The sequence below is a fragment of the Sminthopsis crassicaudata genome, chromosome 5 (assembly GCF_048593235.1).
Source record: "Sminthopsis crassicaudata isolate SCR6 chromosome 5, ASM4859323v1, whole genome shotgun sequence".
NCBI classification, from domain to species: Eukaryota; Metazoa; Chordata; class Mammalia; order Dasyuromorphia; family Dasyuridae; genus Sminthopsis; species Sminthopsis crassicaudata.
The window spans coordinates 267,757,642-267,901,820 of NC_133621.1; the positions used below are offsets into that span (position 1 = coordinate 267,757,642).

The window sequence follows — 144,179 nt, forward strand, 5'->3', positions numbered from 1 at the left end:
TGGATTTTGAAGTCATGAATAGTTCTTTTTGGAAATCCACAAGGTTTTGTTGAAGTTTTCTTATTGCATCCTGATTAAAAATATGAATGTATAATTTCTACCGCTGATTTCAGTATTAGATTACATGAAATAAATATAACTTTATTGATATTATTTTAATTTTTGTTAATTGATTTGATATGTTGATTGATATTAATTGATATGAATATTTTTACATTATGTTAATTGCATGAACATATTCAGGGTTATCATAGATTTAGAACTAGTAAAATTCTTAAAGACTATTTAATGCAAGCACCTCATTTTGCAGTTGAGGAAAATGAGATCCAAAGAGATTAAATCAGTTAAATCATAAAAGTAGTCACTGAGAAAAGGATCAGAACTTAGTTCTTAAGACTACAAAGTTCTTTTGATTGTACCACATACCTTCTATTCAGCATGGAGAAAATGCTTGTTTCTCTTTCTTCATCATGAAACATTGTTTTAAATCAGATTTTCCCAGGCCATCTTCTAGAGAATTATAACACCTCCAAAGCCACATAAGGAATAAAGCTTTTTTATGTGCAATTTTACATGGAAGGTAGCGGGTGGGGGAGGATAGAATAGATACATTTTTAGAACTGATAGAAACATTTGCGGTTTTTATCTTCTATTTTTCAGAAAAAGTCTGTATAAAAATGACGCTTTTTCTTTCCTCTCATAGCTTACCCTGGAGAATGATCATTATGCACTTATGCTTGTCAAGCCTTATAAAATTACTTGAAGGGATTGATCTGATTTGAAGAAAGCAAAAAAGGGGGTGGGGAGCAGACTGGAGGGGTTGCCAGCTACTATTCATATCTTCAACTGTCCTTGCCAAGTTTTTAAAGCAGTTCCTTTTTATGCAAGCAGATGAATTATACTCCTGGTTGTAGTCAAAGGGCAGAAAGTGGAGGAAACTATAGAAAATGTGGTAGCTCTTCCATATATCTATATCTATATCTATATCTATATCTATATCTATATCTATATCTATATCTATATCTATATCTATATGTCTCTATATATACATATATATATGTATACATAGTATGTATGCATGTATATATATATATATATATATATATATATATATATATATATATATATATATATATATATATATATATACTTATACAATATGGTGAAAGGTCATTGGTAAAAGGAAATAATTTCATTTCATTCTCTAACCCAGCAGAAAGACCAAAGACACCCATACATACATAAATGTACATATACAAACAAACTACAAACGTATGTGTATTAATATACATACTTTATTAAAAATCCTGTGCATTATCAATATAAAGAAAATTATTGCATATGTGACTAATAGTAAATGAGGCTAAAAATAAAAGAAATTAAAAAATTATATATCATTGTATAAGATTAATTATTTTGTAAAAGAAAAAATTCAACCAATATCTAGCAACCTTTTGAAAGGAAACAGGCTAAAAGAAACCAATGTAAAATTATGTAAAGAAAATTGGCAAAATTGAATTATTATCCAAAATGCCACAATATACCATTGTGAAATGAATAGACTCAAACATATGATTATGAATACTAAAAATAAAATCTAATTTTTTTTACTGAAATTGTTAACAGTCTTTCCACTCAGTGTATAAAAGCATCATAGATAACAAAAACTGGTAGTAGATTGTAAAAAGCTATGTATTTTCAATAAATGAAGGGTGGTAATCTCCAAAACTACAATTCTGGACATTATGCAAGAAGTATTAGTGAAAATATACTGACATAAATGAAAAAAAAGATGTAGTAGGGAAGCAAAAGCACATGTTGAAAGAGGGATTTTATTATCACATACCAAAAGTTATTCTTAATGCATAATCACAATATCTTTGAACAAAATTATTTTAAACAAAAATGGTTAATCTTTATAATTTCATTAAAATATGATCAACTGTTTAATATTTCTAAAATCAATTCACAGTAGTCTGAATTAAAACTAGTCAGAATGAGCAACATGTTTTAATGGTTATGAAAAGGGTATCTATCTAATGCCCTACAGTATGGATGACTACTTGGAATTGTTACATTACTACTAGCATATTTTTTAAGCATTAACTTGTTCCAGTATTTCTAACAATTTATTCCATTGCAACATTAAATGGAATACTGGGCAAATTATTAGAACTACAAATGTATCAGTATTTACTTACTCCATTTATATTCATTAATCAATACTATGCATTTAAAATTTCATGGGCTAGCTAGACAATATTTTTAATCAAAAAATCAAAATCAAAAATCTAAAAAATGGATATTGGGTTGATTTTGATCATGAATGGTTCCTCATTCTTTTTGCATGTCTGAGTTTTTACACAAAAAATGACTAATATTAGAAACCTGCTGAAAATACAAATAACTAATTTATCTTGATCAAAATAACATTGAACTTCATTTTAAAATGTTAAATGCTTGTGAAACCATATTATTTAAAGTCCCACCACTCTTTTTGTCTTCTCCTTTTCAAGTTTTTGTAGTTTCTTTCTTAAATGGATATTTTCATCAACTAGTCTTCATTTTGTTCTTCTATCACATCTAGTTTTCCAGTGTCAGTATTGAGGGTCATAAAGCTATTCTTCTGGAGCATCAGGACACAATTTGATGCTCCTACTTTGAAGACCCCTTTGTTTTGGGCATCTTTAAATCGTTTTGGAAGGAACTTATTTTCCCTCTGCATGTGGGTTGATCCTTCTGTTATGGACTCTTCTCTGAGAAATGATCTGTTCAATTTTTCATTTTCTGTATGAATTTGGTCTTCATATTTCTTTATTTTTATCTTTCACCTGGTTTAATTTTCTCTGTGTAATTTCTAACATTAATGTCTTTTCTCTGAGGGAATGACATAGTTGGTATCTCTCATTTTCATCTTTAGATATATGAATTAACAGCTAGTCCTTTAAAGGAAGGAACTCATCTTGTAGTTGCTGAAGATTTAGTTTTGGTGTTGGATGTTCCTGATCACGTATAGCAGAACTTACACAGGAAGGATGATCCATTTTTGTCTGTAGTCTTTCTCTATTTTGTTTTTCACCTTCCAATCTAGAGTTCAATATTGCATATTGAAAAAAATTATAAGTAATTGTCTTATGTGTCTTGAAAGATTATTAAAAATGGATGAAACTTTAAAATAGTTGAAAGGAAATGTTACAGTGAAGTTTGTGAGGGAAATTTGAATTCTAATTTTCAGGATTCTTTTTTAAAATTTAATATTTTTCCTATTGTATTTTAAATAAGTTTTTATTTTCAAAATACATGCAAAGATAGTCTACTTACCCTTACTTACCCTTGCAAAACCTTGTTTCTGAAAATTTTTCTCCCTTCATTCTCCCCACCCTTTCCCCTAGACAGCAAGTTAACCAATATATATTAAACATGTGCAGTTATTCTGTACATATTTCCATTTATATCATGCTCCATAAGAAAAATCAGATCAAAAAGGGAAAAAAATGGGAAGGAAAAAAATCAAGCAAACAACAACAGAAAAGGTAATACTATGTTGACAACTACATTCAGTCCCCACAGTTCTCCTTTTTGCTACAGATGGCTCTCTCCATCACAAGTCTACTAGAATTGATCTGAATCACTTCATATTGTTGAAAAGATCCAAATATATTAAGATCCTTTTGAATCTTTTAAGATATCCATCAGTATTTTAAGTCTTATACTAGTCAAAGGGTCTGCTTACAGTCTGTTTTTACCACTATTTTAATGTTTGAAGATGCAGACTGCATGTTAAATGAAGGCATCTAAACCCCCGAGTCAAGAATTCTGCCTATGCTATTCTTACTGAAGAAAAGAATTTTCTGGAATGGGAAACAGAATTGGAAATGATTTTCAGGAAAAATTAAGGAGATCAACTTGGATTAGAGACATGTTATGTTGTTCCTATTTTTCTTATAATTTTCAGTATTTCCCAACCCTTCATGATTGAGGTATTGAAGACAATGTCTTCATAAAGTTTAACGATAAATGAGAAAATAATTATAATGAACAAACAAGGAATATAACTTGTTGGATTAGAATCATATAGAATGATTGTCTTACTGAAAATATAAAGGACAGGGTCTATTGTGAGGGAGAAATCAATCTCAAATACTCCCATAGGAAAGTCAAAAGAGATTCTGCATGCTGACTTATGCTATTATTGTATATAATAGAACTCCCAGTAAGTCAACCATTATTAGAAAACTAGCATTCATTTAATGTTTCCTATGTACCAAGTACTGTGAGAAGCACTGGGGATATAAACAGAGTCAAAAATACCAATCCCTGCCCTCCAGGTGCTTATGGTCTATATGAGTAAAACAACAATTAAATAAAGGATATGAAAGCAAGTTACATATCAAATATCTTGGAGATAATATCAGAAAAGAAGGAACTTAATTACTAAAGGGACTGAAAATTGACAGTCAAATTTGAGAAAAACCAGGATAGAGTTACATGAAGTGATACATACTTAAGTGAGCAGAATGAGCACATTGTACTTCAATATTGGCTGATGATCCTCTATCAATAACTTAGCTCTTTTCAGCAACACAATGATCTAAAATAATATCAAAAGACCCAGGAGAAGAAATGTTATCTACATCCAGAGAAACAACTGATGGGAGCCTGAATGCAGGTCAAAGTATACTATTTTCATGTTTTTTTGTTTATTGTTTTTTTTTTTGTTTGTTTTGTTTTTGTTTTGTTTTGTTTTGTTTTTTGGTTTTGGTTTTGTTTTTTTTCCCATTTAGGTTGTTTCTTTTATGATGCCATGATTAATATAGAAATATGATTTACATGATAACATCTATATAATCTATATTAAATTGTTTATAGTTTTAGGAAGGAGGAAAGAGAAGGAGGAAGAGAGAAAATTTAGAAATCAAAATGTTTTAAAAATCAATGTTAAAACAAGTCTTTACATACCATCGGGGAAAAAAGAAAAAAGAACGAAAAAAGAAAGAAAAAACAAAAGCAGGTAGGCCAGTTTAGTTGGATCTCTGAGTTAGGGAGAGCAGTAAAGTGTGAGAAAACTTAAAAAATAGGAAGGGATCAAGGTATAAAAGCTTTTAAGTGCCAAAAAAAAGAAGTTTATATTTACTCCTGGAGGTGATAAGCAACCAATACTACTAAAGGAGGAGGAGAAAAGACATGGCAAGATTTATGCTTGAAGAAAATCACTTTGGTAGCTTTGAAGAATCGATTAGTGTGTGGAAGGCTTCATTCAGAGAAAGAAAGAGGAAGTATATAATAAAATAAGCAAGAAGCAATGAATGCCTGCATTATACTGATGATTGTAATTCAATAGAAACGGACCATTATGAGAGATGCTAGAAAGGCAGAAAATTTGTCATTATAAAAAGAAGGAGTTAAGGATGTTCTTAAGGTTGCAATCCTGGGTGAATCAGAAGAAGGTGCTCTCACTGATAATAGATATATTTAGAAGAGGGAGGGCTTAGGAAGAAAGATATTTCTATTAAGGGCAACATCCCATTTGAGATTTCCAAAAAGAAAAAAAAATTGCGAAGTATAGAAGGAGCTCAAGAGAGAAACTAGGGCTGAGTGTATATAATTGTGGAAATCATCCCTCCATAAGGGTGCTAAGGGAACTCATGAGGAGCCGATGAGACCATCAAGAGAAACACTACCATTTCCGAGGTTGTAAGCTCCATTACAGCTCAGGCCATGTTATATTCTTCTCTTATCTGCTCTAAAGTTTCACAAATTGTTTTGTATATAACAGGGGACTAGGACATTTACTGAGGAATTTGAATAAGCAGATATTTATGGCATATCAGAAATAGAAACTACCTTTCTAACCTTATTATACATTACTGCCCTCTTTGCAGTCTACAACCCAGTCAGTGTCCTTCTTGTGGTTCTATACAGGACAACACAGAACTCCATTTCCCAAAGCCACACCCTTGTGCAGGGTGTCTTCTCAGCCTGGAGTACACTGCTGCTTTCCTAACCTCCCTCTCCATTAGAATTTCTTTTAAAACTCTTGTTTAGTTACCTTCTTTACTTGAAGTTGCTGCTATTACTTTCCCCTGAAAATCATGCCCTCCTTCCTGCTCCAAATTTTGTGACTTTGTGTTTACATTTATATTTATATGCCATATTCTTGGATTGAATGTGAACTTCCTGATGGCACTTCAGTTTTGCTTTTCACCCTCAGTGCCCACAACAGAGCTTGGTACACACAAGGCACCTGATAAATATATGTTGATTAAAGACAATCTGTGCTTCAGAAAATAAGATGATGAAATAAAAATGGGCACCTACCGGAAATTGTTCCAAACAGGAAGATGGACCACATGCCACTGAATAAAAAAGATTAATTATAGGGTTCATTATACTATTATGTTAAAGATTTTTCATTTTTCATTTCCTAACCTCAATTTTTCTTGATTTTACATTAAATTTTGTAATACAATGCTTCATTGTAAGAGAAATGCTTTCAAGTCTTTACTTAAACTTATGAGTACCATACCTGCCTGCATAGAGTTCTCTATCACATTCTACTTTGTAATGCCTTAATTGGGATTTAGTTTTACTTCTTTCTGAGAATTTTTCCTGGATTGCACTAATGATCTTTTCTATACGCTTAACTTTTTTTTGTTGTGTCCATTGCGATTTTTAAAGTGTTACTGACGATTCGTACATAAAAACTTCTTCCTGATATTCACCAAGGTAAACTGAATCTGCATAAAGAAAAATACAAGTAAATAAACATAGTAGGATTTTAAATTCTGCAGGACAACAGCAATATATTTAGAATTCAGATCCTTTGCTACTGATAAAATAGTCTCCACATATGAATCTTAAGATTATACCAAAATATTATTTTGTCAGTAGATTTAAAGTGAATTTAAAATAACTTATTATGCATTATTGTTGATTGCTAAAGAGAATCTCGAAGTTGCACATTTATTAAGAACATTTTGGAGATTATTAATATTTTGGTCACTTAGAGAAAGATTCTACAATTTTACTTATCATGTCAATTGCTTCTATGCTTTTCTATTATCAACCAAGGAAAATTCATAGATCTTATGCTGGCATTCAAAATGTATAATGCACATATAATATAGCACATATAGAATTGAAATACAACTTCCCCAAACTTATTCTACAAACTTTTATTGATTGAGAAAATGAATCTCCAAAATTAAGTGATTTGTCTATACGCACAAAGCTACTCCTTGTACACTTTTAATAATTTACCTTTTCATATTTATTTCTTTTTGTTATATATTGTCCAGTAAAATTGGACTTTTCACTGTCATTTTTCTGCCTCTTTGCTCACAATTTCCATGTAAGAAATCTTTACTCCAATCCCCTAGACTCCTATGACTTACGGAATTCCTACATATCTTTTAAAATTTTACAAAACAAATGATACTTCCAATTTTTAATTTTTTTATACTTGATAGCTGATGTTCTTTCCCACTTTATACCTCACATAGCAATATGACTATACTCTTTATTTACTTGTTATTTTATCATTTAACTGTTAATTATTTGGGTATTTTAAAATTAGGTTTATCTGTATAAGCTCTATCCCCCTCATAGACTATACATTCACTAAGGACAAAGACTTTGTCTTATCTAAAATTTGCGTATTTGGCACACAGTATGCTTTTTGCACTGGAACACATAGTGAGCCCTCTTTGACTACTTCTATAGCTGAAAAATCATCACCCGGAAGTTGAAATAATAATCATTTTTAGCTTGGCAAAGTCTGCCAGAGATTAGATGCCAATACTAGAGCCTCCAAGAACACAAAGTCATCTCTATTCTACTATGGGTCAATGCAATAGAACCTGTGTTTTCTTCTTGGATATAAACTTTGGTTTTGTTGGTTATTTGGTTACTGTTGGTTACTGTTAAACACTGCTATCCACTGGAAAATTTAAAATGATTCTTACCCTTAATATGATTTGAGGGAGAAAAATTACAATCCACTGTATCTGTCTCAAGTGACTGAGTGAGGTCATCAAGTGTTTTTGCAGCCATCTCTCCTTTATCCTATAAAATACATAAAGGCAAAGTAATAAGTCGATGTAAAATTATTGTAAAATAAACAGAAATGATAACAATGACTAATATTTAGGTAGCAAGTTAAGCTTTTCACAGCAGTTATTTATTATGCATTATCTCACAGCATCCAAACAAAAATTTCATGACAAAATCACTACTCATAATTATTTTACAAAGGAGTAAACAGGCTATAAGAGATGTTAGGTTACTTGTCCAAAATCATACAATCAGCCAAGAGCCCAAGAACAGCTTCAAATTCAGGTCTTCTTGACTATTCACTAGGCCCCATACCTACCCAGAACCTGATTTAGCAACCTTATATAAATTAACGTAAATAGTTACAACATCTCTTATACTTAGCCAATAGTCTTTATCTTACTTATGAAGGAAATGAAGGAAACTCCAGCAATATAATTAATCTTCTGGCATTAACAAAGGACACATTTCATATGAAGACTATTTCTAATGCTATCTTTTTTCAGAATAAATATTCCTGTTTCATAATGCAGAAAAAGATTCTTTTCTGTTGACTGAAAATTGCATTATTTTCTAAATTAATTTATATTTTAGCAGGATTTATAATACCTTATTATTTTTTATTTAATGTATTCTTTACAAGCCTAAAAGACAAATAATTTATTTCCACATAAATATAAACGGGAAATGTATTGTTGTTGTAAATATTTGATTTTAATATAGATTACTTCAAAATCATATGGTTTTCATGTTTCTAGTCAATCACATAAACCACAGACTATGACATTATTTTATCTCAGAGCCATAATTTATAATAAATACTGATCTTTTCCTCTTTTAAAAGTATTTTTCAATGTGATTTGGAAATTTTGTTTTTAAAAATGTTTGTTTTTAAGTTTCCCAAATCTTTTTTTTAACCTTCTACAATTGGGCATTAAGAAATCCATTATAATTATGTATAGTAAAATAACAAATTTCTGCCTTCCCTATGTCCAAAAAAAAAAAAGTCCAGAAAGATGATCTCTTTTAGTGAAAACTATTGTAATAAAAGCAATAAAGCAGAACACTCTGCTGCATGCACAAGGAACTTAATATAGTTATTGGATGAATAACGACAGTTCATGTTCCCATAGCACAAGAACTTTGCTTACAACAATCCTGCTGATAACCCAGGTATTATCATCCCTATTTTACAAATGTGTGTGTGATATGTCCTAGATTCTACTGCTAACATTGGCCTTGTGGTGCAGTGGCAAGTGAAGTGAATCTGGAGTTCAAACCCCAGCTCTTCTTCTTTTTCACTGGTATCACTGAAAATAAACCACTTAGGAGCCCGGACTACATGATCCCGGCACTGCCTTCCAGTTCTCAACCCACTCTAGAACAGTGGGAGACAGGAGACTTGAGTCTTAAATCTTCTCACTCCGAGACTGGGATTATTACTAATGCTTGGGTATGTATGGTGAAAACTACTTTTTACAGACAAATGTCAATCCTGCTGTGTTCTGTTACCCCAAAGAGTAAATTGGAGTGTATATCACTGGGGCAGGTTCCCCATATCTGAGAAAAGGAGAATTTCAACCATCAAACAGTGGGAAGTAATGTGGCATGTATAAAAAAGGGGAGTTTGGGCCCACTAGCTTTCCTGGAATGCATAAGTCTCACGCACCAGAATACTCAGAAAGAACACAAACAGAAAAAAAAAAAAAAAAATCAGGAAAACAGTTTTCTAGAAAGAGAAAAAGCACACATTGCTAATATTTTTCTATGAACTAGTCCAATAGTAGTTTACCTTAATTCATCAGAATCTGTCTCACTTAAGGTGCTGTCATCATGACTACAGAGTAGGATATCAGATGAGGAATTCATGTTTTCACAAGTCATACTAGAATCTTTGGAAATCCACTTCTCCTTTTCAGGCTTTTTTACATTTTTCCTATGCATGTCAGAGTCATTGCAGGAAAAAAAAATCCATCAGGGTATCTTTAAATTATTCTTTATAGAAAAATTTTCATAAAACAGTGAGGGAAATTTATTTTTGCTCTTTTAACACATACAACATTTTACTTCTAGAATAAACTTCCTTAACTAAGGTACTGATCATATCATTCCCCAGATCATAAACTTTTAATAGTCCCTCTCTGTTTGTAGTGCATTAAACTGCACTGTCTGCCTGTGAAGCTTCTTCATCTAAATCCAACAAAGATTCCCACATTCCTTCCCAGAAAACAAGGTTGTTTCCAATCACAGCTGTCTTCTCTAGTCTAGGAATAGATTCTGCTTATTTCTCATCCAACTTATTTTTTAACAGACAATGTTTTCCATTTGTTGCCTGTACTTGGACTAAAAAAGATCAGTCATGTAAATGCAGGTTGTTGTGATTAAACAATTTGTGTGCAAAATATCAGGAATTTATCAAGACAGGCTTCCTATAGAGACAAGGCCAGGAGAAAGTCTTAATTGATGATTGTAGGTTGAATTCTAAGAATTCATAGAATCCAGGAGGAGGGAAGTGACACTTTCCTTATACTATGCCCTGATCACAACTTGTTTGAAGAATATGTTCATTCCTGGGAGATATATTTTAGAAAAGACAATTAGCACTTAGAATAATTCCAGAGAAGAGAAATCAGGATGGTGAAGGAAAAAGACCTTGTTAAATAAAGGGCAACTGATGATGTTTACCATAAAGAAGAGAAGAGAAAGAACTGGGGATGAAAGGAAGTAGTATATGTGCTCAAATATAAAATAAAACAATGTTTAATTGACCCTCCAAAGGCTTTCAATACTAGGCACAGGAAACACATTTGGGATCAATGTATGAAAAACAAAGAACACAAAAGCAACCCACTTCCAAACAACTAAACTTATTTAAAAGGAATGGACTGCCTATGGAATTAACACATTCCTTTCTCTCTCTCTCTCTCTCTCTCTCTCTCTCTCTCTCTCTCTCTCTCTCTCTCTCTCTCTCTCTCTCTCTCTCTCTCTCTCTCTCTCTCTCCTCTCTCTCTCTCTCTCTCTCTCTCTCTCTCTCTCTCTCTCTCTCTCTCTCTCTCTCTCTCTCTCTCTCTCTCTGTGTGTGTGTGTAGGTGTGTGTGACAGACAGAGCGACAGGGACAGAGAGACAAAGAGAGGGACAGAGAGATTGTACATGCTAGTTATAACTTTGAGCAAAGGTAGTAAGATTGTTCTTTATTTACCTCAAATGGACTTCACAAACCTACCTGTTGCTCTGTTCATGTAGCTTTTAGATAACTTCATCTTCCTACTCTGATAAAGTTTCAAAGAAGAAATTTAGTGGGAAAAAGCACATTTTGTAATCATTCTTGATATCCATTTTATTCCATCATGTAATTTTATTCTCAGATTTAACAACATTTAAAAAGAATGCTTGCTAAGCAACTTACCCTCTTTTGATGCCCTTTTTGTCAAACTTTCCCAAAGAATAGTAATTTCTCTGGTGCTTTAGCAGCATTTCCTCTCTCCAACTGCTAAACATACACACCAATGAGTTATTTTTACCCAATGGCAAGAAAAATTTTAAAAACAAAAATATTCACAGCAACCACTTTTTGTAGCAGCAAATAACTGGGAATGGCTAAGCAAATTGTGTTTTGTTGATGGATGCATGGTCATTGTGTATGGTTAGAAATCATACTTATATAAAAGCATAAGAATATTTATATGAATTAATGCAAAATGAAATAAGGACAACAGGACAACAATATAAATTTTGACTATAATAATGTTATTATTGAGGACAATAAAATAACTGCAATTTAATACTGTGAAATTATAATGTCAAAGCTTAGTCCAGATGAAAGGGTATCACCTCCTATTTATGCAGGGTGGAAGACTTTCAATATGGAACACTGCATGTAATAGTGATGTATTAATTAGGGATGTTTCACTAGAAGGCTAAGGAAAGAGATCTTGAAAAATGAAGCTGATATAAAAGTAATACAAGATGATTTTTAAGAAAGGAAACTTTCTCTCAATTGTCCATTGCTTTCCTGTGTCTTACTAATAAGTCTAATATGGTTTCACTAATCAAAGGAATAAAGTAGATAACTTTCTGTCTGCATGCAACTAAGGTCACAATGTATGAGTACTGGCATTGAAGCAGGGAAAGATGCCCTTTTTCATTGTCTCCCAAATAAGTTATATATTGTTGTTTTCCTAATGTATCTAATTTGTTTTTATCTTAAACTTAATTGTTCAAGGAAAAGTTTTTTAAGGCTATTTAATTACTTTTCAATTTTATTTTCAATAAAAGTAAATCCAGGCTTAAATTTTCAAACACTCTCTACTTTCTAAATGTTAGTCCAGATCACTTCCACATTTCAGCTCTCCTAAGTTGGAATTTTAGAGGTCTTCAAGTATGTACAGTCCCAAAATGAATTGTGAACCCTCTTTACTGTATTCCTGTGTCTCATCTTGTGGTGCTAAGACTTTTTTAGATGGGGCAGCAGGTAGTTGTTATTTGTTTTTTTCCTCTTCCTCAACCTGTCCAGTAGCCACATGAGCACTAGAAGGCCTTAAATGCTAGGTGAGCACTGCTCTCTACAACTCTGTCAATTCCCCCTTTTGATTCTTCCATCCTGAAAGGATATTAGCCTTTTTTCTCCTCAGGCCTGTCTTACAGAGTGATGTGTTGGTAAATAGATCTTTTTAATGAGTTGCATGTCTGCAATTAAAAGTGTGAGGTTCTTGAGATTCTAGGTTTTCTGAGTTTTTTGGTGGTATCCGCAGTGCTTGGCTCATGATAAGCACTTAAACGGGTTCATTCTTAGACATTTCTCTATTGATGGGAAACTTTTTAACATCTAAAAGAACCCAACTAATTTTTGGAGTAGCTGTAAGCCTATTCTCATATCTCATTAGCACTTATTATTTATACATTTGCAAACATTTGAAAATTCCCTTGCTTTGCTCCTTGCTATCCATATCTTTTTTTTCATCCTATTCTTTTGGAACCCCTCAAAGGTTATCTAACTCTTTTAATATACACTGATATAACAATTCCAAAATAAAAGAACATACTTACAGTAAGGAACAATATACATTCATGGGACCTTCATTCCTTTCTCAGCAAAAAACAAGTGGATGCAGAGTGAATCAGAATCTAGATTTTTAGAGCAAACTAAACATACCATGAATGTTAATATTTGATAATAAACATATTTTGAATATTTTGACAAACTTACCCCTTAAAAATTGGTGCCCAAGTGCTAAATTTTCCCTGGAGGAAATGCCCATTATTGGAATTTCTTCCCCAGGAAGTGTGTTTTCTTCATCTTTACCAAGCTGATGGTTCTCCATTGAAAATATCTCATTAACGTTGCCATCTCTTCTGTTTTTAGTTAATTGATCATCTTTTCTCTCGAATGACTCCATTTCGTTCTGTTGATGCTTTTGCTCCACCTAAAAGGAAAGCTTAGTATCATTGCCACTTTATTCCTTATCTGCCTCTGTGAGAGAGATGTGTGTGTGTGTATGTACATATATATGTACATATACACATATCTATTCTTTAATACATAATATTTCATATACGTATTTAAATGCTAACTTAGGTACAAATACTAGATTTGTGATTTCTCTAGTACAAGGATCTACTTGAAGAGAAAATTCCCTCTACGAATTCCACCAATAACTAGAACATGGAGATGTTTATTGACTTGCCTATCTATGTCAGAAGTTGGACTTGAAAAAGGTCTTCTTGGCTCACTATCAAATATGCTATGCTAACTTTAATTTTTCTATTTTATTTTGAAATACACATTATCCTCAATAGATATTACCTTCATTTTTATATCATAGTCAAAAATGATGATACTTTTATAAGTTTTGTTAGAAAGCAGAAAAATTGGTTCATTTTTCAAAATGATAGCTTATCACCTCATTTTGTTTTCTCATCCTATTTTCACATGCTTCTCTCATTTCTCTCCTTTAACAAGCAGACAGGGATAAAGAGATAAAATAGCTGACTTATTTTTGGCCTTTTTTTACCATGTCCCTATGACGAACAAATAGACCCAGTTCATTTTTAACTATAGGATGATTGTTTCCAATCCCATTTCTCATTTCTTTTTCCTTATTGTCAAGTTCAAAAAAGTACTACAAAAAACAAAAACAAAAAATACCCTAAAATTAGTCATTGAAATATTGGGTTAAAAACACAGGAAATTGAGGAGAGTGAGATTTAGGCAATGTGACTGCTACATTATGGAATATCAGTGCTATTCCCTGTGCAGGTGCACTGAATCACAATCTTTTTAGGAAAGAAAAAAAAATTAGGAAAAAACAAAACAAAACAAAAAAACAACCTTAGTCTAATGCTCTCATTTTGTTGATGAGGAATCTGAAGCACAGATACATTAAGTAATTTGGTCAAAGTCATGATAATAAACTAATAGCAGAATCTAGTATTTCTGGGTATAGGCCCCACATTTGATTCAGAATGAATTTGCATTATTTCGTACTTTGTAGAGAGATAGACAGTTGTAGATTGATAGATTTCAGAGTTAGCATTGAGTTTCTCATCAGAAGTTTTAAGCTTAAATACCAATTCCTTGTTTGTAAAGATGTCCCAGCACTTTATAGGAATAGAAATGAAGATCAAATGGGAATACTTTGTAATGAGAGTTATACTCTCATGATGTTTGGACAGGACCTTTAAGATCATCAATGGGAGTGACTCCAAGTGAGGAAACTCCCTCCATAAAGTCAGGTCAGCCTCTGCTTCTAGTAGCAGTTGCCTGGTAAAATCAATAGACTTGCCCAAGATAACATAACACATTAGAAGCAGCACTTGAATCTAAGTCTAACTGAATGAGTTTGGCTCTCTCTCCACTATCCTCTCTTTTATCTTCAGTTATTATTGTGAAAGGATAATGATAATTATAAGATAGACACATAACAGTACATATGAACCAAGAGACTCTGGCCATGTAGTCTAACTTCTCTAAGCCTAACTCTTCCTCAGTGATAAGATAAGGGGATTTGACTCCATGACTGTCAATGTTCCAAAAAATAAAACTCAATGAATGAACTATACTAATTTAATAGTATCTAAAGCCAGTCTCTTGCACAACCATATCACAAGTCAGTGTTTTGCTATTGTTTTGCTATCTTTTCTTCTAGTTTACATTATTTCTAAGTGCTAAAATGACAGGTACCTATAGCAAATTAAAATATATTTTGAAAAAGCAAGTCAATGCAAGAAGAGGAGCACTAAACTTGAAGAGAGAAAATCTAGGTTTAAGTTTCAATTCTGTAATTTATTAGTGGTGGAATAGAGAAATAGTAAATTGATGACTGATATTAAATGATTAATTAGCAAAATTGTGTTTCATTTTGTTTTGAAACACAAAAAGTCATGATTTTAGTTATATGAGTAAAGGTAAATAAGCAGATTGTCATAAATGTATTAATTTAGTCAGATGAATTTTTTAGAAATTTCCAAAGTTTGGCTTATGTTTTCAGTATTTTAAGTCACAACACATTACATTTGGTTAAGAAAATAAAAATGACCATAGAAAGCAAAATTCTTTCAAATGTCATATATTACAAGGATTTGCATAAAAGAAAATCTGAGTTCTTTATATGTCTTTTAGTTTGTGTTCTAATTATCTTTAGGCTTATCCTAGTTCTTTTGGTTACCTAGTCTAATATTTCAATTTGTATGTCTGATTTAGAAAATTCATTGGTTACATGCCAAATATTTTGGAAATTGATGGAGTAATTTAGATGACCAAAATAAAAACTGTAAAAAAGATTTTCTGGATAATTTTCTTAATGCAACTTTCAATGTAAATTGTACAAATAGCAAGCATGTGAACATAGCATTTTCATCATATGAAAAATCAATTGCACGGGAGGATTGATGAAGATGAAAAATAAATAGAATATAGAGTGTCAAAAGGTGAATCTACCTCTTTTTCTGATGGTATTTTTTCTTTATCCAATGTCAGGGACTCTGCTTGCAACATTCCTAAATCATTTGTTAATCTTTGTGAATCTTGCTTTAATTTTTTATCCAGGTGCATTTTTGAGATTTTGTCCCCATCTGGAAGGGAGTATCTCCAATGCCTTAGCTCACTGGTAGAGTTACTGGCATTTTAATCACTATCCTCAAATGATATTTCTATATGTTTGGTTTTCTTCTTACATTTTCTTGCAATATAAAGTTCAGGCTTTTTTTCTTGGCTGATTGCATCTTCCTTCATTTCATTTGAGCCCGCTCTTTTTATATTTTCTTCATTATAAGCAAAATCTTCTTCATATATATTAGAAGTACATTCAACTTCTGTGTGAATATCATTCTTAGGCTTTGGGGTGCCAAGAATGTTTTCTTGCAAAGTGCTCTGTAAATTCTGGAAAACAACATTTTCCAAATCATGCTCTCTTCCTTCAGGAAATGACGGATGAAGTCCTGCAGGGAGAGGGCCTTGATATGTCTCCTTTTCCTCAGAGTCACTTAAGGTATTTGCCAAAGTAGATGTAGCTACCTCTCCAAACTCATCTTTTTGGAGTTTCTCTTGAGTGTCATCAGCAATTTGGAACTTTTTCTCAATTTCCCCATGCACCTGTGTTAACTTAGTTTTCTTGATTCTAAATTTATTTTTAAATTTCATTTTTTTCTCTTTGTCCCTCATTTTTTCAGGATTTTCTGTGCAATTTGTATCTGCATCTAAATGTATGTCCTTAACATTAGATTTCTTATTGAATTTTGCTTGTGGAGATCTTCTTTTCCAATTCAAAAATGGGAAACAAAGACACTGAAATCGTTTCCTAGATGCTGTTTGTTCTGGTATGCTGGTTGTTTCCAAAGTAACTTTATCCTGGGGTAATGAAATAAGGACAAAGAACAATTAGAACTCAAACAAATAATAGTTAAACTTAATCTTTTAATCTTAGTGTTTTACATAATCCCAAATCATCTATGTTTCAAAAGAATGTTAGAAAAAATTAAATTTTCTCTAAATGAAAGAAAAAAAATGAAATTTTAAAGTAAGTTTTAGCTAGGATATTTTGTATTAGGTTAATATTATACTTGTATTGCATACTATGCATACTATATTCCCAAAAAAACAAATAGAAAAATTTCTCATTTCTTATTTTAATAGTTTTTCCTGCTCTAAAAGGACAATTTTTTAATCAAAAATAGATTGTAAAGAGATTTTGTTTTTAACTGATAAATTTAAATGATAAATTTTGAAATAATAATACAGATCTGCTTAGCCAAAAAAAAAGTAAAATATAAGGTTGAAATGGGATAAAAAATTAGAGAGATATTTTTAACTAGTAAATTTTTTCACCACATTTATGTGTTTCTCTATTATTCATTTTGTAATTTCTTTGAATTAAAGTTCAAATAAAAGTGTAAAAATAGCAAATGTAAATTATGACGTAAGTGTGAGGAAAACTAGAATGTGATTTAAAGGAAACTTATTTTCAAAAATATATACCTATATAGATTGTCCCCTTCTGAGTTCAGTTCGAGTCCATATAATCTCTCTTTTTTAAAAATTAGAGGATAAGACTGGGCAAGAGAAAACAAATGCTTTTTGCATATAATTAAAGAATAAGAGATAAGAAATGATTACAAAATGATAACTTAGGGACATTAATAGAATTATTCGGCCATGGAGTATTAAGTAACTATTTCAAAATAGTCAAAATGTGATTCCCTGACCCAGTATAATCATTCAAATGTTCAAATGAGTTGGGATTATAATTCTATAATTAAATGGGACAAACCACAATATCGATGCCTACCTACAGATATTTTGGAATAAATTGTTTTTAGAATCACATCATTTACAAATAACAGTCAAATTTTTTTTTCTTGTTCAGTCATGTCTGACTTTTTTCAAGACCTACAAACAGCTTCTTCCGTATCTAAAGACCCACTGAATTCTATTAATTGCTAACCCTGGCCAAAACAATCCAGGAGCCTGGGACTCCACACACCTTCAAGATCATAAAAAGGAAATCCTGGAGTCCACTCTTGGCAGGAGCCCTAAAACATGGTGTCCTTACACTGGCCATGTAAGAGTTCCTGTCTACCCAGGGACCAGCTCTGGCCCTGGCATCTTTCTACCTTTACCCTTACTTCCAAACCCCTACAATACACCTTTTTTTTTTTTTTTTTTTTTTTTTTTTTTATCAATCTAGGTTTTCGGGTCTGTAAATTCCTTTACAGGGACTCTGCGCCATCACTAGACTGCTTTGAACTATGTATCCTTGCACCAAACCCAAAGGGGTTCCCCTTCCCTAACTCTCATCAAATCTTCCTGACTCCAGATCTGAATCTCTATCTCCTATGCCACTTAGTTGTTGACAAATATGTAGAATATATTTATACTTTAAATTGCATTGAATGTCATTTCTCCAAAATTAGACATTTATTAACTCCTACTTGAATTGAGATGGCAAAATCTTATTGGGCTGATTTTCATTATATCCCAAACAAACAGATTCAGCAAGAAAACAAAAGCACTACAACTGCATAAGAATATCATCCACAATATCCCTAAATAGTTGACAGTGAGCTTCCAGCTAGAGACATTAATTGTTGGGGTCCATATTGCCTTCTAAAGCAGTTATGTTTTTTGTTGCTCTATCCATGATGGAGAATCTGTTATTTCCTTTAATGAACACAGATCAAGTAATAGAATCTTTTCATGTAAAACTAAGGGCTGAAGTATAGACCTCAATGATAACTATTTTCTGTTCTATATCATGGCTATTCCTGTAGCTGAAACCTATGGATTTTAAGAAGATATTCAATTCACTGATTTGTTGATGAGTGTGCTAGTATTTGGGCAATATTCAGATTAAAATTCAATAATTAATTCACGAGGATGTTATCCGATCTGAATTGTTGATTTTTAAGAAATCACATTGGAACAGTCATTTCAATTCTTGTTTCTAGGCAGAGAAATAATGATTCAAAAATATGATTGAAATGTATTGTCTAGAAAAGATTGTGAAAAGGTTGTGAACTGGAATCTCGTTGTAGAAAGATGGTGTTGGGAAGGTAAAGCTCTGTGACCTGCTTTGTTTTTCAAGCCTCTCTTGTCTCTTGATTGTGCAGGTTGTTCTAACAAAATGAACATGATAAAAAGACTATTGAGAGCAGATTCTATCTTGCAAAAAGCATCTGAAACCTGGACTTTAGAACTCTTCTGATTTCAGTTAAAGAAGATATTACTAGTTAGTGAGACTAAAGCATGACACATCCTGAGTCTATTCCCCACTGAGCTCAAGTAATGTGGTTAGGGTTAGCACCAAAAAAAACCCTTCAGCTAATTTGCACATTGAACTGAAAAATCTTTGCCTAAAATCTTTGAGTAATTACAGTTTACCAGGGAGTTGTCATGGTATTAGGAAAGGTTAACGTTGTTATGAATTCCTTGGAAGTTCCATCATGAGTAATAAATAGTTCCTGCATATTTCCCATAAGAAAATCCAAAGATGAATCATTAAGAATTCATATGTGTTCAATAGAACAAAATATACTAGATATCTCAGAAGTTTCACTTTAAAAAAAATTCTCATCATTCTAAAGATAGAAGACTAGATCCAAGGAATGTCAAAACCCAGTGTGCCTGGATTTCAACAAGTATTTCAAAAAGTTTCTCACAAGATCTTTGTGGCCTAGGAGAAAAATGTGGACTGTATTAAAGAAAAATTTGGTAGATTAGGAGTAGTTTCACTGGGTGGATTTTAACAACACCAATTTTCCTGGAGGGCAAAGGGTAGCTTTACCTCCAGGGCTTTCTCTATCCAACACTTTACACTGATAATCAGGATGAAGTAATAGATCTAATACTTATTAGCAGAATTGTCAATGGAATGGGATTGATAGAGGATACAGAAGAAATAAATCAAAGAACTGAGATTCCAATGGATCTTTATAGATTAGAACAAGGAGGTAGTGCTAACAAGGAATATCTCAAAGGGGACAAATTAAAATACTGGAATTATATTTTTAAAAAGCAGCTGCATATGTATACAATGGGGCAAAACAGTTTTTCATAAAAATTCTCCAAGACCAAGAAATGTTTGTTAGTGGGACATAAGTTTAATATGATGAGGGTATCAAAAGGGATTATATGATCTTTGCAGCAAAAGTGACGGGCCTTATTCTATCTTCATAATTCCACATGATTATGTTTAGGTAGGACACTGGAAAAGTGCAGTCCAGAGGAACTAAAAGAGTCATTAGAAATCAACCACGATTTATATCATAGGACAGTCTGGTAATTAAGTAGAGGTGTCTAGTTTTCAAAAAAGACAATTTAAAAGATGCCAGGAATGGAGAAAGAGCTATCAATTTGTCAATCCTTTCCGTGTCCTGGGCCAGGTGAGGTTTCCCGTGATGTCGTCAAAAAACTAGGGAATTTCTTCAACTTCATTCTTTAACTCAGAACCATTAGCCCTGGCTGCACATTATAGAAAGCTATAATTTAGCTCACTATAAGAAAACATCCCAAACTATCAGAGCTGTTCAATATACAGTGGGCTGATTTACTTGGGGAGTAACTTTTCAATCACATCAAATTTTCTACTTTTTTGGGGGGATTCTGCAGACAGGATTTGTTAATTCTGACAAAGATAAACTAGATTCACTTTGATCATCAATGCTAAGATATTATTATGATGGCATCTTCAATGCCATACATTGACATTTTTATATATTGATGGAATTTAGTATATTTTTTCGAACGTGACATACATTTCCAGATATTGATATTCCAGGTTATCCTGCCATCAGTGACAAAAATGTTAGCTTGCCTAACAAAAAAATCAGAACATATTTTTAAAAATGTGCTCTTTCACATGCTTCCAGATCTATGGTATTTCTGTTATCATAATTATTTTGCTGAATAAAGGGAAAACAATGAAATAATCAAGTAGTTTAACTAACTTCTTTATCATTTAAGAAATGTTCAAAATTGCAGTATCCTTGGATTACTCTTTTTCTTCTATTATTACCTAGCTAGGGTTGGAGTTTTGCTGTTGGTCCCTATACCCACAAAGAACATTTCAACTCCTAAAAAAAGACAAAAATACATTTTAAAGTACACTAAGTTCTGAAAATCACTTCCAGTAAAATTTGTATGAAAGACACTTTTAAATCTGAATAGAAGTAAGTGCAAGGGATAATGTTGTAAAAAATTACCCATGCATATGTACTGTCAAAAAATGTTATAATTATAAAATAAAATAAAAAATTAAAAAAAAAAATGAAAGACACTTTTACTAAAATAAAATATCAGAAATTACAGTATCTATTGTTGTATAACAAATGGTCAGTAGAATGATTTTACAGAGGCCTGAGGAGAATTACATGATGATGCTCAGAGAAATAAACAGAATTAGGAAATCATCATGCATGGCAACAAGAAGAATATACGATGATCAATTCTGATAGATGTGCCTATTTCCAACCATGAGATGATTCAGATCCATTCCAATAATCTTGTGATGAAGAGAGCCATCTACACCCAGAAAGAGGACTGTGTAAACTGAGAATGGACCACAACATATCATTTTCACTCTTTCTGTTGTTTGCTTGTATTTTGTTTCCTTTGTCAATTATGTTTTTCCTTTTTCAATTGATTTTTCTTGTGCAGCAAGATATTTATATAAATATGTATACATATATTGGAATTAACACATATTTTAACATATTTAACATGTATTGGATTACCATGGAAAATGATGAAGAGAAGAAAGGGAAAATTTGGAACACAAGATTTTGCAAGGATCAATGTTGAAAAATTACTCATGCATATGGTCTATAAATAAGAAGCTTTAATAAAAATCTGTAAAAAAGGAAAATTTAACATCACTTTTCCATACCTGTTCCTGGTCACTTTTATCAAAAATGTCCTGGCTTCCATCTGGTGGTCCTTTACATTTCAATTCTTGTTTCAAGTCTAAGTAATATTTAAGTGAAAATTTATTTTATTTAGAATTATTTTTCTTATATGAATGAAATCCTCTCCTTATTAACAGTAATGGCAGTTGTGACAGATAATGATTTTATCTATTGTAATCTATGTTCAGATAAGTCATAAAATATCAGAAATTTCTACCTTATTAATTAATTAATTTGATTATTTTGCTATTTCAATCTACTGCTAGATTTTAAGCTTTTTGTGAGATGCTCATTTTAAAACCTTTCAGTTTTGTAAGTAATTTTTAAAAAAGCATCACTGGTCTAATTCTGCAATTATTAATTCAATGTTATTACCATGTAAAATTCCCCTCAACTTATATAAATTAACATTCATGAAAAACCAAGCTATTTACAGAGATATTGATAATACATCTCAGAAAATAAAATTTAAAACTTTGAATATCATTTATTTTATGATAAAAATTAGTTTATCATACATCAGTCCAAAACATCTTAACAAATTTTGTACTACCATAAACTATATAAAGTTAGGCTTAGTATATATCGGTCTACTCGGCACTAAGAAACTGAAGGAGGGTTAGAACGTTGACAATGGAAACAAATGCTTCCATAACAGCATGAAACAGATTTAATTAGTAATATAACCATTTTAACTAACTTGCTTATTAATATTTTTGCTCATAAAACTAGGCTAAAAAAGTCATTAATTTTCCTCTTTCTAAATACATAATAGACAAATTGCCTGATACATTTCTACCCTTATTGTTTTGTTTTGTTTCCTTCATTCATGGATGCACCATTTTCTGATTGGGGAAGACAGTGTTTCAGTGACTATGGACAGGTGGACAGGAGAGACTGATAGCATATGTGCTGCTAGAAGTGACCCATATTTCTTCCTATGTGTATACTCTGTGTGGGCGCCATTGCAAGTCTGACAGTTCAGTGATGATGTTATTTTTTTTTTACCTCAGAAATTAATGAAGTAGACAATATATAACTCATACTCATTGGATAGGAGAAGTCACCTTCTGTCCATCAGTTTCTAGAATATCTGGAACAATGAACTCATTTGATCCATAGTTCCCTTTATGAAAAGTTCGGAAAAACAAAAGGGTATTGTATCTAATTTGAATAAGCCTTACAATGGATGACAGTGTCATGTACATAATAGTAGGTACTTTGTAACTTTAGTCTATCGTGTTTTTGTTTTTGTTTTTTGCTGAGGCAATGGAGGTGACTTGCCCAGGGTTGCACAGCTAGGAAGTTGAAGTGTCTGAGACAGATTTGAACTCAGGTCCTCCTGGCTTCAGAGCTAGTGCTCTATCCACTATACCAACAAGCTGCCCCAGTTGATCATGTGTATAATGAATATGCCTTTAAAAGAAACCAACAAATTGAGATATTGGGAAATAATTATCAAGAAGACTAGTAAACTCCAGAAAAACTTTATGGAGTTTGCACATGACAAAGTTTCTGAAAAGGGAGATTTCACCAGATGGCCTGAAAGGACACAGGGCAGGACAATATGTAGGAAAATGATGAAAATAGTTTGGATGAAAAAGAGGGAACACAAACAGGACGAAGTAGGGCTGAAAAGGTGAGAGTCTTCCTGTCCAGGGCTTTAGGGGCCCCCATTTCTGCATCTGCTAAATTATTAGTGGCAAATGATTTCCCTCTCCCCTTCCCCAGTTATGTGAAAACTTTTCTTTTTCAGTTTGTATTTTCCGTTCACCTCATTTTAACATTCTTAAACTATTGTTACTAGACTCTAAGGTTCAGCAAAGTAGGCCAACAAAGAACTCTCAAGGACATCTGGAGCTCCTCCTATTCAGTGTGAAAGGAAAGGAGTCTTTGGTTGCTCTCTCCCCACCCTGGTTCCAAAACAGCATCTTCCCCTATCTATTTCTCACTTCCTATTGCCTGCTCTTTTTTTCACCCTTTCTCACTTACTAACATTTATTGACATTATGCTAGAGTACAAAAGTCTGAACAGAAACAGAATAATCTAGCAACTTCTGAAGGTTTTTAAAAATGAATTTTTATGACAAGTATCTTCAGGTTACACTTTACAGGAAGTAAATAAATTAAAGACTTCAGCATCTGGGGGTGAGAGACATCAATGAAGTTAGAGAGGCAGGCCTGCAATGAGGAAGGTTTCAGCCCAAGTTCCACCTCTGAAACACACTGGTTGTGTGACTATGAACAAACTTTCAGTGCTCTAGGCAATTCTCTGAGGCTTTGTTTCAATGAAGTTTAAGGTCTAGTCTCTATCACCAAAAAACAAATAAAGAAAGAAATAAATGATGTGACATGACCTCATATCATAGAAGTTGTCATCTGTATAACTAACCAATTCAGCTGAAAAGTAACTCATTCAGTTTGCTAAAACTAAGCACATTGCAAAGGCTGGAGGAATATTAGCAGAGACACTTCCTAGAGCCAATTAGTCACTCCACATCATGTATAGCTTATTTCTTTGTCCATTAACCTCTTGCCTTCAACAATATTGATTATAGTACTGTGAGTAGCAGTGGGACAACATGCAATTTCTTATCTTCTATCTATTTGATGATACTTTACTCCAGCCCCAACATTCTATCCCCTATTTTTCCAGCTCTCACATACATTATATTTTTGGTTGCTGAGGCAATTGGGGTTAAGTGATACTCAACTAGGAAGTGTTAAGTGCATGAAAATAGATTTGAACTCAGGTCATCCTGAATTCAGGGCTGGTGCTCTATCCACTGCCTAACCTATCTGCCCCTTCTTTTTCCTTTTTTAATTGAAACCCCACTTTCTACACAATATAAACTTACCTTCATGTTGTCCCAAAGAAATAACGTCTTGTATATTTTGACTTGTAGATGCAAATATATGTTCTGAAGATCTTTCCAAGACACTTTCAAAGGAACACTGATAAAATAAAAACATCAACAAAATTGTTAACAAGTCCACTGATTAAAGTACTCCTAAATGTTTTCTACAATTAAATTGTGAAGAATTTCCACCTAGAGAGAAGGATCTATAGAAAACACAATATTTTTACAACATTTTCTTCAAAAGAACCGTTTCATGCTTACACTTTTCATGATTATTTTCTATCTTTTTTTTTTTTCTTTAGAGGAGATAACTCTGAGTTTTCATACAGAAATGGTTGAACTTGTAAGGAAGGATAAAATTCTAACTCAGGATATCATTATGATTGTCATTACATAATACATAAAATAATATTTTTCACATGCTAAATATATGTGAGAAGAAAATGTTTTTGTACATAATCCCTCTTAAATAGTGGCCTATTTAATAGAGGCCTAAGCTTGGAATCAGGAAGATTGCTCTTTATGAATTAAATTCTGGCCTCAGACACTAGCTGTATGCCCCTGGACAATTCATTGAATCTCATTTGTCTCAATTCCTTACTAAGAAGGAAATGCCAAACTATTTCTATTCCTTTGACAAGAAAATACTAAATGTGCTCTTGAAGAGCCAGACACAAATAAAATGATTAAATGACAACAAAGCCTTGGCCAGTCCAATTTGATCTATGTTTGACCTATCTATCCATCTATCCATTCATTTATCGATCTATCTATCTATATATGTATGTATGTCTGAAATGTGTATATGTATCTAAAACATATACACACTGATATATATTATACACTTATTCCAATATATATATACATGTCTACTATAAATATATATATAGAATTATATATATATATATACATATATATATATACATTAATACAAAAATACATACAAAGAAAAACAAACAAAAGACAAAATGTTTTAAAAAGTATATAAAAAAGATGAGAATATGTCTTATATAAATTTGCCAGTGGCATTTCTCTAATCATCACAGAAACAGAAAATTTAACTTAACCACAATGCAGATCTATTATACTATATAATTCATTGTTACTAGTTGGGTATTCAATATCCAACTCTACCCCTCTCTCATACTTAGATTAGGAGTTTTTCTCTTGGTTTAATTTCTTGTTCTCATGCTTGATGTTTTTTTTTTCCTTGTTTTTGCTGATGCAATTGGGGTTAAGTGACTTGCCCAGGGTCACACAGCTAAAATGTGTTAAATGTCTGAGATCACATTTGACTTCAGGGCTGGTGCTCTATCCACTGTTCCACCTAGCTGCCCCTCTGCTTGCTTGCTTTAATTCACTTAAGGACCCTCCAAATCATGAGGTTGTTTTTTATTTTTTTTTAATTTCTCAAGTGGTATCTGATACAAAAAAACTGTCTCCTTTCTTCATTTTACATACATTCGTAAGCACAGGCATATTTGTTTTCTTGTTTTCATATTTTATGCTTCTATCTTTGGTTATTTCCAACATAAAGCTGAGAGCTAATCCATTTAACTGTTCTTGTTGCAAAAGAGACTGTGCTGTAATTCAGATTTCTGACACTCATTTGCCAGAAGAAATGGAAACCATCTGACTTTTCTCAAATTCCTAAAATTTAAGCAATCTATGAGATAATTCCATTGAAATGTTTCCCGACAACACATTAAAAAGTTGTCAGCTTGTAATCATATAAGCCCCCCAAAACTTTGCAACTTCTTCATTTCTATTTATGATACTTATATTTTACAGGTACTTAGCCTTTAAAAAACTCAGTTATGGCCTTTTCTCTCTGCAACCCAATAATGGGTACATACTGCTGAATCTTTCTCTAAAATGAACAAGTTATTGTTTAACATTTCATATTTCCACAACCACTCCATTTTGTTTTATTTTATCATCTTGCATCCTACTGAAATGACTTTTTGGCCTATAATGTATATCTGTTCCAGGTAATCTTTCAGTCTGATTTCAATGTTTTTTAAAAATATGTTTCAATATGTTATTATACTCTATATGAAAAGACAGTGACTCCCAAGACTCTCTCTTTTATAGAAAATAATTTATGTTCCCATTACAGGTCCTCTATTATAGCTAAATGTCAAGACTTACATTACTTGGAAACATCCCTATCTTTTGCCTATCCTCTCTCCTAGAAGTTTTCCTCCTTCTTTTAAGCCAATCAAGTTTTGACCTTATTATTAAGGCCTAAGTATTACCTCTTGTCTTTCCTGATTAAGCACAATTAATTATGTCATTTCTTTTGTATTGGACTCAGCAGTAGTATGTACAATTTGAAAAGAAAAAATATAGCTATATATAATATGTACACACTGGGGCAAAATTGTTTTTCTTAGAATGTCTTGTGACAAAGACCTACATGTATTAGTTATTGTGCTATAAGTTTAAAACGATGTGACTTTCAAAAAGGCAAAAGTAGGACAGCATTCTTACTGAGACAAGATAGGCTTATACCCTGTCTTGGTAAAATCACATATTTATTACGGTACTTAGGACAATGGAAATTTGCAAGTTAGAGGACCCTTAAAGACTTTAGAAGTCATCCATGACTTCTACTCGATAGAAAAAATACATATTTAAAACAGAAGTCTTGTACTATGTGGTGTGTGTGTGTGTGTGTGTGTGTGTGTGTGTGTGTGTGTGTGTGTGAGGTGTGTGTGTTATAGGTCTCTTTTAGTTTTGTAAACTTATGGAACACTATTCAAAGAAATATTTTTAGGTTTATAAAATAAAAAACACAATTTTATATAGGAAATGGATTAAAAATTAGAAAATCATTCATCCATTCCAATTGCTACCACCACAAATTTATGATATATAACTGGACCCTTAAGGGAACCCTATGATACCTTCCTTATCAAGTGACTATCCCAATCCCCACAGCAGCTCTTCCACAACTTTTCATCCTCTCTCAAATTTTCCATGGTTTCTTTCTTGCCCACACTTTGAAATGAGAAATTTGCTTCAAATTTTACTAAAAAAAATGAGGCTGTTTGAAATGAGCTCCCTCACCTCTTCTCTTCCACATCTCCTATCTCTCAGATGCCTTCTGCCAATATCTCCTTCATTCCTACCTTGCATGATGAAGTAGGCTTACTCCTTACCAAGCTTGAGCTTTAAAACTTATTCAGGTGACCCTGTGCCATCCCATCTCCTCCAACAGATTTCCCCCCTCACTCATGCCAACTCTATTATTTATTTTTAATTTCTGTAATCTATTCCATATCCCTTACAAACATGTCCATTTTGCCAACATGCTGAAAATCCTCTCTAGACATTTTAATCCCTGTTATCATCCTTTCTTTTTTTTTTTTTTTTTTGTAGTGCCCTAAGCCACAACCGTATTGTACTGCCTTTTTACTGCAAGCAGCCAGAAATGTAAGCAAGTAACAGACAGAATGGAAGTAGACTTTTCAAAATGTCTTAAAACAAGGGACCATGAAATTGGAACCCAATGTTTACAAAATAAAGAAATATGGGTCACAAACCCCAAAATACCTACCAAAAATATGGACATGTGAACAAAAATTGTGGTTAGAGCACTGAAGCTGCATTCACAAAGATCTGAGTTCAATTTCAATTTCTCTCTCAAACATTTACTAGCTGTGTGACCCTGCAGTAATCCTAATTAACAGCTATTTGTTTCAGTTTCCTCATTTGTCAAATGGTAATGATAATAGTATTTACATCTGAGGATTGTTGTGTGAATCAAATGTAATGTGCTGAGTATAATATCTACCATGGGAAAAGTACTATATAAATATTTATTATTTATCAATGATATATAACCCATTACTAATCCAACAAATTTACTAAGGAAAAAAAAAACATCATTAAGTCATATTTTTATATGTAAGTTACTCTACTAGATTCAATGGGAGAGTCTAAAAAAAACCCAGATTTTTTTTGCCCAAGGAAAAATGTGGTATCAATAGACCTCAAAAGAGGGGGAGAGCTTGCTTCCATAGAGGAAGAGATAAAATAGTATAAAGGAAGATAAAACTACAGTTTACAAAGGCAACAGGTAAATGGTGGAGAAATACATTTTGAGAAGAAACTCTAAAGTCTTGAAGATTAGAAAATACAAGGCATAGGCAGAGAACAAAATTTCTATAGTACTTAGAATTTCTTTAGGCAAGTAGTGAAAGGTAAGGTCAATAAGTACACTACAATAAACTCTACTAATAATAATGACTTATTTTTTGGTGAGGCAATTGGGTTTAAGTGACTTGCCCAAGGTTACACAGCTATTACATGATAAGTGTCTGATATTACATTTGAATCAGGTCCTCCTTGTTGCAAAACCACTGCCCTTACCACTTATCCAACTAGTTGATCCTATTAACTTAAATATTTAAAATTAAAACCTATAATAAAACAATAAGATTTTTGATCCACCATGCAGGATCCATGTTATCAAACATAATAAGTACTGCAGACAAAAATCAATAAGTCTGATTATATAGAGATCTGTGTAACAAACAAACAAATAAACAAACAAACAAAAACGTGCTTTTGAAACTAAAAGAATAGAAAAAGGTTGGAAAATATTTCAAATCTCTATATAAACTAAGTTAGATAATAACAATATGTAAGATATACATTCAACTCTCAATATGCATATATTTTAACTTTTGCAAATTCAAGTATTTGTGAGATTAAGTCAGTAACCTCATGTTCACTTTCATGATAACAACCTGCATGCAAAGTAGAGATGAAAAATGAAAGCCACAATGCTGCAAATTTGTGGAGCAGCTGATATGTATTATTCCCTTCATTAGTCTTATTCATCTTATTTTTATAGATTAAAGAAGTCTGTGCATTCCATTGCCTATGAAAATTTACATGTCTGGACTTAAAACTCAAAGATCTATTATAATTATGCTCCCAAAATCTAATGCAACACTCAAGGGGTCCTCTAAATAAGAACATTACAGAAATATATCTCATTACAACAAAGAATATTGAAGAAAGTAGATTAGGACACATTGAAATGAGATTTCTTTTTTTTTTTTAAGACAAATTCTAAACACAGACTGTATAAACAATACCTTAATAAAACTGTAATCAATCTTAGTGTCACAAGATTACATAACTTAGAAAAAAATCCTTTTTAAGCAGTTATTATATAAATATATGCCTATACATGTGTATGTATATATATATATATATATATATGTGTGTGTGCGTGTGTTTGTGTGTGTGTCAGACACAGTGTACAATGGTGTGAATATGAATACAAGTAAAAGGAAAGGCAGCCTTCCCCTCAAGGAGCTTAAATTCTAATGAGTAAAAGGAAGCTGGAAAAAGGTCAAAGACAAAGGATTCATCTGGGAACATGTCAGAAAATTACTTCAACAGTATTTCTAGGTTAGAAATAATATGGTCAATCATTCCTAGGTAAAGATGAACTTTGGTTTGGTGGTCATTGGAATTGAATGCCCTCTTTCCCATTTCCCATATATTCTATGTATAGTTTGACTTTAAAATCATTTTCTAACAATGTGACTTCCATGACAGCTGAAGATTGACTGTATCTGACACATATCTTTTAATCTCTAAATCTAGCAAAATAGCTCAAAATGAAGAAATGACAATAAAAATATCATTAACTTCATGAAAAAATGTTCCAGTTTCCCACCACTGAAAGAAACTTAAAAATCAACATGTTTATTTGATCACCTTAAGAAGGTGAAAAATTAAAAAGAATAGAGAATTCTGGGAAGATGGAGGAGCAAGTTGGTAAATTTGAAGCTCTCCAGATTTTCCCCACAAATAGAACAAATTTGTGCCTCAGGGCCAACACTGGTGATAGATCAAGATAACTTGGGGCAGGACAGGGCTTCTGATACAATCCAAAAAGCCCCAAGATTGAGGAGTAACTTGTCTGATGTGCAAACACCTCCAGGCAAACTACACAGAAACATCAAGTGGGGAGCTTCTCAGCTAGCTGGATATGGCTGGAGTCTCGGCAGAAACTTTCACTCCACCCCACTCTTTGTCAAATTCGGGTTTGAGTCTAGGAAGACAGAGTGAATCCTGGATGACTGGGAATTCCAGGCTCCACTGTGCTGCAGAGAGAAGGCCCTGGGTAGGAAGAAATCAGCACTTGGTGAAGGTGGAGCTCTTGATTTGGAATTCCTGATCAGAGTGGAGATCTCAAGGGAAGCTTGAGGCACCATCCTCCAATCCTATGATTAGAGATGTTTATACTTCTTATTAAAAAAAATGAGCCAGCAAAGTAGACTCCCACCATTAAATCATATTATGGGAATAGAGAAAACCAGAATTCATCTTCAGAGGAGGACATTTTAGTAACAAAAAGCTTCTTCTACCTCAAAGAGTAATGTGAAATGGCCCCCTGCCCAGAGAGAATTTATGGAGGAATTAAAAAAAGAATTCAAACATCAAATGAGAGACATAGAGGAAAAAACTTTAAAAAATAAAAATAAAAAGCCAAACAATGAAAAAAAGACGATTATGAAAAAAAAGTTAGCCAACTAGCAAAGGAGGGACAGAGTCTCAAAGATGAAATCTGAAAATGAGAATTGGATAAAGGGAAGCCAGTGAAGCTATGAGAAACCAAGAAATAACAAAATAGACTATAAAGAATGAGAAAATAGAAGAAGGTAAAACATCCTATATGAAAACTGAAAGATGTGAAGAGCAGATCAAGAAAAGAAAATATAGGAATAAGCTCACTGTTATAACTTTTTGACAAAAAAATGGACCTTGACACAATAATGCACGAATACAGTCCTGGAGTGATAGGACATGAAGGGAAAAATAGAAATAGAAAAAATCCCCTGATCACCACCACAAAAGATTCTTTTTGGAAAATAAACAGGAATATTCTAGTCAAATAGTGAAATCCCCAGATCAAAAAGAAAATTTTGCAAAAAGCAAAAAAAAAAAATCAAAACATTGGAGCTGTTACAATTAGAATTGTGCAAGACTTATCAGCACCTACAATAGAAGACTACAGGTCTACAGGTCCTGGAATCAATCTATCCACAACAGGAAAAAAATAAAAAGCTATTCCTATGGCCAAAAATATCACATCCAACAAAATTATCTATAATTTTGAATGATAAAAAATGAATATTAAATGAACTTGCAAATTTTCAGGACTTTCTTTCAACCAAACCTGAACTTAACAGAAAATTTAACATATAAGGGACAATATTAAAGAGCAATTTTGAAGAATTCCGCATAGAGAAACTGTTTAAACATCAAAATATTGTTTGGTTTTCCCTGGAAATGTATACTATGCTTTTAAGATTTACATCAACAGTAAGGTAGCTCAAAGGAAAGACTGGTAGAGTTAAGATAAAAATAGTAATTATGTAATAGAAAGAAAGCATAGAAGAAGAATACAAGCAAGCATTAGAGAGAGGGAAGACACAGTTCTGAAAACCTACTCACATCAGGAATGGGTTCAACACTACATATATAATATGAAAAGTATAGCACTCTCCAAAAATCTATGAAGAAGTAAGGGTAGTGGGGTGGGCAGATGGGGAAGCAAAGGGTAAGGAAAGAAGACAAGGGAGGGATCCTGGAGTGGGGAGAGGTTAAGTAATAACAAGACAAGTTATAAAACAGAATTTAATTAGAATCAGTAGGGATAGGAAAGTCGTGTGTGTGTGTGTGTGTGTGTGTGTGTGTGTGTGTGTGTGTGTGTGTGTGTCTATATATGTCTACATAAATATATATTTTCTTAATGGTAGCTTTCTTGAGGGTGAGAGGGTAGATGAAAGGAAAGAGTATAGTAAATAAGTTATACGGCAGAGAAAACAATTTACAAAGAAGTAAAGAAAAAATGGATATTCATGAACTTAATTTCTTCTAATAAATATATACTTTCTTTATCTGGTAATTTGTTGATGTATATTTTTAATTCTCCTTGAATTTTTGAAGGGCACATGACAATGTTATCTTTTGCTTTGTTTTATTTTGTTTTGTATTCCTTTTCTGTTTTTATTTTTTTTACTGTTTTTTTCAAATAAAATAAATTTTACAAATAAACAAAATGTCATAGAAAAACAAAAAAAAAAATTTACAAATCGTGGGAAATTCTAATATACCACTAGGAGAACTATAATTGGTCCAGGTGTTTTAGAAAACAATATGTAAGAATCAAAATACTATTTTTTTATTCCATTGCTAAGAATTCATCCTAAAAAGAGCAAGGACAGGAAAAATAAGAACTATGTGTGCAGAAATATTCATAGGTGCTCTATTTGTAATAAAAAATCAGGAGCAACCGGTGCAACCAACTTTTAGAGAAAATTAGTATTATTATGGAATGAATCACAGATATGGAGCAAGAAGAGACCTCTAGGAACATCATAATATTATTTATTTTAGAGTGTAAGTCATGGGATTTGAAGCCTGGTTCTCCACTCCAAATCTAAGACTCTTTTCAGTGCATAGTTAAATACAAAGGTAACAAGAAAATATGGAGACTGATAGAGAAATATTAGCAGAATGTAAATTGCATAAAAGTTGGTTTCAGTTAGTTATTCAGAAGAAAAAAAAAACACAACAAAACTTAGAGGTGGGGAAACTTGAAAGTCTGATGCAGAAAAAAAGCTTCTTTGCTTTAAAATAATTTGGGTCCTTTTAACTCCATTTGGATCTTTGGTATTAAATAACTAAAGAGATTGTATAGTATGTTTACAATATCTTTTAACAAAACAAAGCACTGTCTAAACTGAAATATGAGTAGAAAAAAAAATCAATAAAGAAACTTTACCTCCATATCAAAACTGAATTCGTTATCTGTGATTAGCTGGAGAATTTTCCATTCTGGTATGTCAGAGTATCTTTCAAAAAGAAACCAAAAATTAGTTCTTTTATTTCCAGAAGTCAATCATGAACAAGAAAACTTTTTAGTTGTTGCAAGGTTCTTTGTTACCCAATGATATGTTACAAAGGATGATTGAATAGAAGATATAATCAACTATTCCTATTCCAAGATTCATTTTGGTAGAGAAGAAAATATTAGTTTAGAAGCTATCAGGGGCTCTTTCCTCCAGAATAATCTCACTTAATTTTTACACTTTTCTAAAGTTGATAAACAAACACAATGGGACATTATAAATTCCCAAATTATTAAAACCTTGGAAATCTATTTGTAATAGCATGTCACTGTTCTCTGTACCTTCCCTTCTAAATTGTGACAATTACCCTCAACAGGTTTCAGCTCTAGATATGAGTTGTATTTGTTGTTCAATCATTTCAGTAGTGTCTTATTCTTTGATCCCATTTGGCATTTGATTGGCATAGGTACTAAAGTGGTTTGCCATTTCTTTCCTCAATTCTTTCACAGATGGGGAAACTCAGGAAAACAGGATTAAGTGAGACTTGCCTGGAATCATAACCAAATAAGTATCTGATCTAGATTAGAACTCAGATGACCCTTCTTGATTCCAAACCCAGGACACAGTGCCCACTGCTTTGCCTAGTTGTCCTTTAGATATGTGAATATATCATGCGTTCCAGTCTCAGTAAGTCTTTATTGTAAAAGTAAATGTTTATCTTCCTTGCTAGAAAAAGTTTTTACGATCCCTGTGGTAATCTACTTTCAAGGAGTTTCAACTCCAGATTTTTCAATTCACTTGCGCTGGAGGGAGAGAGTGGTTGAGTTCAGAATTCAAGTTGGGGTACATTATTTGTCTTTGATTAATGTAGGGAAATTTCAGAGAGAAAATAATGCAGATGAGCAACTGTTATGGGAAAAATTTCTGGGGCACACTTGCTCAATATAACAAAGGGGGGACTTGAATCCAATTTATCTTTATTCCCTGTTCACTAGCACAAAACCATTCTCTTCTCAGCTCCTTAGGATGTGTTAGCACATCTTTCTTTCTCTTTCCTTCTTCCTTTCCTTCTTCCTTTCCTTTCCTTTCCTTTCCTTTTTCCTTTCCTTTTTCCTTTCCTTTCCTTTTTCCTTTCCTTTCCTTTTTCCTTTCCTTTCCTTTCCTTTCCTTTCCTTTCCTTTCCTTTCCTTTCCTTTCCTTTCCTTTCCTTTCCTTTCCTTTCCCTTTCCCTTTCCCTTTCCCTTTCCCTTTCCCTTTCCCTTTCCCTTTCCCTTTCCCTTTCCCTTTCCCTTTCCCTTTCCCTTTCCCTTTCCCTTTCCCTTTCCCTTTCCCTTTCCCTTTCCCTTTCCCTTTCCCTTTCCCTTTCCCTTTCCCTTTCCCTTTCCCTTTCCCTTTCCCTTTCCCTTTCCCTTTCCCTTTCCCTTTCCCTTTCCCTTTCCCTTTCCCTTTCCCTTTCCCTTCCTTTCCTTTCCTTTCCTTTCCTTTCCTTTCCTTTCCTTTCCTTTCCTTTCCTTTCCTTTCCTTTCCTTCCTTCCTTCCTTCCTTCCTTCCTTCCTTCCTTCCTTCCTTCCTTCATTCCTTTTGCTCTGATACTTTGATACACATGAGCAATCTCCCTTCCTTTCTTCTTAAACTTGAGAACTGACTGCTTATTTGGTCCTGTTTTTTAACATTCTTCTTCCCTTTCTCATTTTTCAGTTGTATTTCATCTCCTTTTCCTCCTCTTTATAGCCTTCACCTTGTCTTCTTTCTTATGTCTTTTCCATCTCCTCAAATCCTCTTTGGGCTCACTTTCTTTTCTTCCTTTAGTTGGAATCTATCTTCTTCAACTCAGCTTCTCAATTTTCACTTCAACTAACTCTACTTTTTACTTAAACTTCTCAAGGCCTCCTGAATTTTTTTATTAACTTCCAAATTTTTATTTTTCTTTCCAGATTCTTAGGGCTTCAAAATCATGTTCCTATTTGCTTCCCCTTAAATTCACATCTAAAAGAGGAATAATATAATACCATTAACAGGAATAATGTAAATGCTGCAACATGTCCATCAACCATAATCCCATAGAAAAAGAGATCAATTTCCTGGGACTATCTTGTTAGCATATCTAAAAGACTGACTCAATTATCTCTTTAGGTATCCTGCAACAACTTCCATAGATACAATGTACATGAGAGTTTGTTCTTACCTAGGCTCCCCCCCCTTGTTCCCTTCCTAACTCTGTTCTAATGGGCTCTTTTCTCTACATCAAGGACTTACTTCCCTCTGACTTTAAAAAGCCATGTCACTTGAAACATCTTGCTTAATCATATTTGATTTAGCCCCTAAGCTATTTCACATTAATCAATGCCATCCTATGGGGCTGTGAAAATATCTCAGTTGAATTTGTCATATTAGGAACTGCTCTGGGTGCTTTATAGTTCTAATACTTCATTTTTTAAATAAATATAGGAAGAAAGGTTCCAAATGTTCAGCTTCTTGGGATCAGGGGACTCTTCCCACCAATCTCCCGAGACAATCACTCCCAACTTTGCCTCTTTTCTCTTCACCTTCCTCCTTATTTAAGAGAAAAAAATTATCATTTCTTGGAATACTTCATTCTACTTGATCATCTAGAAAGTGGAAAGGCGTTTTTCCAGAATTTTCACCTTCTTTTATATTAAGAGTAACTCTTAACACTGACAGCAACAAAGAGCACAGAATCTGTAGGACACTGCAAAATAACATTCTGTGCTGTGGGAAAATGAGCTCACTAAAAGTGAGATACTTAGCAATCTCTGTTTTAGTCATTCCTGTTAATGACCTTTACAACTAATCCTTTGCCATATCTGTTTGCCTTTGTAGGAGCTCCAGAGAAGTGCGTTTTCAAAAGGTTTACTACTTCTCAAGATACAATGCCAACTTGCCCACATCTCTCTAATTGGAAAGAAGAATATTCCTGCCAAAGTCTCAAAGTAAAAATTAGCTCTCTACCATAGTTGTCTACAAGAGTTCCAAGCAGAAACTACTCACCAGACGCTTCCCTCTTCTCTACCATTGCTTCTCTCCTTGCTGAGAAATCTCCAATACCATATCTTGTCTTAATTTAGGATCCTGGTCCCAGTGACTAACCCCCAGCCCCTGTTGATAACTCCTTGATCTGAGCACTTAGGTAAAACTTCTGCAAGTAGAAGATGATACATATTTGCATTGCAGATGTGATTTAAAAGCCCCCTTCCAGGTGGCTAACATGTGGTGTGGCCATATGGAACATAGCTGGTTCATTCTTCATTCATCAAATACTATTTATTAATAGTTCTATTAGGGTTTTGTGGATAGGAAGTAGGAAGGGGGTAAAAATACAGTGGATTCAACTTCTTCCTTTGTCACATAATGATTTCATGAACCCAAACTAGTCACTTAATCCTTCAGCTTCCTCAGTCAACTATCTATACACAAAACAGTTAATAATCTGATAAATAAGCTTGAATAAACACATGCACACACATACACATAGTGTACATATATGTGTGTGTATATATACACACACATATGCAATATATGCATAAACATATATACACACATAATAATGTATATATATATATATATATATATATATATATATATATATATATATATATGTGCAAATGCACATGTACCTAGTAGGTGTCCAGTAAACCTAATTTGTTGAAAGTTAATTAAGCAAAAACATGAATTAATATGATAGTATAAAAATTCTATAGCATAGTATAGCATAGTATACTATAGTAGTATAAAAATTTTGGATTCATGACAGTCTGCTTTGTCTGAATTGAAAAACCTATTGAAGACTGGACCAAGAAGATTAATCAAAAGCTACAAAGCCTACCTGCTTGTAGAATCTTCTGAAGAACTTTCTTCTGCTATTGTAGAAAAAAGTAAAATACAATTAAAACTTAATATATAAAAATTAATATAAAAGGCATAATTTTAAAGCTATTCTACAATGTATTTTTGAGCAACGCCAATATGATTCAAAGGGAATTGTGATATAGATAAATGTCTTTAAGTTGAATGAGGTGGGTAGAAAGAGGTGGTCTTAAAATATGAGTTATCTGTGAGTGATCTGGTTACATTAATTGCTTCGCACTTTCAGAGCACCATATCTCTAAGCAAATACCATAAATAAAAAGAACAATCTGCTCTAACATGATTAATTTGGGCTTTTTTATGTAAGTAGATTGCAAAGACGATATTGGGAAAGATCGACTTTCTTACCACAGTCCTCACAGATAAAATGTTTGGAAATATAGTACTGCCACATTCAGCATGACATGGCAGAATATTCCCTTTTATAAATCAGAGAAATCCACAGACATTCAGTTTAGCATAACATAACATATTTCTATCTCTTCTCCATGGGCAAGAGATCCAAAACAATGTAACCTGTCTAAAGCTCTATAATCCCTGGAAGAAAGGGATTAATAAGTAGAAAACCAATGTATTTTTTCTATTCAAGTCTTCTTGGGAAGGGAAACTAAAAATAAAAACAAAAGTAATGATTTACAATGCACATCTATTATTTCTTCTGATCTTTGACTGCAAAATATAGTTTAAAAATATTGTACTGGGCAATAAAATAAGAAATTCTTTTTTTTTTACTACGAACCATGACATGAGTCTAAGGGAAAGAACTAAGAGATAACTATTTCTCCATTTCACTAGGTATATTATTTTGTTATTTAATTCATAAATCATTCTCCAAAATTGACTTTCTCCAAAACATTGAAAATGATGCTGCCAGATTGCTTTTGAACTAATTATGTCCAAAGGAATATGAGATTTCATTTGTATGGAAATCACAGTGATAAAAATTACCTTCACTGATAAACAGGGAATTTCTCTGCAAATGATATTCTTTTAATTTAATAGTTTTTATTTACCAGATATATGCATGGGGAATTTCACAACATTGACAATTGCGAAACCGTTTTTTCTAATTTTTCCCCTCGTTCCCCCCCACCCCAAAGATGGCAGGTTGGTCAATACATGTTCGATATCTTAAAGTAGAAATTTATACATACACACACACACACACACACACACACACACACACACACACACACGACCAAAAGGTTGTTTTGCAGTCCAAAAAGAATCGGACTTTGAAACAGTGTACAATTAGCCTGTGAAGGAAATATAAAATGCAGGCGGACAAAATTAGAGGGATTGGGAATTCTATGTAGTGGTTCTTATGCTGGGTGTAGCTGGTTCAGTTCATTATTGCTCTATTGGAAGTGATTTGGTTCATCTTATTGTTGAAAATGGCCATATCCATCAGAATTGATCATCATATAGTATTGTTGTGCAAGTATACAACGATCTTCTGGTCCTACTCATTTCACTCAGCATCAGGTCATGTAAATCTATCCAGGCTTTTCTGAAATCATCCTGCTAGTCATTTCTTACACAGCAATCATATTCCATAATATTCATATACCACAATTTATTCAGCCCTTCTCTAATCAATGGGCATCCGCATCCCTTTCCCTTCTTTAAGATCTCTTTGGGATATAAGACCAGAAGTAAAACTGCTGGGTGAAAGGGGATGCACAGTTTGATAACTTTTTGAGCAAAGTTGAAAATTGCTCTCCAGAATGGCTGGATGCATTCACAATTCCAGCAACAATGTGTCAGTGTCCCTGTTTTCCCACATCCCCTTCAACATTCTGCATTATCTTTCCCTGTCATTCTAGCCAATTAGAGATGTGTAGTGGTATCTCAGAGTTGTTTTAATTTGCATTTCTCTGATTAATAATGACATGGAGCATCTTTTCATATAGCTAGAAATAGTTTCAATTTCTTCTTCTGAGAATTGTCTGTTCATATCCTTTGACCATTTATCAATAGGAGAATGGCTTGATTTCTTATAAATTAGAGTCAATTCTCTTTATATTTTGGAAATGAAGCCTTTATTGCAAATGATATTCTTAGTGAATTATTAAGTTGAGGCACTGTGAGGTTAAGCAACTTGTGTAGAGTCAACCAGCTAGGATGTATCAGAAGTGAGTTTTAAACCTATGTCTTCTGACAGTAAAGGACAGCTCTTTAGCCAGTTTACCCAACTGGTTAGGACCTGCAAAAATGTTCACTGTGTCTCCTCAGACTGAGAATTTAGAGTTCCCGCTACTCTCTGATATATTTTAAGTGAAATTTCATTATATAACATAATACATATTGAGTTATCTAATAATGATTTATTTCCATTTAAACATAAATAAGCTAAAAATGTCATTTTATACTATGCAGCCAAAAATGGTATTTCTAGATACTTTCCTGAAGAGTGGAGGGCCTGAAGATATCAACTATGTTCATAAATATCAAAGTAGCTAATGCTTCTCCCTAGGCAGATATTTTAGTATGGTAGTTTTTTAAAACATAAAATCAAAGAGACAAAAAATGCACAAATCTTTGAGCTCTTCCTTCCTTTTGTCACATAAAGCCTCTGAATTGGTTTTCGAGTGACAGAATCCACATATATTTTCAGCAGAAGATACTTTGGAAGAACTTCAGGAAAAGTCGGTCTGAAGAACAGGGGTAGGGTGGAGGTGGCCCAGCAAAGGTACAATACAGGGACTGAGGTCAGAGTGGATTCTGTCCCCTGGAGAAATTTACTGGGAATCTTTTAACTATAATACAAGCTATTCTGTCTTGGTTCAGAAACCACTGGATCAGCAAACAGACTTTTCCTGAAGTTCTTCCAAAATATCTTCTGCTGAAAGACTTTCAACTCAACTTCAGAAGACAAATAATGAGACCCCAAACCCCAGGAAAACAAATGGGTTTAGCCATGCTTACACAGCACTAGATGGAAGACAGCAACCCTGGCCCCAGGGAAGCATGAAACTACTGTTGCCTGTAGAGGAAATTTGAGATAGAGGAAATTTGGGACAATTTCCCTATTGTCCTAAGAGCAGACCAGAACATTTAAAAATGAAAAGCAAAAGAACTCTGACCATAGATAGATTCTATGGAGATAGGGAAGTGCAGACCTCAAACCCTGATGACACTTGAGGCAAAAAGCCATCAGGTCAAGCCTCAAAATGTAAGATAACTTGGTCTGCAACTCTGAAGATTCTCTTAGTAAGAATTATAAATAGATCTTAAAAGAGTTAAAAGGAAAGTGGAGAAAGGAAATGAGAGCTTTAGAAAAAGAACCAGAGATCTTGTTTTAAAAAAAATACTACTTCCCGGGGGGGGGGGGGGGGGGGCAGAGCCAAGATGGTGGAGAGGATAGATGCTTCATTCTGAACTCCCTTCTACCCTCACTTACTATATACCTAATTCAGCCTCAGAAATCATGCTTGACTGGTAGGATTCCCAAATATTGGGAGTACAACACTTTGCCAGCCAAAGATTACTTGGAACTTCGCCAGATAAAGTCTGTCTTGATCGGGTAGGAGGAGTCCAGAGCAGCCAGGGAGTCAGAACACGGAGGCTTGCCCATGCTGAGTGGACCCGGAGCACAGTGTGATCCCTGTGGGTGGAGAATTTGCAGGGAGGACTCTACCACACGTTGTCTGCTCTGCTTTAATTGAAAAGCAGTAGATCAACAGAGAAGTTACACAAACACCAAAAGTAGCATATACGCCAAAACACCAGAGTTTAACAGGACCTGACCATACCCACCCAGCACCAGGAGTGACCCAGCACAACCCCAGTACAGCTGTTCAGCCATAGTCTACCAGAACAGAGACACTTCTGCTGCTCAACCGCTTGTCCCAAGGCAGCCACTAATGGGGCTCTGCCCAGGGCACACTTCCTGCCCAGTGGGGTACTTCCAAAGAAAATCACACTACTGCATAGCAGGGTTCTGCCCAAGACACTCATAATTTCTGCACAGTGGGGGCTCTGCCCAGGGCAGTAAGACTTTGCAGCAGAATGTCCACTCTTCAAGCCTGTTTTTGCAGGACAGTTACTGTCTATCTGTCCCTGTTTTGCAGAGGAAGCTGAGAACCTCCTTGCCCTGAAGCCAGACACTAAGGGCTTTAAAAAAAATGAATAAAAAAGCCAAGCTAGCTTTAACTATAGATAGCTTCTATACAGAAATAGAGCAGATTTCTAACCCTAAGGAGACTAATAGAAGAAAATTTCCAGAAAAAAAAAAAACAAAAACAAAAACAAAGGGGGATATAACCTGATCCCCATCAGACAAGTTCAACTGGAAGAAATCAGAAAATATCCTAAAACAGAGCTAGAAGAAAAATGGATAAAAAAAAAGAGAAGCTCTGCAAAAGAGCATGAGAAATGCATATAACTCATTAAAAGAAAGATTTGATAAAGTGGAAAAAGAAAACAACTTCCTGAAATGTGAAATGGAAAAGGTAAGGGACTCCCAGGTAAACAGAATTTGTGAATTTGAAAAGGTAAAGAAGTCCCAGGAAAGTAAGATTTGTTCATTGGAAAAATGAAAATAACTCATTAAAAACAAAACAAAACAAAACAAAACAAAACAAAACAAACAAACAAAAAAAAAAATGAGTGAAATGGAAAAAATTCCATAGAGCAAAACAAGTCATTTAAAAACTCAATTGGACATATAGAAAAAGAAGGGAAAAAAGTTAATGAAGCTAATAACTTATTAAAAATAAGAACTGATTTGATTAAAAATCAGAACTGATCAGAATTGAATGTAAACTGCTTGCATTATTATCTTTCTACCCAGGTTACTTATACCTTTGGAATCCAATTATTACCATGCGACAAGAAAATTGGATTTACACACATATATTATATCTAGGTTATGCTGTAGTACATTTAATATTCATGGAATTGCCTGTCATCTAGGGGAGGGAGTAGAGGCAGGGAGGGAGGGAGGGGAAAATTTGGAAAAATGAATACAGGGATAATGTAAAAAAATATATATATTCATGCATATGTACTATGAAAAAATTATATTTATAAAATTAATTTAAAAACTCAGAATTGAAAAAACAGAAATGAATGATTATTTGAGACATCAAGAATCAGTCAAGAAAAAACAAAAAAATGAAAAAAATAGAAAAAAATGTTAAATATCTACGTGGAAAAATAAGAGACCTGGAAAATAGATCTAGGACACATAATCTAAGGATAATTGGAATCTCTGAAAAGCATGATGAGCAAAAAGAGCCTAGACACTATTTTTCAGAAAATCCTCCAAGAGAACTGCCTCACATGTAAGAGAATCAGAAGGTAAAATAGGCATTGAAACCCCAAATGAAAACGTCAAGTAATAACGTGGCTAAATTTCAGAACTGTCAGACTTAGGAAAAAATGTTACAAGCAGCCAGAAAAAAAAAAAAAAAAAAAAAAAAAAAAAAAAACAATACCAAGGAGCGACAATATAGGATAACTCAGAATCTAGCAGCTTCCACATTAAAGGATCAAAGGGCCTGGAATCTCAGCTTCTGAAAGTCAAAAAGACTTGGAATGCAGCCAAGAATAAACTACCCAGCTAAGTAAGCTGCACATTTTCTTCCAGGGAAGAAGATAGACATTCAATGAAACAAGTGAATTCCATTTATTCCTAATGAAAAAATAAATAAATAAATAGAGCTAAACAAAAAATTTAACCTCCCAATAGGAGAACCATAAAAGATAAAAAGAACTCTTGTTTTTTGTTATAGGCATACATAAAGAGCATTTGTATAATTTGGTTTTACTGTTATAATATTTAAAAAATTGGAAAATAAAAGTGGAAAGGGGATTTTATCAGAAAAGGGAAAAGGGGAGATAAAAAGAGGGAAATTACATCACACAAAGAGGCAAAGGAAACCTATTATATCTGAGGGAATTAAGGGAGAGGGAGGTACATCGTACTCTCATCAGATTTGGCTCAAAGAGAAAATATTAGACATATTTGGTTTACAGAGAAACTTCTCTCACCTCATTGAAAAGTGGGAGATGAAAAGGGAGAAGGAAAGGAGTAAACTAAATAGAAGGGAATACAGAAAAAAAAATAAGACAAAGTTAAAGGAAAGGAGGAGGGACTGAAAGGGGATGGGAGGGATTCTAAAAAGGGAGAGCGGCATGAGGCAAGTGGTGCCCTAAGTTTAATACTGGGGACATGGGTAAAGAGGGAAAGGAAAAGGAAAGTATAATCTGGGGATAATAAGATGGCAGAAAATACAGAATTAGTACTTTTAACTGTAAATGTGAATGTGATGAATTCTCCCATAAAGTGGAGTCTGATGCACACTGCATCAAAAGCCAGAATCCTTCAATATATGGTTTGCAGGAAACACATTTAAAGCAGGGTAATGCATACAGAGTCAAGGTAAAAGGCTGTAGGAGAATCTATTCATTATGCTTCAGGTGAATTCAGAATAGCAGGGCTAGCCATTTTCAGATCAAGAAAAGCAAAATATTATCTAATTAAAAGAAATAAGGAAGGAAAGTACATCTTGCAAAAGAGTAGCATAGACAATGAAGCAGTATCAATACTAAACATATATGCACCAAGTAGTGAATATATATTGTGCATATATGGTGCGCCAAGATCTCCTAAAGGAGAAGTTGAAAGAGTTGGAAGAAAAAATACACAGCAAACTATAATAGTTGGAGAACTCAACCTTGCACTTTCAGAATTAGATAAATCAAACCACAAAACAAATAAGAAAGAAGTTAAAGAGGTAAATATTGGTAATATTGGAAAAGTTAGATATGACAGATCTTTTGAGAAAACTGAATAGAGACAGGAAGGAGTATACTTTCTTCTCAGCAGTTCATGGAACTTCTACAAAAATTGACCATATATTGGGACATAAAGACCTCAAAATTAAATGCAGAAAGTTAGAAATAGTAAATTCATTCTTTTTAGATCACAATGAAAAAACTACATTCAACAAAAAGCTAGGGCTAAACAAAAAAGTAATTGGAAACTAAATAATCTCATCCTAAGGAATGAATGGGTCAAATCATAGACACAATAATTTCACTCAAGAGAATGACGACAATGAGACAACATACCAAAATTTGTGGGATGCAGCCACAGTGGTAATAAGGGAAATTTTTATATCTCTAGAGGCTTACTTGAATAAAATAGAGAAAGAAGATCAATGAATTGGGTTTACTACTTAAAAAGTTAGAAAAAGAGCAAATTAACCCTCCCATCAAATATTAACTTGGAATACTAAAATGAAAATGAAAATAAAATTGAATATAAAAAAACTTTTAAATTAATAAATAAAACTTGAGAGTTTGTTTTATGAAAAAAAACGATAAAATTGATAAACCTTTGGTAAATTTGATTAGAAAAAGGAAAGAAAGTGGGGCAGAGCCAAGATGGCACAGAAGATACACATGCATTTCTAAGCTCCCTTTTACCATCAATACCAACTAGTGAAATCAGCTTCAAAAATAATGCTGGACTGATAAAAACCACAAGGATTAGAAGCACAACTTACCAGAAAAAGAGAATCTGGAATTTTAACAGAAAAGGTCGGTTCTAAGAGGAGGAAAAAAAGCACTGGCACAGACAGGGTTGGACTAAGGGCTAGCACATTGAGTCAAATGGGCTGGGGAGAATTCTGGGATCAGAGAAGCCACTGAGATAGAGGAATCTGGCATAGGCTGATAGCTCCACTCTGCTTGTAAAATGGCACATAAGAAGAGAAATCAAAGCCACTTTAAAGTAAAAATCCAGAAAATATAATCACCCCAAACCAGAAGTTACCTAACACTAATCTCATTATGGTGTGCAGCCCCCTTCTGCTGTCCGGGGCTTTTCCTTAGGGCAGTTAAGAATGTGAACAGCAGGGGACACAGCCTGGGGCAGCCTGTAATCCTCATAGTGTGGGGCTCAGCCTGAGGTAGTGGAATTCTCACAGTAGTGAAACTTCAGCAGCAGTGGAACTCCCACAGCAGCAGAACCCCTGCAACAGCAAGTGTGCTTTCTGAGCAGAGATGTCCAGTTTAAGAGCAGGGGCTTTTTGTGTCAGCTGGTAATATTTACGGCCCTATGGGAGGCTTTGCCTGGGGTTTGTGACGCTTTTACTGTTCAGCCTCTAGTCTCAGGGCAGTTGCTAGGTGACATAGTGTGGGTCCTTCAATGGGCACTCCTTGCTGCAGCCCTGCTAACCACCTCTGAGTCATTTCTGTTGGGAGGAAGAGAACTCTCTCCCAGAGTTCTCTCTTAGCCCAGTCAAAGGATTGCTGCATCCTATCAACTGTCTGGGAGAAAGCTGGTAAATTTCATACAAAAGAGCAGACCCCCACAGAGTTTTAAGAATGAGTAAGAAACTGAAGAGAATGATTGACACATTCTATACTGAGAAAGAGCTGGTATCCAACCCCAAGGAAGCTAACAGCAAACACTCTCCAGATAACAGCCTAAAAGGGAATGATACATGCCCGTCAACACATAATCCTCTCCTAGAAGAGACTGGTCAAAAGTTAAGAGATTTTGAAGAAAAATGGGGAAAGGAAAGAGAAGCTATGATAGAGAATAACAACGTCCTGAAATTTGAGTTGGAAAAAAATACAGAATTCACAGGAGGTGCAGGGAAACAAAATTTTGTGAATTAGAAAAGATTAACAAAAAACAGGAAAGTAAGATTTCTGAATTGGAGAAGATAAAAAAAATCCTTAAAAAGTAGTGTTTGTGATGTGGAAAAAGAAAATAACTCACTAAAAAAATAGTGAAATGGAAAAAAATTCAACTGAGCAAAATAATTCATTTAAAAGCTCAATTGGACCCATACAAAAAGAACTAAAAATTTGAAGAAAATGACTCATTAAAAATCAGAACTGAACAAATAGAAATGAATGATTCATTGAGAAATCAAGAATCAGTCAAACAAAACAAAACAAAACAAAAAAATAAATAAATGAAAAGCTGGAGAATAACATCAAATATTTACTGGGAAAATCTATAGACTTGGAAAATAGATCTAGGAGAGATAATCTGAGGATCATTGGACTTACTGAAAATTATGATGAAAAAAAGAGCCCAGATTCTATTTTACAGGAAATCATCAACGAGAATTGTCCAGAGATAATAGGAACAGAAGGGAAAATAGGCGATGAAAGGATTCCTCGAACATCTTCTGAAAAAGACCCTAAAAAAAGAACATTGTGGCTAAGCTGCCAAACTACCAAACTAAGGAAAAAATATTGCAAGTAGCAAGGAAAAAAAAAATTCATATCAAGATTCCACAATAAGGATCACTCAAGACCTGGGTGCCTCCACATTAAAGGATCGTAGGGCCTAGAACCTGATATTCTGAAAGTCAAAAGAACTAGTATTGCAACCAATAATAAACTATCCAACTAAGTTTAGCATTTTCTTCCATGGAAGAAGATGGACATTTAATGAAACAGAGGAATTCCATTTGTTTCTAAGGAAAAAAAAAAAAAAAAAAAAAAACAGATTTAAACAAAAAATTTGATCTACATCCACAAGTCTCAAGAGAAGCAAAAAAAAAAAAAAAGGTAAAAAGCACTCTTGAGAACTGTATCTCTGTTGTGGATACAAAGTCCACATGGATAATTTAATTTTACTGATATAACATGAAAAAGAAGTAGTAAAGGGAAGGAGATAGTATCATAAAATGGGAAAGGAAAGATAAAAAGAAGGAATCTAAATCCCAGGAGGAGGCATAGAAAATTTACCACATCTGAGGGAACTTAGAGAGGGGGAGAAATATTGTATAAATCTTACTCTCATCAGAGTAGGCTCAAAGAGTAAATAATTGACATATTTGTTTTTCACAGAATTCTCTCTCACCTCATTAAAAGTGCGGAGAGGAAAAAAGAAAAGAAAAAGAGGAATAAGGGAAGGGTACAAGAAAGGAGAAGGGACTTAAAAAGAGGGGGGAGGGATACTTAAAAGGGAGGGCTATGCATCACAAGTGGGGTCCATAAATTCAATACTGGGTAAAGGTTTCAGGGGGACAAGGGGGAAAAAAAGCATAATCAGGGAATAATATGATGGCAGGAAATACAGAATTAGTAATTTTAAGTCTAAATGTGAATGGCATGAACTCTCCCATTAAACTGAGGCAGATAGCAGACTGGATCAAATGTCAGAACCCTCTAATATGTTGTTTACAGGAAACACATTTAAAGGAGGGAGATACATACAGAGTAAAGGTAAAAGGTTGGAAAAGAATCTATTATGTTTCAGGTGAAGCCAAAAAAGCAGGGCTAGCCATCCTTATCTCAGATCAAGCAAAAGCAGAAATTGATCCAATTAAAAGAGATAAGGAAGGAAACCATATCCTGCTAAAAGGTAGTATAGATAATGAAACCATATCAATACTAAACATATATGCACCAAATGGTATGCCATCTGACTTCCTAAAGGAGAAGTTAAGAGAGTTGCAAAAAAAATTAAACAGCAAATCTATAATAGTGAGAGACCTTAACCTTGCACTCTCAGAATTAGATAAATCAAACCATAAAAAAAATAAGAAAGGAATTAAAGAGGTAAATGGAACATTAGAAAAACTAGGTATGATAGATCTTTGGAGAAAACTGAATGGTGATAGAAAGGAGTATACTTTTTTCTCAGCAGTTCATGGAACCAATACAAAAATTGACCATATATTGGGACGTAAAAATCTCAAAATTTAATGCAGGAAGGCAGAAATAGTAAATGCCTTCATCTCAGATCACAATGCAATAAAAACTACATTCAACAAGAAGTTAGGGGCAAATAGACCAAAAAGTAATTTGAAACTAAATAATCTCATCTTAAAAATGACTAGGTAAAACAGCAAATTATAGAAAAAAATAATAATTTCACACAAGATAATGACAATGATGAGACATCATACCAAAATTTGTGGGATGCAGCAAAAGAGGTGATAAGGGGAAATGCCATGTCTTTAGAGGCTTACTTGAATAAAAGAGAGAAAGAGAAGATCAATAAATTGGGCCTGCAACTTGAAAAGCTAGAAAAGGACCAAAATAAACCCCCCAACCAAACACTAAACTTGAAATTCTAAAATTAAAAGGAGAAATCAATAATATTGAAAGTAGTGGGCAGGTAGGTGGCCCAGTGGATAGAGCACCAGCCTTGAATTCAGGAGGACCTGAGTTTAAATCTGGCCTCAGACATTTAACATTTCCTAGCTGTGTGACCCTGGGCCAGTCACTTAACCCCAGCCTCAGGAAAAAAAATAAGAAAAAAAACAAAAAAATGAAAAAAAAAATCTATTGAATTAATAAATAAAACTAAGAGTTGGTTTTATGAAAAAGCTAATAAAATAGATAGACCTTTGGTAAATCTGATTAGAAAAAGGAAAGGGAAAACTTAAATTGTTAGTCTTACAAATGAAAAGAGGGATCTTTCCACCAATGAAGAGGAAATTAGAGAAATAATAAGGAGTTACTTTCCCCAACTTTAAATGGATGACTACCTCCAAAAATATAGGCTTCCTAGATTAAGAGAAGGAGGAGGTAAACTGCTTAAATAGTCCCAACCAAAAACTAAACTTGAAATTCTAAAATTAAAAGGAGAAATCAATAATATTGAAAATAGTGGGCAGCTAGGTGGCCCAGTGGATAGAGCACCAGCCTTGAGTTCAAATCTGGCCTCAGACATTTGACACTTCCTAGCTGTGTGACCCTGGATAAGTCACTGAACCCCAGCCTCAGTAAAAAAATAAAGAAAGAAAAAAAAAAAGAAAGAAAAAAACCCCTTTTAATTGATAAATAAAACTAAGAGTTGGTTTTATGAAAAAGCTAATAAAATAGATAAAACTTTGTTAAATCTGATTAGAAAAAGGAAAGGGAAAACAAATTGTTCGTCTTAAAAATGAAAAGGGGGATTTTTCCACCAACGAAGAGGAAATTAGAGAAATAATAAGGAGTTACTTTGCCCAATTTTAAATGGATGACTACCTCCAATAATATAGGCTTCCTAGATTAACAGAGGAGGAGGTAAACTGCTTAAATAGTCCCATTTAAGAAAAAAGAAATAGAACAAGCTATTACTCAACTCCCCAAGAAAAAATCCCCAGGACCAGATGGGTTTACATGTGAATTCTACCAAACATTTAAAAAACAAGTAGCCCCAATGTTATATAAATTATTTGAAAAAATAGAGGATGAAGGAGTCCTACCAAACTCTTTATATGACACAGACATGTCACTGATGATACTAAACGAGGTAGGTTGAAAACTGAGAAAGAAAACTATAGACCAATCTCCTTAATGAATATTGATGCTAAAATCTTAAATAAGATATTAGCAAAAAGACTTCAGAAAATCATCCCCAGAATAATACACTATGATCAAGTAGGATTTATACAAGGAATGGAATGCAGGGCTGGTTTAATATTAGGAAAACTATTAGGAAAACTATTAGTATAATTGACCATATTAATAATCAAATTTTAAAAAAGCTTATGATCATCTCAATAGATGCAAAAAAAAGCATTTGATAAAATATAACATCCATTCCTACTACAAACACTTGAGAGAATAGGAATAAATGGACTATTCCTTAAAATAGCCATGAGCCTATACTTAAGACCATCAGTAAGCATACTAGGTAATGGAGATAAACTGGAACCTTTCCTAGTAAGATCAGGAGTGAAAAAGGTTGCCCACTATCACCATTACTATTCAATATTGTATTAGAAATGCTAGCCACGGCAATAAGATTCAAGAAAGAGATTAAAGGAATAAGAGTAGGTAATGAAGAAATCAAACTATCACTCTTTGCAGATGGTTTGATGGTATAGTTAGAGAACCCAAGAGATTCTAATAAAAAGTTATTGGAATTCACAACTTTAGCAAATTTGCTGAATACAAAATAAATCCACATAATTTTCCAGCATTTTTATACACCACCAACAAAATGCAACAGCAAGAGATACAAAGAGAAATTCCATTCCAAACAACTGTCAAGACTATAAAATATTTGGGAATCCATCTACCAAAGAAAAGTCAGGAATTATATGAGCAAAATTACGAAACACTTGCCACAAAAATAAAGTCAGATTTAAATAATTGGAAAGACATTAAGTGCTCTTGGATAGACCGAGCGAATGTAATAAAGATGACAATGCTCCCCAAACTAATCTATTTATTTAGTGCTATACCAATCAGACTCCCAAGAAACTATTTTAATGACCTAGAAAAAATAACAACAGAAATTATATGGAACAATAAGAGGTCGAGAATTTCAAGGGAAGTAATGAAAAAAAATTAAATGAAGTTGGTCTAGCTGTACCTGATCTAGAACTATATTATAAAACAACAGTCATTAAAACCATTTGGTATTGGCTAAGAAATAGACTAGTCGATCAGGGGAAAAGATTGGGTACACAGGACAAAATAGGGTACAACTATAGAAATCTAGATTTTGACAAACCCAAAGACACCAACATTTGGGATAAGAATTCATTATTTGAAAAAAAAAAAAAAACTGTTGGGAATACTGGAAATTAGTATGGCAAAAATTAGATATGGACCCACACTTAACACCATATACCAAGATAAGAACAAAATGGGTCCATGATTTAGGCATAAAGAATGAGATCATAAAGAGATTAGAGGAACTGGGGATAGTCTACCTTTCAGACCTGTGGAGGACAAAGAAATTTATGACCAAAGGAGAACTAGAGATCATTATTGATCACAAAATAGAAGATTTTGATTACATCAAATTAAAAAGCATTTGTACAAACAAAACTAATGCAAACAAGATTAGAAGGGAAGTAACAAATTGGGAAAATATATGGAGGGCTGTGAAAAGCAAGTGGTGTTCACAAGTTTAATACTGGGTAGGGGGGTAAGAGGGAAGGAAAGGTTAAAAACATAAGCAGAGGTTAACAGGATGGCAAGCAATATAGAATTAGTCATTCTAACCATAAATGTGAATGGGGTAAACTCCCTTGTAAAGAGGAATCAGTGAGTAGACTAGATTAAAAGTCAGAATCCTACTATAAGTTGTTTACAGGAAATACACCTGAAACAGGGTAATGCATTCAAACTAAAAGTAAAGGAATCTACGATGCTTCAGGTAAAGCCAAAAAAGCAGGGGTAGCCATCATCATCTCAGATCAAGTAAAAACAAAAATTGATTGAATTAAAAGAGATAAGGAAGGGCATTATATCCTGCTAAAGGGCAGCATCAATAATGAAGCCGTATCAATATTAAACATATACTCACCCAGTGGTGCAGCATCTAAATTCTTAAAAGAGAAAATAAGGGAGCTGAAAGAAGAAATAGACAGCAAAACTATAATAGTGGGAGATCTCAACCTTGCACTCTCAGAATTAGATAAACCAAACCATAAAATAAATAAGAAAGAAGCCAAACAGGTAAATAGAATACTAGAAAAGTTTGATATGATAGATCTTTGGCGAATTTCATTCAATTTATATTAAATCATAAGAAATGGTATCATTTATTTACCCCACATTTAAGCGTAAAAACATTATATTATCAAATGTAATATTTAATGTTTTAAGTGTTAAAGAGTTTTCACTTTTGGTTAAGTTATTTGGTTATTTTGGTTTAACATATGTAGAATAATTTGGTTAAACATTTATAAAATAATTTGGAAGTCAGAAAATTGATAGTGTAGCCTAACATTTATTGGGGAGATAAAGCAGATAAAAGTGACACAAACATTGCTTTGTAGTTTCAGGGTAGTAGACCTACAATTTGGTAATTAATTCATTAACCAAAGATAAAAAAGTTTCTATTATTTTAAAATAGAGAATGTATGAATTTTAAGATAGCGCTTATTTTTTAATTAACTATTTATTTGGGTTTATCAGTAGTTCTACCTTTTTTGTACAGGAATGGTACACTGAAAGCAAATCCAAAACCAGAAGGTTGCTCTGAACAGCTGATTTGGGATGTAGAGGGCTTATTACAGTCTTTCTGATTTTCAATTTGTTGATAATAAGTAAGTCTAAAAAAAAAGTAAACAAAATAAGTCTGCATCACCCAAATAAAATAATATATGCAACAAATCTTTATGTATCTCAAATATTAGACACTTTTAATATTTTTATTGTTTTAATAAAGTCTTTAATAAAGCAATACTAATCATTCAACTGAGATGTAATACATTTGTCTTCAGAGTCACAGTACTATAGAATTGTAGGCTTAAAACTGAAAAGGCTTATTAAGGGCATTAAGGGTAATCTTTTTATCAGTTAAATAACTAAATCCCAGAAAGGATCCAGTTGTCCAGACAAGTTGTCCACACACAGTGAGAGGGATGATCTTTCCCCAGGACTTCTGACACCAAATTGAGCATATTTACCCCTACAAACTGCCTGTGAATACTTAATGTTGGCCATTAACATATAGGATTCTTTTTCATTAGCACTCACATGAAGATATCCAAGATATAATGTGATTTTCCCTAAACCTTAACTTTAGGTCTCTTACAAGTGAGAGATGTCTGCAAGACATTAAAAAAGAAATAAACAACAACAAAACCCACTGCCTCTATCAATGTACACAATTATTATTATATTATAGAATTTGTGAAGATCAAATACGAAAATGTATGTAAAACATTGGAAAATCTTAAAAACACTATTAAAATGGCAGTTATTATCATTATTACTTCTGAAAATTCTGATATCAGACTTGTGTGGTTCTAGCTCATATCTTTTTTGCCCGTGTTGTACTCAACTTCGATAATTTGAGTTGGTCATTTGCTCAATTTCTTCTTAGGATCCTTAAGTATGAAACAGAGGTCTATCCTCAAGAGGTTGCCTGTTTGCCCAGGGCTATTCTGAACATGTGGCAGTTGGAAGAGCTGGAATTTTCCAGGGACTTTGCCAGACAGTTGTTACATTATGCAAGTATAAAAACCATATTCACTTTCGATTTTATGGAGGAAAAATTCTTTTAGATGCAGTTACATAAAGACATTTAGAATTATGTTAGCACTTACAGAGGATAATCATATTGCTGAGCATACTGCTCAGCTGTCCATCCATACACATCTTGGATAGTGGGATCAGCATTATGGTGGAGAAGCAGAGTGACCAAATCTGATGATTCCTGAGTGACAGCAATCATAAGGGCCGTTCTAGAATAACAAAGAAACAATTCATTTTTAAAACTTTAAACTAATCACATTTAATCATGTTTCTAGATATACTTCAATAAGAAGATATCTCATATCATTTAGTCTTAATACACATATGCAACATGAACATATAGTGATGGAGAGGAGTATTTTGATTACTCAAGTGCAGCATTAGAAATGACAATGAAAACCAGACAGAAAGATGGAAAAGAGAACTTTTTTGTCCCCTTCCAATTTTAGTAGGGATTGTGAAATTAATCATAATTTAAAAAAATAGAGATTGTGTCAATGTTCCTTGGGTGACAAAATTAAGGCAATTCAGTTTGTTTACTGGCCTGAAAAGTAAAGTGGAAGCTCTTTGAAAGGGGTAGCTAGATGGCACAATGGATAGAAACCCAGCCCTGAAGTTAGGAGGACCTGAGTTCAAATTTGGGCTCAGACACTTAACATTTCCTAGCTGTGACACCCTGGGCAAGTCAGTAGCACCAGTTGCCTCAGACAAAAAAACAAACAAACAAACAAACAAACAAAAACAATTAGAAACAATCTTATCAATTCCATTAAATTCTTACTCCAGTGCCCTATCATAATGTAGAAGTGACAATTGGTTGTCTAAAGCAAAATCAGATGAAGCTCTTTTATGTCTTAACTTTCTGAAAGTCTTTGAACATGAATACAGCAATGAACTTTCTTGTTTAGGGGAACACTTATGTAAATTTAGAAGAATTAATTGCCAGAAAGAGAGCACCAATTGATTTGGAGAAAGATCATTAACTCACAAAGTCAACTTATTAAAATTCTTAAGGAGCTGAACAAGTGGAAAGAATATCTATGTTGATGAAAACACAAATGTTTTCTGAAATACTTCTGAAGTACTGAGCTTATTGTATGCTGGATGATATATGGGTTTTTGATAAGCTAGTACTGATGAAAGATAGTACTATCCCTTGACTACTTAGTCATAAATGACAAAACAGCTTGATTCTGTTAAAGGTTCAGTTAGTGCAAGAAAAATCCTCACTGATGAAATCATAGATTTAAAAAGAAAAACTATTTATTTTGAAATATTAATAAGCTCTTTCTAGCAGATAGAAATATTAATTCTCTTTTTTCTCTGATCCTAACTCTCTAATATCAGATCTAAGAAAGGAGGAAAAAGTATGTTTGGATGGGAATTAAAAGATAATGAGAGATATTGAAACTGATGGAATCATAAACTTTAGTATTAGTAGTTAATATTATCATATGTCTAAAAAGGTGTGTTTTGTTTTGTTTTTTATTTTTATTAACATTGTGTTCAGCAGTCAAGATCGGGAAGTAAATAATAAATCATTTTGAGTCTTCCACATTAATCTCCAAACAACATAAAATTGCTCCCCAATGAAACTTCTATAATAGCAGAACCATCAAAAGGATGGAGTGAAACTATCTGTGAGTTTAAGAATCTTGGAAGATTGGCAGGAAAGATCTCCCTAGAATAAATGGGAAATGCAGTCCAGAACAAGAAGCATCTCAGGAAACTTACATCAGGTTCCACCTCAGCAAACCAGCAGTAGATTCTGAGTGTCAGCTCAGAGAATTAGGCAAAAGCTAACACCAGCACCTCCCATGTACCTCCATGTTGGCATGGCCAGGGGAACAGGCAAACTTCAGCTCCGAGTTTTTAGGATAGCTCCCTGGTAAACAAGAAACCCCCAGGGGCCAGAACTCATGTGTTTCAGTGTAGCCCTAGGAAAAGAGGTCAATTTCAAACCTAGAGGTACTTAAGCACACAGGCAGCCACAAGTGGTTAAACTGCTACTTGCTTCAGTGTATCTCTGGAAAAGTGCAGAAAAAGCCTTAGAAGAAGGCAGGCACAAACACTCGGACATTGGCTCAGTATAAGCCTCCAGCAGTGTCAGCTACTCTACCCCACCCCATCCCTAAAGAAAAAGAGAAAGTGGTTTCAGGCCCAGAAAGGACTTTTAGGAGAGCTCAAAAAATAGCTTAAAAATCATATAATTCAAGGGCAAAAAAATAAGAACTTTTCATTGGCATTTTGCCCATAGATATTTTCACATAGTTGCCCTCATCTATTCTGTCACCATAATAACTTTCTATGGTCAGATCTCTTTTGCTCATCCTTTAGCACTGCTGGAGGCCCTCAGGGTCTTACAGCCTGCTTGGTACTAAATTGAGCTGTTAGTGATAGTGTTTGGCATGTATTGAGGCCCTTGAGGAGCTTCTGCATTCACCCCCAATACGACAAAGGACAGGGTAATCCAATCACTGGCAGGTACCTGTTTGCTTAGGTGCCTGAAGGTTAGAGTTTACTTCTTTATCTGGGGCTACACTGAAAGGAGGTCTGGCCTCTGGAGCTTGCCTGTTTTCAAGGACCTAGACTGAAGCATGTGACCCTTGTCAGAGGTAGTCTCCCTGTTCCCCTGACTATACTGGGATATTTTGGGGATCCAATGTTGGCATTTGCTTACTCCACCATACTGGTTCTCAGTTTCTACATATGGTTCCTGAGGTGGGGCTTCCTACTGGCTTGCTTCCTGACTTGCATTGTGCTCCCCTTTTGCCTCACACATTTCCTGCTAATTTTTCAAGATTTTTGGGCTCACAATTTATTTCTCCCAGTATTTTTGATGATTCTTCTCTGCCCCGATTTGGTGTGGAAACTATTTTATGTTTGTTTTTTGGTGAATATGAGAGTGCTACACTGATTTCCTGCTTAGTTTTCTAGCTCTACTCCCAGAAGTCATTCAAAAATATTAAATGCATTCTTTTCAGATCTTAATGCAATAAGATAAAATTCATCAAAGGGCAGTGGGAAAAACAGTTAAATCATTAATAAAAAACTAAATAATCTAATCCTAAATTTAAAAACAAAATTTCAGAATCAATGCTAAATCAAGCCTCTTAATAGAATCTGGAGTGACAGAATCCACAAACTTTCATAGTATAATCATTTTCCAACTTAAGATACTTTGCAAGGATTTCAGGAAAGGTCTGGCTCAATTGGATGGGGAGATGTATATGTATACATATACATGTATATATGTATATATGTATATATATATATATATAGATAGATAGATAGATAGATAGATATAGATATAGATAGATAGATAGATAGATAGATAGATAGATAGATAGATAGATATGTATACACACACATACATGCAAATTAATAGCAATGATCTGCAATGACCAGCTGTAAATGCCTTTCTTATTCTGAGTAGTACAATGATCCATATCTACTCTGAAGGACTTAGGATAAGAAATTGACCTCTCTTTTTCTCTCTCTCTCTTTCCCTCCAATCCTGCTTTTCTTTCTCTCCCTTTAAGTTTTATTTTTCTTTGAAGAAAAAACAAAAAGGATTTCATTATGATCTTATGCAAAAAGGCATGTTCATCAGTAGGAGTACTAACTTTACTTTTCTTAAAGATTGTTCTTGTTATTGTTGCTGTTGTTTGGGTGTTTTTGTTTGTTTTTACAATAAGAGAGTTCTATGTTTTCTTTCTCATCTATGGAAATGTTTTGCATAACTTCACATATAGTTTCTTAATAGGAACTGTGTGTAGGGACAAAGGAGAGAATGTGGAACTCACATTTTTGTTTTGTTTTACTTTTTATTTAATTTTATTTATTTTTAATTTTTTTAAATACATGTATATTTTCAATATTCAACATGCAAAATATTGTGTTCCAAATTTTTTCTCCTTCCATTTCCCTCACCCATCCCCAGTTAGCAAGTAATTCAATATATTAAACATGTGCAATTCTTCAATACACATTTTCACAATTATTATGCTGCATAAGAAAACCAGGTCAAAAGGGGGGAAAAAAGAAAGAAAGAAAACAAAAAGGAAGCAAAGAGAAACAACATCAAAAGTGAAATACTATGTTGTGATTCCCACTGAGATCCCATAGTCCTCTCTCTGGGGTGCAAATGGCTCTCTTCATCATGAGACCACTGGAACTGGCCTGAATCACCTTGCTGTTGAAAAGAGCCATTTCTGTCAGAAATGATCATTGTATAATCTTATTGTTGCTGCATACAATGTTCTTAGTTTTCCTCACTTCACTTAGCATCAGTTTATGTAAGTCTCTCAAGACCACTCTGAAATCATCCTGCTGATTATTCCTGATAGAATAATATTATTCCAAAAATGTAATATGCCATAACTTGTTCAGCCACTCTCCAACTGATGGACATCCACTCAGTATCCACTTCATTGCCACTACAAAAAGGGCTGCTACAAACATTTTTGCCAACATAAGTCCTTTTTCCTTTTTTATGATATCTTGGGGATACAGGCCCAATAGGGACATTGCTTGTTTAAAGGGACATTGTTTCAACATTGTTTCATATTGCTCTTCAGAATGGTTGGATCAGTTTACTTCACCAACATACCCTCCAATATTTATCATTATCTTTTCCTGTCATCCTAGTCAATCTGGGAGGTATGTAGTTGTATCTCAGAGTTGTTTTAATTTGCATTCCTCTGACCAATAATGAATTAAAGTATCTTTTCAAGTGACTAGAAATGGTTTGGATTTCTTCATCTGAAATTGTTCATATCCTTTAACCATTTGTCAATTGGATAATGGTTTGTATTCTTATTAATTTTTATTTGAATTAATTCTCTCTCTATATTTAGAAATTAGGCCTTTATCAGAGCCCTTGGAAGTAATTTTTCTCAGATTACTGCTTTCCTTCTTATCTTTATTGGTTTTGCTTGTACAGATTTTTTTTGTGTGTGCAGAAAATTTTTAAATCACATTAATTTAAAATTAAATTATCCATTTTGTATTCCAGAATGTACTCTAGTTCTTCTTTGGCAACAAATTCTTTCCTTCCTCACTGAACTGAGATTATTCTTCTAATTTGCTTATAGTAACACTCTTTATGTCTAAATCATTATTCCATTCAACTTTTTCTTGGTATAAGGTATTAGGTTAGGATCAATCATTTTTCATTTTTTTTACGATTTCTTTGGAATGCAGGTAAGTAGAGACACTGCTGGTTCAAAGGGTATGCACAGTTTGATAACCCTTTGGGCATAGTTCCATATTGCTCTCCAGAATGGTTGGGTCAGTTCACAACTCCATCAGTAATATAATATTGTCTCAGTTTTCCCACATTCCATCTAACATTCATCATTATCTTTTCTTGTCATTTTAACCAATCTGAGAATTCTGTAATGGTACCTCAGAGTTGTCCTAATTTGCATTTCTCAGACCAATAATGATTTAGAACATTTTTTCACATGACTAGAAATGATTTTAATTTCATCATCTGAAAATTGTCTGTTTATATGCTTTAGCTACTAATCATTTGGCGAATGGCATGTCTTTTCTATAAATTTGGAACTCAAAACTTGTAAAAAGAAATGAAAAGGTTTAAATGTAACTGACAATAAGAATAAATAAATTTTCAAAAAGCGATTATAGGAACTTATTACCAGAATTATACAAAATGGTTACATAGCATTTATACCAGGAATAGAGAGCTGTCTGAATATCAGAAAAAACTAACAGCATAATTGACTATATCAATAACAAAACTAACAGAAATCATATAATTATCTCAATATATTCAGACAAAAGCATTCAACAAAATATAATATTAATTCATATTAAACAACAACAACAAGAGGATGTAGTAATAAATCAAATTTTCCTAAAAATGATAAATACCATCTATCTAAAACCATATTCAAGCATTATATGCAATGGGAATAATATGGTAGAAACATTTCCAGTAAACTCAGGAGTGAAATGAGGTTGTCTCTTATCCCCACTACTATTTAATATTGTATTAGAAATGTTAGCTTTAACAATAAGAGGGGGAAAAAGAAATGACAGGAATAGAGTTGGTAATGAGAAAACAAAACTATCATTATTTGCAGATGATATGGCATGTTTAGTTAATCAACTAAAAATACTAAAAAAGAATTAACTTTAGTAAAGCTGGATACAAAATAAATGCCCGTAAAAGAGAATGATATAAATGGGATGACATACCAAAATTTATGAAATGTAACCAAAACAGCATTAAATAAAGGTAAAATTTACTTCTCTAAATTCTTATATCAGTGAAATAGAAATAGAACAGATCAATGAATTGGGCCAGAAACTTAAAAAAAAAAAAATAAAAATAAAAAAAGCCTAGTAAGAGAGCAAATTTAAAAATCACTAATTCAGTACCAAATGGAAATCCTCAAAATCAAATCTGAGATTCAAGAGATTTAACTTATTAAAAAAATGTAGTGGAAGTATTAAGCTAATAAATCCAATAGCTGCTTTTATGAAAAATCATTGAGATACATCATTAATTAATTAGATTTTTTTAAAGAGTGTTGAAAACCAAATTCCAGTATCAAAAAATATGAAATTATCACTAATGAAGAAATTAAAGCAATTATTGGCAAATATTTTGCCCAATTATGTGCTAATAAATATGAGGAAATCAATGAATATTTAGGAAATCATAAATTACCCAAGTTAAGTGAACCGGAAATAGAATGCCTAATTAAATAACTGCATCTTAGAAAAAGAAATTGAGCAAGCCATTATTGAACTCCTTAAGGAAAAAAAATCCCCAGTGCCCGATGGGTTCACTTGGGAATTCTAATAAACATTCAAAGAAAACTTCATTCTATGAGCATATACATTGCTAGGGAAAATAGGTGAAGGAGTCCTGCTAAATTCCTTTTATGCAACAAATATGGTGCTATACCTAAATAAGGAAGTGCTAGATAGAGAAATAAAATTATACTCTAATAAAATAAAATGATAAAAGTTGAAGAAAAGATAGGAAAATTGGGACATTTATGCATTGTTGGTGGAGTTGTGAACTGATCCAACCTTTCTGAAGAACAATTTGGAATTATAGCCAAAGGAGGAGAAAACTGTGAATACCAGCAATGCTATGTTTGTACCCCTATGAGATGATAAGAAAGGGGGAAACCCCGGAAAGCCTGCGTCTCTCAGAACCCGGCCACCCCCAACCCCCACCTGGACTGATTCAGCGCGTTCTCAGAGCCTCAGAGTGCAGACTCAGTACAGTCATCGTTGTTCTGTTAGTGGCTCTCTGCTGCCCTACCCCCAGTCTGTAGAGGAAGCCCATTAATACCATCCATCCCCATCCCCCGCAAAACAGATCAATTGTTTCTCTTGTCAATTTTTTTTTCTTCGATTCCTACTCTGACAAAATGAACAAAAATTTCAAAAGGGTTCTAACCATTGACAGCTTTTGTATATAGAGAGAGCAGACTTCAAACACTGAGGAGACTAAAAACAGACTGTCCCTAGAGGAATCCCCTAAGGGGGATATGAGCTGCTCCTCAATACAAAAGAATCTCATAGAGGAAATCAAAAAGGCTCTCACTCTCACAAGAGAGCTGGAAGACAAATGGGAAAAGGAAAGGGAAGCTTGGCAAGAGAGCCTGGAGAAGTCATCCCATGCATTTAAAGACAGGGTGGATAAAGAAATCAAATCATTGAGAAACAAGATTAGTGAGCTGGAAAAGGTAAACAGCTCCAAGGAAAACAGGATTAGTGAGCTGGCAAAAGAAAACAGCTCTCTAAAGAATAAAATGGATAAAATGGAAAAAAAATTCCATAGAAGAAAAAAACTCAATTGGACAATTACAAAGAGATATAAAAAAAGTGAGTGAAGAAAATACATCATTGAAAATTAGACTCGAATAAGTAGAAATGAATGACTCAAGGAGAAACCAAGGGGTAGTCAAGCAAAACCAGAGAAATGAAACAATTGAAAAGAATGTCAAGTACCTTATTAGAAAGACAACAGACCTGGAAAACAGATCCAAGAGAGACGATTTGAGAATAATCGGTCTCCCTGAAAAATGGGAGGAAAAAAAGAGATTGGACACCATTTTCGATGAAATTATCAAAGAGAACTGCCCAGATGTTCTGGAAACAGAGGGTAAAATAGACATTGAAAACATTCATCGATCACCTACTGAAAGGGAACCTAAAATCAAAACGCCAAGAAATATAGTGGCCAAGTTCAAGAACCATCAGACAAAGCAAAAGATATTGGAAGCTGCTAGAACAAAGCAATTCAGATATGGAGGATCTACAATAAGAATAACCCAGGATCTAGCAGCGTCCGCATTAAAAGAACAAAGGGCCTGGAACATGATATTCCAAAAGGCTAAGGGACTTGGTATGCAGCCAAGAATAACTTACCCAGCAAGAATGAGCATCGTTTTCCAGGGAAGAAGATGGACATTTAACGAAATAAATGAATTCCATCTATTTTTGATGAAAAAAACAGATTTACATCAAAGGTTTGATCTTCAAATACAGAACTCAAGAGATTTCTAAAAAGGTAAAAAGAAATCTTGAGAACTATACTTCTGCCAAAAAAATATGTAAAGAACATATATACAATTTGTCTTAGAAACTAGAGGTGGAAAGGAAATTATATCATAAAAAAGGGTAAAGTGGTGGGACTACATCTCATGAAGAGGCAAAGGTAACCTATTATATCTGAGAGAAAGAAAGGAGGGAGATGAACATAGTGTGTCTCAATCGACATATTCGATTAATGGTGAAACTTCTTCCACTTCATTGAAAAGTGAAAGGGAAGGAGTAAGCTAAGGGGAAGGGAATACAGAAATTTTGAGGAAAAGGGGTAAAATAAGGGGAGAAACTTTAAGGTGGGGGAGGGATCCTAAAAATGGAGGGCTGTGAAAAGCAAGTGGTGTTCACCACTTTAATACTGGGTAGGGGGGGATGGCGGAGAAGAAACACACGTCTCTGTGAACGTCCTCACTCCCTCACAACCAATTAGATAAATTAAGTCTCAGAATTAGCTCAGGACTGATAGATACCATAAGGACTGGAAGCACGACTTACCAGCTGAAGAGAATCTGGAGTTTCAACAGGAAAGGTCAGTTCCCGGGGGAGGAATAAGAGAGACCAGCACAGACGGTGGGGTAGTGGCACACTGCGCCCATTGCGCTGGGAAGGGCTCTGGGATCAGATAAGCCACTGAGGTAAAGGAATCTGGCACAGGCTGTTAGCTCTTCTCTGCTAATTATTTAGCAGTTCAGAAGAGAAAGCCAAAATATTTTAAAACTCAGATTAGATTTTCCCTGGACCCTGAAGGTGACTCAGCAGATCTCGGCACCAGGGGGTGTGGCGTCAGCTACCTCCTGAGAATAGTTAAGAGATTGACAAGTGGGTGGATACGGCCCAAGGCAACACACACTGCCTAGCTTAGCTGGAGGGAGTGGAACTCAGCTCCAGGAAGTCCCAGAGAAGCGAAACCTTTGAACTAGGGACCAAGGTTTCTGGCAGACACTTCCAGTTTGAGCACAGGGGCTTTTCACATGACCTGCTGCAGACATCCACTCCCCACCCGGACACATAGGCTGGGCTTTGTGCTGTCTTTACTATTCTACGCCCTCGAAGCACAGTAGCGCTAATCACCTCTGAGGCACTTCCAGGGAGGGGGTGGGGAACTCTCTCCCAGAGCTCCATCTTAGCTCAGGCGCAGGAGCCTCTGCATCCATCTGGTCTGGGAGGAAGCTGGTAAAGAAGTAAATAAATAATTTCCTACCCCAGGGACAGACCCCAAAAGATTTTTTTAAATATGAGCAAAAAAGCTAGAAAAACCATAGATTCCTTCTATACAGAGAAAGAGCGGGTATCCAACCCCGAGGAAGGTAACAGCAGAGAGTCAGCAGATAACAACCTAAAGGGGAACGATTCCTGCCCCCCATTACATAACTCTCTCCTAGAAGAAACTCTTAAAAAATTGAGGGAGATTGAAGAAAAATGGGGAAAGGAAAGGGAAGCTATGATAGAGAATAACAACGTCCTGCAATTGGAGTTGGAAAAAAAATAAAGAATTCACAGGAGATGCAGGGAAACAAAATTTACGAATTAGAAAAGGTTAAAAAAACACAGGAAAGTAGGATTTCTGAATTGGAAAAGATAAAAAAGTCTCAAGAAAATAGAATTTCTGAATTGGAAAAAGAAAATAATTCTCAAAAAAAATTAGGGAAATGGAAAAAAATTCAATAGAGCAAAATAATTCATTTAAAAATGAAATTGGGCATTTACAAAAAGAACTAAAAACTGTGAAAGAAGAAAATAACTCCTTAAAAGTCAGGATGGAACAAATAGAAATGAATGATTCACAGAGAACCCAAGAATCAGTCAAACAAAACAAAAAAAATGAGAAGCTGGAGAACAACGTCAAATACTTACTGGGAAAATCTATAGACCTGGAAAATAGATCTAGGAGAGATAATCTGCGGATTATTGGACTTCCCGAAAACTATGACCAAAAAAAGAGCCTAGATTCTATTTTACAGGAAATTATCAAAGAGAACTGTCCAGAGATAATAGAAACAGAAGGGAAAGTAGATGTGGAAAGAATTCATCGAACTCCTTCTGAAATAGACCCTAAAAAAAGAACACCACGGAATATAGTGGCTAAGCTGCAGAATTACCACACAAAGGAGAAAATCCTGCAAGCAGCTAGAAAAAAAACAATTTAAATACCAAGGTGCCACAATAAGGGTCACCCAAGATCTGGCTGCCTCCACATTAAAAGATAGAAGGGCCTGGAACCTGATATTCCGTAAGGCAAAAGATCAAGGACCGCAACCAAGAATGAACTACCCAGCTAACTTTAGCATCTTTTTCCATGGAAGAAGATGGTCATTCAATGAAACAGAGGAATTCTATATGTTTCTAAGAAAAAAACCAGACTTAAACAAAAAATTTGATCTACATACACAAGACTGAAGAGAAACAGAAAAAGGTACACAGAACCCTTGAGAACTGTAACTCTGTGGTGGGTATATAAAAAATACTCAAGGATAATTTGATTTTACTGATATAAAAGAAAAAAAGGGGGGTGTAATAAAGGGAAGGAGGTCGGTTCAGAAAAAGGGGAAGGAGTGATAAAAAGAGGGAAACTACATCCCAGGAAGAGGCATAGAAAATACACCATATCTGAGGGAATTTAGTGAGGGGGAGAATCATTGTGTGAATCTTACTCTCATCAGGAGAGGCTCAAAAAGTAAATAATTAACATATTTGTTTTTCAGAGAATTTTTCTCTCACCTCATTAAAAGGGGGGAGAGGAAAAGGGAAAAGGGAAAGGAGAATAAGTGAAGGGACTTGGAGGGAGGGGGGAGGGATCCTAAAAAAAAAAAAAAAGAGGGAGGGTTGCGCGTCACAAGGGGGGTCTGTAAATTAAATATCCGGGAGGGGGATCAGGGTGGTCAAGGGAAAAAAGCATAATCTGGGGATAATACGATGGCAGGAAATACAGAATTAGTAATTTTAACTGTAAATGTAAATGGGATGAACGATCCCATCAAACGGAGACGGATAGCAGATTGGATCAAAAAGCAGAACCCTACAATATGTTGCCTACAGGAAACACACTTAAAGCAGGGAGATATATACAGAATAAAGGTAAAAGGTTGGAACAGAGCCTATTATGCTTCAGGTAAAGCCAAAAAAGCAGGGGTAGCTATCCTTATCTCAGATCAAGCAAAAGCAGAAGTAGATCTCGTTAAAAAAGATAAGGAAGGTAACTATATCCTGCTGAAAGGTAGCATAAATAATGAAGCCATATCAATACTAAACATATATGCACCAAGTGGTATAGCATCTAACTTTCTAAAGGAAAAGTTAAGAGAACTACAAGAAGAAATAGACAGTAAAACTATAATAGTGGGAGATCTCAACCTTGCACTCTCAGATTTAGACAAATCAAACCACAAAACAAACAAGAAAGAAATTAAAAAAGTAAATAGAATATTAGAAAAACTAGGTATGATAGACCTTTGGAGAAAACTGAATGGCAATAGGAAGGAATATACTTTCTTCTCAGCAGTTCATGGATCCTATACAAAAATTGACCATATATTAGGACATAAAGATCTCAAAATTAAATGTAGGAAGGCAGAAATAATAAATGCCTTCTTCTCAGATCACAATGCAATAAAAGCTACATTCAGTAAAAAGTTAGGGGTAAATAGACCAAAAAGTAATTGGAAACTGAATAATCTCATCTCAAAGAATGACTGGGTGAAAGAGCAAATTATAGAAACAATTAACAATTTCACCCAAGATAATGACAATGATGAGACATCATATCAAAATCTTTGGGATGCAGCTAAAGCAGTAATAAGGGGAAATTTTATATCTTTAGAGGCTTATTTGAAGAAAATTGAGAAAGAGAAGATTAACGAATTGGGCTTACAACTTAAAAGGCTAGAAAAAGACCAAATTATAAACCCCCAACCAAAAATTAAACTTGAAATACAAAAATTAAAAGGAGAAATCAATAAAATTGAAAGTAAAAAAACTATTGAATTAATAAATAAAACCAAGAGTTGGTTTTATGAAAAAGCCAATAAAATAGATAAAACTTTGGTAAATTTGATCAAAAAAAAAGAAAGAGGAAAATCAAATTGATAGTCTTACAAATGAAAAGGGGGATCTTTCCACCAATGAAGAGGAAATTAGAGAAATAATAAGGAGTTACTTTGCCCAACTTTATGCCAATAAATTTGATAACTTAAGTGAAATGGATGACTTCCTCCAAAAATATAGGCTCCCTAGATTAACAGAGGAGGAGATAAATTGCTTAAATAGTCCCATTTCCGAAAAAGAAATAGAACAAGCTATTAATCAACTCCCCAGGAAAAAATCCCCAGGGCCAGATGGATTCACATGTGAATTCTACCAAACATTTAAAGAACAATTAGCCCCAATGTTATATAAATTATTTGAAAAAATAGGGGATGAAGGAGTCCTACCAAACTCCTTTTATGACACAGACATGGTACTGATACCTAAACCAGGTAGATCGAAAACTGAGAAAGAAAATTATAGACCAATCTCCTTAATGAATATTGATGCTAAAATCTTAAATAAGATATTAGCAAAAAGACTTCAGAAAATCATCTCCAAGATAATACACTATGATCAAGTAGGATTTATTCCAGGAATGCAGGGCTGGTTTAATATTAGGAAAACTATTAATATAATTGACCATATTAATAATCAAATTAATAAGAACCATATGATCATCTCAATAGATGCAGAAAAAGCATTTGACAAAATCCAACATCCATTCCTACTAAAAACTCTGGAGAGTATAGGAATAAATGGACTATTCCTTGAAATAATAAGGAGCATATATTTAAGACCTTCAGTAAGCATAATATGCAATAGAAATAAACTGCAACCTTTCCCAGTAAGATCAGGAGTGAAACAAGGTTGCCCACTATGACCATTACTATTCAATATAGTACTAGAAACGCTAGCCTCGGCAATAAGAGCTGAGAAAGAGATTCAAGGAATTAGAGTAGGAAATGAGGAAATTAAACTATCACTTTTTGCAGATGACATGATGGTATACTTCGAGAACCCCAAAGACTCTGCTAAAAAGCTACTAGAAATAATTCAAAATTTCAGCAAAGTGGCAGGATACAAAATAAATCCACATAAATCCTCGGCATTTTTATATATCACTAACAAAATGCAACAGCAAGAGATACAAAGAGAAATTCCATTCCAAACAAATGTTGAGAGTATAAAATATTTGGGAATCCATCTACCAAAGAAAAGTCAGGAATTATATGAGAAAAATTACAAAACACTTGCCACAAAAATAAAATCAGATTTAAATAATTGGAAAGACATTCAGTGCTCTTGGATATGCAGAGCGAATATAATAAAGATGACAATACTCCCCAAACTAATCTATTTATTTAGTGCTATGCCAATCAGACTCCCAAGAAACTATTTCAATGACCTAGAAAAAATAACAACAAAATTCATATGGAAGAATAAAATGTCGAGAATTTCAAGGGAACTAATGAAAAAAAAACTCAGAGGAAGGTGGTCTAAATGTCCCTGATCTAAAGCTATATTATATAGCAGCAGTCACCAAAACCATTTGGTATTGGCTAAGAAATAGACCGGTAGATCAGTGGAACAGATTAGATACAAAGGACAAAAAAGGGTACATCTATAGCAATCTAATCTTTGACAAACCCAAAGATTCCAACATTAGGGATAAAAATTCATTATTCGGAAAAAACTGTTGGGAAAACTGGAAATTAGTATGGCAGAAATTAGATATGGATCCACACTTAACACCATATACCAAGATAAGATCAAAATGGGTCCATGATTTAGGCATAAAGAGGGAGATAATAAATAGATTAGAGGAACAGAGGATAATCTACCTCTCAGACTTGTGGAGGAGGAAGGAATTTATGACCAGAGGAGAACTAGAGATCATTATTGATCACAAAATAGAAGATTTTGATTACATCAAACTAAAAAGTTTCTGTACAAATAATACTAATACAAACAACATTAGAAGGGAAGTAACAAATTGGGAAAATATTTTTAAAAACAAAGGTTCTGACAAAGGTCTCATTTCCAAAATATATAGAGAACTAACCATAATTTATAAGAATCCGAACCATTCTCCAATTGATAAATGGTCAAAGGATATGAACAGACAATTCTCAGAGGAAGAAATTGAAACTATATCCACTCACATGAAAGAGTGTTCCAAATCACTACTGATCAGAGAAATGCAAATTAAGACCACTCTGAGATACTACTACACACCTGTCAGATTGGCTAAGATGACAGGAACAAATAATGATAAATGTTGGAGGGGATGTGGGGAAATTGGGACACTAATACATTGCTGGTGGAGTTGCGAAAGAATCCAGCCATTCTGGAGAGCAATCTGGAATTATGCCCAAAAAGTTATCAAACTGTGCATACCCTTTGACCCAGCAGCGCTACTACTGGGATTATATCCCAAAGAAATACTAAAGAGCGGAAAGAGATATATATGTGCCAAAATGTTTGTGGCAGCTCTTTTTGTTGTAGCTAGAAACTGGAAGATGAATGGATGTCCATCAGTTGGAGAATGGTTGGGTAAATTGTGGTATATGAAGGTTATGGAATATTATTGCTCTGTAAGAAATGACCAGCAGGAGGAATACAGAGAGGCCTGGAGAGACTTAAATCAACTGATGCTGAGTGAAATGAGCAGAACCAGAAGATCACTGTACACTTCAACAACAATACTGTATGAGGATGTATTCTGATGGAGGTGGAAATCTTCAACATAAAGAAGATCCAACTCACTTCCAGTTGATCAATGATGGACAGAGGTAGCTACACCCAGAGAAGAAACACTGGGAAGTGAATGTAAATTGTTAGCACTAATATCTGTCTGCCCAGGTTGCATGTACCTTCGGATTCTAATGTTTATTGTGCAACAAGAAAATGATATTCACACACATGTATTGTACCTAGACTATATTGTAACACATGCAAATTGTATGGGATTGCCTGTCATCGGGGGGAGGGAATAGAGAGAGGGGGGGTAATTTGGAAAAATGAATACAAGGGATAATATTATAAAAAAATTATATATATATAATTAAAAAAATTAAAAAAAAAAAAAAAAAAGAATTTGGCCCCATATCATTTAGTGCATATATGTTTAGTATTGATATTATTTCAGTGTCTATGACAAAGCTTCTTAAATTGAGTCACGAAGAATTTAGCATCAATAAAACTATAAAATATCCCACTAAGATTTAATTCATTATATAAAAATAAACAAGTGTATCCATGTAATTAGTATGGAAATTTGCTTTTGTCTTTAATGAATGGTAATATACATAATATACATACACATACATATACACCAAAAACTGTTTTAAAATAAATTTTTTCATGATTAGAAATAAAAAAAAAAAATACTGGCTAGGGGGGTAAGAGGCAAGGAAAGGGGAAAAGCATAAGCAGGGGTTAATAGGATGCTAAGCAATATAGAATTAGTCCTTCTAACCATAAATGTGAACAGGGCAAACTGCCTCATTAAGAGGAAGCTGTTAGCAGACTGGATTAAAAGTCAGAATCCTACTATATGTTGTTTACAGGAAACACACCTGAAACAGGGTGATACATTCAAACTAAAAGTAAAAGGGTGGAGCAGAATCTATTATGCTTCAGGCAAAACCAAAAAAGCAGGGGTAGCCATCCACATCTCAGATCAAGCAAAAACAAAAATTGATCAAATTAAAAGAGATAAGGAATGGCATTATATCCTGCTAAAGGGCAGCATCAATAATGAAGCAGTATCAATATTAAACGTATATGCACCAAGTGGTGCAGCATCTAAATTCTTAAAAGAGAAATTAAGAGAGCTGCAAGAGGAAATAGATAGCAAAATTAATATAGTGGGACATCTCAACTTTGCACTCTCAGAATTAGATAAATCAAACCACAAAATAAATAAGAAAGTCAAACAGGTAAATAGAATACTAGAAAAGTTTGATATGTTAGATCTCTGGCGAAAGCTAAATGGAGACAGAAAGGAGTATACTTCCTTCTCAGCAGTTCATGGAACCTATACAAAAATTGATCATATACTAGGGCATAAAAACCTCAAAAGCAAATGCAGTAAGGCAGAAATAGTAAATGCATCCTTTTCAGACCACAATGCAATCAAAATTACATTTAATAAAATGCCAGGGGAAAATAGACCAAAAATAATTGGAAACTAAATAATCTTAAAGAATGACTGGGTAAAACAGCAAATCATAGACATAATTAATAACTTCACCCAAGAAAATGACAATAATGAGACATCATACCAAAATGTGTAGGATACAGCCAAAGCAGTAATAAGGGGAAGTTTTATATCTCTAGAGGCCTACTTGCATAAAATAGAGAAAGAGAGGGTCAACGAATTGGGCTTACAACTAAAATTGCTAGAAAAGGAACAAATTAAAACCCCCCAGAAAAACACAAAACTTGAAATTCAAAAAATAAAAGGTGAGATTAATAAAATTGAAAGTAAAAAAAAAACTATTGAATTAATTAATAAAACTAAGAGTTGGTTCTATGAAAAAAGCAACAAAATAGACAAACCCTTAGTAAACCTGATTAAAAAAAGGAAAGAGAAAAAGCAAACTGTTAGTCTTGAAAGTGAAAAGGGTGAACTCACCACTAATGAAGAGTTAATTAGAACAATAGTTAGGAGCTACTTTGCTCAACTTTATGCCAATAAATTCGATAACTTCAATGAAATGGAAGAATACCTTCAAAAATACAGCTTGCCCAGATTAACAGAGGAAGAAGTAAGTAGTCTAAATAGTCCCATCTCAGAAAAATAAATAGACCAAGCTATTAACCAACTTCCTAAGAAAAGTCCCCAGGACCAGATGGATTTACATCTGAATTCTACCAAACACTTAAAGAACAACTAACTCCAATGCTATGTAAACTATTTGAAGAAATAGGGATTGAAGGAGTCCTACCAAATTCCTTCTATGACACAGACATGGTACTGATACCTAAACCAGGTAGATTGAAAACTGAGAAAGAAAACTATACACCAATTTCCTTAGTGAATATTGATGCTAAAATCTTAAATAAGATATTAGCAAATAGACTTCAGAAAATCATCCCCAGGATAATACACTATGACCAAGTGGGATTTATACCAGGAATGCAGGGCTGGTATAATATTAGGAAAACTATTAGTATAATTGACCATATTAATAATCACATTAATAAAAACCATATGATCATCTCAATAGATGCAGAAAAAGCATTTGATAAAATCCAACATCCATTCCTATTAAAAACGCTTGAGAGTCTAGGAATAAATGGACTATTCCTTGAAATAATAAGGAGCATATATTTAAAACCTTCAGTAAACATCATATGTAATGGCGATAAACTAGAACCTTTCCCTATAAGATCAGGAGTGAAACAAGGTTGCCCAGTATCACCATTACTTTTCAATATAGTACTAGAAACTCTAGCCTCGGCAATAAGAGCCGAGAAAGAGATTCAAGGAATTAGAGTAGGAAATGTGGAAATCAAATTATCACTTTTCGCAGATGACGTGATGGTATACTTAGAGAACCCCAAAGACTCTGCTAAAAAGCTATTAGAAATAAGTCAGAATTTTAGCAAAGTGGCAGAATACAAAATAAATCCACATAAATCCTCGGCATTTTTATATATCACTGACAAAATGCAACAGCAAGAGATACAAAGAGAAATTCCATTCAAAATAACGGTCGATAGTATGAAATATTTGGGAATATATCTACCAAAGGAGAGTCAGGAATTATATGAGCAAAATTACAAAACACTTGCCACAAAAATAAAGTCAGATTTAAATAATTGGAAAGACATTCGGTGCTCTTGGATAGGCCGAGCGAATATAATTAAAATGACAATACTCCCTAAACTAATCTATTTATTTAGTGCTATACCAATCAGACTTCCAAGAAACTATTTCAATAACCTAGAAAAAATAACAACAGAATTTATATGGAACAACAAAAGGTCGAGAATTTCAAGGGAAGTAATGAAAAAAAAATTAAGTGAAGGTGGTCTAGCTGTACCTGATCTAGAACTGTATTATATAGCAACAGTCACCAAAACCATTTGGTATTGGCTAAGAAATAGACTAGTTGATCAGTGGCATAGGTTAGGTTCACAGGGCAAGATAGTGAATAAAAATAGCAATCTAGTGTTTGACAAACACTAAGATCCCAAATTTTGGTATAAGAATTCATTATTTGACAAAAACTGCAGGGAAAACTGGAAATTAGTATGGCAGAAACTAGGCATGGACCCAATTTAACACCACATACTACGATTAGATCAAAATGGGTCCAAGATTTAGGCATAACGAACAAAATCATAAATAAATTGGAGGATCATAGGATGGTTTACCTCTCAGACTTGTGGAGGAGGAAGGAGTTTGTGTCCAAGGGAGAACTAGAGACCATTATTGATCACAAAATAGAAAATTTTGATTACACCAAATTAAAAAGTTTCTGCACAAACAAAACTAATGCAAACAAGATTAGAAGGGAAGTAACAAATTGGGAAAACATTTTTATAGTTAAAGGTTCTGAAAAAGGCCTCATCTCCAAAATATACAGAGAATTGACTTTAATTTATAAGAAATCAAGCCATTCTCCAATTGAAAAATGGTCAAAGGATATGAACAGGCAAATTTCAGATGATGAAATTGAAACTATTTCTACTTATATGAAAGAGTGTTCCAAATCACTATTGATCAGAGAAATGCAAATTAAGACAACTATGAGATATCATTACACACCTGTCAGATTGGCTCAGATGACAGCAACAAATAATGATGAATGTTGGAGGGGCTGTGGGAAAACTGGGACACTGATGCATTGTTGGTGGAGTTGTGAAAGAAGCCAACCATTCTGGAGAGCAATCTGCAATTATGCCCAAAAAGTTATCAAAATGTACATACCCTTTGACCCAGCCATACTACTACTGGGCTTATATCCCAAGGAAATACTAACGAAGGGAAAGGGACCTGTATGTGCCAAAATGTTTGTGGCAGCCCTTTTCAGAGTGGCTAGAAGCTGGAAAATGAATGGATGTCCATCAATTGGAGAATGGTTGGGTAAATTTTGGTATATGAATGTTATGGAATATTATTGTTCTGTAAGAAATGACCAAGAGGAGAAATAGAGAGAGGCTTGGAGAGACTTACATCAACTGATGCTAAGTGAAACACGCAGAACCAGGAGATCATTATACACTTCAACAACAATACTGTATGAGGATGTATTCTGATGGAAGTGGATATCTTCAACATAGAGAAGAGCTAATCCAATTCCAATTGATCAATGATGGACAGATTCAGCTACATCCAGAAAAGGAATACTTTGAAATGAGTGTAAACTGTTATTTCTACCTTCTGAATCCATTTCTTCCTGTGTAACAAGAAATTTGGTTCTACACACATATATTGTATCTAGAATATATTGTAATATATTTAACATGTATAAGACTGCCTGCCATCTGGGGGAGGAGGATGGGAAGAAATCTGAACAGTAGTAAGTGCAAGGGATAATGTTGTAAAAAATTACCTAAAAAAAACCTAAAACCTAAAAAAAAAAAGCTAATGTGATTAATGTGAAAATGAGTTTTCCAAGATAAAAGCACTTCTCTCCCCTACATCAAATTGAAAGGATGGAAGAGATTTAGAAACTCAAAATCTCAGAAAAGTGAATGCTCAAATTATCTTGACATGTAATTGGTAAAACATCAAATGTTATTAAAAATAAAATTAATACATTCAGAGTAAAAGTTCAGAAAGAAATTATCAACATTTTTTTCAATTTCAGCTCAATGAAAATCCAATCTATTACTATTCAATATTTGTAATATTTCTTTCACTGGGAAGTGATCTTTTTTACTCTTTTAGAATTTTTCTTTCTTTCAAATGCTTTAAAAATTATTCTGAAATATCTCTTGCACTTTTGGGAGGGGGCTTTTTCTCTCATGGACTTTTTTTTTATAGGCATCTAGTTCAGGTCTTGCCACTCTTCCTGCAGAATTTTGAATTTATCTTGCCTCACAGAGAATTTTAGATACTGAACTGAATGGGTTCAAATGTCCCACTATTGGTCATAATGAAAATAGAAATATTGATGATTCTGTTCAATTTCATATTTATTCATTGTCATTCTTCCAGGTTTGTAGACAAATTCTTTCAGAATGATCTGGCTAGTCTTCATGCAAAACAGCCTACAGGCTTATTCTCTCCTTAATGGCTTTTCATTTTTTTGCAAAGCAATACCTGTCTTCATCTTCTAACTTCAATTTTTTTTTTTTAAATAAATTGTGTTGTTCTAAGCTTGAGCTAATTTTAGTGCTAACATCTCTCTTTATTGCAGAGATGATATATCCCAACTGATGCAGGTTCTGGGCTATTTTGGCTTCCTCTTTGAGATAATGGTTTAGTATTGACTGAAGTTCCCAATTTGGAGGGTTTGATAGCTTGTTTAAAAACAGCAGGTTATAGCTATTATATCCCTTTCATATTTAGGCTTTCTCCTCATTTGCATTAATTTTTATCTTAACACTGGCCAGTCTATGATCTGAATGTCCATAACCATCTAATTCTGAAATTATTCCAACAATGGTAACCAATCATTTTTGTTTGTTAGGATGATATCAGTTTTGTGTTTGGGAGTGGGTGGTTGTAGTTGGGTTTTGCTTTGTTTTTGGTGATATCAAAAATTTTTCTTTCATGCATATGCTAAGATCAAACAAGATCCCATGACACATTCCACCAAAGAGATACTTTTTTCCAATAAGCTAGATGTAAATAATGAAGTATATGCTCACCTAAGGTGTTTGCCAGTGCTGTTTAGGATGCTCTGGACAGAGTCCAAATAGAATAGGTTGTATATGATGGAAATGATTTCCAAATACTCCTAGTTGGAGATGACATTTTGCTGACTGCATCAAGTCTTGGAACATGAAAAAGTCCCACATTCAGTAAAAAGAGATTGGTTAAAGTAGATAAAAGTAAGTATTTCCAGATTCTGTGTAGTTTAATGGGCAGCCCCATCTAGTTGGTTTGTCTATAGGTTTGTAGATGTGTTTCTATGTACAGATATACATGCACACATCAAAGCCTGCATGGGCACTGAACAACAACAATGCACTGGTCTCAAAATTGTTGGGGAAGGGAGAGACAATTGGATGTCATTTGAGAAACTTCACAGCACTTCTAATAATCACATTGCCACATTTCATAAGCACTACTATTCTTTCAGGAATTATATTTGGCTATAGTAAAGTTTTTAAAATCCCAGACCCAAACACATGATCTCAAAAGAATGAAAATTATAGATAATTCCAAGGATCCATGGACATATATGTGGTGAATATAAATAGATGTAGGCAATAATGACTTTGATGTAGTAAGTGATGTCAAAGACATGAATGAACAGAAAGAGAGGTGGACTAATCTTGCATTGAAAATAAAAATTTGCACTGGTCCTCAAGTATTAAAAAAACCAAGAGAATAATTCACTATGTTTCCTGGATTCTTTATGAAGAACAATAAAAGTTCTGTAGGAGCAGATTGGATAGAAGGATTAAAAGAAGAAAGTGTCATAAGAATTCACATTCTTGATTAAAGATCAAGGGTCCATTCAAAGGATTTCATAGAATTATCATGCTTTTATTTATTTGCATTTGTCAATGTGCATATTCCTAAGGGAAAGTGAAACAAGTAATAACATGAAATATATGTTATGATCCTCATGAGTGACATTAAGATTATTTCATAAAGAAAATCAATTGAATGAGAGTACAAAACTTTTGTGGGACAATCTTAAATAATTACAAATCAATAAAGAAAACTGCAAATAGTAATCACCAATAAACAAATGCTTAGTATGCCTATAGGAAGTGTTTTCTCTCTTGCAGAATCATAAATAAGAGTTTTTTTCTTTTCATAGGCAGTGTTTGTTGACATTTTTCACCTCTTTGCAATGATATTCAATTTCAATCACTATTGTTTACTAAGCATTCCATGATGTAAATTCCATGACTTAATCTTATTCTTTTAGAGATGTTAATTTTTTTCAATTTTAAGTTTTAGTTACTGTACCTTTTAGCATTATCTAAGGCATTTGCATTTGCTCCATTCTCTAAGAGCAAGTCTGCCATGTTGATGTTATTTCTTGAAATTGCCAGCAAAAGTGGTGTGAGGCCTTCCTGCAAAGTCAAAATAAAGATATCTTTATATTAAGCAAGAATTCTATATTTAATTCAATTCAGCTTATAACATTTTGTAAACATCTTGTGAATTTGCTAATGACACGTTAATGGAACACCAGCGTTAGAAGACCAGAGCACAAATCCTTTATTAATTAATTCCTATGTGACCATAAAGCAAATGATTTCACCTCTCTGGGTCCTAAGTTTCTTTACCTGTAAAATGAAACTAGAGATCACTGGGATTCCTTCTAGTTTATAATATGTAACAATATTTTAAAAGACAGAAATTCAGAATTTGTTGAGACCATTTCATATTATGCCATGAGTGTCTCCCATTCTTGTCACTTTCATTTCTTTTTTTTAAAATTAATTTTGTAATTATTATATTTTTGACAGTACATATGCATAAGTAATTTTTTTTACAACATTATCCCTTGTATTCCCTTCTGTTCTGAATTTTGCCTATCTTCCCTCCACCCCTCCCCTAGATTGCAGGCATTCCCATACATATTAAATATGTTACAGTATAACTGAGATACAATATATATGTGCAGAACTGAATTTTTGTTGTTGTTGTTGTTGTTGCAAAGGAAGAATTGGATTCTGAAGGTAAAAATAACCTGGGAAAAACAAAACATGCAAACAGTTTCCCCTCATTTCCCAGTGTTCTTCTCTGGGTGTAGCTGATTCTGTCCATCATTGATCAATTGGAATTGGATTAGATCTTCTCTATGTCACTTTCATTTCATAATCAATTATTGTCCAAATGAAGCCAAACTTATTTCCACAGACCTCTACTAAAAGAAAGCTATATCCTGGTTGGGTTTAAAGTTGACTAGTTATCTTTACCATTCCTCCTGAATTTATAAATTCAAAACAATCACAACCACAACAACAACAAACAAAACAAATGTTTTAAAATTTTGCCTTAAGAGGGTTAAATCTGGAAGAAAGCCATTTGCCTAGTATTTTCCCTCTCTTACCAACTTTCCTAGAAAGAAAATGACTTTAAATGTGTAGTCCTTAGGATCAAAAGAACAAAACAAAACAAAACAAAAAAACAAAACACAACAAAACAAACAAACAAAACAACATGTACTTAAGAATTTGTTCCTGTGAAAATTTTGTCTCTGTGTAGTGATACCTAGTAGGAACAAATCGTTTAAAATCTGCTTTGTTATACAAGAGGTTAGCTTCTACCTTATTTTTTGCTTCAATATCAGTCGGGTATTGAAGTAGTTTTTTTGCTATGAATTCATTATGACCTAGGACAACATAGTGAAGTGCAGTGTTGTTGTTGCCATCCCCAAGATTAGGGTCTGCACCATGTTCAAGCAAGATTGTTGCACACTCCTTCTGCTGACATTCTATTGCCTGTAGATATAACATACACAAAGAAATAACAAAGCAATATAAAATTTAGTATATTCAAGCATCATTAGGGATATTTAAAGAAGTTAGCAAAAGCTACTAACTTATTTACTAACTTTTAATTTTCTTAATCACAGAAAGAAATCAACATGCATTTCATTGACCATCATGGTTAACTAATACATACCTTTATTAACGGTGTTCGACTGTCATTGTCCAACAAATTTAGTTTGCAATTTTTCTCTACTAGGAGAGATACAACATCTGGATGTCCATTGGCACAAGCCAGGTGAAGAGGTGTTCTACAAAAATGAGGGAGTAATATGATTGTTTGATAATGTACTACAACAATCAAAATTTTACCATTTTAGGATAGTTTTAATGTAATATGTATTATTATTCTTATGCCTAAATTATAAATAATTTCCAAAAATAAATGGGTACTACTGTCCCCTAAAGAAATACAAAATATGCATTAACTCTCATTGCTGGTATGGTAGACAAAATTGCCAGGGATGGATGGGGTGGGGTGGAATATATTCAGGAGGTAGATTTACATTTCATTACAGATTGCATTAGAAATTTGCTCCGTTTCTGACCTGTGCTAAATCACCTTTCCTCAGGCAATTTGCTGACCCCTTGCACCTTGGCACTTACCATATTGGTTACCAAAACCAATGGTAACCAATTGGTTACCATAACCAAAAAATAAGAAAACAGATTTTTAAAAATAAGAAAATAGAACAGATTGTGAAACAACTCATAAAAAAGCAATAGATCTATAGAGAAAATAAAGAAGAGAAAATATAAGAACTGGACTGCCAGAAAATTATGACAAAAAAGCAGCTCTTCCAAATCTTTTCATCCCTTTTCAAACCTCCCATAGTATACTCTGTTCACCTTTTCAGCTAATTAAAAAAAAAAACCTACTCATATTTTACTGGTGAAAAAAATTGAGACCATTTCCTGAGATCTCCCTCTTTCACCCTCTTTCTCACCTAACTCATCTAAATATCTTCTACCATTATTTTTCATTTACCTATCTCATATGAAGAGGTAGTCTTTTTCCTTGCCAATAAAAATGCCTCTTTGTATACAAGCAATACCATTCTATAATACTTACCATTCCTCTTGTCACTTATCTTCAATCTTTCATTGCATCCTGGATATTTCCCTGCTTGCCTACAAAAATCCCCTTGTCTTCTCCCCCCTTCCCCAAAGTAACTACACTTGATCAACTGATGCCTACTATCATCCCCCATTTCTCCTGTCTTTTGTAATTGAATGTCAGAAAATTAAGGGTTTTTTTCTAAATTCTTCACTGAATCTAATGAATCTATCTCTTAATTAACAAATCTTTTTCTTTATTCTCATTTTAGTAACCTCTGGTGTCTTTGAAAGTGCATTCATTTTCTCCTTAATATTCCCTTCTAAATTGTGTAACACTGCTTTCTCCTGGTTCTCTTCCCAAGTATCAGATTCTTAGGCTTCTTTGCTTAAGTCCCTTTCTTGATTAACCTCTTAGCATAAGGTCAATCCCTACTGCACTATTCCTTTGTATCTATATCTATATATATATCTATATCTATCTATCTATCTATCTATCTATCTATATATATATTTATATCTATATCTATAGATCTATATCTATAGATCTATAGATCTATATAAAACACAGGTCTTAATAAAAGCACAATTAATTTTCTGCCTTGAATCTTTCATTCTTCATAGATCGTGTCCTTATTTCACCAGCCCAGGGCAGCTAAGTGGCACAATGAACAAGAGTTCTGGACTTGGTGTCAGGAAAACTCTTCTTGAGGTCAAATGTGATGTTAGATAAGTAAAGTTTTGTGACCCTGAGGTTATTTGACCTTGTTTGCCTCAATTTCCTATCCCTCAAAAGGGGGTTGAAGGAAATGGCAAAACATTCCATTAAGTTTCCCAAGAAAATCCCCCAATATTCTTAAGTATAGCCTGACAAAATCGTTTTAGACCTGTAAACAATTCAGCAGATGGGAATAGTATTTGCTTCCACGTTGCTACTGATCAAGAATATGTTGGCCTGACGAAATGACAAATGGAGTTTCCAATTCATTAAAAGTGGCTAGGTAGGAAGGGGAAGTGAAGCCCGCTTTTGGGACTTGCTATCCTGACCCTGTCCTAGGTGCTGAAGTGGTTTGATTTCCCGATGGTTAATTGGGATGCACTTCATCTACTCCTGTGCAGGGATGTCTTACCTAGGGTTTGGGCTTTCCCTTCTCTCCTTCTAACCCAACCTTTGCTCTTACCGCTTCACTTTATCCAGATCATTCACATCGTTTTTTCCCAGCAGCAGTAGCTGCTGCACCTTCGCCACATCTCCACGCAAGGCAGCTTTGTGGATCTTTCTGAGGTCCTTGCTCCGGATCAGGTATCCTTCGGTGGGGTAGGGTGTTTGGACCCCAAAGGAACTCGAAAGCTTGAAGGGGCGAGATGGAAATTGCCCCTTCTTCTTGCAGAAATTGAAAATCTTCATTGCGGAGACAGGCTTTAGGCTGAGGAGTCCTCGTTCGAGCCCCTCAGCCTACTCAGAAGGGGAATTAAAAGGGGGTATTAAAGGGGGAATTCAATGGGGGTATTTAAGGGAAAATTAAAATGGAAACAAAGGGGAATTAAAAGGGGAAATAAAGGGAAAATGAAAGTGGAAACAAAGGGAGAATTAAAAGGGGAAATGTCAATAACTCGAGACTCGAGATTTGGGGATCTGTGAACTCGCAACAGTTAATAACCGATTCAGCACTAGAGCTGATAGCAATCCTGGCAATGGCCGGAGGGAAAGTGATGCCTTTATCAGGTCCGAGGTTCACGAGGATGCGATAAAGGGTCAAGGCACGCACTGGTGAGCGCACGGATGCCAAATCCGTTAGCTCTCAGCTCGAGGAGTCCAAAGCTCGAGGGCACGAGGATGGGTGAGACCTGGAGCTCTTGCGTTCAAATCTCGAGACCTGTTTTATTTACTTTTGTAATGAGCAAAGCACTTCCTCTCGGAGCCTGGTTTCTTCTGTAAAATGATCTTCTACTCGATAATCTCCCAAGGTTCTTGCAGTCCTTTTAACAATTCTGTGAAACTGAAGGAAGCGACCCTCGGGGCCCAGATGGACAAATACAGTCCAGTGCCTCTTCTGATTCTTCCTACCCCGTAAGTGTGTCGGGGAAGCATTTGTACCGGACAGACAGCCACACATCTGGTGTCAACCATGTAGCCCTCGGTTCAAGACCATCCCTACAGAATTTAATTTTCCTTATTGGTGCTCTTATTAAAGGAGGGAGAAGGGAAGGATTTCAACACTTTCTATGCAATGGAAAGAGATACCCCTTCTAGTTTAAATATAAACATAAAGATTTAAACATACCCTAAGGCTATATAGACGATAAAAGCCCCATTCAGGTGTGGGCTAATGAGATTGCCTCCGAGTATTGTGTTTTTATGGAAGTTTAAGTCACTTGGAGGGATTTTGATGAGGTCTGCTATAATGTGGGTAGAAGGTCCCAGTATTTTGTTTTACTGACTTGGGTTCAACGTCCCAAACGTAAGAAAATTTCTTCAAAAGGAAACAATGCAGGTCATGCTCTTGCTAGTCTTGTTTTTTTGCCCTCTCCTGCTTTTCCCTGTGCCTATGTTCCATTAATGATGTGAAATGCATCCTGTGCACATCGGCTCATACTGATTTCTTTCAGCTCCAGATTAACTGAACCTAAAAATACAGAAATGATACATGCTGCTCCTGCTGCTGCTGCTGATAGTTCTCCTTGTCATCTTGTCTTCTCTTCCTCCCTCTTCATCTCCATTCCCTTGTCTCCCCTTTCCCCCCTCCCTTCTTCGTTTTTCTCTTTCCCTTTTCTTCTTCCCCTTCCCTTCCCCCTCCTCCTTTCTTCTCTTTTCCTTCTCCTAGTCCCTCTTTCCCTCCCTCTAGTCCTGCATTCCCTCCCCTCCCCTCCCTTGCTTTTCCTTCTAGTCGTTCTTTCCAACAAACCAAAATATCAATTCTGCCTGTAGGTCTTTTGGTCTCCGTAGGGATTACTTGTGATCCAGTTTGTAAATCCTGTGGTCAACATCTAGGTTATACTTGTGAGATGACTCCAACAATATCTATTTAAGGCATAGTCTCCATTGTTTGTGCCTTACCTGATATCCTGTAGAACTTCAATACTGTCTCTAAATTGCATGTGATGGATAAAATGCCTAACATTTAGCACTACGATATACTTTCAACAGATTTGGACAATGGTTTGGCTTGTTTAAAGGCCCCTGAACAAGTAACAGACTCCATTATCATATACATATTATACTATCTATACATTGTGGACAGAAAAGTGGTCATGAATTATATAATTATTTGAAAATACAGATACTACTTATTGGGGAGAAGATCAATGTATATGATCTGATAAACAGGTAAATCTAGTATATGGATATTCAAATATAGAGGCAAATCATTAATTAAAATGTCATGACTTACAGGTCATGTTCTTTGTGGCACAGTTCTTTTTTGATGTCCTGACCCAGTTTCCCTACTTGTCTTATTTAGTTACTCTGCTCAGGTTATAAGCATTCCAACTTAATGTTTGATGGGATGAATGTACCCATCCAGGGACCTCCCCCATTATGTCACAGGTCTTGTAACCCTATAAAACCATCTTATATCCCACATTCAGGGACAGATTCTTTGAGAAGAGAGTCTCAGTCAGCCCTGGGACCAACCATGATCCATTTGGTCCCAGGAAATCTCTCTATTAAATAAATTGTTAAATTGTTCTCTAATCTCTATCTTGCTCAGTTTTTCAAGCATTACAATGACATACTAGGCTGAAACCTAGTATGAAATTTGTGGAATTTGAAAAACATTTTCATAAACTTTTAATGAATGCAGATGTAAATGGACAAATAATTTCTCTTGGTGACACTAATAGCTCTCACATACTTCATACCTTAAGGTTTACACAGTACTTTATATGCTTTATCAGCTGAGTACAAACCATCATTTTATCACTAGGAAACCATTACTTGTTGCAGGATTAAATCAATGTTAAATTAGATTTGACCATTGTCTCCTTAATTCCACTTAGTACCTTGTTTCAAGTTCTGGCCCATGACATCTCCCATTTTCTTTTGTTTTTAGAACATAGGTGGTCATGAGCTCCCTGACTTCTCAAGGTGGTGTTCAAGGAGAACCAAAAAAGGAGGTGATCACACCTTCCCTGACTGCTTTTAGTTCTTCTCCGTTGTTTTGAGATTTTTTTCCCCTTTTTCTGTCTCTGTCTGATGGACAAGGAGGATATGGCTCATTGGCACCCATCTGATTCTTTCTCCATCTGTAGAAATACAAGCAAACTTTCTTCCCCAAGCAGTTAACCTATCTAGTCCCTTCTATTTACCACTTGCTAAATTTCTCCTCAACACCTGGCAATGACATTGGAGCTGATCGCACTGGACACTGCCCTTCTTTTGGGTTAAAAAAAAGCCTGTATTCTCTCCAATTATAATCCCTTTCTCCCATCTGATTTTTTTTCTGATTCATCACATCAGAATCCTGAACTTCTAAAGGTGTAACCTTGGCTGCCATCATGTCCCATCTGTTTTTTATTTGATGTCTTGGAGCTGGGCCCTGCCTCTCATTTCCCTGTGTCAATCTACATTCTGAGTCCCAGTGGAAACCTCATTTGCATTTTGGACATAGTATTTTAGGTTTTGTGTCACTCTATCTTCTCACTCTATCTCTATACCTACATTGAGCTCTCAGATGTCCAACTTTCCCACATTGAAAACATCAGAGAGTATCTCTGGAAGTCCCTTGTCAAGAGGGATCCCGTCTTCCCATGTTCATCATAGTCTGAGTACAATAAGCATTTTGTGCCTACTGTGGCACAGTGTCTTATGATATCCTCTAAAGGAGCATCTTTGTGTAGTTCCCATATAAACCTTCTGCAATCCTCATTAGCATTTTACTTAGCCAGCTGTCTTCTCATCATTCCTGTAGCTGCATTTTCTCCAATGGTTCTTGTGACAGCTGTTTGCAAACGTCCCACAAAATCAGCAAAAAAATCATTGGAACCTTGCTCTATTTTTATGAAGGCTTCCCCTCGATCTTTTCTTGGGAGGGTGCCCCAAGCTTTTATTACAGCAGTAGCAATTTGTTCATAAGCTGCTATGAGATAGTTAGTCTGTGTTGAATTGTCTGCATAATGACCTTCACCTGCTAGTTGGTCAAAGGTGATCTGTACATTAACTTCAGTTTTCTGTTTGTGGTGGGTTTGTGTCCTGCATAATTCATTATATTCAGAAAGCCACAAGTTTTGTCCAGCTTCTAAAGATGTCCTTGTTATGGATTTCCAATCACTAGGGGTTAAGATTTCATAAGCCAGATTGTCTAGTAACATCTTAATATAAGATGATATAGCCCCATGAAGTGTGCAATCCTTTTTCAAATCTTTTTTTTTTTCCAGGTCAAAAGCAGTGTATCTTACTGTTGACCTAAGAGTCAAGCACTTCAATCACAGGTATCCATTTATTAAATCAGATAGATATATCCTGTCCTTTGTTTGCCTTAACCAGTCCCTTTTGTAATCTTGTCATAGGCTGCTTCATAGGTGATGCTGAATGTGTTACTGCCCCTTTCCCTTCTTCTTCTCCCTCTACCCATAAAATGTTGAGGGAAGTAGGTCAGGGGTTGGGAAATACCCTAATTTCTCTTGTTGTGAACTACCACACTAAGAATTGAACTTAACTCCATTCTTATCTAATTCTTCATGCTTTTCACCTAGTTTTTCTTGATCCTCCCTCCCTTGCTCTTTACTCTTTTTTCTTACCCTAATACTTATTTCTTAAAGCCAATTGTATTAAATGCTATGTATCAAGTGTTTCTTTGGATATTGAGTCAATTCCATTATCATTGTAGTATTCAGATAATTGCTCTCCTGCTAATTTCAACTCATTTGGATTCAATTTTTTTTTCCATCGAGAACCAAGGATATGTGTACTGTACTGTTTCTAAAAATTCATTGATCTGCTCCCAAGTTACTCTCAAACATTGGCTTTTCATAAATCTGACAATGCTCACTACACATTTTACCTTTATTGCAAAAGAAGGCTGTTTTCTAAGCATCTGTCCCATTTCAGCTGAAGTACTAGTTTAGCCCTTAATAAAGTTTCCTTCTTGTACTCACTCTAATTTTGGGTTCAAAGATGAAGGTCCTTGGTCCCACGTTTAGGTGCCAAAATGTAATATGGTCTCTAAAATGTAATGTTTTCTGTTGAGGTTTCCTTGGGGTCTCTGGGAGCAGCCTTGGTTTCAGTTCAGTAATCACCACATGAGTAGCAGGGCTTAAAATCCAAATCCTTTATTGTCTCTTTCAAAATTTTGTCTCCTTCACTTGGGGCTCAGCTAGATTTCTGGAGGCCTAGCTCTCTCTTTGGTTCCTAGAACTTGAGCTCCCGCTTGCCTTCTCTGGCTTCTGAATCTCCCCAAATCCAAAGATTTGTGCTTCAGCCATGATAAAGGTGGACAATGGAATGAATCTGTCTCAGCCTCCTACCTCTTCTAGTGTGCTTGTCTCTTCTGGCCCTGAGAGCTTCTGCATATACATTCCACACTGAGTAAAAACCAATCATGATATCACTAGGAGAACATTATTTGTTGTAGGATTAAATCAATGCTAAACTAGATTGAACCATTGTCTTCTCCATTCTACCTTGTAATTCCACTTAGTACCTTGTTTCAAGCTCTGGCCCATAACAGGGTACTGAGTCAAAACCACAAGATGAATGAGCCCAGGTGATCTTGTAAATTTCAAAAGATAATGAGGCTATAAAAGGCCACTGAAATTGTGACTATAGGGTTTACTGAAGTGGTCAGTTGTAGTGGTAGCAGCAGGTTGCAGCAAAAGAAAGAGTTGGCATATGAGAAAGAGAAGCCACTGGAAAAGATCTGCCTTGGAAACCTCCCCCCCACACACACAAACACAGTTTGATTGAACCTTCTTCATGAAAATGTGAAATTGTTAATTTAAACAATTGTCAAACAGAATTATGTGTGCAGACTTACTTTAAGCTTCCTACAGCTTGGCTTCCAGTTGAATTTTCAAGTCCTATTTAAATTGTTCATTTAATGTACACTCTAATTCACCTCTGCTCATCATTGTTTTCTATGGGAAAGGAAAAAAAAAGTCCTATTATCTGAATTATGGGATGATATTTTACATTTCTTTCCATTGGAGAAAACCTAGCTACTCAAAAGCAACACTCAGGTAGACTCTAGCCATTTTCCCTTTGAAGTAGGGTGGAAGTAAGGAAAAGGGAGAGGAGGAGCCAATGGATGCTCTAACAGATTCCAATTTAATTGCTTTTTTTCTGCTATTTGAATGTCAGACTTCTCTCAAAATTGAATATTGGGGAAAGGGGAAAGGCAGGTGAAGGGCAAAAATTAGTGGAGGTTGCGGTTCTTTGTGGCTTTTCCCAAGGAACATGTAGCTAGTCATTGCATTTGATATGGGGATGTTAGCATAATTTTGGAGCCCTTTCCATTTGTAGAGCTCAGTGGATTGAATGCAATACAGGGAGTGACAAAGACCTTAACTCAAGTCCAGCCTCACATGCTTTCTATTTAGGTGATCCTGGACAAGACACTTACCTTCTGTTTGCCTCAGTTTCCTCATCTGTAAAATGGGGAGAATAATAGAACCCAATTCTCAGCACTGTAATAAGGATCAAGTGAGATAACATTCACAAAATGCTTAGCACAGGACTTGCATGTAGTAAGCACTATATAAATGTTACTCATGATGACAATGATGATGTTAATTATTGGAGAGATTCTCCACAGAGAACTCTTGTAAAGTGAGTGGGTGCCTTCCCATATAGAATCTAGCATAAGCACATTTAGCTAGATTTCTCCAAGGCCCACAAGCTTTCCTTTGATTTTCTTTCCCCTAGCCCTGACTTTGCAAATATTCTATGGTGCTAGAGGTAATGGTTGTTTTCCTCCATTTTCAAAGAGGACCAAAATGACATTACTATGTTAGTGTCAAATTAATGCATCTGACTGGCGGATCAGATCAATGTGACCTTGGAATCTTGTCCCACAGGTCAGACACTGTTAGGATTCTTACAAGGTGCTAAGACATGGAATGGATAAAGATAACAATTATCTAATTTAGCATGGTTCAGTATGACTGATCTGATCCTACAAGGAGATGTTAGGGGCCAGAACTTGAAACAAGGTACTGAGTAGAATTGAGGAGACGATGATTAAATGTAATTTAGCATTGATTTAATCATACAATAAATAATGGTTTCCTAGTGATGAAATGATTGGTGTGTGCTCAATGTGCAGCATATAAGAAAGAAGCTCTCAGGGCCAAGGAGGACTTTGGGAGATTCAGAGTCAGGATTTGGTCAAGGAGATTCACAAGTCGGGCAGAACGAAGGAAGACAGAGAAGTGGTGGTAGGCTGTCCTCGGGAGAACACTGAAACCAAGATCTGGAAGGCCTTCAGACAACTAGCCAAGCCCCAAATGAAGGAGATAAGATTTGGAAAGAGACAGTAAAGGCTTTGGACTCCTGGCTGCATTTGGGATTATTGAAATGAACTAAAACTAAGGCTGCCTCCAAAAGCTCCCCAAGAAACATACTCCAAGAATGATTACAATTTAGAGAAAAAAAAAAAAAAACAACATTACAAGACACAAATAGTTCTTATGAATATTTGAGGTGATTTCTCTAACCTTGTGCATCTCCCACTTCTTTTGCACTAATTCAGTCCTATTTTGCTCATACAGCACATTTGTCTAAGGAGAGCATGCCATGAAGAGCAGTTCTAAGTCTCTCAAGTCATGTAATCAGTTCTCAAGTTGAAACCTTGAGAGTGTCTCTGTACTGCTTTTTCTGAGCACCTTGTGAGTTCTTGTCTGTGTGATTTCTCCATAAAGGGCTTTTTGGCAAGTGTCCATAAGGCACTTAGAACAGTGTGATCAGCCCACAGATTTGCACTCTGTGCAGTTTGGACACTTGACAGATTAGTTTAAGAAAGGACTTGGGAACTTTACAGAAAAATTGGGGAGAATCAGAGTGCTGCAACTGCCTCTGCCCATGCTGGACAAACAAAGTGCCCCCAACTCCTAATCTTCTCTTTCTCCCACTTGATCCCCCAACATCCCCACCAGTTCCTAGAGGTCCTCTTTTAACCCACCCCAGACGTAGACATTTTGAACCTGGCATACTGTGAGTGTTACTCCCTGGCTCTCAAAAAACAAACAAACAAACAAACAAAAAAAAAAAAAAACTAGCCTTGAAACCTCACCCAGGTAAGAATCCAAATGAAGGAGAAAAGTTCAAACAGATTTCTCAAGTTTATGACATGATTTCTGATGCAAAGAAAAGAGACTTTATGACAAAAGTACAAAACAAGCTATCAAAGAGGATGGTTCTGGTGTTGGCTTTGGTTCTCTAGTGGATATCTTTGACATGATTTTGGAGGAGGTGGAAGAATACAAAGGGAACAGAAAGGTAAAAATGTTGTTAATCAGTTGTTTGTGAAACTGAAAGATTTATATAATGGTGCAACAAGAAAATTGGCTTTGCAAAAGAATGTAATTTTTTTCTTTTTTTCTTTCTTTCTTTCTTTCTTTATTTGTTTGTTTATTTATTTATTTCAAGGAAAGGAACTATTTTCCTTTTTATTATTTCAAATTACATTTAGATTACAAGTTAGAGACATAGCAAATAAATAGGTGACTTCACTTTACATCCTGCTCCTAATATATATAGCTAGGTGACCCTGGTTTCCCTAGTCAAGTCACTTAACCTTTTTTTTTTATTATTAATTTTATAATTATAACATTTTTGACAGCAAATATGCATATGTATTTCTTTTTTTACAACATTATCCCTTGTAGTCCCTTTTGTTCTGAGTTTTTTTTTTTTGCTTTCCTTCCCTCCATCCCCTCCCCTAGATGGCAGGTATTCACATACATATTGAATATCTTATTGTATATCTTAGGTAGAATATATATGTGCAGTACCGAATTTTGCTGTTGTTGTTGTTGCAAATGAAGAATTGTATTCAGAAGGTAAAAATAATCTGGGAAGAAAAACAAACAACAACAACAACAACAACAACAAAAATGCTCACAGTTTACACTCATATCCCAGTGTTCCTTTTCTAGTTGTAGCTGATTCTGTCCATCATTGATCAATTGGAATTGGATTAGCTCTTCTCTATGTTGAAGATATCCACTTCCATCAGAATACATCCTCATACAATATCACTGTTGAAGTATATAATGATCTCCTATTTCTGCTCGTTTCACTCAACATCTCTCCAAGCCTCTCTGTATTCCTCCTGTTGGTCATTTCTTACAGAACAATAATATTCCATAACATTCATGTACCATAATTTATCCAACCATTCTCCAATTGATGGTCATCCATTCATTTTCCAGTTTCTAGCCAATACAAAAAGGGCTGGCACAAACATTTTGGCACATACAGGTCCCTTTCCCTTCGTTAGTATTTCCTTGGGATATAAGCCCAGTAGTAGCACTGCTGGGTCAAAGGGTATGCACATTTTGATAACTTTTGGGGCATAATTGCAGATTGCTTTCTAGAATGGTTGGATTCTTTCACAACTCCACCAACAATGCATCAGTGTCCCAGTTTTTCCGCATCCCCTCCAACATTCATCATTATTTATTCCTGTCATCTTAACAAATCTGACAGGTGTGTAGTGATAACTCAGAGTTGCCTTAATTTGCATTTCTCTGATCAATAGTGATTTGGAACACTTTCATATAAATGGAAATAGTTTAAATTTCATCATCTGAAAATTGTCTGTTCATATCTTTTGAGCATTTATCAATTGGAGAATGGCTTGATTTCGTATAAATTAAAGTCAATTCTCTGTATATTTTGGAGATGAGGCCTTTATCAGAATCTTAACTATTACTTCCCTTCTAATCTTGTTTGCATTAGTTTTGTTTGTGCAAAAACTTTTTATTTTGATGTAATCAAAATTTTCTGTTTTGTGATCAATATGGTCTCTAGTTCTCCTTTGGACACCAATTCCTCCCTCCTCCACAAGTCTGAGAGGTAAACTATCCTATATTCCTCTAATTTATTTAGATCTCGTTCTTTATGCCTAAATCTTGGAAGCATTTTGATTTTATCTTAGTATGTGGTGTTAAATGTGGGTCCATAACTAGTTTCTGCCATACTAATTTCCAGTTTTCTCAGTAGTTTTTGTCAAATAATGAATTCTTATCCCAAAAGTTGCAATCTTTCGGTTTGTCAAACACTAGATGCCTATTTTTATTCACTATCTTGCCCTGTGAATCTAACCTATTCTACTGATCAATTAGTCGATTTCTTAGCCAATACCAAATGGTTTTGGTGACTGTTGCTTTATAATACAGTTCTAGATCAGGTACAGCTAGACCACCTTCACTTAATTTTTTTTTTCATTACTTCCCTTGAAATTCTCGACCTTTTCTTGTTCATATAAATTCTGTTGTTAGTTTTTCTAGGTTATTGAAATAGTTTTATGGAAGTCTGATTGGTATAGCACTAAATAAATAGATTAGTTTAGGGAGTATTGTCATTTTAATTATATTCGCTCGGCCTATCCAAGAGCACCGAATGTCTTTCCAATTATTTAAATCTGACTTTATTTTTGTGTCAAGTGTTTTGTAATTTTGCTCATATAATTCCTGACTCTCCTTTGGTAGATATATTCCCAAATATTTTATACTATCAACAGTTATTTTGAAGGGAATTTCTCTTTGTATCTCATGTTGTTGGATTGTCTTGGTAATGTATAAAAATGCTGAGGATTTATGTGGATTTATTTTGTATTCTGCCACTTTGCTAAAGTTCTGACTTATTTCTAATAGCTTTTTAGCAGAGTCTCTGGGGTTCTCTTAAGTATACCATCGTGTCATTTGCAAAGAGTGATAGTTTTTTTTCCTCATTTCCTACTCTAATTCCTTGAATCTCTTTCTTGGCTCTTATTGTTAAGGCTAGCTTTTCTAGTACTATATCAAATAGTAATGGTGATGGTGGGCAACCTTGTTTCACTCCTGATCTTATGGGGAAAGATTCCAGTTTATCGCCATTACATATGATGTTTACTGACAGTTTTTAATATATGCTCAAGTGTTTTTAGTAGGAATGGATGTTAGATATCATCAAATTATTTTTCTGCATCTATTGAGATGATCATATGTTTTTTTTATTAATTTGATTATTAATATGGTCAATTATACTAATAGTTTTCCTAATATTAAACCAGCCCTGCATTCCTGGTATAAATCCGACTTGATCATAGTGTATTATCCAGGGGATGATTTTCTGAAGTCGTTTTGCTAATATCTTATTTAAGATTTTAGCATCAATATTCATTAAGGAGATTGGTCTATAGTTTTCTTTCTCAGTTTTCAATCTACCTGGTTTAGGTATCAGTACCGTGGCTGTGTCATAAAAAAAAAAAAAAAAAAAAAAAAAAAAAAAAAAAAAAAATTGGTAGAACTCCTTCAATCCCTATTTTTTCAAATAGTTTATATAGCATTGGAGTTAGTGGTTCTTTAAATGTTTGGTAGAATTCACATGTAAATCCATCAGGTCCTGGGGATATTTTCTCAGGGAGTTGGTTAATAGCTTGTTCTATTTCTTTTTCTGAGATGGGACTATTTAGACTACTTCCTTCTTCCTCTGTTAATCTGGGCAAACTATATTCCATTTCATTAAAGTTATCAAATTTATTGTCATAAAGTTGAGCAAAGTACCTCCTTGCTATTGTTCTAATTTCCTCTTCAATAGTGGTGAGTTCTCCCTTTTCATTTTCAAGACTAACAGTTTGCTTTTTCTCTTTCCTTTTTTTAATCAGGTTTACTAAGGGTTTGTCTATTTTGTTGCTTTTTTCATAGGACCCACTCAGTTTTATTAATTAATTCAATAGGTTTTTAATTTCAATTTTATTAATATCACCTTTTAGTTTTAGAATTTCAAATTTTGTGTTTGTCTGGGGGTTTTAATTTGTTTCTTTTCTAGCAATTTTGGTTGTAAGCCCAATTCTTTGACCCTCTTTCTCTATTTTATGCTAGTAGGCCTCTAGAGATATAAAACTTCCCCTTATTACTGCTTTGGCTGTATCCCACACATTTTGGTATAATATCTCATTATTGTCATTTTCTTGGGTGAAGTTATTAATGATGTCTATGATTTGCTGTTTTACGCAATCATTCTTTAGTTTATGATTATTAAGTTTCCAATTATTTTTTGGTCTATTTTACCCTGGCTTTTTATTAAATGTAATTTTAATTGCACTGTGGTCTGAAAAGGATGCATTCATTATTTCTGCCTTACTGCACTTGATTTTGAGGTTTTTATGTTCTAGTATATGTTCAATTTTTGTATAGGTTCCATGAACTGCTGAGAAGGAAGTATACTCCTTTCTGTCTCCATTTAGCTTTCACCAAAGATCTATCATATCACACTTTTCTAGTATTCTATTTACCTTTTTGACTTCTTTCTTATTTATTTTGTGGTTTGATTTATCTAATTCTGAGAGTGCAAGGTTGAGATCTCCCACTATTATAGTTTTGCTGTATATTTCTTTTTGCAGCTCTCTTAATTTCTCTTTTAAGAATTTAGAGGCTCTACCACTTGGTGCATATATGTTTAATATTGATACTGCTTCATTATTTATGCTACCCTTTAGCAGGATATAATGCCATTCCTTATCTCTTTTAATTAGATCAATTTTTTTGTTTTATTTGAGATGAGGCTGGCTACTCCTGCTTTTTTGGCTTCACCTGAAGCATAGTAGATTGTGCTTCACCCTTTTACTTTTAGTTTGAATGTATCACCCTGTTTCAGGTGTTTTTCCTATAAACAACATATAGTAGGATTCTGACTTTTAATCCAGTCTGCTAACTGCTTCCTCTTTATGAGAGAGTTTACCCCATTCACCTTTATGGTTAGAATGACTAATTCCATATTGCTTGCCATCCTGTTAACCCCTCCTTATGCTTTTCTCCTTTCCTTCCATCTTACCCCTCTACCCAGTATTAAATTGGTGAACACCACTTGCTTTTCACAGCCCTCCCCTTTTTAGTATCTCTCCCCCACTTTAAAGTTCCTTTTCCTATTTTACCCCTTTTTTCTTACAATATCTGTATTGCCTTCCCCTTAGCTTACTGCTTCCCTCTCACTTTTCCATGCAGTGGAAGAAGTTTCACCATAAATTGAATAGGTCTATTGACACACACTATCATCTCCCTCCTTTCTTTCTCTCAGATAGAATAGGTTACCTTTGCCTCTTCATGAGTTATAGTACCACCACTCTAACCTTTTTTATGATATTATTCCCTTTCCACCTCTAGTTTCTAGGACAAATTATACATGTGTTCTTTACATATCTTTATGGCAGAAATATAGTTCTCAAGATTTCTTTTTATGTTTTTAGAAATCTCTTGAGTTCTGTAACATTTGGTGTAGGTCTGGTTTTTTCATCAAGAATAGATGGAATTCATTTATTTCGTTAAATATCCATCTTCTTCCCTGGAAAACGATGCTCATTTTTGCTGGGTAAATTATTCTTGGCTTCATAGCACTTTCTGAATATCATGTTCAAGGCCCTTTGTCTTTTAATGTGGACGCTGCTAGATCCTGCGTTATCCTTATTGTGGCTCCTCCATATCTGAATTGCTTGTTTCTAGCAGCTTCCAATAGTTTTTTTCCTTCATTTGATGGTTCTTAAACTTGGCCAATATATTTCTTGGTGTTTTGATTTCAGAGTCTCTTCTGTAGGTGAAGGATGAATTTTTTCAATGTCTATTTTACCCTCTGTTTCCAAAATGTCTGGGCAGTTCTCTTTGATAATTTCCTGAAAATAGTGTACAGGCTCTTTTTTTCCTCACATATTTCAGGGAGTCTGATTATTCTCAAATTGTCTGTCCTGGATCTGTTTTCCAGGACTGTTGTCTTTCCAATAAGGTACTTGACATTCTTTTCAATTGTTTCATTTTTCTTGTTTTGCTTGAATACTTCTCGGTTTCTTTCTGAGTCATTCATTTCTACTAGCTCAAGTCTAATTTTCAATGATGTATTTTCTTCACTCACTTTTTTATATCTTTTTGTAATTGTCCAAATGAGTTTTTAAGTGAGTTTTTTTCTTCTATGGATTTTTTTTTCCATTTCATCCATTTTAGTTTTAGAGAGAGCTGTAATCTTTTCCCAGCTCACTAGTCCCGTTTTCCTTGGAGTTGTTCCACTCTGGATAACTTCTCCAGACATTCTTTCCAAGCTTCCCTTTCCTTTTCCCATTTCTCTTCTAGGTCTCTTGTGAGAGCCTTTTTGATTTCCTCTATGAGATTCTTTTGTATTGAGGAGCAGCTCATATCCCCCTTAGGGGATTCCTCTGGAGACAATCGGCTTTTAGTGTCCTCAGAAAGAAAAAAGAAAGAAAGAAAGAAAGAAAGAAAGAAAGAAAGAAAGAAAGAAAGAAAGAAAGAAAGAAAGAAAGAGAGAGAGAAAGGACCTCACTGTCTAATATTTTATCCTACTTGATGGAAGCTTCAGAATCTTCCTAAGACAATTCAAATGGAAGTGATTCCATTTCCTGGCATGGTGTTGGTATACTGTCCAAGTTTCACAGACATACAATAATGAAGCATGCACAACAGCTCTATAGCCCTTCAGTTTGGTAATTAGTCTAATAAGTCTCATCTCCCAAGCTTGTCCTCAGAGCCTCCCCAACACTGAGCTACCTCTGGCAAAGGGTGTATTAACCTCAGAATTAATGGCAAGATACGAGAATTTATCCACAGCATTCAAAGCTTCTCCATGTGCTGGAATGGTGTTTCCATATATGAGTGGTGTGCTGCTGACTGATGGACAAACTATGTTTTCTTCTTGGTGAAAGGCCAAAAATTATCAGAAGCAGCAGAGAATCGAGCCATAGTTAGTTGCATGTCAGCTTCACAAGCTACATTGAGTGCACAATCATATGCAAACAAAATAAAAACAAATATTTATGCTGGGGCAAGCAGGTGGCCCAGTAGATAGAGCATCAGCCCTGAAACCAGGAGGACCTGAGTTCAAATTTGATCTCAGAAACTTAATGCTTCTTAGCTGTGTCGTCCTAGACAAGTCACTTTACCCCAATTGCCTCAGAAAAAAAGAAAACAAAAAAACAAAAAACAAAAAGAACCCAATACTTATGCCAATATAATTGTAATTGCAGCAACAGCTACAAGTGAGCACAAAGGAAATCATTTTCATAGGAAGAGGAGGAGAGATGGAAACTGTGGAAGAGCACTGACACTTTCCCAAATGAAAATCAGAGACTCTCAAGGTTAAAAGCAAAATGGATTTATTATGATCTCACAAGAAAGGGCAACTCCCAATAGAGAAGGTATCGTCAGTAAAGTAGTGCAAAGCACAAGCTGAAAATACAATATTGTATAGAGCCTAATGTAGAAGCTTCCACAACTTTTTTTTCCCTTTTCTCCCATTGGCTGCTGGAGTCCAGGCTTACATCCTAATGAGATAATCTATTCAGAGCCTAAAAATCTATCCCAGAAACAAAGAATACTAGCTGATGACACATTCTTAATGATAATGAAAAGGAGGAGGAAAGACAGGAAGGAAATATAATCACTAATCAAACCCCTGCAACTTTTGCCTCAATCTGTTACTGAAAAGTCTCAAGTCACAATTAGGGCATAAGTCAATGCCCAATTCTTGTGAGAGGTCTTCACTCAGTTCATCCCCTTCAGAAACTGAAAAAGAAAAATAGGCAGAGAAAAAAAGACAGACATTAAAAAATCACAAAGAAAATTCTGCTGAATGATGAATTTTGTCTTGGACTGGTGAAGACCAGCACAGCAAAAACTGAATATTACTTTCCTAAAATATCTAATAGCGATTCCTTACTGGATTCCAGCCTAATCCTTCTATAATTCTTTATGGTTTAACACTTTCTTTCTGCTTGGTGACAAAGCTCCTTGGTCCATCTTTGAGTTGTTTTTATAAGATTATTTTTCTTCTTTGCCTAGGAAACCAAAGGCTACAGTAAAATATAGACTAGTCCCTGGAATTGGAGAGAGAGGGCTATTATATAGATTAACCAAGATCCTCTTTTGAAAGATAATCTTCCAAACACAGGGTGGATACTTGTACAAATAACTATAGCAAGTGAAAGCTTTTCATTGGCTCAAGTTCTTATGCCTCAGTAGTTGCTAGGATAATATCTATCTTGAGTGGATGGAAAGAATGACTGACTGGGCATCAGCTGATCCAGGAGAAGTTAAAAAAGTTCATTTTCTCCTAGGCAAAATTGTACCAAACTTGGGGAAATCAGCTTTTAAATTCAACATCACTCTCAGAGAAGATCTTGCTGAGAATATTCTTCTAATAATTAGCATTTACATAGGTTCAAAAGTACTTTTTATATGTAAACCCCATTTAATCCTCACAACATTCTGGTGGTGAGGGAGCTACTATTATTATTCCCATTTTACAGATCAAATAACTGATACTAAAAAGGATTGATGATTTGTCTTGGGTCACACATTTGGAGAATATTTGAGGTTGGATTTAAACTCAGATCTTTTTTATTGTCCAATCCTATATACCTTGTGCCACTTCTACAATGATCAACAACAACTACTAAGTATTCCTTAAAATGATGATTATTGCTGCTTATATCATATTAGTTAAAATCATAATAATGAGTGTACAGTCCTTTTGGTAACAAACTTAATTGCAGGTGCATTATTAGGAAAGAGTATTATGCTTCCCACATTATACAAAGTCCAATTTACATAACTGAATGATGAATGCCTAGGCAGAAGACCTATAAACACAACCAGGTTTAGAATATTTTCATAAATTCTGCTTTGTAGATTTTCAATTTTGGTTTTAAGTATGTCCATAAAAATCTGTCACTGACTTCATTGGCTTTTAATGGGACAAGAAACAAACAAATTAATTTCATTTGTTAAAACCTAAAATTTAATGATTTCTGCAAGCAATAGCTGATGTGAGCTGAGTTCTTTAGTTTGCATTTTTAGTTATCACTCTGAACCCTCATCTACAAACCTTGTCCCAACTCTTGTGACTGTATGGTAGCATCTAGGATAGTAACCTGAAACACAGTAGGTACCTGAGAAATGCTTGTCAATTGACTCAATTGTTATAATTTTCGACCAACACCTTCATTCTGTTTCAAGTAAGCTATGCCTCACTAGCTGTTGTGCTAAATATTATCCTGAATAGATAGAATTACCGATTGGGCTTCTGTGGAGCCGGGAGAAATGGGGAAAGTTCATTTTCTCCTAGGCAAAATATTACCAAATTTGGGGATATTTCTCATGGACTTGAATTCTTGCTCCTGTTTCCTTCTCTCCACACAGTGCGAGGTTTGTCTTCTGGGGATATTTAACATAATAAGGCTCTTGCCTTTTTAAAGCTATTATCCATGCTTTTTCTATTAGGAACAAAGAGTACACTGAATGAATGGGCTTCAAGACAAGTTATATTCTGCTGAGTTTTGCCTTTTACAAGTTAATTTTCAGGGAGAAGAAAGTCTTAGAAATAAAATCTGTTATAAAAATTTTAAACAGCAGGGGCTGAACCAAGATGGCAGAAAAGATACATATCTTTTTTTCTGACTTCTCCCCGTGTCACTCAAATTAACAACAAATTCACCCTCTGAACTAATTTTGGAGTGACAGAACTCACAAATATTTGGAGTGTAACAAATTTCCAGCAGAAGATAATTTGGAATATCTCCAGAAAAGATCTGTTTCAATCAAGCAAAGAGGGAGCGAGGCCAAGTGCGAGCTGGTGCAATGAGGACAGGCCAAGTAAAAAGGCAGTGCAAGACCCAGGGTGGTGGCACCTCCACAGCACCACACAATCAACTAGAGGAATCTATAGCAGTGCTGGCAACTCTGACCTGATGGTAAGCCAATAGATCAGCAGATTAGCTGTAAGCCATCTAATGCAAACACAAAAGACAAATAGTGAGTCCCTATACCTTAGAATAGTCACGGGACATGGCCAGGCCCACTCAGCACCGGAAGTTAGTCACTACTGATCCAGTGAGGCCATTGTTGCCTATAGATGAAGCTTGGATAATCTCCCCTTTACCCTAAAGGCAGATCTCAAACTTTTTTTTAAAACATGAGCAAAAAGGTAAAAAAGAATTCTGACCATAGATACTTTTTTATGGAGAAAGAGAAGAGTCAAAGCCTGAAGAAACTAAAAGCACATCATCTTGAGATGAAGCCCCAAAAAGTGATATGAATTGGTTCACATTTTACAGGGTTCTCTTGGAAGAATTCAAAATGTTAAAAGAGAGAAGAAAAATGGGGAAATGAAATGAGAACATTGCAAGAGGGTTTGGAAAACAAACAAAAAAACAAACAACAACAACAACAACAACAACAAAACCATAACATTTTCTAAAGAAAAAACCCTTATAAAACAGATTTGAAAACATGGATAAAGGACTCCTTGAATAACAAAATGTGTAAAATGGAAAAAGAATACAACTCCTTAAAAAACAGAATTAGTGAAATGAAAATGAAATCATAGAAGAAAGCAACTCATTTAAAATTTCAATTGTCCAAATACAAAAGAAAATTTAAAAAGTAACTGAAGAAAATAATTCACTAAACATTTCCATTTGGAAATCACTCAATGAGACATCAAAAATCAGTCAAGCAAAAAAAAAAATAAGTGAAAAAACATATGAGAATATCATTGGAAAAAAAAAAAACTGACTTGGAAAACAGATCTAGAAGAGACAATCTAAGAAAATGAAAACCATGATTAAAAAAGAGCCTCGACATTATCTTTCAGGAAATCATCAAGGAAAACTGCTGTGATGTCCTTGAACTAGAGAATAAAATAGCCACTGAAACAATTCATCCACCACCTCCTGAAAGAGTACCCAAATTGAAAACTCCAAGGGATAAAAGAGCTAAATTTCAGAACTATCAGACCAAGGAAAAAATATTGCGAGCAGCCTCAAATACCAAGAAGCCACAAGTAGGATTACCCCTGACCTTGCAGCTTTTAGCTTAAAAGCTCAAAGGACCCAGAATCTGATACTCTCAAAGACAAAGGAAATTGGAATGCAACCAAGAATCAATTATCAGGCAAAATTGATCATCATCTCTCCGGGGTGAGCTTTCAGTGAAACAGGTAAAGTTCAGTTATTTATGAGGAAAAGACCAGAGTTTACCCCAAAATTTGAACTGCAAATACAGAACTCAAAAGAAGCATAAAAAGGTAAAAATAAATGCACTCTTGAGAACTATATCTCCATTATGGGTATACTTAAGAGAATGCATGTATAATTTGGTTTTACTGTGATAATATAAAAAAGAAACTACAGATAGGAAGGGGGTTATACCGGAAAAAAGGAAAATGGAAGTTAAATGAGGGGAACATCTCATGAAGAGGCAAAGATGACCTATTATAATTGAGGGAGAAGAGGCAAAGATGACCTATTATAATTGAGGGAAAGAAAGGAAGGGGATGAACATTGTATGAATATTATTCTCATTGGATGTGGCTCAAAGAGAGAATATCAGACTATTTGGTTTCACAGAGAAACTTCCCTCACCTTGTAGAGAAGTGAGAAGTGAGAAGGGAAACATGACATGAAAAGGGAAAACATAAGTAGTGGGGGGAAAGTATAAGAAAGGGAAAGGGACTATAAAAGGGGAGGGCCATTTAAGGGAAGTGGTGGTCAGAAGCAAAATTCTAGGGAAGAGGGAATGAGGGAAAGGAAAGAGAAAAATACAATTTGGGGTAATAAGATGGCAGGAAATATAGAATTAGGCATTTTAACTGTGAATGGGAATGGGATGAACTCTTCCATAAAATGGAATCGAATAGCAAACTGTTTTAAAATCCAGAATCCTACAATATGTTGTTTACAAGATTTAAAGTACATTTAAAGCAGTGTGACACATTTCGGGTAAAGGCAAAAGGCTAGAGAAAGAATCTATTATGCTTAAAAAAGATAGCTATCCTGACCTCAGATCAAGGAAAAACAAAAAGTGATCTAATTAAAAGAGATAAGAAAATTATATCTTGTTAAAAAAAGATACCATTGATACCATTGATAATGAAGTAATATCAATACTAAACATGTATAAACCAACAGTTGTAGCATCTAAATTCCTAAAGGAGAAGTTAAGAGAGCTGCAAAAAGAAATCGATAGCAAAATTATAATATTGAGGGATCTCAAACCACATAAATCAAACCACAAAAGAAATAAGAAAGAAGTTAAGGAGATAAATAGAATTTTAGAAAAGTGAAGTATGACAGACTTTTGAAGAAAATTGAATGGATATTTTTTTTTCTTGGCAGTTTATGGAAACTATATAAAACTTGACCATGTATTAGGGCATAAAAACCACAAAATCAAATGAATAAAGGCAGAAACAGTAAATGGATTTTTTTTTTGAATCATGATGTAATAAAAATCACATGCAATAAAATGCCAGAGGAAAATAGAACAAAAAATAATTGGAAACTAAATAGTCTAATCATAAAGAATGAATGGGTGAAACAACAAATTACAGATATAATCAATAATTACATCCAATTGAATGACAATTATGTGGCAACATATCAAAATTTGTGTGATGCAACCAAAATGATAATTAAGGGAAATTTTACAGCTCTAGATGTTTACTTGGATAAAATAGAGAAGATCAATGAATTGATTGCTAAATCTAAAAAAGAAAAAGTGAAAATCCCCTAATTAAATCCCAAATTTTAAGTTCTAAAAATAAAATGGGAGATTAATAAAATTGAAAGTAAACAAGCTATTGAATCAATAAGTAAAACTAAGAATTGGTTTTATGAAATAAACCAACAAAATAGATAACCTTTAGTTAATGTGATTAGAAAAAGTAAAGAGAAAACTCAAATTATTAGTCTCAAAAATGAAAAGGGAGAAATTTCCACCAACAAAGAGGAAATTAGAGCAATAATTATGAGTTATTTTACCCAACGATATGTCAATAAATCGGATAATCTAAATGAAATGGAGGAGTACCTACAAAAATATGGACAATCTATATTGCCCAAGTTAACAGAAGAGGAAATAAATTATTTAAATAGTCCCATCTTAGAAAAAGAAATAGGGGGCATCTAGGTGGCCCAGTGGATAGAGCACCAGCCCTGAATTCAGGAAGACCTGAGTTCAAATTTGGTCTCAGACACTTAACACTTCCTAGCTGTGTGACCCTGGGAAAGTCACTTAACCCCAGCCTCAGGAAAAAAAGAAAGACAGAAAGAAAGAAAGAAAGAAAGAAAGAAAGAAAGAAAGAAAGAAAGAAAGAAAGAAAGAAAGAAAGAAAGAAAGAAAGAAAGAAAGAAAGAAAGAAAGAAAGAAAGAAAGAAAGAAAGAAAGAAAGAAAATGAAATAGAACAGGCTACTAATTAACTCCCCAAGAAAACATCTCTAGGGCCACATGGATTTACATATGAATTCTACCAAACATTTAAAGAACAGTTAATCCCAATACTATGCAAACTACTTGAAAAATAGGGAAAGAAGGACTCCTATCAAACTCCTTTTGTGACACAGATATGGTATTGATATCTAAACCAGGTAGTGTGAAAATGTTGTTATTGTGTAAAATGTTTTCTTGATCCTGTTTTCTTCACTCTACATAAATTGGTATCACTCTTCTCAAGTTTCTCTGAAATTATCTTTTATCACTTCTTAGAGCAGATTAATATTATGCTTTATTTTTATACCATTGTTTGTTCAGCTGTTTTCCAAATAATAAAAATGTCAATTTCTTTGACACCTTATCCCCCAAAAAGTTTTTCTGGGGTTTTTTATATTCATAGGTCCTCTAACACATTATTTGATCTCTTTCACCTATAGGCTTTAAAAAAGTATTTTGTTAGATTTGTTTTTTATTCTAGATTTTGGTCAGTTACAACTGAATTGACTAGCTTCAAGGAACTAAATCAATCATTGCACACTTCAATGAATTCCAGCTTATCACCCCCTTCATAAAAATATGGGACTTTGTCGATGATTTAGCTCTATGTCCATTCTCAGCAGAAAGTAGTTTTAGAAGATAGGATCATCACTCCTACTTCCAGGGGACTTTGGGCTCCATTGGTTTGTGGAGGAACTGGAATTGATTGATGAATGGTCCCCAAATTATCCAGTATCTGGATGAGTCTCCTGTTACAATGTATTTAAGATGACCCAAATTTTTACATCTCAGATATGGGATTCCATGATATGTTCAGGCTGCTCAGTAATATACTCTACAGCATGGTTAAAAAATACAAAGATGTTTCTAACTACATATGCTGTTTTAAGGAATGGCATTGGAATCTAAATCATGAATGTGCTAGGAAGATATATTATGTTGTAAAATGCTACAATTGTGTTTTATCCCAGTTAGCTATTAGATATGTCTTCTAATTTATTACCTATGGTTGTTATTATTGAACACACATCCTGTGTGATGGTGCCTACTAAGGTTAATCACCACTGCTACAGGTCATGGAGATAACATCAAAGGAAAATTAGGAAACAAAAGCAGGAAAAGGAGAATTGTTGGATTACTCATTGCTGGAGTTCTGGCAACTATAGCAGTTATTACAACACTTACTATTTCAGCTTCAGCTCCTAACAATCTATTCAGATTGTCCAATTTGCAAATCAATTAGCAAAAAAAGTATCATTAGCTCTTAATAAAAAGAACAAATTAATATAGATACTGAATTAAAAGAAGGACCAAAGTTAATGGAACAATCATTAATATAGTTAGGGGATCATGTAAACAATTTGGAAACTCAATCCCAACTAACTTGTGATTATAAATTCACTCATATATATTTAATTCTTCAGATGGGATAATGATACCACCAAAGTGACATGGTTTCAAATAAGGAAGAAAATAAAGGGAGCTATATTTAATTCCAACCTCACTTGAGATATATCTGAATTAACTGTCTTGGCAGAAAACATAGCAAAAAGCAGTGTCCCTGGAATTGATGCCGATAGCATAGCAAACTATGGCTAAAAAGTTTTGTGTTATTCTTATATTCATTGGCTTAGCGCCTTGTGCTTTCCCATATGTCTTAAAAAGGGGGGAGATGTAGAAGTCCATGAACAGAAGGAGTCTATTCCAGGTGTTGCTTAAGACCTACTCTCTGTTAGGGCGAGCCCATGTAGGCTCATCATCTCTTCAATCTTTGAACAATCTTTGAAAGAAATTCTTGGGGTAAATTTAGGAGAATGTATACAACAGCAGCAAGGCATTTCAACTACACTATTTATCCCTTAACAATGATTTAAGGAAATACTTGAGGTAGATACATTAGTCTGATCATTTCTACTACTTACTACACTGTTTTGAAAAGTACTTTGGTACTGATAAAGCATCACAACTATTTACAATTCTGTTGATGTTTATGAACATGACAACTAGGTTATTTACAATTCTGTGTTGATAATCATCTTGGTATTGATAGGTAAGATACATACTGAAATCTCAAAGTATTCATTGAGCATTAACTCTGGAATGTATAAGATGTCACCTGAAGATGTATTGTAACTCTAGCCAAAAGGGTATATTAAGCCTGGCACTCATGATTAATAAACGAAGACTGCAAAGCATATCTTCCACCTGACTTCAGAGATTCATTCACACTCTCAGTTATTCACTGAAGTTGGACGCCAACAATCTGTCTTTCAAAAACACTATTAACACAGCAAGAAGCAAGATTATCTTCCCAGGATTGGAGGCTCAGACTCCAGGAATGTGGAACACCCCAGGGTTGAGGATTGGGGTTCAGAGAAATGATTTATTTTCCCCATCCAACCTCTTACTACAAAGATACTCATGTTTGGAATAAACACTAGAGGGTCTAGAGAGAGTATTTAGATAAAGATTTTTGGCTCTTCTTTGGAAGTAACAGGACTGGAAGAAACAAAACTTGAGCTGAATCCATTCATTGGTAGTGATGGTGGTGCTTATTCTGCTGTACAGAAATATTCCTTATAGCCTCGAAAGGGGCCTAGCCATCTTCTCTCCTTCCCCTCAAGCACCACACCTCATCAACTACTGGTCCTTTATTTTTATAATGGTGGCTTTTTGTTTTTCAGGATCTGTGCAGGGATCGATTTTGGCAGAATTCATATGTTTCTCCCTCCTTACCTTCCTTCTCATTACCTTGGATGACATCAGGTGGTCCAATGTAGACTGAACATAGGCAGTTCTTCTGGACATATTTCTGCATTTGTCATGCTGCACAGGAGAGGTTGGATCAAAAGAAGAAGAAAATCAGAGGGCAGAAAACAGGCAAGCAGGCAACAACAGTGAAAGGTGAGAACACCGTGTCCACATTCAGCATCCTTAGTCCTTTCTCTTAAGTTAGACTCCTCTATCACAGGTTCGTTGGGGTTGCTCTGAATCACCTCAATCAATAAGAAGAAAAATTGTCCTGACCAGAAACATGGATAAACAAAGATAACCTGCATTGGTCCTTTCTGTCCTATGAAAAGAGCACTAGATTTGGAGTTAGGCAAAGAGCACTGGATTTGGAGTGGGGGAAGGGAAACTTAAGACACATGAGTTTCACTTTATTTTCCTAGTAAAATGGGAATAATGATATTTGCATCTCCTTCACAAGGTTTTTAGAATTAAATGAAATAATGTAAATAACATACTCTGTAAACTCAAGTTTAATATTAAATAAATGTGAATTGTAATTTTTTTAAAAAGTTAATTGTGTCAACAATAACTTGAAGATGCCACAAAGGTGTTTTTTTAAAGTGATTGTATCAAATGGTACCCTAGTACATTCCCAAGTAAGTTTTGCTATTCTTGATCCTGAACAAAGTCAGACATTCAAAACGACATCTTGCACATACCTTTCAGCAAGAACAAGGTGAAGAACAAGGTAAGTGGGCAAACCAGAATATAAGATTGGCATCCTTTCTGAAAAGCTTTTTAAAGCTGAAAATAAGTTATGTTTACCTGAGGGAAAAGACACTAATTTTAAAAGACACATAGAATTAAATCAGATTTGTTATAAAGGAACTTGAATGCACATATCAAATGGAAAAGGAAAAACATAAGAGATCTATTCTCAAAAAGAGTCCATGTGATGAGATTTAGGTTTTGGGGTTCCCTTTAGTAGGCCTAGATTTGGGAATGATAAGGTCTAGATTTAGGGAACCAAAATAAGCTTAGGGTTTCTGGTGGTCAGAGAGTTAAATGATAAGGTCCAGTGGCAGGTTTGGGATTCAGGGAACTAAATGGAGAGGTTTGGATCCCCTCTTGGGATTTGGTGCAAAGATAGGGAATTTGGGGGAACTCCCTTCTGGCAACACAGGGATTCTCTATAAAGGAATTTACAGGCCTGAAAACTGAGATTTGTAAAAGATTTATTATAGGGATTGGGAAGTAATGTTAAAAATCCTGACAGAGAGGCCTAAGGTCTCATTAGGGAGATAGGTGAGGATAAAGAGAGGATAATACTGGAAGAGAATAGTATTCCAATAGGCAGAGGTTTCCTAGATATGGCATGGCATGGCATGGCATAGCATGGCATGTTTAGAACCTCTGCAAAGAGAGGATTCTAGTTTGGCTCTTTTATAATAGGAGCTTTGGCTACAAGCTGAAGGGGGCTAGTGGGTGGAATCTCAAGTTAGCTCATCTCCTAGCTGGGTTTCAGCTTGAGCTGGAATTTGAATAGAATGAGTTTCTTTAATTCAATAGGATCGGAATTCTTTTGCTATATAACATATTAAAACTGCCTGTTTCCCTTGGGCAGGGTCCCTCACTGAGGCAGAGTTAAAGATTTTCTCTTTCAAGGAGTTTTAGAGTTTCTGGGTTCCTTCTTCACATGCCAGAGATTTTAACCCAAAGGCAGAGTGAAATTAGTTTACTCTGACAACAGCTTGAAGATGCCCAAAGCAGAGGTGTCTTTAAATTAATGATATCAAATGGTGTCTTGGTATAGTTTAGGGATCTCTCAATGAATCTTTATGCTAAAACTGAAAAACAAGGTTTTGTGGTAGAAGAACAAGATTGACTTTTTAATTCTCTCTTCTATCACAAAATCTTGCTTTTCAAATCAATGAACATACCATTTTAAGAGAGCAAATACATAATTATGAAAGTGAGAAGATAGAAAGAGCTTTAGATTTTTAAATGATGTCATCTCAAAACATTTTACATTTTGAAATGAAATGTTAAATTTATTTTCAACAAAATAAATTAGGAATTTGAATTTTCAGCAGCCTGAAGATAAAACTTTTCAATGTAAAATTGTGACATGCAAGAAAGGGGAATGATAAAAATCAAACTGATATTCATTTTTAGATAAGATCATTTATTTTGATTAAAACTGTTGTGCAACTTATGACATTATAAAGGCAGAGTACTACTTAACCACTTGTAAGTAAACTTGATAAATTTGTATTTCTAATAATTTGTCTCATATTCCATTTAAATGGTTCAATGGAATATATTATGAGAAATGCTAAAACAAAATTCTGAAAAAATATTCTAGGTGTAGGTAATGTAACAAATAAAATTAGACATCTGAATTGAGATTGGAACATTATAGTCCGACAATTGATATGAGACATTATAGTTACCCTTTCAATAATCTTTGAAATAGGTTTATCAATATTACTAGATTTAATTCAAACTATTTTGAACTACTTTTAGAAATATGAATCATATTTTTTTTAGTGACATGACTAAGATAAGACATTACTTTAACCAGAAGAAAGGGAATAAACTATTGACTGCCAGGCTACAGCCATAGAGGAGAAGACCAACACAAATAGAGGTTGGCAAGGAATTGGCAGTGTGTGTTCCTGCAATTGCTCTCAATAAAAGAAGCAAAATGCTCCAAGAGAATCAAGGTTCCCAGATGGGAGCATAAGTTTCTCAGGTCATTTCCCTGGAGGAGACAGCTCTTCTCTGAAGTAAGAGATCTTCTTATAATGCAAATTAACAGTGGCATTTATATTAGTTAGGTTATCTCAATGTATGTGCAGATTTATTACATATTACATACATACATTACCTAACTACTTTTTCAGGCGTGTGCTCTAAATGCTTTGTGTATTGGCAATTCACCACTTTTGTGTGATATTAATAAAAAAGTGCCAACAGCCTAAGGTGGGAAGGAAGAAGGCAATGAGAAGAAGGCAGAATTGAAAGTCAGTAGAGATGTCACAAGACAAAAAAGACAAATAGAATACAAGTTAAGGACAGAGAATTGTCATTGAATACAATCAGTGTCTCACAGTACAGGCAGTGAGATATAGGACAATAAATCAGATAGCTCCTATATAGAAGCACTTAGCTGAAAGCTGAGATTAGTAAGCAGCAGCTAAGGCACAAGACTTGGGATTCCAGTTATTTTTAAGGAAGTTTAGTTAGGAGACCTGTCTTCTGGGACCTTAGTGCTATTTGGTGATGAAAAGACTAAACTTGTCTCTTTGTAAATTCTTAGGTTGATGTGAAACGAAACTATTCTTAGGTTGATATGACATGAACCTGAGGGAGGAAAAGATAATATTTCCTAGGACACACACAGACCTAAAAAGGTCTAACCTGTAAACTTAACCTAACCTGAAAGGAATATAGCATCTTAAGAAAGTGAGCTATTGCAAGGGAAAGGAGGGAGTGAGAAGCCAGCATGAGACTGAGCATGGTGAGCTAATAAGTAACTTAAGGGAACATCTACACTTTGAGGACATTGTTTATAAGGGAAGAAAGGGGGCATGGTATTACAATTTGGATTTCTGATTGGATACAGGGTTTTGAAAGACCTCCATCAAGGGTGGGACTGGAAGGCTGACATTCCCTGGTTGCCTCAGGGAGTATTACAATTTTATCTCCAGGCTTTCACTGTTACCTCACCTACCCACCCCAGGACCTCATCACTAGAGGATTTTATATTGGGTTTCAGTGATTTTTCGTCTCTTCCCATTGTAGAGTTTATATCAACTAGAATGTATATACATATACATTGTATTAATAGAGAGCATTGTCAAATGGGAGAAATATTAGACTTGTTTTATTCATGAATGGAAGGTATAGATCTGCAAATTGAGTTTTGATGTAGAGAAAAAAAACTTTCTAACAGTAAGAAGGATCCCAAAGGGAAATAGGTTATTTTAAGAAAGACTGCTTTTAAGGTGAAACCAGTCTTTTAAGGGGAATATTTGTAGGGCCTCTTAGGAAATAATACCTTTTTAAAAAGATTTTAAAGCACAAATAAAGCACCAATTTGATTGCACAAATTTGATAGCAAGGTGATCCCTATGAACATTAAGAAACCTCACACTTAAAAGTTAAGGACTTAAAAAGAAGACTTAAAAGTTAAGGACTTAAAAACAAGTTAAATTGATTTAAGACAGTGAAGGAGTCACATTAGAATTTCTATTTTCATTTCAGCAATTTTCTGTTTCTCTAAATTGTAATCATTCTTTAGGAGCAGGTTTCTTGGGGAGCTTGTAGAGGCAGCCTTCCTTTCAGTTCAGTTCAATAAAAACAAAATGCAGCCAGGAGTTGAAGTTCAGATCCTTTATTGTGTCCTTCAAAATCCTGAATCTTTTCCTGGGCCCAGTTAGCTTTCTTAGAGGCCTATCCCTCTCTTTGTTTCCCGCAAGCTCATGTGCAAATGGCTCCAGCCAGCACGAAGGTTGAAGTGGGATTGAGTCTGACTCTGAATACCCCAAGAAGTTTTCCCAAAGTCCTCCTTGGCCCTGAGAGCCTCTTGCTTATATGCTGCCCCCTGAGCACACACCAATCATTTCATCACCAGGAAACCATTATTTGCTGTAGGATTAATTCAATGCTAAATTAGATTTAATCATTGTCTCCTCAATTCCACTCAGTACTTCAAGTTCTGGCCCATAACATCTCCTTGTAGGGTTAGATCAATCATACTGAATTAGGTAATTATATCCATTCCAGTGACTTAGCACCTTATAAGAATCCTAACACATTTCTATTGTCACTACCTTCCACCAATTAGTGATGAAGACCATCTCATTCCACTATGCTTTATACAATGCTTTTTTTTTATTTTAGAGAAGCAAAGATTTTCCCCTCCTGCAGCAAGAATAATAAATGATTACTCCACCTAAAACTACATTTTAATTTAATACTCTAGTATTTGATATTAAGACATTTCTTCAACTCTGAAACTATATACCACTAAAAGGGAAAAATCCTAAAGATGTTTTTAAAAAGTAGTAAAGTAGTAAAACTAAAAATTATTTTGGAGACAAGTAAAAAAGTACCACTTGAGAAATCATAAAAGTTTTAACTATTTGTGACGACTAGAGAGAACCTAAAAGCAGTTACTAAAATGAAAAACCAAATAAAATACCATTTCAAAATAAACTTCAAATAAAATTCAAAGTCAAAACGAAAAGATAAGTAGATTTCCTGGGAAGAAGAAAGAAATGACAGATGATTGACTAAATCTAAGAGGCAAATAATAATAATAATAATAATAATCTGCTTACAAGACTATCTGAGGCATATAGCAGCTTAGAAATTTTCGTCCCAAGTGAGGATGATTATGATTTGACATAGTCATAATCCAATAATCTTGCCTAGGACTGCAAAGATTGGGGCTAAACCTAGAGTCAAGTTCTCTTTCTAGAATCTCAACTATTATGATCATTAGATAAAAACAATACATAAGGCCTAGAAATACTGATAATAATCCTGTACTAGGGATTGGGAGTAAATAGGGAAGTAAAATACATCTGAAATTGACCTACCAGAAGTGTAAAATGGTAGGTGAATTTCAAGTGCATTGTACTTCCATGTTTGGCTGCAAAGCTGCAAGAGGATGCCTCTTTAAAAAACAATACTCAAAAAGGATGGAGATCATACACACTTGATCCACCTGTGGGCACTAAAAGGTGAAGGGAAAACCCCTTTTTCTTTCCTTTTACCTTGTGGCTCAGAGAAATGGGCTGTGGTATTTGTTTCTCTTCTGTTTTTATTTGGCCTTATCGGTTTCTAGGCAGAAGTGATAGAATCCCCATCAGAGCTAGGAGTTTAAGCCATGACAATATAGGATTCAGCAGCCAGCCAATTCAGTAGAAAAGCGTAAAGAATTCACATGCCTGGCTGTAACGTTCAGCCTACCTTTCTGGAGATCCTCTGGAAGGGCCATATATGAAAAGATTCAACTTGTCTCTTTGTAAATTCTTATATATGCTCTTTAAAAGAATGCAATTTGGAAATTAACTTCCCTGTGTATAATTTCTATGATTCATTGTATCTATCTGTATTGGACAACTAAGTGAGGTATTCTGAGAGAGCAACGAAGCTGATACTATAAAGTATACATGCAAAACCAGTTGCCTTCAGTTATAATCATTAATTACAAGCCTGCTTTTTGCCTGTCTTTATATGAAAATCATATTGTAAATCTTTATTTTAAACTGAAAATATGGATAAATAAAGTTTTCCAAGCACTTAGGATTTGCTTGGGACAGGAAAGTTCTTATTGAAATCATCTAAAGAAAAAAAAATAGCATATATGTACATAAGGCTGTAGATATGCAACTGAACAAAATGTATATTGAGTTGCATTTTCTATGATTACTAGAAGCTTCTTTTGCTCTATATTGTGTACAATAGGTTGACCTGTTGTTTCTAGTAGTTTGGTTGGAGGCATGAAGCATGGAGTAGACACTATTTGCCCATCCTGGTACAAGGTAGTATCCCTATCTTCTGACATTTTCATTTGATTTCTCTCAACTCATTGAGTTCTCTCATCTCTCCTCTCCATCTCTCTCTTGCCTTGCCTTGCTTACTCAAATCCCAGCTAAAATCTTCCTTTCTACAAGACGATTTCCCCAATCCTCCTTAATACTGATGTCTTCCTCTGGTGATTTTCTAGTTTGTCTTGTATGTAATATCATGTTTGTACTTAGCTATTTTCACATTGTTGCTTCCGTAGGAATATGAGTGTGCTGACAGTGAGGACTTTCTTGTATCATTCTTTGTATACTCAGCTTTTAGTGCAATGTAAGTTACATAGTAGACAATAGATTTATTGAATGACTGTTACTCACACATAGCGCTCCATCACCTGTCATAAAGTATCTTCACTGGCTGTTCCCATACCTGGAATGCTCCTCACTTCCATCTCCTGGCTTCCTTCAAGTCTCAGCTAAAGTCTTGCCTTCTATACATGCTTTATCACCCTTAAAACTAGAGCGTTCCATCTGAGACTACTCCCACTTCAGTTTATAAGTATCTGATTTACACTTAGTTGTTTTGACCCATGTAATCTGACAATCTCTCTCTCTCCTTTCCAATGCATCATACTTCTTCAACATACATTTTGTGCTCCCAGAAATACCCTCATTTTCTATTTCCTCAACTTTCTCATTTCATACAGTATACTTCATCATACCTTGACCTGATACAAAGATAGTTAGACCTCTGATCACCAAATAATACAGCACTGCTGCCCTTATAAATTCTCAATTTCTTATTTGATCACACTCTATTCTCATCCCACCTCTTTGCAAATTTAAACCCTGTTCTTCATCCAGACCTGACCTCTAATCCCAGATTAGACCATCCCTTCTGGACTAGCTTTTCTTCTTTCCCCATTTTGATTCCCTGGCGAAGCATTCAATTTGTCTGTTCAACTCTACATACCCACTTATCAAATTGCCAACTGTATCTTTCTCAGACTCAGTCTTGAATCATTCCTGCCCTTGAATCACTCCTGCCCTGCACTGCCTTTGCCCTTATATACATGCTACAGAAAAGAATGCAACTGTGGGCTACTACTACATAACCTCAGCCGGGTTCTGAAAGACTATTTATCTCATTTAATCAATCAAATACTTTCAGCCACTGTCTTCTCCTTCACCTCTCTCACATGAAGAGGTGGCGCTTCTCCTTGCCAATGAAAATGCCTCTACACATACAAGCAATACCATTCTATCTCACCTATCATTTCTCTTTAAACATTCCTCTTCTCACTTAACTTCAATCATTCCCTGCATCCTGGCTATTCCCCTGCTTGCCTACAAACATCCCCAAAGAACCTTTACTTATTCAATCCATACCCTCTATCATCCCAAATCCCTACTGTCTTTTGTAGCTAAATGCCTTAAGAAGCCCGTTGACAACTGGTATCTCCACTTCCTCTCCTGTCATTTTCTTCTAATACTCTGTGTTCTATCTTCCAAATTCTTCAAAATTATTAGTGATCTCTTAATTGCCAAATCCAATGGTCTTTTTTCAGTTCTCATCTCTACCTCTCTGCAGTCTCCCTTGGTGATGAACTCCTCTGACTGACCTCGTCCAATGCAGGGGTAATCCCTGCTCCTTCATTTCTCTGTACCTATTGCTGACACAAATAGTAATGGTTTAATAGAAGCAACAACTTTTGGCCTTGGCACCTTTATTCTTCACATATTTCACCAGATGGGGTAGTTAGGTGGCATAATGAATAAGAGATCTGGGTCTAGAGTCAGGAAGAGTCATCTTGAGGGGCACCTAGATGGCAAAAAGGAAAAAGCACTTGCGCTGGAATTAGGAGGGTTTGAATTCAAATCTGTCTTTAGACACTTAACACTTCCTTGTTGTGTGACTAGGCAGACGAGTCACTTAACAAGGTTTGCTTCATTTGTCAAAATGAACTTAAGGAAACAGCAAACCATTCCAGCAACTTTGCCAAGAAAATTCCCTTCATTTTAGACATGACAGAATTTCAGCATAAGAGAATAGTATTTCCTCCCACATCATCACTAATGAAGAATAAGTTAGTTTTTGTTTTAAAATAAAAAGCAATTTTTCATTCATTAAAAATGAACAGGCACTTTCCAACAATGAGATGATTGATGCCAGTTCCAATGATCTTGTGGTGAAGAAAGCCATCTGCATCCAAAGAGAGAACTGTGGGAACTGAATATGGATCACGACTTAAACATTCTCACTCTTTTATTTTTTATTCACTTGCATTTTGTTTTCTTGCTCATTTACTTTCCTTTTTTTAATCTGATTTTTCTTGTGCAGCAAGAAAAGTATATGTTTATACATATTAGATTTAACATATATTTTAACATGTTTAACATATACTAGATTGCTTGCCATCTAGGGGAAAGAGTGGGGGCAAGGAGGAGCAATCTGAAACATAAGGCTATGCAAGGGTCAGTGTCAGATTATCGATGCATATGTTTTGAAAATAAAAAGTTTTATTAAAATAGTTTTAAAAAATTAATAGGCAGCAAAACCATTTTGCTGACAAATAGAGTAGCTGATCACTGGAATAGGTTAATTTCATGGTCAAAACAGTCAATAACTATAGCAATCTGTAACCCTGGCCCTCAGTTTCCCTTCTCATCCATGGGGTAAATATAGTACAACAAACTATTATTCACCCTTGTTATACAACTGTGGGATAGCCCTGGGAACAAATATCGCTGTTGGATAGCCCTGGGAACAAATATCGCTTTCAGAACATCATCCTGGGTGGATTTTGGCCAAATCCAACAGAGCAGAGTTATCTACATACTAGAGCAAGTTACTCCAGTAACAATTTTCTCACCCTTGACAAGCTCCAGAAGGTCTGGCTCCCCTTCTATATTTGCTGGAGAAAGTGAAGTTAGCGTCGTTGGCATGTAACCTTCTTTGCTCCTTGGGTTATTTAAGTCACATTTATGCTTATGCATAAATTGTCATCTCACACCAATCTGATCAATTGAATCAAATGATCTTGGGCGACATCTAGTGGTTCTGTCCAAGATTGCCCTTAAATTCTCAGTTAAAGCTCTTCACCCCTATTCTCTCACTCCAGCAGCCAAAGCTGCTCTGGCACAAGTTATATAGACTCTCTTCACTCAGGGTCTCATCATTATGACCCAGAACTTCCAGTTACCTTGTCTCTTTCTCCTGCTCCCGAATACCTTACAGCCTTACTCCACCAAGGTGATTCTATTTTAGAATGTTTTTTCCCTTCTATTCAGCCTTACCATGTGATTTTACCTTATGCTGCTTTGGCAGGACACCTCCTGCAAAGAGCAATTAAAAGAACTCTAAAGCTTCCTTGTTTCTCTGTTTGTCTCAATCCTTTGGTCTACCACATCCTTTATGTCTATCCAAGCTAATGAACACTTTGCAGTTTTTCAGGTGGCAATCTTCCACAGAGGCTCTAATTTGTTTCAGTTGTTTACAGCATATCATTATTGCTTTGCAAAAAACAAGAAGCTATTAACCAACATTTATTACAACTTATAATTGAAGTAAGAGATACATTATTAGTTTTAGGAGATCATGTAGATTACTCAGAACCACAATTTATGTTGACATGTGATTATAGGGGGAGCTAGGTGGGGCTGCTAATAGGGCACCAGCCCTGAACTCAAGAGGACCTGAGAGCCAATCTGATCTCCAACACCTAACACTTTCTAGCTGTGTGACCCTGGGCAAGGCACTTAACCCCAATTGTCTCAGAAAAGAAAGAAAAAAAAAAAGGAATGTTATTTTAGATTTCACCCTCTGTATGTCACTGCTGTAACATCCTTCTAAGAATGGTGTTAATATGGCAAACTTTGAAAAAATCATATGAACTGGGCTTCTACAAATCAATCTGACCCCAAAGGCATTGATGAATTCAGGAATTTGTTCCAGCAAGCCTTGATTTCTTGGCACTTTGCCTTCTCCTGCCATGGTTCTATTATCACTGCTCCTTTGTTGATATTTACATTCTGTTGACAGATATCTTGGCTTTGTCAAGTTGCAGGGGGTGTGTACAAAACAGTTGGTGGTTATTGATCACCTGGTACTTCTGCAACAAATTGCCTGCTTCCCAAACAATCAGACTTGCTTAGTCTGTGATTAGTTTGCAGAATTCCAGGTCATTCTGATCTGGCACTGAAACCCTCCTTCGAGCCAGCCAGCAGACAGTCAAAGGCTGAAAAGGACTGGGAACAGATATGCTGGAATGGAATGGTAAATAGGCTGGATAGAAGGTGATACTTTATCTGAAAACATTAAAGTTTTTCTTTGAACCCTAAATTGACAGTCGCTTCATACTGTGATTGATTTATCTACTTTTTGTTTTTCTTTTGTTTCCTTAGCAACTTTGTGGTTTTAGAGCTTAAGAGAAGGCTCAAAAACTACAAAACACTTTGCACACAAATAAAGTCAGATCTAACCAATTAGAAAAATATTAAATGCTCTTGGATAGGTAGAGCAAATATAATCAAGATGACAGTGTTACCTAAAATAATTTATTAGTTAAAAAGTTAAAATTTATTTAAAAATAAATTATTTAGTAGTTAAAACTATTTAATGACCTAGAAAAAAATAACAAAATTCATCTGGAAAAACAAAAGGTCAAGATTTTCAAGGGAAGTAATGAAAAAAAATCAAATGAAGGTGGCCTAGCTGTGCCAGATCTAAAACTGTATTATAAAGCAGGGGTCACCAAAATCATTTGGTATTGGCTAAAAAACAGACTAGTTGATCAGTGGAATAGGTTAGGTTCACAGGACAAAATAGTCAATAACTTTAATAATCTAGTGTTTGACAAACCCAAAGACCCCAGCTTCTGGGATAAGAATTCACAGTTTGACAAAAACTGCTGGGAAAATTGGAAACTAGTATGGCAGAAAGTAGGCATTGACCCACACATAACACAGTACACCAAGATCAGATCAAAATGGGTTCATGATTTAGGCATAAAGAATGAAATGAGAAGAACAGAGGATAGTTTACCTCTCAGACCTGTGGAGGAGGACCAAAATTTGTGACCAAAGAAGAACTAGAATCAGTATTGATCACAAAATACAAAAATTTTGATATCAAATTAAAAAGCCTTTGTACAAACAAAACTAATGCAGACAAGATTAGAAGGAAAAAAACTGGGAAAATATTTTTACAATCAAAAGTTTTAATAAAGGCCTCATTTCCAAAAAGGCCTCATTTCTAAAATATATAGAGAATTGACTCTAATTTATAAGAAATCAAGCCAATCTCCAATTGATAAATGGTCAAAGGTTATGAACAGACAATTCTCAGATGAAGAAATTGAAACTATTTCTAGTCATATGAAAAGATGCTCCTACTCATTATTAATCAGAGAAATGCAAATTAAGACAACTCTGAAATAGAATGACAGGGAAAGGAAATGCTGAATTGTTGGAGGGGATGTGGGAAAACAGGGACACTGGTACCTTGTTGTTGGAATTGTGAATACATCCAGCCATAATGGAGAGCAATTGGGAACTATACTCAAAAAGTTATCAAACTGTGCATCCCCTTAGACCCCACAGTGTTACTACTCCCAAAGAGATATTAAAGAATGGAAAGGGACCTGTATGTGCAAAAATGTTTGTGGCAGCCCTCTTTTGGGGGCCAGAAATTGGATGCCCCTCGATTGGAGAATGGCTGAATAAATTGTGGGATATGAATATTATGGAATATTATTGTTCTGTCAGAAGTGACCCACAGGATGATTTCAGAAAGACCTGGAGAGATTTACATGAACTGATGCTGAATGAATGAGCAGGACCAGGAGATACTTGTATACTTCAACAACAATACTACAGGATGATCAATTCTGATGGATGTGGCCATTTTCAACAATGAGATGAACCAAGTCAATTCCAATAGAGAAGTAATGACCTGAACCAGCTACATCCAGCAAAAGAACTCTAGGAGATGATTATGAACCACTACATAGAATTCTCAATCCCTCTAATTTTGTCCGTTTGCATTTTTGATTGCCTTCAGAGGCTAAATGTACACTATTTCAAAATCCGTACAAATCTTTTTGTACAGCCAAACAACTGTTTGGACATGTATACATATATTGTATTTAATTTATACTCTAAAATATTTAACATGTATTGCCATCTGGGGGGAGGGAAGGAAGGGAAAAATTAGAACAAATGGTTTGGCAATTGTCAAGGTTGTAAAATTACCCATGCATATATCTGGTAAATAAAAACTATTAAAATAGTAAAAAAAAAAAAATTGGACTGCTGGTATGAGGAGACAGAAAGTAAACTGGTCCTGGGAATTCAGCATGTAGAGACTGAGTTCTAAGCTTCCAGAATCCTTACAATGAAAGTCCTGGGGAAATTGACAGAATTGGAGACTGCATAAGTGAAGGGATATCCCTTACTGGAGTAAGCTCTCCACCAGAAATTCACTCTAAGGTCTCTGACTTCCTGATTTTAGTTCCTACTGATAGTGAAGCCATAACAGGAGAAAGAAAGAGACATAGGCAGAAACAGAGACAGGGGGAGAGAAAGGAAGGAGACAGAAAGAAAAGACATGAATAAAAATTTGGTAACTACCACTAGTCATAGGAAAACTCTAGATGTGTTTTATCACTGCTCTCAGAAAACAAGTGACTACTCCCTGTAAACTGATCCAAACATTTTGGAGAGCAATTTGGAATTATGCCCAAAGGGCTATCAACCTGGGTATACCCTTTGATCCAGCAGTGTTTCTACTGGTTCTGTAGACCAAAAAAGATCATAAAATTGGAAAAGGATCTACATGTGCAAAAATATTTGTAGCAGTCTTTTTTATCGAGGCGAGCAATTGGAAATTGAGTGAATGTTCATTAATTGAGGAATGACTGAATAAGTTATGGTATATGAATGTTATAGAATATTATTTTTCTATAAGAAATGATCAGCAGGATGATTTTAGAAAGACCTGGAGAGAATTACACAAACTAATGCTGAGTGAAGTGAGCAGAACTAAGAGAACATTGTACACAGCAAGATGGTGATTCAGACCAATTCTCATAAATTTGTGATGGAGAAAGACATCTATATCTAAAAAGAGGAATGGGGAGACTTAATGTGAATCACAATCTGGTATTTTCACATTCTTTGTTATTTGCTTTTTGTTTTCTTTCTTTTTCTCCCCTTGTTGATGTGATTTTTCTTGTGCCTCAAGATAAATGTAGAAATATGCATAGAAGGAAAAAAAAAGAGAGAAAGCTCAGCAAAAAATAAAATGTCTTGACCATAAACACCGGTGTTTCTCCTTTTCTTGCTTTCATGGTCTCTATGAGTGCTAGCAGGTCTGTCATTGGTATTCCACAATAAAGAGTGATATTAGAAGCAAACTAGCAGAACATAGAATAGTTTGTCATTCAGATCTGTTGAGAAGGACGAAATTTGTGACCAAAGAAGAACTGGAACTCATAACTGAACACCAAATACATAATTCTGATTATATTAAGTTTAAAAGTTTTTGTACAAACAAAACTAATGCAGACAAGATTAGAAGGGAAGCAATCAATTGGGAAAACAGTTTTACGTTAAAGAATTATGATGATAAAGGGCTCATTTCTACAATATAGAGATTATTGACTCAAATTTATAAGAATTCAAGACATTCTCCAATTGATAAATGATCAAAGGATATTAATAATTTTCAGGTGAAGCAATTAAAACCATTTCTAGTCATATGAAAGGGTGCTCTAAATCACTATTGATCAGAGAAATGCAAATTAAGACAACTATGAGATATCACTACACATCTCTCAGATTGGCCAAGATGATAGGAAAAGATAATGATGAATGTTGGAGTGGATGTGGGAAAACTGGGACACACACAATGTTAGTGGAATTGTGAACCGAATTAGCCATTCTGGAGAGCAATTTGGAACTGTGATCAAAAACTTATCAAACTGTGCATGCCCTTTGATCCAACAATCTTTTTGCTGGGCTTGTACCCCAAAGAGATCTTAAAAGAGAGAAAGGGACCCACATGTGCAAAAATATTTGTGGCAGCCATTTTCAAGAAATTGGAATCTGAGTCGATGTCCCTCAGTTGGAGAATGGCTGAATAAGTTCTGGTATATGAATGTTATGGGATATTATTGTTTTATAAGAAACAATTAGCAGGATGGTTTTCGAGAGGTCTGGAGAGACTTACATGAACTGATGCTAAGTAAAATGAGCAGAACCAGGAGATCACTGTACACAGCAACATGCTGATCAGTTCTGGACATGACACTTTCCAACAATGGGAATGCTGAGGCCGGTTCCAAGGATCTTGTGATGAAGCGAGCCATCTACATCGAGAAGGGATTGTGGGAACTGAGTATGGATCATAACCTAACATTCTCTTTTTGTTGTTGCTTGCTTGCATGTGGTTTTCTTACTCATTTTCTTTATCTGATTTTTCTTGTGCTGCAAGATAATCGTATAAATATGTTTACATATATTGGATTTAACATGTAATTTAGCATATATAACATATATTGGATTGATTGCCATCTAAGAGAGGGAGTGGGGGAAAGAAGGAGAAAATTTGGAACACAAGGCAATGCAAGGGTCAATGTGGAAAATTATCAATGCATATGTTTTGAAAATAAAAAGTTTTAATTTAAGAAATAAACAAACAAACAAACAAACAGAACACTTTTCGACCTCTTCCAGCCCTATTTTATATAAGGAGAAAACCACATCCAGAGAGGCTGAAAGACTTCCCGGGTCATGCAAGCAAGAAGTGGCTTTGATTTCATGTTCTGTTCTTTTCACTATTCTCTTAGTATGGGTATACTCTACCCATACTCTAACTATAGTAGATGTCCAAATAAAGCAGTACTGTCACTACCAAAAAAAATTAATAAAAAAAAAAAATAAGCAGGAAAGACAGGTGGCTCCAATTTTCAGTACTTGTTATCTAATCCCTAGGAGGAAAAGTCTGACCTTGATCCTGTCCCAGGTGCTGAGAGGGATTTCTTTTCGGAGGGTTAATGGTGGTGGGGGGGGCAAGGACTCACATGGAAGGATGGGGAGTGTCTTTGGCTACTCTGTTGTGGGTCTTCCCTTCTCCACCCCTCTCCAAACATTTGCTCTTACCCCTTCACCTTATTCAGATCATTCACGTTGTGCTTTCTGAGCAGGGGACTGCTGCACCTTCGCCACATCCCCGAGCAATGCAACTTTGTGGATGTTCCCGAGGTCCTTGCTCCAGACCAGGTATCCTTCTGTGATACATACCTAGTATCTTGTGGTTCGTTCATACAGCACTTTTCATACTTTATCTTTATTTTTTATTGCACTTTTAGTTTGGACTCCAAGTAACAAGGCAGTTTGATGAAGAGGCGAAACTGCCCCTTCTTGCTGAGGTGGAAAATCTTCTTCATCCTGGACACAAGTTGAATGAAGCCAGGGGAGAGGGCTGGTTGAGAGAACTGGCGGGTAAGTCCCCTCTTGGGTCCCTCAGCCTGCTCGGAAGGAGAATTAAAGGGGGAATAAACAGGTAAATCACAAGTAACTGGAGGCCGGAGGTTTAGAGACTTATGAGCCCACAGCAGTTTTAACCGATTTAGCCCTAGAGAGCCGCCTGCAATCCTAGCAATGGCAGGAGGGAAACTGAACTGCGGCTGTGTTTGTCAGGTCCGTGGTTCATATGGATGCGAAAAAGGGGGAAATCACTGACAGGTGGGTGCGTCCGTTAGCTCTCAGCTCGAGGAGTCCAAAGTTCTAGGTCTTGCGTTCGAATCTTGGAACTGCTCTGTTGCTTACTTTGATGGATTCACCATTTCCTTTGCCCGTCTCGGTTTCTTCTACTGTAAAATGAAGACATTCTACTAGATAATTTCTCAAATATCTTGCAACCCCTAACAGTTCTGTGAAGTTGAAGAAGGCGCCCAGATTGAAAAGGAGTCCTGGAATAGACAAATGTAGTGTAGATTCCTTTTTTGATACTTCCTTCCTTGTTATTGACTTCATGAGTGTCTGGGAAAGATTTGTACGGGACAGAGAGCCTGTCCCATGGAGAGGAGAGCTGTTCTCAATCAGGCAGTCCTGAGTTCAAGCCCATCCTATACAGCATTTAAATTGTCTTATTCATGCTGTAATTTATGGAGGAGCAGAAGGGAGAAGAGGTTTACAGTAGTTCAGTGGAGAAAAGATATGTCACTTTTAGTGGAAAGGTTTAAACGTACCCTAAGATTGTAGAATATATAGAGGATATCCTATGTATATAGAGTGCTCTATATACATTAAGAGTAGTGACTGAGTCAAAACTTCAAGAAAGATGAGCCCAGAAGACTTTGCAAATTTCAGAAAGTCATGAGGCTTTGGAAAGGCACTAAAACTATGGCTGTAGTTCTTTACCGAAGTGGTCAATTGTGGTGGTGGTAGTAGCAGTCTAAACAAGATGAAGAGTTGGCATTTGAGAAAGAGGAGCCATTGGAAATATCTGCCTTGTAAACACACACACACACACACACACACACACACACACACAGTGTTTGAATGAAACTTGGTCATGAAAAATGTAAAATCATGAATTTGAACACTGTCAAACTGAATCATTGTTTTAGCCTCTTGGAAGATAATTACAAATTACAACTTGGCTACAAGTTGCATTTACAAGTCCTATTTAAGTTTTTTTTTTTTTTTTTAATGCACACTCTAATTCTTTTTATGCTAATCATTGTTTTATTTGGGGGAAGAACGTAAACTGTCCTTTCATCTAAGATATGTGATAATATTTTGAATTTCTCTCCTTTGGGAAAAACCTAGATTCCCCAAAACAACACTAGCATAAATAGGCATTTTTCCTTGGAAGAAGGGTGGGAGTGAGTAGAAAGGAAGGGAAGGAGGTAATGGAAGTTCTAATTTCATTGCAATTTCATTGATTTCTTCTGCTATTTGAATGTCAGACTTCTCCCAAATGTGAACCTTGGGAAAAGGGTGAAGGTAGAGGAAGGGAAAAAGGTAGTGAAGGTTAAGATTCTTTTTGGCTTGTGCCAAGGGGTTAACCATTGCCCCTGTTGTGGGGACTGGTGTAATTTTGGATCCCTTTACTTTGGAGGGCAACTAGGGGGCTCAGTGCATTTAGAATAAGACATCGAGTGAGAAAGACTTTTATTCAAGCCCAGGCTCAGATGTTTCCTATGTATATGATCCTGGACAAGATGTTTACCTTCTAAATGCTTCACTTTTCTCAGCTATGAGATGGAGAGAATAATAGCACCCACATTCCAGAACTGTTATGAGGATCAAGTGAGATAACATTCACAAAGGGCTTAGCACAGGTCTTGCATGTAGTAAGCACTATATAAATGTTACCCATGATGATGATAATTATTAGAGAGATTCTCTACAGAGGACTCCTGTAAAGTGAGTGGGTGTCTTCCCATATAAAATCTAACATAAGCACAACTAGCTAGATTTCATCAAGGTCCACAAAATTTCCTTTGATTTTCTTGTATATTTCTTTCCTCTAGCTCTGACTTTGAGGATATTGTATGGTGCTAGAGATAATGGAGGTTGCCCTTCATTTTCAAAGAGGACTAAAATGACATTACTATGTTAGTATCAAGTCATAAAATCTGATTGTGACTGATCAGATCAATAAGACCTTGGAATCCTGTGCCACAGGTCAGACACAAATTGTCCTAATGCATATTTGAGATGGTTTCTCTAACTTTGTTTATGTCTTGCTTCCTCTAAGTGAATTCAATTCTGCTTTGCTTATAGAGCACAGCACACACTCTGATGATGGCGTGCTGTACTTGCTGTTCTATGCCAGTGTCTTCCATATAGCCATATAGAAAACTTGAAAGTTCTTAAGAGAAACATTAAGAGTGTCTCTGTATTGCTTTTTTTGGACCATCTTGTGAGTACTTGCTCTGCGTGAGTTCCCCATAAAAGAATCTTTTTGGCAAATATATGTAAGGCATTCAGAACAGTGTGTTCAATGCAATAGATTTATATGCTCTACATTAAAGTTTGAATGCTTGGCAGTTTAGTTCAAGAAAGGACCTCAGTGTCTTGTATTTTATCCCACCAGGTAAGAGTTTCAGAATCTTCCTAAGACAATGCAAATGGCAGTGATTCAGTTTCCTGAATTCTTGGAATGTTGGCCAAGTTACACAGACATAACAACAATGAGGCCACTGCAATACCTCTGTAGTCCTTCAGTTTGTCAGTCGGTCAAATAGTTCTCAAATCCCAAGCTTTCCCACAGAGCCTCTCAAGCATTGAGCTAGCTCTCATAAAGACTATGTCAACCTCATAATCAATGTGTACATCCCTGGAGAATGTAGTGCCAAGATAAGTGAATTTATCCACACTATTAAAAACTTCTCTTTTTATTGTCAGTGTTTCCACATATAGATGGTCTGGTGCTGCCTAATGAAGAAACTGTGATTTCTTGCTATTAATTGTTAGGCCAAAATTTAGTAGAAGGAACAGAGAATTGATCCATACTTTGTTGCATCTTGGCTTCAAACTCTACATTGAGTGCACAATCATCTGCAAATAAAATGAAAGCAAATGCTTGTGCCAGTGTGATTGTAATTATAGCAGCAGTTGTGAGCTAGTGCCAAAGGAATAGTTTTTATGGGAAGAGGAGGAGAGATGGAAACTCTATGGGACAGCAACCTTTACTCAAATTAAAATCAGAGACTCTCAAAGCAAAAGCCAAAAAAGGATTTATTGCTATCTCACAAGAAAAGGCAAGGGCCAACAGATGAGGTATCAGTAGAAGAATTCAAAGCACAAACATCAAACAAAGGATTATATAGACTCTAATGCAAAAGTTCCCACTCCCTTCTAACCTTTTCTCCCATTGACTAGGGGCAGTCCAGACTTATACACTAATGCAAAAATCTACACAGAGATTAAAAATCTATCCCAGGAACAAAGAATACTAGCAGATGACATACTCTTCCTGTTTATGAAAACGTTAGGATATGGGTAGACTGGAGGGGAATGTAAGTTTATCTAAGAAAATCAAACAGCTGCAGCTTTTTGCTATAGTTCAACTTGTTATTGCATACTGAAGACAGAAGTAGGGCATACATTGAAGCCACATTCTTATGCGAGGTCTTCACTCATTTTATCACAATCAATCCCTTTTTTTTTTTTTTAATTTTATATAGTATTCGCAGTATACATGCATGAGTAATTTTTTATAACATTATCCCTTGTATTCATTTTTCCAGATTTTCCCCTCTACTCCCTCCCCTAGATGACAGGCAATCTCATATATTTTACATATGTTACAGTATAACCTAGATATAATATATGTGTGTAAATCCAATTTTCTTCTTGCACATTAAGTATTGGATTCTGAGGTATAAGTAACCTGGGTAGATAGACCGTAGTGCTAATATTTACATTCAATTCCCAGTGTTCCTTCTCTGCGTGTAGTTCTTTCTGTCCATCATTGATCAGCTGGAAGTGAGTTGGATCTTCTTTATGTTGAAGATATCCACTTCCATCAGAATACATCTTCATACAGTATGGTTGTTGAAGTGTATAGTGATCTTCTGGTTCTGCTCATTTCACTCAGAATCAGTTCATGCTAGTCTCTCCAAGCCTTTCTGAATTCATCCTGCTGGTCATTTCTTACAGAACAATAATATTCCATAGCCTTCCTATACCATAATTTACCCAACCATTCTCCAATTAATGGACATCCATTCATCTTCCAGTTTCTAGCCACTATGAAAAGAGCTGCTACAAACATTTTGGCACATACAGGTCCCTTTCCCCTCTTTATTATTTCTTTGGGATATAAGCCCAGTAGGAGCACTGCTGGATTAAAGGGTATGCACATTTTGATAACTTTTGGGGCATAGTTCCAGATTGCTCTCCAAAATGGTCGGATCTTTCACAACTCCACCAACAATGTATTAGTGTCCCAGTTTTCCCACATCACCTCCAACATTCATCATTATTTGTTGCTGTCATCTTAGCCAATCTGAGAGGTGTGCAGTGATATCTCAGAGTTGTCTTAATTTGCATTTCTCTGATCAGTAGTGATTTGGAACACTCTTTCATATGACTGGATATACTTTCAATTTCATTATCTGAGAATTGTCTGTTCATATGCTTTGACCATGTATCAATTGGAGAATGGTTTGATTCCTTATACATTAGGATCAATTCTCTATATATTTTGGAAATGAGACCTTTATCAGAACCTTTAACTATAAAAATATTTTCCCTATTTGTTACTTCCCTTCTAATCTTATTTGAATTAGTATTGTTTGTACAAAAAAATTTTTACTTTGATGTAATCAAAATCTTCTATTTTGTGATCAAGAATGATCTCTAGTTCTTCTCTAGTCATAAATTCCTTCCTTCTCTACAGGTCTGAGAGGTAGACTATCCTCTGTTCCTCTAATCTATTTATGATCTCATTCTTTATGCCTAAATCATGGACCCATTTTGATCTTATCTTGGAATATGGTGTTAATTGTGGATCCATATCTATTTACTGGTATACTAATTTCTGGTTTTCCCAACATGCATTTTTATCCCTAATGTTGGTATCTTTGGGTTTATCAAACACTAGATTGCTATAGTTGTACCCTTTTTGGTACTTTGTACCTAATCTGTTCCACTGATCAAGCGGTCTATTTCTTAGCCAATGCCAAATGGTTTTTGTGACTGCTGGTATATAATATAGTTTTACAACAGGTATACCTAGACTACCTTCATCTGACTTTTTTTTTCATTAATTCCCTTGAAATTCTCGACCATTTATTTTTCCATATGTACTTTGTTATTTTTTTCTAGGTCATTAAAATAGTGTCTTGGGAATCTGATTGGTATAGCACTAAATAAATACATTTGTTTGGGGAATATTGTTATCATTATTATATTTGTTCGGCCTATCCATGAGCACTGGATGTCTTTCCAATCATTTAAATCTGACTTTATTTTTGTGCCAAGTGTTTTGTAATTTTGCTCATATAATTCCTGACTGTTCTTTGGTAAATGGATTCCCAAATATTTTATACCTTCGACTATTGTTTTGAATGAAATTTCTCATTGTATCTCTTGCTGCTGCATTTCGTTGGTGATGTACAAAAATGCTGAGGATTTATGTGGATTTATTTGGTATCCAGCAACTTTGCTAAAGTTCTGAATTATTTCTTACAACTTTTTCTTAGAATCTCTAGCATCTGCAAAGAGTGACAGTTTGATTTCTTCATTACCTACTCTTGTTCATTTATTCTCTTTCTCCACTCTTATTGCCGAGACTAGCATTTCTAATACAATAATGAATAGTAATGATGATAGTGGGTAACCTTGTTTTCACTCCTGATCTTACTGGGAAAGATTCCAGTTTATCTCCCATTACATATTATGCTTACTGACAGTCTTAAATATATGCTCCTGACTATTTTAAGGAATAGTCCATTTATTCCTATACTCTCAAGAGTTTTTAGTAGGAATGGATGTTGTATTTTACCAAATGCTTTTTCTGCATCTATTGAGATGTTCATATGGTTTTTAATAAATTGATGATTAATATGGTCAATTATTACTAATAGTTTTCCTAATATTAAACCAGCCCTGAATTCCTGGTATAAATAACAGCAGCTGATGTGAAAAGCCCCTGCACTCAAACTGGAAGTGTCTGCCCAGAAACCACAGTCCCTACTTCAAAGGTTCCACTTCTCTGGGAATTCCGAGGCTGCTTGCCTGGCCCTATGTGGATTAGATGTTTCCTCGGGCTGTGTCCCCGCTGTTCAGGCTCTAAGTACCCCATGGTGAAGCCCCGGACAGCAGAAGGGGGCTTCACAGCCGTGCTGAGATCTGTTAGATCACTTCTGGATTGGGGTGGTTCTAGATCTAGCTTTATATTTTAAAGTGGCTTGATTTCTCTTGTGAACTGCTGTTTTATAAGCAGAGAAGAGCTACCAACCTGTGCCAGATTCCTCTATCTCAGTGGCTTCTCTGATCCCAGTGTTCTCCCCAGCCCGATCGGCACAGTACGCTAACACCTAACCCTCTGTGCTGGCCTTTTTTCTTCCTCCCCTTGGAACTGACCTTTTCTGTAGAGACTCCAGATTCTCTTCAGCTGGTATGTTGTGCTTCTAATCCTTGTGGTTTCTATCAGTGCAGCATTATTTTTGAGGCTGATTTAACTATTTGGTAATGAGGGAAGAAGGGAGCTTACAGATTTGTGTCTATCTTCCCCTGCCATCTTGGCTCCACCCCTGGCTGTAGCTTCTTCTGTTCATTATTGAACAAATGGAATTTATTTGATTCATCTCATTCTTGAAGAGAGCCATGTTCATCCGAATTGATCATCTTATACTATTGTTGTTGAAGTATATAATGATCTTCTGGTTTTGCTCTTTTCACTCAGCATCAGTTCATCTAAGTTTCTCCAGGGCTTTCTAAAATCATCATGTTGGTCATTTCTTATAGAACAAAATTTTTCCGTAAATTCATATACCACAATTTATTGAGCCATTCTTCAATTGATGGGCATCCACTCAGTTTCCAGTTTCTAGCCATTACAAAGATGGCTGCCACAAACATTTTTGCACATAAAGGTCCCTTTCCCTTCTTTACCATTTCCTTGGTATATAAGCCCAATAGTAACATGCTGGATCAAAGGATATGCAGAGTTTGATAACTTTTTGAGCATAGTTCCAAATCACTCTCCAGAATGGCTGGATGTATTCAGAATTACAGCAACAAAGTATCATTGTCCCAGTTTTCCCACATCCCCTCCAACATTCACCATTATCTGTTTCTGTCATCCTAGCCAATCTGAGAGGTGTTCTACCAAACATTTAAAGGACAATTAGTTTCAATTCTGTGCAAAATATTTGAAAAAATACGGAAAGAAGGAACCCTACCAAGTTTCTTTTACACCAGATATAGTGCTGATATGTAAATAAGGTAGGGTCAAAACAGAGAAAGAAAATTTTACATCCATTTCCCTAATGAATATTGATGCAAACTTCTTAAATAAAACATTAGCAAAGAGATTATAGAAAATTATCACCAGGATAATACACTACGACCAAGTAGGATTTATACTAAGAATGCAAGGCTGGTTCAATATTAGGGAAATATTAGTATAATTTACTATATCAATAACTAAGCTAACAGAAATCATATAATTCTCTTATATAACAGATGCAGAAAAAGTATTTGACAATATCCAGCACCCATTCCTTTTAAAAACACTAGACCACAAAGGAATACATGGAGGTTTCCTTAGCATGATCAGTAGCATCTGTCTAAAACCAACACAAACATCATATGTAATGGGGATAAACTGGAAGTATTCCCAATAAGATTGAGGTGAAGCAAGGTTGTACACACTATTACCATTGCCATTCAATATTGTATTAGAATTGGTAGCTTTAGCAATAAGAGAAGAAAAAGAAATTAAAGGAATTAGACTAAGTAATGAGAAAATAAAATTATCCCTTTTAGCAAACGATGATTCTATCCTTAAAAGAATCCTAGAGAATTCATTTTCAAAGTACTAGAAACAATTAACTTCAGCAATGTTTCAGGATATATGATAAATCTATATACATCATCCACATTTCCACATGTTACCAACAAAGTCCATCAGCAAGCGATACAAAGAGAAATTGCATTTAAAATAACTTAGATAATATAAAATATTTGGGACTCTTCCTGCCAAGGCAAAGCCAGGAACTCTATGAGCACAACTCTATGAACAGTTTCCACACAAATAAATTTAGATCTTAAAAACTGGAAGAACATCAAGTGTTCATGGATAGCCCAAACTAATATAATAAAAATGACAATATTACCTAAATTAATCTATTTATTCAGTGCCATATCAATCATACTGCCAAGAAACTACTTTACAGAGCTAGAAACAACAATAACAAAATTCATCTGAAACAACCAAAGATAAAGCATTTCAAGGAAACTAATGAAAAAAAAATGCAGATGAATGTGATCCAAAACTATATTATAAACCAGAAGTCATCAAAATCATTTGGTACTGGCTAAGAAATAGACTAATTGATCAGTGGAATAAGTTAAGCTAACAAGACACAATAGTCAATAAATATCTAGTGTTTGATAAACCCAAAGACTCTAGCTTCTGGGGTAAGAACTCACTATTTGACAAAAATTGCTGGGAAAATTGGAAAATAGTATGGCATAAACTAAACAATGACCAATACCTAGCACCCTACATATCACAACAAGATCAAAATGAGTTCATGATTTGGACAAAAAGAGTGATACTCTAATGAATTTAGGAGAACAAGGAATAGTCTACCTTGCAGATCTGTGGAGAAAAGGAATTTGTGGCCAAAGAAGAACTAGAGGAGATTATGAAATGCAAAATGGATAATTTTCATTACATTAAATAAAAAGTTTTTGTACAAACAAAATCAATGCCGACATGATTAGAAGGGAAGCAGAAAACTGGAGATAAATTTTACATCTAAGTCTTCTTATAATGAACTCCTTTCTTAGAGAATTGACTCAAATTTATAAGAATGCAAGGCATTCTCCAACTGATAAATGGTCAAAAGATATGAACAAATAATTTTTAGATAAAGAAATTAAAACTACTTCTAGTCATATGAAAAGCTGCTCTAAATCACTATTGATCAAAGGAATACAAATTAAGACAACTCTGAGATACCACTACATGTCTCTCAGATTGGCAGAAAAAGATAACAGGAAAAGATGAGAAAAGTTGGAAAAGTGATAGGAAAAGTGGGATACTAATATTGTTTATGGAGTTATGATCTGATCCAACCATTCTGGAGAGCAACTTGGAACTATGCCCAAAGGTCTATCTAATTGTACATACCCTTTGATCCACAGTGTCTTTACTTCATCTGTATCCCAAGGACATCTTGAAAAAAAGAAAAGAACCCACATGTGCAAAAATGTGTGTAGCAAGGAACTGGAAATTGAGTACAGGACCATCCGTTGTGGAATGGTTGAATAAGCTTGGTATATGAATGTAATGGAATATTATTGTTATGTAAGAAAAGATCAGCAGGATGATTTCAGAGAGGCCTGGACAGATTACATGAAATGATGCTAAGTGAAGTAAGAGAGAACACTATATACAGTAACAACAGGATTATACAATGATCAATTTTGATGTACATGGCTTTTTTTCAATAATAAGGTGATTCAGGCCAGTTCCAATGGACTTAAGATGAAGAGAGCCTTCTGCATCATTGTCTAAGCTAACTTTTAGCAGGATATAGTTTCCTTCCTTATCTCTTTTAATTAGATCAATTTCTGCTTTTGCTTGATTTGAGATAAGGATGGCTTCCCCTAATTTTTTTGGCTTCACCTGAATCATAATATATTCTACTTCAACTGTTTACCTTTACTCTGTATGTATTTGCCTGCTTTAAGTGTGTTTCTTGTAAAAAAAACATATTGTAAAGTTCTTTTGATCCAGTCTGCTATCCGCCTCCATTTAATGGGAGAGTTCATCCCATTCACATTTATAGTTAAAATTACTAATTCTGTATTTCCTGCAATCAGATCCCCTAATTATGCTTTTTTCCCCCTTCTCCCCCCTGAACCCCTTCCTCAGTATTGAATTTATGGACCCCACATTTTAGTATCCCTCCCCCTCCTTTTAAATCACTTCCCCTTTCTTGTATCCTTCCCTTATTCCCCTTTTCCTTTTCCCTATTCCTCTCCCCCCTTATGAGGTGAGAGAGAATTCTCTGAAAAAAAAATTTGTCAATTATTTACTCTTTGAACCTACTCTGATGAGAGTAAGATTCACACAATGTTTCTTCCCCACTCTAAATTCCCTCAGATGTAGAAGATTTTTTTTAATGTCTCTTCCTGGGATGTAGTTTCCCTCTTTTTATCTCTCCTTTCCCTGTTTCTGATACTATCTCCTTCCCTTTACTACTTCCCTTTTTATTGTTATATCAGTAAAATCAAATTATCCATGTAGACTTTCTGTATATCCACAACAGAGATACAGTTCTCAATAGTTCTTTTTACCTTTTTCTGCTTCTCTTGAGTCTTGTGGATGTAGATCAAACTTTTCTGTTTAAGTCTTTTTTTTTTTTTCTTAGAAAGAAAAGGAATTCCTTTATTTCATTAAATGACCATCTTCTTCCATGAAAGAAAATGCTAAATTTAGCTGGGTAGTTTATTCTTGGTTGCAATTCTTGTTCTTTTGCCTTTCGGAATATCTGGTTCCAGGCCCTTTGATCCTTTAATGTAGAGGCAGCCAGACCTTGAGTGATCCTTATTGTGTCACCTTGATATTTGAATTGTTTTTTCCTACCTGTTTGCAATATATTTTCCTTAGTTTGGTAGTTCTTCAATTTAGCCACTATCTTCTGTGGAGTTCTTTTTTAGGGTCTTTTTCAGAAGGTGTTCAATGAATTCTTTCAATGACTATTTTCCCTTCTGTTTCTATTATCATTGGACAGTTCTCTTTGATGATTTCTTAGAATCTAAGCTTTTTTTCAATCATAATTTTCGGGAAGTCTAATGATCCTGAGATGATCTCTCCTAGATCTATTTTCCAGTTCTATAGATTTTCCCAGTAAATATTTGACGTTATTCTCCAGCTTTTCATTTTTGCTTTTGTTTTTGTTTTGTTTGACTGATTCTTGGTTTCTCAATGAATCATTCATTTGTATTCAGTCCTGATTTTTAATGAGTTATTTTCTTCATTCACATTTTTTAGTTCTTTTTTTATATGTCCAATTGAGTTTTTAAATGAATTATTTTGGTCTGTTAATTTTTTTTTTTCCATTTCACTATTTTTGTTTAAATTGAGTTATTTTATTTTTCCAAATCACAAATCCTACTTTGTTGGGAATTTTTTCATGTTTTCCAATTCAGAAATCCTACTTTCCTGTGATATTTTAACCTTTTCCAATTCACAAATTTTGTCTCCCTGAACGTCCTGTGAATTCTTTATTTTTTCCAAATCAAATTTCAGGACAATTTTATCCTCTATCATAGGTTCTCTTTCCTTTCCCAATTTTTTTAATAGTCTCTTCTAGGAGAGATTTATGTGATGGGGGGCAGGTATCATTACCCTTTAAGATGTTATCTGGAGATTCTCTGCTGTTAGCCGCCTCAGGGTTGGATACCCGCTCTTTCTCTGTATAGAAGGTGTCAATAGTTCTCTTCAGCTTCTCACTAATTGTTAACACTCTGTGGGAAGTCTGCCTTTGGATAAGAAATGTATCACCTTCCTCCCAGCAAAGATGGATGCATCAATCCTGTGACTGGCCTAAGAGAGTGCTCTGGGAGAGAGTTCCCCTCGTCCCTCCCCAGAAATGCCTCAGAGGTGGTTAGCATAGCTGCGCTGTGAGGAGTGCCTAGTGAAGGACCCCTGCTGTGTGGCCTAGCAACTGTCTTGAGGTTTAAGGCTGAACAGTGAAAGCATCACAAACCCAGGCCAAGGCGTCCTATGAGGCCGTGGATATTAGCAGCTGACTTGAAAAGCCCCTGTGCTGAAACCGGAAGTGTCTGACGGGAAACCACGGTCCCTTCTGCAGAGATTCCATTTCTTTGGGAGTTCTGCTGTTGTTGGAGTTTCAATACTGCTAGAATTCCACTGCCTCAGACTGAGCCTTGTACTATGTGGATTAGAGCTGCCCCAAGCTGTGTCCCATGCTGTTCAGGTTCTTAACTGCCCCAAGGAGAAGCCCTGGACAGCAGAAGGCGGCTATGCTGAGATTGGTATTAGATCACTTCCGGATTGAGGTGGTTCTAGGATCTGGCTTTATATTTTAAAATGGCTTTGATTTCTCTTCTGATCTGCTGTTTTATAAGCAGAGTAGAGCTCTCAGTTTATGCTAGATTCCTCTATTTCACATCTTCTCTGATCCTAGAGTTTTCCCCAACCTGTTTGGCACAGTGTGCTAGCACCTAACCCTTCCTGTGCTGATCTTTCTTTCCTCCCATCAGAACCGACCTTTTCTATTGAAATTTCAGATTTTCTTCAGGTGGTAAGTTGTACTTCTAATCCTTTTGGTTTTTATCAGTCCACGAGGCTGATTTAACTAGTTGGTATTGAGGGAAGAAGGGAGCTTACACATTTGCATGTATCTTCTCTGCCTTCTTAGCTCTGCCCCCAATCCTATACTTTCAAGCCCAGAATTAATACTGAAACTAGACTTCAAACTTCTTTGTCCCTTCATTCATCCTTAACTTACTGGCTATTCCTTCTGGGAAGTTTTTTAGTTGCAGATATTGGACACCAACTCCCTTGAATATGATAACTAGGAAGGCAATTTCTTAACCTCTGGAAACCTGTCCACATGGACATCTTTCCTATATCTAACACTCTGATCTTCAGGGATTTGTTTTGAAAAATTCTCCAATATTTCCACTTCTTAACTAGGCTCCCAAGACTAGTCAACTAGAGTTGATTTTTTTTTCCTATAAGGAAACATTCAACAATTTTTATGCCTACTCCCCTTTAAAACTTCTTGAAAATTTAACTCTAGTTGTTGGTAACAAACAGTCCAAAGTAAATAAAAATGAGAATAACTTTCTGCTTTCCTTCTCTTTGGAAGAGTTTTCTTCTTTCAAAAGAGGGTGTGATTGTTCCCAGGATGGTCATATGTCTGAACAGCAGGTGGTGAGGAATCTCTCTCCCTAAGCCTGGTGGTTCTATAACAAATTATACCTTTTTGAAGGTGTTGGAACAGAACAATGGAGTGGAGAATCTCACTTCTCATCCATACCCATCAAGGGATTCATCCTAGGATGAACCTTAACATAATATGAGCAGGTGAAAGTTCCTTCTCAAGCATTTTAAGAAATTTCTCTACTGATGAGAAGAATGATGACTTCTTGTTGAATGAATTTAAAGGCAAAAAAAAAAAAAATAGATTTTAACCCTACCAACAGGAAGTTGTAAAATTACATAGGTGGCTAGCTGGCTGAAATTAAGGAATTAGCAATTCTACAGCTGAATCTCTTCCCAGACTTCAGAAAACAAAAATAAGAAAAGTAGAGAAAAATAACCCATAGTATACCCTTAAAATTTTAAAAGGAGGGCCATATAATACATATAAATATAGATTTTGATTGGTACAAAACTTAAAAATTGAGATAAATTAGGGCCCTTCTGAAAAGAAAAAGAATTTAGTGTTAATGAAGGCAAACTTTAATTCTGAAGAGGCTTACCTAAACTCAAGAGAATTTGTGTGCAGATAGGGAGGCACTTATATTTATGGGCGATCCCTCCATGAAATTGCCACTTTGTGAGCACTTTCTTTTTGGGTCTTGGCAGGGACTGGTCAAAAGAGCATCAGTATTCCACCAAAGAAGCTATCATTTTGGAAATTAAAATTATCCCGCCTAAATGAGAAGAGCCTGAGGCTGAACTCAAAGCCTATGTCACTGTTTTAAAGGGTCCACAGTTCTCTGAAATGAAGTGAACCTCAGCTCTTCCTCACAATCTGGGATACTTCCTCATTCTAGGTCCCAATTTTTATAGGGTTAAATGTCTGGACATTCAAGAACAGCTATAAGAGATTAATTATTAATTATTATTATTAATTAAGCAAACTCATGTCAGCAGGGTGGCAAGGTGAGTGAGGTAAGGAATATCCCACAGATGGACGGGATTCTCCTTAGTTTGGGTATGAGAAAATGGTACAAATCATCTTGAATTGAGTGATCTAAGTAATCTTAAGATGGTCACCTGGTCCTATTAGACCAGTGATTGATTCAGAAGTACAAGAATATTTGGAGGGACTTTGCATATAGTTATTATGACTGCCACAATGGACTTGGTCTCCATGAGAAGGGGAATACAAGGATGGAGTTAACTTTCTATATGATTAAGCAACTGAACTTAGGATTCTGTAGATCCTAGCTCTCAGGTCTTACATACAGAACTTTGATAGTATTCCATCAAATTGATAAATACTGATTAGAATGAAGTAAGGATTCAAATGAATTATTTCTCAAATTTCAACTCACAAATGTATATTATTTCTTCCTTTATTTAAAACATGTAAATTTTCTTGACACATCCTAAGTATTCCTGAGTTGGGCTGGAAACTGGATCCCAATTCAAATTTGGCTTTCTAGGGCATCCCATTGGAGAAGGCCAGTAAGATGTAGATGGAAGCTCAGCTATAGCTAGGGGAAAAAAGAAAGAAGAAAAAATAATTGATACATTTAAGTATATGCTTCTGTGTGTGTGTGTGTGTGTGTGTGTGTGTGTGTGTGTGCGTGTGTGTGTGTGTGTTTTTCTCCTGGCACTAAGGATTCATTATATCAAGGAATCATGGAAATAGTCACTGGTAAAACTGAGTCTTAAAGAGTTTTCTGAACATTTTGAAGGTAAGTGACTTGCCTATGTTTTCATGTTCTATATATTTCATAGGAAGGACTTCAATTCAAGTTTTCCTAGAAATCATCTAGTTGTTTTGAAATTCAAATCAGATAAAATATGAAATGCATATGTGTATTTCAGATCTATGTTGATTTTGGAGCAACTCATCAAATTGTTTACATAATAGTATTCTTTTACCTTTGTAGTAAAAGTCAATATATGAGTTGCAATTATAGTTATATTCATGGTAGTCTATTTACTTAAGCTCCTGCTGAGTTGTATTTCTTATTTAATTATGTATATTGTTGCCTCTGGACTCACAATGAAACCAACCATGCCAATTATTTTATTTGACTATTTGAAGAAATGTAAATCATTCTTTGATTTAGCTATGACTTCTTTTTTTGTTGTTGTTATATCTATAACAGGAGTTGTATTCACCTGATAGCGTGAGAGTTGGACCTTTGTTCTGAATTTGGAGCTATGCCCCTAAAGAGTGTGTAAAAATGCTCACTGATATTGTCATTAATCTTGGATTATCGCTCACATCTGGAAAGTAAGGAATGCTTTCATAAAAGAATCAATGGTCACTTTACATTGGTGAAGAGGAGGGAGGTGGCACTGGACAAGCATCATAATGGAATTTTTTAAAGTATATTTACAAATCAGGCATAGCATAAAATTATGATAGTTTATTTATGAATCATTTGGACATACCATCATCAATTGTAGTTACAGGGTTTTCCAACTCCTGCTGCATCTGAAATAACATTAAAATTATATTTCAGAAAAATGAAGAAAATGAGGAATAAGATAATACAAAGGACTCAAGAAATCTTTTTTAAAAATTGCAGACATCCAAAGAAATTCTCCATCAGCTTTTGCAAAGTGATATAAAGTAGAGTATATTATGTGTCTAAAGTATTAGCAATGTTCTCAGCAATACAATGATTCAAGATTATTGTGAAGGACTTATGTTGAAAAATACTATCCACATCTGGATAGAGAAGGAACTGATTGTGTCAGAATACAGATTGAAGCAAATATATTTTTTACTTAATGTTTCTTCAGATAGGTGGGAGAAAATCTGTTTTTTTTGGTAGCAACATGACTTAGATGGAAGTGTTTTTGCATATCTTTACATGTAGCTTTTCAGTGGGAGGATAAAGTGTAGTTATGGTGGGGAGAGAGGAAGGAAGAGAATCTGGAACTCCAAGTTCTAAAAATAAATATAAAAATGATTGTCATGTAATTGGTTAAAGGAAAATATTAAATTTAAAATGGGAAAAACAAAATAAGAATTCCATTTAGAAAAACCCTAAAATTGTGGATGAAAATATTTCACCCAGCAAAGTTAAGTACACTATTGAATAAAAACAAAAGGACATTCAATAAAATGTCACATTTTCAGGATTTTCTCTCAAACAAACCTGGATTTAATAGAGAATTTTACATATAAGGGCCAATATAAAAAAAGAATTTCTCTCTTTCTCTTACACATGCGTTCATGTCAGTATGTTATCCCTTCTTGGCATAGACACACCAAGAAGGGTATAGTAATGCAACAAAAATCTTTAAAGAATTAAGAGGGGAAGGAAGAGGATAAGGTGGGGTACAGAAATGTATTTAACTGAATAGCATTGGGATAAGAGGTGTAGATTAATATGTATAGGATTAAGAGGAAGGTATAAGGCTAGAGGAGAAGATAAAAATGATATCCATGGTGTTTGGGCAGGGGTCAGGGGCAGCTTGGAGATAAAGTAATAACAAGGCCAGTCAACAGATAGAAGTCAAGTAGAACAGTTAGAAAGGATGGTGAAAAGAAGATACAAACACCAATATAATACCAATGATCAGGAGCAAAATTTATTTTTAAAAATATATAAAAAGTAATCATTGAACTCTGACAAAATCAAAGTTGAAAAAAGATTATAGTAAGAATGAAATCTACATTATGTCAACCATATTAATATTTTAGAAAAATATATGTGTAGGTACATATAAGTATATGTGAGTATATATTATATATATTTGGCTTAACTGAAGCTTTCTTTGGAAAGGTCGAGAAAAGAAGGAAAGGTACATAAAAATAAAAAAATACACAGTAGAGAGCAAAAGAAAACCTAGAAGGAAGCAAAACTAGAAGAAAACTGGACATTTATGAATATAATGCCTTTTATATTATATACATGTAGGGGAGTGAAACTGTGTTTCCTTTAACATTATCACTGTGAAACTGTTCCCTTTGATCTATACAAAAAGAGAGTTGGGAGTCTCAGGCATTCCTGGGAACACAAGTTAAGCATCATTATTCTATCAGAAATCTTGGTCAAAAAGCACTCCATTAATCTTTTGGGGATGCCAGAACCTTTCTGGAAATTCCAATGGGAGATCTGGGTCAGATACTGATGAGCATTTAGACCTGGGGACTTTGGCTTCTTTTTTCAACCTGAAACTTGAGCATCAAGATTCCTATTTAAAGGGCAAATTCTGAACTCATTCATTGCAGAATGTCCAAAGGATTCTGCCTGCTGAGAAGGCATTCTCATCTCAGTGCCAGCCTCAATTTCCCTATTAGGACTTTGCCACTAAAGAAGTCAGTGTCTTAGAAAACTAGCTTCCAATCCAACAATAAACTTCCATGTTTGCCAATTAATAGTTCAGGTTCTTGAATTCTATCACAAAGAACTTGCACCTCTGAACAAAAGGGGATTTCCACAACTCTCTGACTGCTACTAACCTCATCATATGTTTCCTTGAATTAAAATTTGTTGCTAAATATTTTGAATGCTTCCCAGTGTTCTATCCAGCACATGACAAGGTTGTTGTTTTTTTTTTATCTGTTTTTTTTTCTTATTTTATGTTTAAGTTTTAAGTCAATAAATACATACAAAAGAAAGGAAATGATTTTAACATGCTAAATTATTGAACCCCATTTAATAAGAAAAAATATATTAAATTGGTTTTCTCAAATCCCATCTTCCTAATCCTTTAAAATATAGTGTAAACTACAGGATTTTTCTTCCCATCAGGTTTGTATCATTGGAGTAAACAATGATTACAAAAAAAAAAAAAAAAAAAAAAGAATAAAAAAAAGCATTAATATGGAGGATATTTTTTTAATAGTTTTAGACCAATGTGCTTCAAGTCACAAAGAGAGATTCAAAAAGAACATTAATGAATGTAGACTACATACCTTTTCATGATTAAATCATCATTAGATTAAAGGACTGACAGTTGTGGATTTTTAAAAAAAATATTTAAAATATAACCTTTAAACTTAAAAAAAAAAAACCCTAAAAACTTTAAAACATTATCAAGAATTTTAAATTATTATTATGTAAATGTGTGTGGAATAGAGAGCAATAAGGTGAAGATTTTTACAGGATTATATGTATTATTTTTCTATATTTTGTTTTCATTTTTTCTGTGTTTCTTCTATTGATGGTGGTTGAGATCCCTTTAAGATTCCTTTCTGATTCCCCAACCCCCATGGCTGACCTTTGATTCACAAATGCTAGCCAAAAAGCATCCTTTTAAATTCCAATGATAATCGGGCCCAACCCCCACTGGATCTGAATTAACTTGAGTTTTTCCCAACCCCCACAGTTTAAACCCATTGAATTCTACTCAACACTGACCCTGGCTGAAAGCTTGCCAGGAGCTTGGGACTCCACCAACAAGCCCCCTTTAAGTATAAAAAGAGCCAAACTGGAGCTATCTATTTGCAGGAGCCCTTCCCCACAAAACATGCTATTCTTCTGGCCATGTAAGGGTTCCTGCCCACCCAGCAACTACCTTTGGCCCTGGCATCTTTCTACATTTAACTTTATTTCCAAATTTCTACAATAAACCGTTTTATCAATCTAGTTTTCATGACTGTCAATTCATTTCCAGGGGACACTGCACTGTATTGGGACTATCTTTGCACAGACCACAACAGGGTTCCCCCTTTCCTATCTCTCATCACTATGACCTCTATATTATGTGTAGGCTCATATTTACTTGAACATTGGCCAGCTATAACCATATTTACTTAACCTGAGCTGATGACATTTATCAGTATTTGACATTTATGGATATTTAATCTATTAGCTGGACCACTATCTGCTTCATTAAGCCTGAAGGGCTGATTTTCTGTTTCCTAGAAATCAGGAGATTATGGGGAAACAGAAACCTTCCATTGCAATCTCTCCAAATAGCAACAACCCATTAGATGCCTTTCCTCCCCTTCTCAATGCCATCTTACTTGTGATGTAATCTCTTGTGTAAAAGTTATGTATTTTTACTACTTCTTTAGCCCTCCAACTGGGAGCTTTCTTTCTCTTTCTTATCTGGAGATGGGAGGGCTCATCTTTGGAAGGTTTTCAATAAACAAATTTTCTGCCTTCTACTGAATGGTCTCTGAGTAGTCATTTTGGGTAAGGGTCTTCTATATCCCTCACAAAGTGATCATTTTTTTTATCACAAAAATACATAGGCATGGAAATCAACTAAACAGAATATTTTATATTAAATCTTTAGCATCAAAGAGGAGAAAATAAGATCTAAATGACTACCTTTGCAAAGCAGGCTTCCCTGCCATTTATTGAAGTCTGTGTTTCTCCAAAAAAATATTTTGAATTTCTTCCAGAAAGGTCCAGATAATTATCAAGAACATGGTCCTGAAGTGGCTCCACAAAGGAACTTGTAGTAAATCTGTTGATTAAAGTTATACTCTTTAGTATTTCATTCTAAAATGTCTGCATTTTAGTATGCAATAACTAGTCTCTCATTAGTTCTGTGAACATTTCAAAGCATATAAAGGGCTAACATTTTTTTTAATGGTTGTAGTTTTTCGTTAATACTATCACAATTGTGACTTGTCCCTGAATAGTTTCTTCACTCTGAAAACAATTACAGTATATAAAGTTATAAAAGCTTTTTACTCAATTGAATTATTTCCATTAAGATCCTATAATGGTACAAAGAAAATTAGTGAAGAAAAAGTTGTTGTTGTTTTCCAGAATGGTCCAGGGAAAGACACACACACACACACACACACACACACACACACACACACACACACACACACAAATAACAAAAAAAATACTTGCAAATCCTGGATTCCTTATTAATCTGATTTTAAAGAAGCCACTAAAAGCACTTTATTACATAAATTCATATGGAAATTACTAAAGTAGTTTTAAGGGACCAGTTAGCAACCAAATCAAGGTTAAAACAAAGACTATGCTGAAGCTAAAAAAAAAAAAAAATAGTTTTGAGGCTCTCAAATGGATGCAGACCACAAAATCGCCATTGTCATTGTGCAAAGGAGACTCACCTATTCTGCTTTTTTAAAAAATAAATATTACCTTGGTTATACAATACTTTAATTTAAATTCCAATGGGGGGCTAAGTCCTACAGTCCTGGTTGTCACTATTAGGACAAGAGTAGTTACAATGTCTAATATATTTCTATGACTGATACTGTTAATACATATCCCAAAACACTTTAAAACTTTTAGTCTTGTAATTTCGTGAAATCATAATAATGTTATTCTAATTTTCAACTTTCTCATTCCATCCTCGAAGGGCTAATCTGTTTCACATAGTGAAAAGAAATAATAGGGCATATAAATGTGACATGATTAAAAATTAGTAACTTTTATTGGATCCTTATCATTGCATTAAGCACTAACCAGGCTTCCTAAAAGTTCCTTAATCAAACATCCTGATTTTAAAGATGAAGCAAGGTAAAGTGATTTGTCTTAGTGAAGAAGATACCCTGAAATGCTAAAAATCCTTGAAGGAGAAAATCTCCTTCAATTCTGCCTCAGTTTGAATCCTGCCCCTGGGAAACAAGACAAGCAATGTCATTCTATTATCTAGGTGGGGCTGATTTAGGCCTGAGCAAAAGAATTCCAACCCTATTCAATTATTTCCTATTCAATTCAAATTTCAGCTGAAGCTGAAACCCAGCTTGTAGATGAGCCAACTTGGAACTCCACCCTCTAGCCCCCATCAGCTTGTAGCCAAAGTTCCTATTATAAAAGAGCCAATCTAAAACCCTCTCTTTGCAGAAGTTCTAAACATGACAAGCTATGCCATGCTAGACTACACCATGCTATGCCAAGGAAGCCTCTGCCCACTGGAATAATATTCTTTTCCAGTGTTACCCTCTCTTTACCCTCACTTATTTCCCTAAAGAGACTTTATGCCTTTCTGTCAGGATTTCTAACCTTAATTCCCAATCACTATAAAAAACCTCTTTTGTCAATCTAAGTTTTTGGGTTTTTAAATTCCTTTACATAGAATCTCTGCATTGCCAGAAGAAGGTTCCCCAAAACTCCCTACCCTTGTGCTGAATCCCAAGAGGGTGCAGGGGAGCCAAACCTCTCCATTCGGTTTCCTGAACCACAAACCTACCACTAGACCTTTTCATTTAAGTCCCTGATCACCAGAAAATCTCATTTTGGTTCCCTAAATCTAGAACTTGTCATTTGATTCTCTACTAAATGGAACCCCAAAACCTAAACTTCATCATATTTTTGGTTCCCATATTGGGAGCCCCAAAATTAGACCTCACCTCATCACCAGGGCATACAGGTACAAGCACCAGAGGAAGATTTGAAGCAAAGTCCTCTGACTCTGTAGCCAGGGTACCATCTTCCCACTGCATTCCTTTGTACCTAGTTAACATTTTAAAATATATTTTACTAATATTTATACAAGTATAATCTCTACAGTTAACCCCCCCCCCCCAATTCCTGTTGAGGTCACAGATATGGTCATTAATGATTTGTTACATTCCAAATGGAAAAATTACTAATATTTTTTCAGGTCCCAATTATATATTCATTTTTATTTTATACTTTTTATTTTGTTTTATTTTTTTAACATTGACCCTTGAAAAAACCCTTGTGTTCCAATTTCTGGCTCCTTTCTCACCCCATTCCCCAGATATCAAGAAATCCAATATAAATTAAACATGATAAAAATATAAATTAAATATGATATAGGCATACATATTAAATACAATTATCTTGTTGCACACACACAGATAAGATCTAAAAGTTAAAAAAGAGAGAGAAAGAGAAAGAGAGAGAGAGAGAGAGAGAGAGAGAGAGAGAGAGAGAGAGAGAGAGAGAGAGAGAGAGAGAGAGAAAAGAAAATTCAATCAAAACACAGCAAAAAGAGTGAAAATGCTGTTATACACCATCAGTTTCCACAGTCCTCTCTCTGGGTGTAGATGGCTCCCATCATCCCAAGATCATCAATAGACCTGAATCATCTCACTGGAGAAAAGGGTCACATTCATGAAAATTGATTATCGTATAACTTTGCCATATATAATAATTGCCTGGTTCTGCTCATTTCACTTAGCATCAGTTTATGTATGTCTCCCCTGGTCTCTGAAATCATTGTGTTGATTTTTTCTTACAGAACAATAATATTCCATGACATTCATATACCATAACTTATTCAGCCATATTCCAACTGATGGACATCCACAAAGGTTCCAGTTTCTTGCCACTACAAAAGGAGCTGCCACATTTTTGCATATGTGGGTCCCTTTCCCTCCTTTAAGATATTTTCAGGACATAACACCATAGAAACATTGCTGGATCAAAGGGTATGCAGTTTGATAATTTTTTGAGTAGACCTCTGTCCAGAATGGGTGGTTCCATTCACAGTTCCATCAAAAATGTATCAATGTCCCAGTTTTCCCACATCCCCTCCAACATTGTTCATTATTGTTTCCTGTCATCTTAGCCAATCTGACAGGTATGCAGTGGTATCTCAGAATCGTCTTAATTTGCATTTCTCTGATCAATAGTGATTTGGAACTCCTTTTCACATGACTAGAAATGGTTTCAGCTTGGGTCCTTTGACCCAAATGGAAAAATTTAAAAGCAATTAAAAGTTTAAGTATTTTTTCTTCCTTTCTGTGTTTAGGTGTACCTGTATTCTTGAAAATAATCCTTTTTGCATCTCTCTAGTTTTGCTTTAGTCTCTTGATGTGATATTTGCATTTTTAAGAATTCAGCTTCCAGTTCTTGAATCTAAACAAAATGTAAAACAAGAAGAAACTTAACAAAAATGCCTAATTCTATCTTAAAAATTATAAATTTTTTGTTACCATATTCTGCTAGTTTTCCTTCTATTTTCAGTCAGTGATTCAGAGAGCAATTCTGAATTCCTAAAAATAGATTCTAACTTTGAAGGAACTCATGATCAAGGTCAACTAAATTACATTTGAATATTTTAAGAAAAGATTATTTCTATTGGATGATAGTTCACTAGTTCTTTTCCTAGAGCTAATATGTTAGATCATTATAAAATCAATGGTTATTTTGAAAAAAAATATCTCCAGAATTTTTCAAAATGTTTTCTTCCAATTTAAATATTAACCAAACAAAAATAAAAAAAAAAACTCATGCTTAATTTTTTTTATATTATGTCAATTATTTTTTTTTAAACTTAATAGTATATATGGTTATTTTTACTTAAGATTTCAAAGGTATAAAAAAGAACCTGGATGGATAAATAAAAATAGATTTGGAGGGGAAAGAATTATACACTAAATTATGTGAAAACTTCAAAATAAAGATTTGGTTCATGACATGGAACCATGACTAGATATCCATCAGAGTTTCCAAAAGTATGCTATTTATTATATGAATTAACAACGGGAAAGATTACGTCCCTATGGGGACTTACATTTTAGCAAGAAGAAAGAGAGAAGATGTTGTGAGCTAGAAAGTACCAAGAAAGGATTCAGCAAAAATCTTCAATATAAGAACATCTTTTATATGGAAAATATAATATTAGGGGGTTCACATCATCTCAGGGGAGGAGGGAAAATAAAGACAGGAACAAGGATATATATTGAGGTGTAGAGATTGCCTTGAACACAGTAATAAAGACAGTCTGGGAAAGCTTATGTTTCTGTCATAGGCATCTTAAAGATGCTAATTCAAGGTAATCTGAGCTCATAATGATTGCCTTAACTATGGTTATAAGACTATCTGGGAAACAAAGTATCCAGGATATGTAACTTCATATTTCTTGACAAGGGAAGAGAATCATCTTTTTTCAGAATTTACAACAGAAGGCAATAGTTTCTTTATCTTTTTTATATTGATATCAATAGAATAAAATAAATACGTATGTTTTAATAATAAAGGGTAAAAGGCAGAGGGAAATTTTTTTAAAAGATTCTGGATTTAGACTATGGGAAAAATCATAAATCTGTATTTACATGGAAATAGTTTAAAAAGATAAAAATGATAAATAAAATAACCTGTAAGAATAGATTGCCTCTATTTGTT

The 144,179-nt window shown here is 34.8% G+C and overlaps 1 protein-coding gene and 1 long non-coding RNA gene across 16 annotated transcripts; both read right to left on the reverse strand.

Moving 5' to 3' along the window:
• Window positions 1–1,277: 1,277 nt before the first annotated feature.
• On the reverse strand, window positions 1,278–81,367 carry LOC141544610 (uncharacterized). Of its 10 annotated transcripts, none has more exons than XM_074270997.1 (20): window positions 79,991–81,367; window positions 77,890–78,004; window positions 77,532–77,705; window positions 76,222–76,328; window positions 53,567–53,704; window positions 52,440–52,567; window positions 37,540–37,573; window positions 33,629–33,698; window positions 24,808–24,904; window positions 21,931–22,007; window positions 15,990–16,898; window positions 13,100–13,476; window positions 11,460–11,543; window positions 11,277–11,322; window positions 9,845–9,988; window positions 7,965–8,064; window positions 6,646–6,737; window positions 6,319–6,356; window positions 4,505–4,591; window positions 1,278–3,087 (listed from the first exon to the last, which is right to left on the reverse strand). In XM_074270997.1, exons 1-11 carry the CDS (start codon window positions 80,215–80,217, stop codon window positions 16,176–16,178), a joined length of 1,890 nt encoding a protein of 629 aa, XP_074127098.1. In that variant the 5' UTR covers window positions 80,218–81,367; the 3' UTR covers window positions 1,278–3,087; window positions 4,505–4,591; window positions 6,319–6,356; window positions 6,646–6,737; window positions 7,965–8,064; window positions 9,845–9,988; window positions 11,277–11,322; window positions 11,460–11,543; window positions 13,100–13,476; window positions 15,990–16,175. The 10 variants fall into 10 exon arrangements, with proteins under 10 accessions (XP_074127098.1, XP_074127095.1, XP_074127097.1 ...); XM_074270994.1 differs by having other exon boundaries at window positions 6,527–6,737; XM_074270996.1 differs by lacking the exon at window positions 4,505–4,591.
• Window positions 81,368–85,007: 3,640 nt separating this feature from the next.
• LOC141544612 (uncharacterized) lies at window positions 85,008–120,298 on the reverse strand. 6 transcript variants are annotated; one of them, XR_012482696.1, is made up of 4 exons: window positions 119,652–120,295; window positions 118,720–118,976; window positions 85,784–85,883; window positions 85,008–85,331 (listed from the first exon to the last, which is right to left on the reverse strand). It is a non-coding gene; the product is annotated as an uncharacterized LOC141544612 (long non-coding RNA). The 6 variants fall into 6 exon arrangements; XR_012482700.1 differs by lacking the exons at window positions 85,008–85,331; window positions 85,784–85,883 and adding exons at window positions 95,088–95,513; window positions 103,954–104,043 and having other exon boundaries at window positions 119,652–120,298; XR_012482701.1 differs by lacking the exons at window positions 85,008–85,331; window positions 85,784–85,883 and adding exons at window positions 95,088–95,513; window positions 103,969–104,043 and having other exon boundaries at window positions 119,652–120,296.
• Between the last annotated feature and the right edge of the window lie 23,881 nt (window positions 120,299–144,179).

What these genes read in the sequence shown, in the direction of transcription:
- LOC141544610 (XM_074270989.1), bottom strand. Translation starts at nt 80,217, where the DNA reads ATGAAGATTTTCAATTTCTGCAAGAAGAAGGGGCAATTTCCATCTCGC. An exon ending in GATCTGGATAAAGTGAAGCG is followed by an intron (nt 78,005 to 79,990) that starts GTAAGAGCAAAG and finishes TCATTTTTGTAG; the next exon opens with AACACCTCTTCACCTGGCTT. An exon ending in GTCGAACACCGTTAATAAAG is followed by an intron (nt 77,706 to 77,889) that starts GTATGTATTAGT and finishes TTATATCTACAG; the next exon opens with GCAATAGAATGTCAGCAGAA.